The 144,179-nt window shown below is 35.8% G+C and overlaps 1 protein-coding gene across 1 annotated transcript; it reads left to right on the top strand.

Annotated features, from left to right (window-relative positions):
* The first annotated feature begins 41,764 nt into the window (after positions 1-41,764).
* On the top strand, positions 41,765-105,860 carry MANEA (mannosidase endo-alpha). The gene is made up of 4 exons (XM_065888729.1): positions 41,765-42,340; positions 63,521-63,630; positions 104,167-104,243; positions 105,073-105,860. The coding sequence occupies exons 1-4, from the start codon at positions 41,797-41,799 to the stop codon at positions 105,728-105,730; spliced, it is 1,389 nt and encodes a 462-aa protein (XP_065744801.1). The 5' UTR covers positions 41,765-41,796; the 3' UTR covers positions 105,731-105,860.
* Positions 105,861-144,179: the final 38,319 nt, after the last annotated feature.

The raw sequence follows: 144,179 nt of genomic DNA, 5'->3' as shown, positions 1-144,179 counted from the left end.
AGGGGATGGCACTACTGGATATCTCTTCCTTTATCATGTTCCTTTGTGGAGTTTACTAGGACCATGGTACCTCCGATCATAGCATCTTCATCTCCCCTTAGCTCATTTTTTGGCATCTTAATATTGTCCTCTTGCTCCCTGGAGATTGACAGTATATTATGTAGCAATGCCCACTTATCTCAGAAAGTTTTACCAACCCTAGGATATTCTCCTTTAACCAAAGCACATGGCCTTGGAAATTCCACTGGGAGTAGGGCAGAATGTCCTAGGCTTCAAATCAATCCTCTTTGGTTTCTACCACTTCAACCTACAGCGTACATTAAGCAGTATGAGTCACCACACTTTGTTATTGTTCCCTAACAGCATCATTGGATTTAAATTCATCCAGGCTGGGTTAAAGAGAGCATATCTCATGGGATTTATTAAGGAAGGCAGCTGCCAGATATGGAGCAGATTTTCCTCTTTCCAAATAGTGTTAATGAGCTAGTAAATCCTTTGAAAGAATACCTTAAATTTCTTCACTTTTTATCCCTTATCCTAACTGCCACCTAATAATAGGTCTATCCAGTTTACCCTTTCCTTAATTCTTTAGCTGCTACTCTCTCAACCTGTCCCATTTTGCCTTTCTTGACTATTTTACCAGTAATCCAGGAGATAAATCTATATAATTCAGCCACCCAGGCACCAGATTCTCAACAGAATCTCTTCCCCACTTGTACCCAGTTCTCTTTCCTGCATCACAGTGTTTTGACTCAAGGGCCTGAAAGCCAAACCTACTTCCAACACCATTTTCTAGCACCACAGTTGTGGTTGTGGGTATGAGTTGGCAACCAGACTCAAGAGACATAGGATTTAGCACAGTACCATGCTTGCTTGGTATTATACAAGGAAGTAAAGGAGCACATGCAGTAAGTTCAACATCTTTATCTCACGCTCATCTCATCTCAGCAGCTACTCAAGTACACAGAAGAAGGGGTTTCATCTGCAGCCTCATGGACCTGTACAGGCCACAGATGTGAGCCAAGGTCCACGTGGGTCACCTTGACACAAGGAAACCTCAGCCTCTATTCCCACCAAACTTTAGATCATAGTTATCACATAGCCCTATACTAACTCACAGCCCCGCTAACCCAAGGCAGATGTGTGTTCCACACAACAAATGAGGCAGACAAAATATTCCTCATTTATCTTAACACTACTGTTTCCAAGGAAACAGTGTTATGAGAATTAGAGATCTTTCTGAAACAGGCCTGATATTCAGGCCTGTTAGTAAACTTTATTCATAAAAATTACAAATATATATATGTATATATGTATAATACATATATATAATATATTGTCAATGTGTTGTTCATATTTTCCTATTTCTGTGCCTACATTTAGTTTTCATTTATTACATTCATTTTATTTAAACTTTTCTAATTTGTAAAATGTAATTATCATACAGAAATACATAAAATAATAATCCACACTATAATAGATAGTAGTTATACAACTCAGGCAACCACCTCCCAGATTGAGAAAACAAACACTGTCAGCACCTCAGAAGCCTCCAGATCATCACTTCCCAAACCAGCCTTCCTCAGTATTTATCTCCTGGCCCCATTGAATTCTTTGGTAGTTACAACCGTGTGTTTCCCTATGGTTTTACCACTATGTATACATCACTAAACAGTACAGTTAAGATTTCCCTGTTTTAACTTTTATATAAATATATAAATGCTGTACGTATTGTGTCTTACCTTCTTGTGTGTGAAGGGGCTCAATATTATCTTTCTAAGATTCAATCATGTTGAAGTGTGCAATTGTACTTTCCTTATTTTCATTGTTATGTAGTCCATTACATGAAAATATCAATATTGCAATTTACCTAATTCAGTCTGTTATTAATGGTTGTTCGTGTTATTTTAAGTTGAGGATAATACAAAAAATGCTTCTCTCGTAATATTCTTTGCAATCCTCTAAGGTAAGCATGATCATTTTTGTTTTCCAGACCGAAGAAGTGATGGATAGAGAGAAGAAATGTAATTTAGCTAATATCATTCACCAGGAAGAATTGAAGTTCGACCCAGCTCTCTGTGACCCCGTAGTTCATGTTATTCGTTTCTTAACTAGACTATTGTAATAAGAGATACGGGATTAAACTAAGAGTGGCAACTGAGATGAAATTGAACACATTCAACCAATTCTAAGAACACAGATTCACTATGATTGGGTGATTAATTTGAAGTGGTCACTGTAGGAGATGGAAAAATCAATGATAATATCAATTAGTTTGGACTTGAACCTACTGCCTTTGTTAACTGGCAAGATAGCCTAGTGATTAATAGTAATAGCTAACATTTATTGAGAACTTACAATATGCTAGGAACTGTTGTAAATTCTTTACATGCATTAAGGCATTTAATTCCCACACAAATCTATGAGGTAGACACTATCCTTGTATCCATTTTATAGATGAGGAAACTTCAAGAGAGAGATTCAGGGTGGTATTGTTGCAGGAAGGGGGCCCAAGAGTGGGCTCTTATCTAACACTCAAAAATGAACTATCTGAGGGGACACACGTGCTGACATAGCAAGAGACTTTATTGGGAAGGGGCACCCGGGCAGAGAGCAGTAGGGTAGGGGACCCAGGAGAACTGCTCTGCCACGTGGCTCGCAGTCTCAAGTTTTATGGTAATGATGTTAGTTTCTGGGTTGTCTCTGGCCAATCACTCTGACTCAGGGTCCTTCCTGGTGGCCCACGCATTTCTTAGCCAAGATGGATTCCAGTGAGTAGGATTCTGGGAGGTTGGTAGGACATATGGACTGGCATCTCCTCTCTCCTTTTGACCTTTCCCGAATTCTTTCAGCTGGTGGTAGCTTGTTAGTTCCATTTTCCTTACCAGGACCTCATGTTTTAAGACAACTCATGCAGGTGGTTATTATCATGCCTGTCCAGGGTGGGCAGTTTTGGTCAGTGGTTCCCTAACAGTATCCCCACATTACAAAGTGGCCAGGTGAGTCAAAGTACTTACATAAGCTGCTGCTTCCAGAGCTCACGTTCTTACACACAAAAATAAAATGTCTCCCGATAAAAGGATCCAGCCAATAGGCAGCTAATGATAGAGATTTGATGCTTAGCCCAGAGATCTGGGCTGGAAATATGAATCTGAATCTGTCAGTATATGCATGCCCATGAATGCTTGGTAATGAATGAGTTAACCCTGGAGGAGTGGGTAGCATGACCAGAGTTATGGGCATCGTGTGGAACTCAGTGGGATATGAGGAAGAAAGAATGACATGTTAGAGCTGTCCAGACAGAATTAGGATGAGTGGGTGAGGCTTTACACTCTTAGGTCAATATTTTTTAGCCAGAGGTAATTTTGCCCCCTCCTCGCCCCCCACCCGAGGACATTTGGCAGAGTCTGGAGACATTTTTGATTACCATGGCTGAGGATACTACTTACTGGTCACTAGTGGGTAGAAACCAGGGATGCTGCTAAACATCCTGCAAAGCACAGAACAGACCTCCATGATAAAGAATTATCCTGTCCAAAAGGTCAGTAATACATACCAAGGTTAAAAAACCCTGTGCTGGATCACAGATCAGTGATTGGATGTCGGCCGGCCTAGAAAGGGAGGGCCATGCAGGTGAGGAAACTCTTCAGCTGAGAGGTGCCTGCTGACAGCACTTCCAGTAGCTGGGATAAGTCATTTATTTCTAACTAGGAATGCAGCAGTGCATCACAGCGTCTGCCATGGCTGTGGAAGGGAGATAAGGAAGCCTGTTTTTGACCACCTGCTGGGATCAGCAATGTATTAATCATGCCTTTTTATTTTCTGTAGTTCCAATGCTTTGACATCTTAGAGTCTTGCTGACCCTGAAGAGATTGCCCTTTGTAGGTACTAGCCAATTCTTAGAGACGGTAAATGATTAGCCCAGGAGCACACCTTTCATGAGCAAACCAACCAATCCAGAGCTCTCACACCTCACCACGCCTCTCTCACTCTCAGTGACTATCCCCCAGCCCTAATCACCCCAGAGTTAAGTACAGTTTAGGACAGCCCCTATACCAAAGACCCTGATGAAATTATTCAAACTAGCCAATCCTAAGTCTGCTTACCCTGCCATGCCTCTTTCTTCCCACAGACACCACAGTAAAGGCTCTTGCCCAGGTTTTCCCCTTGTAACCTCTGCATCCAGACAAACCCTGGTGCTTCCCCATGTGGCCCTGTATGTCATGGAATGTGCCCTCTTCTTAGGAACAGAGAGTAATAAACCATCTTTTCCATGGTAATCATCTCCTTTTCTGTTGGCCTCAGCATAACTAAATAATAAAACCTACATTTTAAAACGAGCAGGTGATGAGAATGATTAATGTATTTTTATTCCTTTTTTTGGCTTATTTTCTTTCTTTTCCTGTTTTATTTATTTTTTTGTAGTGAAAGCATTTAAAGAACAACTTGGCTTTGGCTGCAAACAGAGTATTACAGCTTTTATTATACCCATGCACATTTTTCTCTTTTAAAATCTGCTTATTTGCCATGATAAAAGTATATTCACACCTGGTATTTGGCCATGAATATTATAGGTGAATTGCCCTAGTGTTACTGACTGCCTGTGTAGTTGCTAATACATCCCATCTTCTGATTTTAAGCCAAAGAGTTTATGGACATAGAGCTTCTATCAAATATTTAATAACATATTCTCATTAGTATTGCCTTGTAAACAATCAGTAATCCCCCTTGATCCATGTTAATGAGCCATGCATTGTTTTTTTCCAAATAATTAATTTTCAACATTTGTTATTAATGGCCATTTTTGTATTGTGATCTAACATCACAATATGAACAATTTCAGCTTTTCTGTAATTTAACTTTTTTGTGGCCTATTATAAGTCCAGTTTTTTGTAAATGATACATTAGCTTTTAGAAGAAAGTGTATATGCTGCTTATATGGAACATACTTGGTCTTTCATTTAAATAAATTATAAATTAAAGTATTATGTAGCCTTTATATTTTAACCTTTTTTTTCTACATGGTTCTTTAAAACCTGGAAGCTGTTTCTCCAAAGCTGCATTATTTTTTTCTTTTCCAATTTTTCCTTATAAAGTTTTATTGCATAGTTTTTACTTTAAATATTTTGTAGCTATGTATTTTTCATATAAAGGTTTATGCCTCTAATATCTTCATGGTGAATGTATCATTTTCCAATATAAAATGACAGTCAATTTTTTCTGATCCTGTGATGATTTATTTGCCTCAAAATCTAATATAGCTGATTTTAATATTATACTCTTTCTTTTGTTTGCCTTTACACAATATATCTAATATATCTAATATATCTTTGGCAGTGTTTTTTTTTTTTGTTCTTGTCTTTTTATTATTATTATTTTTACTTTCCTAAGTCATAGTCCCTCAGGTATGTCTTTTGGAAATAACATGTAATTGGACTTTGGACTTTAATAGGAGAGTTTAACCCATCCAACTTCAAAACTTTCAAGCCGGTTTTACCTGAAAAGTTTGTCCACTTGCCCTTTCAGTTTCAATTAGTTTTTTTTCTTTTTTTAATTTATCTTTCTCTCTCTTCCTTTTCTGATTCTTCATGGACTATAACTTTATTACCCTTTTTGCTAGTTTTTTGTAAAACATCTGTTTCAAATCTAACATACATTTGAAATTAAATTACATACAAATTAAAAAATAAATTCCAATAATCAATTTAATAAATAAAATAGTGTTTTGATACTACCCGATGTAGTTCTGAATATTAGTATTATTTTACTTTGCTTCCTTCATCCCTCATTCACTTCTCAGCTGGATAATAGGGGATTGTTATAATCTGGAATTTGAGGCCTAGATTATTATTATTATTTTTACATGTTAGATATTTTGTTGCAATAATTACTTTTGTATGTTGTCTCAACATATTTATAACATTTTATTCAACTTCTTTTGTACCAATGTTTTTTTTGTTTTTGTTTTAACATCTTTATTGGAGTATAATTGCTTTACATTGTTGTGTTAGTTGCTGCTGTATAACAAAGTGAATCAGCTTTAGTCTTTTATTTGAATTCATCTCTTAGCTGGATTTATGCATATCTTTGAGTAATTTTTTTTCATGGAGACTCTTTGTTATTGCATTTTTATTTTAAATTCTACCTTCCTACTTTCCTCTAAATTAGTGTCCCTCCCTTGTCAATCTGTTAAATTTTCACCTCATATATATATTTTTGCACCAGAGTCAACATTTTCTTAAGTTATACTAAGCACACAAAACAAATGCTTTAAAAAAAGGTGCTTTAAATTTCTGACAATAAACTTTTCCAAATATATATCCTTGCAGCTTTAATACTGTTATTTTTCTCTTATGTAGCATTTGTTACAATACCCACATATTTTTATATCTGCTTATCCTGGTAAGGAAAATGTATCCAAACATGGTATTTGTCCATAAACATTGTGAACCATCTGACTCTATTACAGTCTCCCCTCAGATGTATTTTGAGCCAGAGGAATTATGTATGTGCAGAGCCAAGCCTCTATCAAAATTTCTTACGTCCAAAAGACATTTATCTTTTGTGGCTATCTTGTCTTTCGAAAAGGATCATTGAAAATATTCAGTCTTCCCTTGCTAGACACAGCGCAAACAACAACAGCATGCAGCGTACAATGCTCCATGGCTTCTGATCACAATCCCTCCCCACTGGTACTTCCATATCCCTGAAGGGCACCAGCACCTTCCATGTCTGCCACTGGCTGGCGTGGAATAATAATAATGTTATTTCTAGAATGAACAGAGAGAAAGAAAAATGCGAGAAATTGGAGGATTGAGTGGTCTTGTATGTTCTAGAAAGCGGTTCTTTCCTTCACATTACGGGAAAAGAAGTTTAGTGTTGTAGTTGGTACAGACATTGGGCACTGAGGCCTAGAGGCTCTCTCTGGCAGAACAGCGAAGGCTAGTGACCTTTAGGTTTACGCGTTAGTTATCCCTTGTGATAGTTAATTATATGTGTCAACCTGCCTGGATCAGGGGATGCCCATTTATTTCTGGGTGTGTTTGTGAGGTTGTTTCCAGACATGATTAGCATTTGAATGTGTGAACTCAGTAGGGTAGATGGACTTCCCCACAGTGGGCATCATTTAATCCATAGAAGGCCTGAATAGAACATAAAATAGGAAAGAGAAATTTGCCCCTTCTTTTCTGCCTCAGTGCTTGAGCTGGGACATCTCATCTCATCTTTTCCTACTCTTGGACTGTGATTACATCACCAGCTTCCCTTGAGTCTTAGGTCTTCAGACTTAGACCAAACTACACCACTTACTTTGCTGGGTCTCCACCTTGTAAGATGACTGTGAGTTTTCTCTGCCTTTGCAACCTCCTGAGTTTCCTACAATCCATCTATGTATCTACGTCTATCTAACCTACTGGTACTATTTCTCTGGAGAATAATTCCCTCAAAAGGCAAAGTATCACTCATTAATTATATTTCCTATTTCAATTCAAAGAAACCTATAATTTGTGTAGATAATACTGGTTGTCTTGATTTGGGGGGTTATGAATGCCCATATTTTAATATTTTTTTGGATCTCATACTTGGAAGCTGGGAAGACTTGATCAAGCACTGCTAACAGAGGAGATTCTGATTCTTGTACTCATCACTTTTACGTGCAGCACAAATCCTAGGCACGTTTTAGGTTTCTATAGTAACACTCCATAGTTCACATTGCACTAACATCATCCAGCGATTTAAAATGGGATGTGTTTTTTACCTGTTGATACCTACCAGCTTCTGGTCCCTGTCTTCCCACAGCTGGTGTTCCTTAACCCCCACCCACAGCACAGCAGATTCTAGGACAAGCCGGATCTAATGAATTCTAGCCCAACCTTCTGACAGTAAGCTTTGTCACCTGTGCCACGGGTCTTGCTAGAGTTTTGAAAAATTTGCCTTTGTTTCATTCTCACATGTGAGTTATGGCAACTGAGCCTCTGCCTTTTCCTCTGTGGCTTCAAATCCCTCTCTTGGTTACCTACGCAGTACTTTAAATCCTCTGGGTTTACTTATCTCCTAGAACAAGGAAGGGATTGTAATTCTGCTATGTTCAAAGCCTGCTCCTTGGTCTAAGGAGGACATTCAGCGGCTGCCTGAATGCCCCTCTTCCTCTGCCTTCCTGCTGGAACTTCTAAACCTGGCCCTCTCAGCAAGCTTCCTCTGACACCGCAGCATCTAAAACTACCATCTATTATGATTTCTTTTCAACATTGTACTCTACTCCCAAAGTGTACTTTTTCTAATTCCTGGCAGCAAGCTCTATTTCAGGATTATGGTTAGACATGGGTCAAGATCAAGATTTTTCCAGGATTATCCAAACCGTATTTCCTGGGCCATACCTGGTCATATTAAAAAATGAGAACGTGTCACATAAACAAGACATTCTTATCTCTGGGTTACGCTTGATGTTTCCCTCCGTCTCATTCCAACCAAATCCACAGCTAATCCATCCCTAACGTGGTGGTTGCACATCTAAAATATATTTCTAATTTCACTAGAAGACCCTAGATGAAGTCACCATTACCTTTTACCTAGAATAAAATAGCCTCTAATGTACTCCCCAAGTCTACTATTGTCTGTGCCCCCATATCTTCTCCATGGAGCAGACAAGAGGATGCAGTCACTCCCCTTCTTCAAACCCATCAGGCCTCCCCCAGCCCATTGTTTTAGCATATGCTTCTAAGCCTTTGTTTTGATTCATGTCTTCAGCTTCAACTTCTTTGCCAGTTTCTCTCCCTCTCTCATTCATTACATTCCAGCTATACTGGACTGCTTTCTAGATTTTGAAGATATGATTTATATCTCTGTCTGGAACCCTTTCACCTTCACTCCTGTAGACAAATGGCAGCAAATTTATCATTTAGGCAACAGTACCTCCTCAAATAGGATGCCCTCAGAGACATCCCTACTGACCTCCCCATTAGATTACTGTTATATTCTCGGAGAGCATCCTGTGCTTTTTGTTGGTAGTATTTCTAACTTTAAACAAATGTATTAGTTTAAATACTTGTCTGATATTTGGTTCCTCCATTATCCTGTAAACTTCACCATGGTGTCCATTTGGTTCATCACTCCCTGACTAAGGCCTAGCAGTATCTTGTACAAGTAGATACTCAAACATATTTGGTCAATGAATGAAGAAAAATAGGTGAACATGAAATGTAAATGAAATATTAGCAATTTACCAATAATATTAACTATTTCTTATTAAAAATTATATGCTTAGTGACAATGCTAGGTTAAAATGTTAGTCCACAAGGAAGTCTAACAATATTTTCTTCATATACAGAAAAAAAGGGGGAGAGTGTTGGGGGTGCGATGTAGTTTAGAAACAATGATTTTTTTTTTTGAATATTTATTTTTAACATCTCTACTGGAGTATAATTGTTTACAATGGTGTGTTAGTTTCTGTTTTATAACAAAGTGACTCAACTATACATATACGTGTATCCCCATATCTCCTCCTTCTTGTGTCTCTATCCCACCCCTCTAGGTGGTCACAAAACACTGAGCTGATCTCCCTGTGCTATGAGGCTCTTCCCACTAGCTATCTATTTTACATTTGGTAGTATATATAAGTCCATGCTACTCTCTCACTTCGTCCCAGCTTACCCTTCCCCCCCCCATGTCTTCACGTCCAGTCTCTACATCTGTGTCTTCGTTCCTGTCCTTCTGTCTTCATAACCTTTTTTTTTTTTTTAGATTTCATATATATGTGTTAGCATATGGTATTTGTTTTTCTTTTTCTGACTTACTTCACTCTGTATGACAGACTCTAGGTACATCCACCTCACTACAGATAACTCAGTTTCGTTTCTTTTTTTTTTTTTTTTTTTGTGGTAAGCGGGCCTCTCACTGTTGTGGCCTCTCCCGTTGCGGAGCACAGGCTTCGGACGCACAGGCTCAGCAGCCATGGCTCACGGGCCCAGCCGCTCCACGGCATGTGGGATCTTCCCGGACCGGGGCACGAACCCATGTCCCCTGCATCGGCAGGCGGACTCTCAACCACTGCGCCACCAGGGAAGCCCAGTTTCATTTCTTTTTATGGCTGAGTAATATTCCATTGTATATATGTGCCACATCTTCTTTATCCATTCATCTGTCAGTGGACACTTAGGGTGCTTCCATGTCCTGGCTATTGTAGATAGAGCTTCAATGAACATTGTGATACATGACTCTTTGAATTATGGTTTTCTCAGGATATATGCCCAGTAGTGGGATTGCTGGGTCGTATGGTAGTTCTGTTTTTAGTTTTTAAGGAACCTCCATACTGTTCTCCATAGCGGCTATATCAATTTACATCCCCACCAACAGTGCAAGAGGGGGTTCCCTTTTCTCCACACCCTCTCCAGAATTTTTTGTTTGTAGATTTTTTGATGATGGCCATTCTGACTGGTGTGAGGTGATACCTCATTGCAGTTTTGATTTGCATTTCTCTAATGATTAGTCATGTTGAGCATTCTTTCATGTGTTTGTTGGCAATCTGTATATCTTCTTTAGAGAAATGTCTGTTTAGGTCTTCTGCCTAATTTTGGATTGGGTTGTTTGTTTTTTTGATATTGAGCTGCATGAGCTGCTTATAAATTTTGGAGATTAATCCTTTGTCAGTTGCTTCATTTACAAATATTTTCTCCCATTCTGAGGGTTGTCTTTTCATCTTGTTTGTAGTTTCCTTTGCTGTGCAAAAGCTTTTAAGTTTTACTAGGTCCCATTTGTTTATTTTTGGTTTTATTTCCATTTCTGTAGGAGGTAGGTCAAAAAGGATCTTGCTGTGTGATTTTTGACATAGAGTGTTCTGCCTATGTTTTCCTCTAAGAGTTTTATAGTGTTCGGCCTTACATTGAGGTCTTGAATCCATTTTGAGTTTATTTTTGTGTATGGTGTTAAAGAATGTTCTAATTTCATTCTTTTACATGTAGCTGTCCAGTTTTCCCAGCACTACTTATTGAAGAGGCTGTCTTTTCTCCATTGTATATTCTTGCCTCCTTTATCAATAATAAGGTGACCGTGTGCGTGGGTTTATCTCTGAGCTTTCTATCCTGTTCCATTGGTCTATATTTCTGTTTTTGTGCCAGGACCATACTGTCTTGGTTACTGTAGCTTTGTAATATAGTCTGAAGTGAGGGAGCCTGATTCCTCCAGCTCCATTTTTCTTTCTCAAGATTGCTTTGGCTATTTGGGGTCCTTTGTGTTTCCATGCAATTGAATGATAAGTAATGGGCCTAGTTAAGAGAGTATCAGCCCTGTAGACATACCAAAGCTTCTTGAAACATTTAATTGTTCATGTAAATATTTTTCTGTTTTTGGAAGGGTGCAAACATTATTTTTATTCCTTTATACATGATGGTGAAATAGATGTAAAACCTATTTTACCAAAATTCATATAGCAGGTAGGGAGATGCAGTTTCCAAAGAACCTATGGAGCTCTGCATCATGGCTCATGAGACCTGTAAAGTCAGCTGCTCTCAGAGAACCGACTAGTGACCCCTGTTTGGCTCCCTGTGCTTTTCCTTTTCCCCTACCATAGATTCTTGCTTCTCATCCTGTAAACACTGGTTGAGACTTCTTGAAGGTATTAGTATGGCTTTGTCAAAATGCAAATTCCTGGGTTTTACCTCAGAAATTTGGATTTGGTCATTCTGAACTGGGGCCTAAATATCTGAATTCTTACAAAAATCACAGCAGGTCCTCCTTATGCTGATGGCCTACAGAAAACACATTGAAGACTCATCAGCTACTTTTGTTGTTTTTCATCTGGCCACCTATTATCTGAAGTAAGCACAAGCATTCCTTTGCCTAAGGTCATCAGATTTTGTCACTGAAGCAGTTGGCTCTGTATAGTGTCAGCCTTATTTAAAAGAAGCAATGTTTTCCACAAATTAGCATTCATTAATTTAGTATTACTTTTGAGAACTCATAATATATTCATTTTTTATTTAATTTTTAAAAAGGCTTAAATTCTTTAATTCTTTTATTTATTTAGCTGTTAATTTAATGAATATAGACAATATGGATTCAATTTTTGGAGTTTTATATAAATTTTTTATTCTACCACTTTGATAGTACAGGTTAAAATGCTTCCAAAAATGAAAAGAAAACATGACTTAATAAACTTTAAATGAATTTGGCAAGAAAAGTAAATGTCCATTAATTTGTTCTTTAAAATTGTTTTAATAGTTCAAATATACAGATAAAATTGGCATTATGTTAGAGTTTCATGGCCATATTGTGCTGGATTACCTCCAAGAATCCCCTTTCCAATCAAAAATGATGATAGAAATGTGGTTTTACATCAGCCACTTGACTAAAATATCTTTACTCATCAGTCTTCTAAGAGCCAAACTGCAGGTGGTCCTGAATTTACTTTAGATGTCTGCTACTATTCTCCATTTGAAATCTCTTTCAAGCAAAACAACTTAAAGGAATATCAGGAAGCAATTTGTTGGAGATTATGTCTTTATTTTAATCAACATAGAGAATTAACTCAATGACTGTAATACATCATCTGGATTCAGCTACATTCTGTGTGTTTTCTTTGTAGATGAAAGACTGAAACTTTTGGCAATTCATTATGTGGTATGTTTCATTCTGTTTTTAATTAAATTGAATCTAAATCAATTATTATTTTTCACATTAAGTACTATTCTTTACTCCAATTCAAGACATATAACCTTATGTTCTATCTCATAATCATGTACTGTCTGGTACAATTTTTCATACTTCTAAAAATCCTTATAAATTATTCTACATTTCTGCTTTGCAAAAACAAAATTCAACCTATATTTATTTAATTTAATTATCTATGTCAAAACTAAAGCAATGTATATTTATTTACTTCCTTTCAAGATGAGGAAATAAATATAGTTTTGGCTCTACCTTCCAATTTTTAATTGTATAATCTGCATGTTTGGAACAGCTTATAACTTTTAAACATTGTCTATCTTTTCTTTCAAAATGTTTTATGTCATTTTCCTTGTTTTACACCAAATTAGAATTATTTTTGCAGTTATATATTTAAATGCTTAATGATCCCAGACACAATTAAATGGCCTAATTCTTATTCATTTAAAATAAAATGTTTTTTTCTTGATTTTAATAGAACTAAAAGCTCATTGTTAAAAAAAAAAATGAAAAGATGTAATAAAAAAATGAAAATTTCCTGTAATCCAGAGAAAAATATTTGTGTTTTTCTTTTCAGACTTTTTTTTTTTTTTTTTTTTTACTATATATGTAAAAAGCTTTCTAGAGTTAACTGCACCATTTCACTCCCTTTGTAGTTACATAGCCTGCTTTTCACTTAGCAATGAATCAAGGCTATCTTTCCAGATCATTATATATCCTTACATAGCATACGAGTGTCTTTATATGTACATACAATATATCTAACATTCAATTAAAGCATAATACGCAATTATATAAATATATCTTTCTGTTTATAATCAATAATTTTATGCACATTTAGATTTGCTGATAGTTTTTGCTATTATAACTAATACTGTGATAAACATCCTTAGTTTTACATATTGGTTCAATTAATTCCTTAACCTTTAATTCTGGAGGAAAAATTGGACCAAAGTGATTCATTTTAAATTGTGGTATATGGCTCTAGAATGTTTGCAAATGGTTGAAAAAAAATGTAGGAGAGTGCTGCTTTGTCTACACTATGGATGTTGTATGATATAAAGTTTTTTATCTTTTAAAATCTGAAAACAATTTTTTAATTTGGAGCTTGATTTGTATTTTGTTGATTATATGTGAAGACTAATTGAGATAGACTACATAATATGCAGGACTTGGTGCAGAATGAAAGTCCAGGGACTTTGTAGAAAAAAATATTAAGAATTTCAAGATTTTGACAGCAGAATATTATACCAAGCATGGTGCCTTTATAAGCTTGGGGGTCTGTGTGATTCAGACTTATGAATCTGGTCCCAGCCTTAGCTTTTTAAATGCATGTTAGCCCTTTTAATTTGTTTTTTGACTACTATTTATGAGTGGTTTTCACCTAGTTTTTAAAATTCTAGTATATCTTTTTAGTGATTTATAAGAATTTTTATATAGCCCCATGCCCAAATTATTGAAGCATTATCTGATTTTTCTTATGTGTTTATGATTTTTTGTTAACATTTAAATTACATTTAAATATTTAATCTCCTTATAATATTTCCTACTTCGGGTTAGATTTTAACTATTTTCTTTTCACCAAACTGGTTATTTTATTGAGTTGATATCATTTAGCTTTTAATTGATTTTTTACCCAGTGATTAGACATGCCACATTTTTCACGTGCCAATAGGAACATAGGAACAAATTTCTAGATTTTCTATTCAGTTTCATTGATCTAACATACTGTACTTTCCTCCAAACCACACCATTTTAATTACTGTGGCTCTATGATTCTTTTCATTTGTCTTCCTTCAAAAATTTTCTCTTATTTTCTTACTGGTTAATTTTCTAACCTGTATTTTTTAATTGTTTCATCAAGTTGGTAAATGGAACCTTTGGGATTCTGATTGCAAAAACAATGAATATGTTGATCCAACTGAATAAATCAATGTTTTTAAACGTTAACTTTTCACACATGAAACAAGGTATAAACCTCCATTTATTTAAGTCTTTATTCATGTACTTCAGTAAAATGTATCTTTTTTCTTATGGGCCTGGCACACTCTTAAGTTTATTCTGCTTTTAGATTTGATCTTTTCAAAGGGGGTGAAAAAACCCAGGTTGTTTTGCCTTTTAATTTTGTCAGTGGTCACCATGCTTGCTTCTGGACGTCTGTTTTTCACCTTTACCCACACTATGCCAAACGGGAAAGTCCACTGTGGACCAAATCACGTTCCCTTGTATTTCAGCTGCCAGTTGAGTTCATAAGGAGAAGATAGCTTCCAGTACTTTGACAGCCCAGAGAGAATGTCATTTACAATTTGCAGATGGGTGACTTATCTGCTACAAGAATTTGGTTGAATTCTCCTTAAATCTTCTTCTATTTAGTGGGCTGCATTTGATCATTCACTCAGAACCTAAATTTAAGGGATTGGCAGTGTGTAAGGTTTTATTACTTCTTCAGTTATTTAACTGCCTGAAGAGAGAGGAGGAGAGCTACACTCAAAGACCACCAGAGTCTAGGGAATTTTATTTTTAATACTACTTCATCTGGTACTGTATCCACTACCTACAGCAGAAATGTTTAATATAGGTTACTCTTTCATTTTGTTGTGAACTTGCCATATTGGTAAGAATTTTGAAAAGATTAAAAACAAAAAACAAAAGCCTCTCTGCTGGCTCTCTCTTTGTTGCATGGATGCATATTTTCTCTGCACTTGTACCTTTTTATCTGTAGGCCTTCATTTATGGACTCTGGTCTAAGCAATTGGGCTGTACTCTTGCACTGAGGCTTTATATCCCTCTTCTAGTGAAACTCCTTGCTATTAGCCAACTGCCAGATCAGAGAAGCATGACAAAGAGTGTCCCTTTGGGTACTTTCCTGTCTAGCTACTCTTAAATGTCTTAGGTCAGTAGTCTCTTGTTATTGACCTGTGGCAGGGAGTGATGCCTCAATTATGACACACATCTTCAGCCCAAATCCTTGAAACTAAGAGATAGTAGAGAGAGTATTATGGGATTTGAAATTAGTATTTTGATTATCATTTTGTCTTATAGTTTTTTAACTTCAAGAGTCCATCTGAATTTTTTGATAGCATAAGATAGACACTTTTATTTTTAAATTTCATTTGACCAACAAATAGGGCATACTATTTTAATTAATTCCCTAATGTCAAACTATTATTCCACTGTGAAGATGAATCTAAATGTGTTGTAGTGTATTATTTTCAGTGTACTAACAGGTTCTATTTGTGAATGTATTTATATTTATTTATCTATCTATTTACTTTACTGAGGTATAATTGACATATATTATATCAATTTCATGTGTATAACATAATGATTTGATATTTGTATATATTATAAAGTGATCACCACAAATCCAGTTAACATCTGTCACACACCAAAAAATTAAAACAGAATTTCTTTTTCTTGTGGTGAGAACTTTCATGAATAGCTTCTCATTGACAAACATAACCCTCATCAATTTTTATTTGTCTGGAGTCCTTAATGGACTTTTTACTCACCTTATTTCAGGAGCACTGTGTTTTCACCTAAAAATAGACACAGGCATTCCCTAATGTTTTATTTTTAGTTCTCATCTCTTTCTCTGTATTTCCTATATACAATTTCATCTAGTTTTGTGGCTTCAATCATCTCTGCTTTGTGCATAACTCCCAGATCTTACTATCTACTTTTGCATTTGCTATAGGCTCTGGTTCATGATGATGCTTTTATGTCAAAGCAACATGTCCCAAACTGAGCTCATTATCTTTTACCTTCCCAAATCTACTTCTCTATTTGTTCATTCATCTGTTCATTTATACATTCATTCATTGTTGTATTTATTGAATACTTTCTTTGTATCAGGTCCTGTTGCTGGATGTACATTAGTGAAAATGGCAGACAAGCTCACTTCTCTGAGGACGTTTTCACAGAATCAAGAGACATGCACACAGCAGCACACAAGTTAGCAGGTAAGTGTGGGATGGCATGATAAGTACCAAGTCATAATGAGTTTGGAATAGAATGAAAGAACAAAGGGAGCACCTAATCTTGACTTGGGTGTCAGGCAAAGCTTCTTAAAGAAAGTAACATCTAAGTTAAGTGCTAAAGCTTGAATAGTAATTTAGCCATGAAAAAGAGAGAAGAAGAGAGTGTTCCAGGTAAAGAGGACAGTAAGTATAAAAGTAAGAAAGGTAGTGGCACACGAGCAAGCCTAGAAATAGTAAATAGTTTGTTATAGCTGGACTGCAGGGGGTATGAAGTAATGAGTTTTCACACTGGAAAGGTAATCAGGAACCAAATCCTTAAGCCCTCTTTAAGTTGTGTTAAACAATTTGTACTTTATCCTAAAGGACAGAGAAAATATTGGAGGATTAAAAAGAAGAGAGTTATATGATCAAATTTGAACTTAGAAATATCATTTTGACTGCAGTGTGAAGGTTACATTGAAAGGCCAAAGGCAGAGGAAAGAACAGTTAGAATCAAATGAGAGGAGATTAAATCTTTGATTGAAGTAGGGACAATAGAGATGGAGAAAAGTTAAGGATCTTAAAATATATTTTGAAGGACATGGTGATTTCATTAATTGGGGCTTTAGGGGGGAGAAAACAAAGATTTCTGGCTTGAGTAATGGGATGTATAAGGATATCTTTGTGTGTGTGTGTGTGTGTGTGTGTGTGTCTTCTTCTGAAACTTCTTCTGACCAGCTGGGTGTCCTACAATTCAGTTAAATTCTTAATACTAACTACCCTGGAGGTAGAATCAGACTCCACAGGTTTAAGGGCTCGGTCCACAAATCTGCCCCCACTTCAGATTCCAGTTGCAAGTACTGAGTCACCAGATTATCCACACTTCTTTCCCATTAAGCAGAAAGTCAGGGGTTTCCACAATATGCCCCCTTCCATTTTCCAGGCTCAATAATTTCCTAGAATAACTCACAAAGATCAGGTAAACACTTTACTCACTATTACTGCTTTATTATAAAGGATGAGACTCAGGAATAGCCAATGGAAGAAAGGCATAAGGCAAGCTTTAGGGGAAGGGACACATGACCTCTCCAGGTGTACCACCCTCCTAGCCCCTTGACATGTTCACCAGCCCAGTAGCTCTCCAAACCCTTTGATGAGGGGATTTTCTGAGGTTTCATCAGAAACCTCATTAGAATAAAAGATGCTCCTATAACCCTTATCACTCAGGAAATTTCAACGATTTAAGGAGCTGTGTGTCAGGAATGGGGAACAAAGACCAAATATTTATTTTTTGTTATACTACAACCTTCTCCTGAGAAATGGAACAGAAGAAGAGGAGCAGGTTAGGGAGGAAATTTTGAGTTCAATCTTAGACATATTACATTTGAGTTTCCTAATGCATTTGTAAGCATAAACAATCAGTAGAAAGTTAATGGGTCTAGTGTTTAAGAGAAAAATCTGAACTGGAAACTTTGCCTTAGTGATCCTTAGCACAGTAATGGTTATTGAAGCCATGAAACTGAATGGAGAATGCCAACAGTGAGCACACTTCATGAGAAGAGAGAGGATCCAGATGTGTCTTTAAGGGCTCAACCAAGAAAGGGAAACCTACAAAGAAGATGGTGGGGTTATCAGAAGAGTAACAGGAAGAATCACAGGACTAAGCTAACATATTTTGACCGTGTGTGTTCACTGAGCATTGAGTGCAGTTAGCACTTTGTATGGGTTGGTTTTATATAAAACCAGAGAGTGTGGAGTCAAGAAAGTCACAAGAAGAAAGTGTTCAACACAGATGAAACAAACTATAGAGCTGAATGCAACCAAGACATTAACTATGGTAGATACTGAAGTGTGTTTATTGTATTTAGTGCAAGGAAGTCATGGAAAACTTGAGAAAAGCAATTTCTGAGGAGTATTGGGAGCAATAACCATATTACAGTAGGTCTAGGAAGTAATAATGGAAGGCAAGGAAATGTTTCTCATGACTATTGCTAGGAACCCCATTATTCCAAGCATCCAGAATTGAAAACTTGACTTCATCTTGGATCTGTTTCTTCCGTCTTCTGATGTGAATTCTAATTGCACAAGGACTTTTGCTTCTCTCTTGCTTCTCTTTGTCATTGCCTCTAAGAGGGCCACTCTTGTTCAATCCTGGGCTCATACTCCTGCACCTCAAATCCAGTTCCTATTTAGGGAAAATCATACTATACCTATTATTTAAGGCCCAGTTCAATTGCTGCTTATTTGATTAAATCTCCCAATAATTTCATACTCAAGCAATCTACTTTTCTCTAAACTCTTATAACACTTCATAGGTACCCTTTTATAATATTTATAACTTTCTGCCTTGAGTGTGACCACCCACATAATTGTCTTATGTTCCTTCCTACATGTTAACTTCATTAGAGCAGAAGTCGTATTTATTTTTACTTCATACATATTTCTTAAAACAACATCTAAGTACTTATTTTGTTTCTGCATGATTTTGAGCTTTTGGACCTTGGGCAACTCCCATCTAGGTCTTCTGAATATTATTCCTTCCAAAAAATGATGATAATATTATCTGTTCTGCCTATTTAGTATTGTAGAATGATTTTCAGAATTTAAAAAAATTAATGTTTTTGAAAATGCTTTGAAAATGGTTAGCATATATACCATTAAGATATAAACAATTTATTATTTACACTGTTATTGCCAATGCAGTGTAATAGTGTTTTTATTATAGTAGTGATACTAATATGATTGTTCTATGTTAAAAATTGCTAGTCTATTTAGTTATGCAGCAATTCAGCCAATTAGTAGTTTAAAGTTTAATTTCTTCAATTCATGGCATATAACACCTGGGGTGAAGTGTCTGCCAATTTACTTTGATGAATAATTCAAGAAACAAATATTTTACTCAGAGACCATTTTTTTCCCCTAGGTGTTTATATTAGGAGATAGCGCTGGGGATTTTAATCGTGTCTTAAGCCCCATTCATCAATTTATTGCTCTTTTACTTTTTTAAGTGCAAAATTAATGTGTGCTTATTGTACAAATGCAATCCATTCTTAAGAGTATACATAATAACTAAAACTCCAATTCCTGGAATAACCACTGTTAAAAATGTTTGGTATGTTTATTTCTAGAAATTTGTTCCACATGCACACATATTTTTATTATTGTCAATGTTATTCTCTCTATATCTCTCTTTCCTCACCTCTGTGCTTGTATATATGTGCGTATGTATGTATATACACACAAAGGTGTATATATATATGTGTTTGTGTGTGTGTGTGTGTGTGTGTGTGTATATATATATATATATATATATGTAAAGTGTACATATAGATTTTGTGGTAGGCATAATAAAGAGCCCCCAATGATGTCCACACCCTATTCCTCAGAACATGTGATTATGTTACCTTACATGACAAAAGGGACTTTGCACATGCAATTACGGTTAAGGATCTTGAGATGGGAAGATTATCCGGAATTATTTATTTGGGCCCACAATCTCATGAGTCTTTAGAAGTAGAAGAGGAAAGCTTAAAAGTGGGTCTGTGGAATCTAAAAAATAATATGAATGAATTTATTAGAAAACAGAAACTGACTCACAGATATAGAAAATAAACATGGTTATCGAAGGGGAAAGGAAGGAGGGTAAATTAGAAGTGTGAGATTAACAGATACACACCACTATATAAAATAGATAAACAATAAGTGTTTACTGTATAGCACAGGGAACTATATTCAATATATTGTAATAACTTATAATGGAAAAGAATCTGAAAAAAATATATATGTATATAACTGAATCACTTTGCTGCATACCTGAAACTAACACAATCTTATAAATCAACTATATTTCAATAGAAAAAAAAAAGTCAGATGAATGTGACATGAGAAGGACTTGACCTGCCACTGCTGGCTTCAACGATGGAGGAAGGGGGCCATGAGCCTAATAATGCCGCGGCCTCTAGAAACTGGACCCTGCCCTCAGTTTATAGCAGGAAAATGCAGATCTCAGTCATGCAAATATGACGCACTGAATTCTGCCAACAAATTGAATAAGCAGGGAAAGGGGATCTCCCCTATAGCCTCCAGCAAGAAAGGCAGCCCTACTGATACTTTGACCCTAGCCTAAAGAGACTTAAGTATGACTTCTACAGAACTGTCAGATAATAGATTTATGTTGCTCAAGACACTAAATCTATGACAATTTGATATGATAGTGATAGATGACACACAGATATAAATGTATTTCTGTAGCTATTTACATAGTTTTGCAACTTAATTTTTCTTAAAAAATATACATGGACACCTTTACATGTCATTTACAAAAAGGGCTCACTTATGCGCACAGCTTTGCTCATTATGGGTGTAATTTTGTAGAAGAAATTGTTAAACATAGAATAGCTCACACAAAGAGTGGATATACCACTTTATCAGATGCAGCCAATTTGCACTTCCAAAAGGTTCTTTCAACTAACATTTCCACCAATAATATATGAGAGTGTCCGTATTCCACATCTTAGCCCAAACTGGATGTTATCAGTTATTTTAATGCCATGACCTTTACCTTTTCCAGGAATCAAAACTGCTTTTATGACTACTGAGTGTCATTATTCATTCTTTGAATGTCACATGTAGTCTAATGTGACACATTAGAGCAGTGGTCCCCAACCTTTTTGGCACCAGGGACCAGTTTCATGGAAGACAATTTTTCCACTGACCGGAGTGGGGGGATGGTTTGGGGATGATTCAAGCACATCACATTTATTGTGCACTTTATTTCTATTATAATTACATTGTAATATATAATGAAATAATTATAAAACTCACCATAATGTTGACAGGGGCAGAGCTCAGGTGGTAATGCGAGCGATGGGGAGCGGCTATAAATACAGATGGAGCTTCGCTCACCCACCTGCCGCTTACTTCCTGCTGTGTGGCCCAGCTCCTAACAGGCCGTGGACTGGTACTGGTCTGTGGCCTGGGGGTTGGGGACCCCTGCGTTAGAGGGCCACACATGATTTTATGAGAATATCCTCTTGACCTAGTAGATTTTCTTGGTGTCTATGATGAATTAGCAGTAGAATATTAATTATTCACTCAGAAAATATTTAAATACAATTTTGAATAAAAGGTCCATATTTCTGAATCCCAAAGCTTTCTGCTAGGACTCAAGTGATGGGACAGCTAACTGTCCACATGCGATTGGATACTTCATGTACCACAGTTGATGATGTTACCTACACTTGCCCTGATTCCCATTCCACTCTCCAGCCTCTTCCTACCACCACTACCCTTCCCACCCCAAGTTCTGATAGTATTAGTTCATAAGTAACTTAAATAAAAACATAAAATGGGCCTTGGTATATTTTATGAACACATAACAGCTAATACGCAGTGAGTTAAGTCTGCAGTCAATAGAGGACTCACAAAATAGAATAGCTTTCATAAAAAGTAGGTAAACTTTATGAGAGAAGCCTTTCATGGGGAATTTATTTAAAATTACATTTGCTTACCAGGTATCCCCAAATCTCTCCTAGATTCTTCTTAGATTTTTAAAATCATGAAATATTTTGAAATCTACATTAAAATTTACTTTTGGAATATACTTTAAAATATGAAATACAGGTACCTACAATCCACTTAAAATTTAGTCATATTTGCCTGAGACTTTTTTTCTTGTTTATGTGAATATTTTTTGGTATCTCTTCTAAAACTGTCTGTACTTAATGAGTTGTTGCTATTATTTATATTGTTGCCTTTGTTGTTTGGCTTTAAATTCTCTCTTTGCTTTTGACACTTAAAGTTCTCTCTTTCAGCTCTGTTGCATATTAAAACCAAACAGTTTGCAATTAATTTTACTCAGCATCTCTGTGTGGGGCAAGGGGGGCTATCCACATTGATTAGTGCACCCAGTGTTACATTCACCAGAAGTTTTCTCTTGACATTTAAAGTAAGGTTCATGTGAAGAATTGATGCTTTTCCTTTCCTCCTGATAATGGCATCTCAGGCTACACTGACAGAAGAACACTTTCAAAAATAGAATGTATTCTGCACTGGCAACTCAGTCGTTTATTTTGGATGCTAAGTCATACAGAGAATTTTTAAAGAGGTAAAAATACTCCTTTCTAAAAACTTGGAATGAAAATTAGAAACATATTCATTTATTTTTAGGGTTTTCTTGTAGAAGTGGGGTTATAGTGTTTTCTGGAGCTCCACAAAGAGTTAGGACCAGTGTACAGAAGGAATAGGGAAACCCCTTTGGGTACAGTTTGGGAAAGCTTTGCATCAATTTGTCCTGACTTTATGAGAATCATTTGCCTATTCTTGGCTGTTTCAGAGCAAAGTCTAGCAACCACATGTCTGGAGTGGAAGAAGAGATTGTTCTACTAAGAGAAATCTTGTCCAGCCACATGCTAAAATTCTGAGTGGCCATAACCCCAACAAAGCCCCAGTAGATGCAAACCTGATATAATCAAAGGGAGAATTAATGAGCCTAAGCCAGGTACCTCCAGTCAGTTAGCATATTCAGACCTGTAGATGAGTATAAGTAGGGGTTATCGCTGAGCTGTTCACAGTAGAAGCTGGAGGGAAAAGAAATCTCAGGTCAGGAGGCAGAGATAGAAGTAGGAAGAGGAATTGTGTGGGGACTTTGAACATATGTAGGAAGAAATCAAAATCAAAAGAAATTTTGGAGAAAAGCTTGAGAGAAGCCAAAATCTTCTATTCCTTGGTAAACCCAATCTAAAATTTCCTCATTTTCCTTTTTTAATGCAATAAATATCACTGATACTCATCTGAAAAATACTTTTGAAGTCAATACTTCCTCATTCTTTTGATACTCTTTCTGTACTTTTCATGAGCAAATTGCAGGGAATATAAAAGATAATGTTGCAGAATGAAAATACTTCATATCTTGCAATACATTCTAAATCTATAAAAGCAGTTAAAATGTATGTATACAGCTATGTTTTTAATACATCTTTTTGAGAGCAGATTATATTTTTCTAATGAATCATAAAATATCGTTGAGAGATAGTACTTTACAGCATATATATGTATTTTCTCCTCTGTGAAATCATAAATGGCAATTTGACAAGTTCTGCTTTTATTGTTGCACTTTTCTCATTTCAAAAGATGATTTCAGAGAATTTATTCTGAAAGAAGCAGGAGTAAAAAAGTATTACCATCAAGTTACCACACGCATGAAAAAACACACACACACAGTGCTTTGTTTCTTATTCAGTCAATAAAGGATGAATTTTTGGCGACTAGATAATTCAATTAAATATATTTGAAGACTTACTACATGAAATGCATTGAACTAGGTGCTATAAAAATACACAAGTGAGTGAAAAAAAAGCCTGCCTTATAGGAGCACAAACTCTTTTGAACATATGGACCATAAAATATTATTGAAGTAACCCAAGCAGTGTTAAGTAGATAATTAATATAATTACTGACAGCGTATAGCTCTGTATCTCTTGGTAGATGGCAAGCTCGTAGAAGACAGACATTTCTTATGAATTGAAGTAGTCTATAGAAGTCACCCCCCACACCAAATTTTGAATAAATGCATAATCAAATAAAGCCAATTATCATAAAACTAACATATGGAGCAATCTCAACAAACCAAAACCAATCAAAACAACCAGAATGAGATTTGGTAAATAAAAACACCTGGTTAAGTCAATGTAATTAGTTTTAACTCTGTGGATATATTTGAAGAATGCTGTTTCACATCCCAAGAACCTTCTCAAGTCTATATTAAAAAAGAGTATACAATATATCTACTGTCTTTCTCTTCACACACTATTTTTAGACCAACCTGGGCATCTTATAATTAATGTAATGTTTACTGAATCCCTCCTGTTCATTGCTTCAGTTATCCAACACATTCATTGAACACTCTATTAGTTTCCTATGACTGCTGGAACAAATTACTACCAACTTGGTAGCTTAAAAAACATACCTTTATTTTTTTGCCATTCTGGAAGTCCGAAGTCTGAAGTCAATTTCACTGGGCTGAAATCAGGGTGTTGGCATGGTCACTCTCCCTTCGGAGACTTAGGGGAGAATCTGTTTTCTTGCTTTTTCCAGTGTCCAGAAATGCATTCCTTGCATCTCTTTACTTGTGGCCCCGTCCTCAATCTTCAAAGTCAGCAGCATAGCATTTTGTTTCAATGAACACACTGCCTTTTTCTCTGTCAAATCTCCTTCCACCTATAAGGACAGTTGTGATGACAGGACCCACCCAGGTAATCCTTAGCTCCAGATCCTTAATCACATCTGCAAAGTCCCCTTTGCCATATGAAGTAACATTCATAGGTTCAGGGGAGATTAGGACCTAAATATCTTTGGGGGCCATTATTCATCCTACTACAAGCACCTACTATGTGTTGCATGTAGGAGACACAGCTGTGAGTCAGACATCTCTGTACCTCCACTCATGGAGCTTGATATGATGGAAGGAAGAAAAGATGTACAAGGCGCAGACCTGCTTTTTAATTGGGTTCTCTAACAGAAAAAATTTTTATCAGAGAATAAATGCATGTCTTTTCTTCTTTTCTTTTAAGAGAAATTGACAGCTACTTCTTAAAATAAGCAGGCACAGAAAATCCCCAGCTACTTCGAATAAGCAGGCACAGAAGGATCACCTTACGACAGATACTGTTGAGAAGAATTACTTGTGGACTCATATATAAACAGAGGATGAGTGGGCTCATCTATCTTAGGAAATAGCAGCCTTTTTTTTTTTTTCCAGTGACTTTGCAAACTGTTCCTTTTTTATGTCAGGAGAGTGTGGTGTAATGGCAGAAGAAAGGTTGGGTCAATTTGGTTAAGGAACCTAAAGCATCCTGGAAAGGAAGAAACTCAAACACTAATGCCTTAGGAAATGAATCTGTAAAGCTTGGGTTTAAGTGGTGTAAAATTTTCAGTTTGGCTGATTAGGGTATGAAACTAACACACTATCACAATACATGACACTTCCTTCCCTCAAAACACCAAGAGGCTCTGGATCAACCTGTGAAGTAGTTTCCCCACTCAGGAAGTGTTGCATATCCCTGCTGGCCCAGCTTTCAACTAAAGGCATGCATCTGTCTCAACTGCCACCATGCCTGTGAAAGGAACAGGGTGTCCCTCATGAGAGATGGCCCATACCCAGTCACTGGTGCATTTACATCTAGCAGCACCAGTCAACCAGAGGTGAACATCCTGCCACTTCTGTATGGGAAGGTATGACACTGGAGCTCTCTCCCATCTCCATCACGCAGGAGTGCTGTGATCCGGGCAAGTGCTTGAATCAGAGAATGACAAGAGCCTTTGTCAAGACATTTGGCCAGTCTAGTTGCTGTCTTAGTTTGTCCAGGGATGCTATAACCAAATACCATAGACCAGATGGCTTATAAACATCATTTATTTTTCACAGTTCTGGAGGCTGGAAGTCCAAGATTAAGGTGCCAGTATGGTGAGGTGAGGATCCTCTTCTGGGTCGTAGACTTCTAGTTTTATCCTCATATGGCAGAAATGGGCAAGTGAGCTCTCTGAAGCCTCTTTTATGAAGGCACTAATCCCATTCATGAGACCTCTGCTCTCATGGCCCCACCTTCTAATAGCATCACCTGGGGAAGCTAAGGAGCTACAAACATATAAACTGGGCGTAGCTAAGCAGATTATTCCAGCCCAAAACTTGAATCTTGAAGAAATGAGACAAATAATGCAGGCAGAATTGAGAAATTATTCATGGTGGTATCAACAACTTTGAGGGTTCAGTACATCCCTGAAAGTATCAGTGTCCTAATCTGTACTGTTGTATGAAGCTGTGCTCCCAACTCCCAGCCCTTCTGGGTTCCTATCCATTGCCATTGCCTAAAGGACTAGCCTTCACCTTCATGCTGTACTCTGTAGCTTTTCACATAAAGCCTATCTGTGTTTTCGCTGCCAGATTCAGTTTCTATCCCCTGCAAAAAATAACTCTGACTGATGGGAGTGGAGAGGATGTGGACAGGAACTGAGAAGACATCTCAGGTGAGTGGAGAGAGAATGGCATGATTGCCTCGGAGATTCTAATAAAACCTCCAAGACTGGAGGGGAAAAAAAGACTTGAAATACAGCTGGCCCTCTGTATCTGCAGGTTCCACATCTGCAAATTCAAACTCAGGTTGAAAATTATTTTAAAATAATTAAAATTCCAGAAAGTTCCAAAAAGCAAAACTTGAATTTGCTGCACTCCAACAACTATTTAGATAGCACTTACATTGTATTTACAACTATTTATATAGTGTTAACATTGAATTAGGTATTATAAATAATCTAGACATGATTTAAAGTATAAGGGAGGATGTTCCTGGGTTATATGCAGATACTATGCCATTTTATATAAGGTTCTTGAGCATCCACAGATCTTAGTATGGGATGTTGGTTCTGGAACCAATGAATCCCCTGCAGATACTGAGGGGCAACTGTATTAAGGAGACAGACAGTAGGACAGTTTGGGGACTAGAACAAACATATTGGGAAGTAGGGTTAAATAATAACGACTAAGTAACCTAATTTTTCACTCTATTATCACCCCCAAAAATTGTTTGTTGAATTCTGGTTACATGACAACAATTTTTGTTGGCTCCGGACACATAAAGATAAAAATGGCAAAATCTATGTTGTCAAGGAGACACTAGTCTTTTCCAGTGCAGTAGGGAATTTCAGGACACAAACTCCTTTCAGCTTTTAATTTGACCATTTAGATAACTCTTTCTCTCTAGGGCAAATTATTGTCACCCATTTATCAGTTTTAAAAATTGATAGAAACAGAAATTGAGTAATGTTTCCAATATCATAGAATCCTAGAAGAATGAAAGTAAGGGAGTGTGGGCCCTGAGGGTTGTATTCTCTATTTTAAGAACACATACCTATTTGCTAGTTATGGTTATTATAAATTTATAAGTTTACTGTGAAAAATTATAATACAGAAAAGAGGGGGTTGAAAATCCATATCTGATAACAGAAAGGCTGGTGCCACCAAAATCTGCCTTGCTAGTTACCACTTGACCCAGCTGTCCCTAGGCACATTATCAACTTGGACTCTCAGAAAACCCTTCTTCCTGGAATACACAGGCCTGCATTAAAATTCTACTGCTACAATTCTAATATTCCTCTTGAAACTGTAATCAAATAGAATAGGGAGCTTAAAGCCTGAAGTGGTATAAACTCACTAGCCAATCAGAAAAGGAACATGACAAAATGTATCTCTCATGACCAAGAGGACACTGATAGCTCACCTTTTTCCAAATCCCCTATTACTGCAAGAGAAGAAAAGAACTAGAAAGACATGCACTAAGTTATAAAACAAAACTGCATGATGCAGAGCTGGGAAATAACACTAGTGCATGGAAGACAAACAGGGGCTTTCTTATATAGAGCACTGATGAGATTGTCCAAACCTAGTCCTCACTCATAGATGGATGCCACAAATGGGTGGTTTCCCAATCTGTCCACAAGCCACAGTGGCATACACTGTGGTTTTCAGTCATCTCCCAGCATAACTGCAGGAGCCCCAGTTTCCTGAAGACTCTATATAGTGGTGTGTTGTGGTGAATTGAAATTAATTAGCTAGGGAAGAGCTTCTCATCTAGGGTGCCATTAATGTGTTACAGGTATGCCAGTATATCACTCTTTTGAACCCTAGGATTTACCACATAGGGTCTGGGATAGTCAGAGTCGCAGATCCACCATGTTCACTGCGAGTAGGCTGTTTGCCTCAATGTTTCATGAAAATATGATTTTCTCTGTTTGACAAAATGTGAACAAGGATGGAAAGCACTAGGCAGAACCACCACTCACTAGCCTGTCTAAACCAGTAAGTCTGGGAAAGTATGGGGACACAATTCAGTCAGTATATACATTGAACCTCAGTAGACCTCTGCCAATTCCATTCCAATTAAATCCAAGTAGGGATTTTTATGGATCCTGGCTGACTCATCTTAAAGTTTATATGAAAAAGTAAAGAGACAAGAATAGCTTAGGAAATTTTAGAGAAGAAACGTAAGGAAGAGGGGCTTGCAAAATGTTTGGATACATAGAATTGAGTGCATGGTCGTTCATTAAGTTATCTGTATTTTTCTGTGTTTAAAATATTTTGTAATTAAGCGTTAAAACTTTTAAAAGAAAATAAAAGAGAATAGCTTATGGCCTCTGGTTGGGAAGACCCTTGTAAACAAGAAAGCAAAAAGCACAAAATTATAATCTAAAAAATTGTTAAATTCAACTAGCAGTACCTTAAAATATACAGCTTTTGGTCAACAAAAGATACCGTAAAAAGTTGAAAGACAATCCACAAGCTAAGAGAAGCTATTCGTAACACGTATAACTGACAAGAGGGAAGTACTTAAGCTTTAAAAATATATAAAAATTATCAACAAATTAATTTTCAAAAACAGTCAAGCCAACAAAATGAGCCAAAATTGAGAACAGGCATTTCACAGAAACCCAAATAGCCACTAAGCATATAAAGATGCACAATCCTATTAGCAAGGGGGAAAATGCAAATTAAAAGATCAATCAGATGCTACCACCAGGCAAAAGTTTTAAAATCTAACAACAGCGTGGGTGTTATGGATAATGATGTGCCAGCCTAGTCCATGTGAAATGGATTTGTGTGTAGCTGAATCTCAAAACCTGAATGTGCAGTGAAAAAAGAAGAGGAAAAGATGTAGTATAACTTACATAAAAATACAACACCAGGATAGCTATATTTTTAGGGACTTATACATATATAACTTTTCAAAAAAGCAAGTAAAGGAGTAATATAAAACTTAAAATAATAATTATGTCTGGTTGGGAGGGAAAGATACTTTTAAAGAGGCCTCTTAAAAGGCTTCAAAATGCTGGTACTTTTCTGAATCTTCAGGTATGTAGTGGGTACCTGGGTATTCCTTTTATTATTCTTTAAAATGTGCACATATGGGATACGTTCACATATGTATATTTCACAATTAAAATTTGTTTAAAAGATCCAGTGAGATTTTAAGGAGAGCCCTTACAAAATCGTTCGTATTAGCAACTTCTAGGCTGTGAGGATTTCCTTGTTACTATGTAACCAAACAAAATAGAGAAGTCTCTTGGCTTCTGAGGCTGATGTAAGGTGAAAAACCTTCAGCTGTAACCCCTATTTCAAAAGTTCTTGCTCTTCGCAGCTGCCTCATTGTTCTCAATTATTTCTATAAGTATTCCAACACAAACGTGATTTTATAAATATGTTTGCAAATTAAAAATGTCATCTGTTTACTTTTTAGCTTTCAAGTAAAGTTTCATTTTTTTTTTAAAGCATTTAAACTGCTTTTTTAAAGCAGTTCCTTAATTAAAAAAAATTGAAAACAGCCAGTGTCCTCCAGTTAAAAGCAACTTTTGGACACCTCACATCAAATACAGCTGTCCTTTATTAGTGAAAGCTTCCCAGCAGAACCTTAGAAAACCAGTTTCTAAGAGAGGAATGAGTCATCTCTAGTTGGGGAAAGAGTATCCGAGTCCAGCCCAACTCTACACTGCGCCTTTTCTCCACTCGTAAGAGACGCCCAGAAAATGCTCTCTCTTCTCTCACCCACACCCCTTCCAGTCCCTCACAGACCCCAGGGGTTTCTGCCTGGAAACCAGAGACCCTCCCACTCAGTGAGCCCCGCCCCATCCCGGCCCCGCCCCTCAGGGCTCCCGGAAAGCTCTGCGAGCGCTCTTCGGGAGGCAGGTCTGCTCGGCCTCGCAGCAGGGCCGCTGTGGGCTCTCTGTACTCCAAGCTTCAACGTCTCGGGCGGCCGAGTCTCTACTGGTGGCTGAATTCTTAGACCCTGGTGAGTGGCTGGAGGATTCTGGGCCCTGCAGATGAGGTTTTGGCCGGTAGCAGGGCCACCCCCCCAGCGCCTGCGCGCTCACCCGCCAGCCAATCTGCTCGCCTGCAGACGGCCTTTGACCTTGCGCCCCTCCGGCTGGCGGCTGGGGGCTTCAAGCTGCGAGCTGTGGGACCTTGGGACACCCTGCTCTGTCACTCTTACCCCTTACTTTGTCTGGGTTAGTTTTATTGCCTTCTATATTACTACTTTATCTCGACCCTGCTGGCGTCGTCTCTGCCACTTCTTTGGAGCGGAACGTCCTGTCGCCTCGGTTTTCCCTTCCCTCCCCAGCAAGCTGGGTATTTCGGGAGTGACGGAAGCCTTTCAGAGCCGTGTCCCTTTGTCCCCAAACTCGGCCTTGAGCCTTGCGGGCAAGTGGGAAGGTCGAGGCCTACCGGGCTTGGGCTATAGCAGGAAGGTGGCGGGCTCCGGTCTCCAGCCGCCCGGCCGTCCGGAGAGGAGAGCGGGGTGCGGGGGGCGGGCGGGGGGAGGCCGAGGCAGACATGGGTTTTCCATTCACCTGTTCACACGTTTGGCACTATCATCTTAGACTGTTCTCGTTTGCTAAATCGCAGGGTGCAACTCTGCTGGAATAGTATCTTCTCCCATTTTCTAAAGGAGCAAATTGAAATTTAGTCAGTTAGGTTAGTTTGTTTTCGCTTCAGTGTTGCAAGACCCTACGGATGAGAGTTAAGGGAAAATGCGGAAGTGCTTAAAAAAATAAATAAAACAAGGGAGGAAAATGTTAATTATATGACCTTAAAAAAAGGCAGATTGGACTGGAATGGGTTGATTATGGTAAAGTATTTGGACAATAGTTTGAAAGAGAAATACAAAATAAAATCTAGGTATTGGTAATATTACGTTGTTTGCACATCGTTTTTATGACAATGTGTTACTCCCTTCATGTTGAGCTATATGTAAACCATGAAAAAATAGTGTTGTGTAGTGAATCTTGTGGATTTTCACGCTTTATGCATAAAACATTACCAGAGCTGCTGGCTTTTAGTCACACAATGAATAGTAAGTGTATGATAAAATAATAAGCTTTCTTCAGATTAAATTTGGACTACAGTTTATGAGTAGGTAACAGATAATCGTTGTTTTCTAAATCCATAATCTTTAAATGAAAACATGACCACATGTCAGCAGTTTACATCTGTCACAAAATTTATGGTGTTGTATTCTTTAAACTTGATTTGTCTAAAATGTTGTAGTAAGGTGGAATAAGATGAGGACAGGAGCTTGAATTCTAGAGCCATACTTCTCAGCTCCTTGCTAGTTGCTTAAACTCAGACAGGTTACTTAGCCATTTGTTAGCCCAGAGACTTGGAAAAAGTTACCAAATGCTTTGTACCTTAGTTCAGTCATCTGTAAAATGGTATTAAAAAGAAGTTCTACATCATAGGTTGCTGGGAAGATTAAAATGGAAAGATGAAATTATGCTTAACTGAATTTCTGTTAGCAAAAGGGTACAAGTGTTTACATTAAAACCGACCTAATCAAGGAACTCGTGGTACAGAAATGGATTTTGAAAGTTCCAGGTGTGTCTTCTAGTGTTAGTTATATTTTTCTACAATGGCTTCTTAGAAAATAATATTAGGAAACATCTAGAAAAAGAAAAAAGCAACCAGAAATCTGTATAATAATAAATAATTAAAAAGTGAAATCTTTTTGGCTTTTCTGAGTAACAGGGTAGGAGCTAATCCTTTTTGAAATCATAATTGATATCACACTAATTCTGAATCTCTTATATCTCACTAGACCTCCAAGTCAAAAACAATCATTTAAAAGATGAAAAGACCTCCAAATCACCAAACACAAAAATAGAAGCCATCGAGTTTCAAAAGAACGTATTATTTCTATGTATTATTATGTCATGTAAACTGCCCTTTGAAGATACTAGATTTTCATTACCCAGTACCTTGAGTATTGAGTACATTACTACTTTTGGAACCTTTACATCTGCAATTAACTTGGATTTTTTTTCTCTGAGGTGATTTCTGAAACTTCTTTCTTTTGTTGAAACCAGATAAGTAGTTCTACCACTCCTTTTCTACTAAAAATCGTTAGACTTGCTAGGCATCTCAAGTTTCATCGTTTTGCTAAGTTGGACATGATAATTTTTATTAAAATGGATTTTTGAAATTATTAGATCTATCTATGATTCTTCCTATATAATATGTTTAGTATAGATTGAACATGTTAACTATATGTATAGTCAGTAGAATCTGTTTATACACATACTGCCCAAATAAATACCAATGTCAAATGTCAACTATATGTATAGTCAGTAGAATCTGTTTATACACATACTGCCCAAATAAATACCAATGTCAAAAACAAAAGGGCCAGAAATTAAATTCTTTAAGCTGAACACTTAATGGCCACTGACTAAATGTAAGACATATTGGGTTCTACTAGAGTGTAAAGGCAAGGACTCTATTTCTGGACCTTATGGAACAATCTAGTAGTGGGTATAATACATTAAATAGCATGAAGCAATACATTAAAAAAGCCAATTTAAAAAGTAGGTAATGGTGTAATAGACTGTATGGGATAGTGAGTACTTTTCACCCTGGAATCATTGGGAGAGGTATCAAGAAGAGGCAACAGTTCAGCCTTGTCTTGAAGGATTAGAGTAGTAGTTCAGAAGTTAGCTATATGGAGAATAGGTATTTAGAGAGAGTAAACTATGTGTTGGTTATTGATTGCTTGCCAGACACCCATCTTTAATAATAATCATCATGAGAATAAATAATTGTTCATATTTATTCAGTGTTACACTAAGCCAGAAATGATTCTAAGGGTTTTATAATATTAACTTATTTCATCTTCACAAAAATCCTCTGAGTGAGGTAAATAACTCGTGAAGATGAGAAAAGAAGCGGGGAAAAGATCAAGCCACTTGTATAGGTGAAATGGCTAAAAAAAGGCACAGCTAGAATTTGAACCCGGGCATTTGAACTGCAGAGCCCATGCTTTTAATCACAGTGGTTTGCTGCCTTTCTTTAGGTTGAGATGCCTTATTGTTCACTGAGATCAGGAGGTTGGGGTAGAGCCAGTGGATCACCTGTAATGATGTGGTAAACATTTTAAATGAATGAATTAAATAAAAAGAAAAGAGAAATTAGATTTAGAGGCAAAAGGGGGGGAAATGCGGCTTTTATAAATAGATATTTTGTGTTTTGTGTTCATCCATAGCTCTGAGAAATGAATCTAACAAATAGAAAAATGTCTCAGAACTATTTGTTTCATATATTTCTTCACTTTTCTTTTTTTAAAATCCGATCAGTATTTACATTTGATTAAAACATTACCCTTTTACATTTTATTTCACATACGTTATCTTGCATGATTTACAGAACAACTTTGTCAGAAAATAGAACAGTTAATTTTTTTCTTTTAAGATGATTAAAAAAACTCAGGGTCACACAATTAGGTCAACAAAGCTGATTTGAACTTAGATCTTCAGATTTCAAAATCAATATTCTTTCCGTTATGTATCCTGACTCTTCCATGCATTTCACCCATTCAGCTAATCAACATTTCAAAAATCAATGTCTTACTAATTTCTGAATCTAGCAGTCATTCCTCCCATTCTCTATGATTTGTCAATATTCATTACCATTGATTATTTCCTCATAAAATACCTACTCCAAACAAACTTTTCTTCCTTATGAAATACTGTGTTCTAATTTTAGAAGACAGCATAAGAAAATATCACTGAGTAAATGATTACCCAGAGGTAATCATTATACATGTTTAAGTACACTTCCTTCCTCTCTGTAGTTGAGATTATATTATATCCATAATTTTTTTTCTACTTAATGGCTTGTCAAAATTCTTACCTTCTTTAAGTAAAGGGAAGGATTTATTTTTATCTTGACAACTTGGAAATTTTAGGACAGCAAATCATAGAAGCAGGTCAAAATGGTTATCTCATCCTTTATTCCTATGCGCAATGCTGTCACATTCCATACATAGGAATATCACTCCCTGGAGTCCTGCAGTGCAAAGCTTAAGGACTGTATGAGTTGGTCCTTCCCCGAAATAAGCAGGTATTATGTTAAGAGTTCATGTCCTCCAGTTTGCTGGTGATAGTCTTTTTTTTTTTCTTTTCCATTTTCAAATAATTTTAGACTTAAAGATTCAAAAGTAATACAAACAACTCAACAATCCCTGTATATTTTTCCTGCAGCTTCACCAAATGGTAATATTTTGCCACATTTGCTTTATCATTACACACACACACATACACACTCATATATTACATTGTATATAATTTTACATACATATATGTAATATGTGTACATATGCATATATATGCATATATGTATACATATATATATATGTAGGTACATATCTGTGTATGTGAGTATCTTAATATGTTGTCTGATGTATCTTTGTGATTAGATCTGGATTAATACTGACAGAAATACCACAGCAGTGATTCTGTGTTCTTCTTAGAGCATCCACTCTGTAGACTCAAGATATCTACTTATTCAAAATTAACTGCTGAAGTTAATTTTGATCATTTGTTTAAGGTGGTGTCTGCTAGGTTCTGCACTGTTACGTTACTATGTCTCTCTTTGTAGTTAGTTGAATATCTTTTGGCGGGGGGAGATGCTTTGCCAATATGTAGATATCCTGTTTCTCATAAACCCTGCTTCTTTTAACCCCTCATTTAATATCCATTAATGATTCTTCCTTGATACAGTTATGGTAGTAGCCAAATAGTGATAGTCCAATTCCATTATTCCATCTAAATTTATTAGTTGGTATTCTAAAATGTCTTCTTTATTCCATTTATTTATTTTTACATTTTAAAAATGTCAGTATAGATTCATGAATTCTTATTTTAATGTCTATAATTTATTATTCTTCGTCATTATTTTGATGCTGAAACTGTCCCAGATTTAGTCAGTAGTTGCCCCTTCAACCTGACTCCTGTATCCTATGGACATGTCTCTACAGTTTTTGACTACTTCCTGATTTTCTGGCAAGATGTCCCAAGCTCATCTTGTACTTTCTCGGCCACGTTCTTGGAATCAACCTGGTTCTATCAAGTAGACAGGGCTACATACAATTCAGAGTCTCGTCATCAGATGTGTTTATTGCTGCCAGGATTTCTTTGGTTCTATACTCTCTCAGTGGACAGAGCTAGGAAATAAATTGCATGTATTTATATGTGTACACACCCACCTACCCACACACACACTCCTATTTATTGATCTTTTAAAAGCCATACATCCATACTGATACTGCCAATTGCAATCTGACAACACAAGTTTTGTTTTAGCCTCCCACTTCCTACATTTGTAACTCACTTTTTTTTTGTCAGTGAAAAACCTGGGCCCTATTTCGCAGCATATATTGCTTATTTTTACAATACACGTTAAGTATTTTAAGAATTGCTAATCTGTTTCATAGCAAAAAATAACCCACTTACTAACTGGAGTTTAACATTAAATATTTTTTGTTTGTTTTGAATATGTGAAATATAACGTGGCTCAAAAAGACAAAACTGCATAAAATGTTATACTCTGAGAAGAGTTACGTCCATTCCCCACCCTTCTACCCCATTTTCATCTCCCCTTATTTTCCACCCAGTTTCTAACTCTAGATAATCAACCTTATTAGATTCTTGTTTTTCTATGTTTATTTTGCTCACTTGAGAAAATGGATTTTTTCTTACTTGCATTTTGCTTTTTTCATTTAGCCAGTATATCCAGAATATCACTTTCCGTCATCTCAAAGAGCTCTTCCTCATTTTTTTCTGAATACTCAACATTTTACAATTACAAACAATGCTGTATATGAACTTATGTACTTACTATTGGTTGTGTATTTTCAAGGTAAATTCCATGAAGTAGGATTGCTGAGTCAAAAGGAAAATGGATGTGTAATTTTTTTAGATATTGCCAGTTCCCAAAAAATGTTGTACAAATTTGCATTCATTAGCAATGCATAGGAGTGCTTCTCACTGTCTTGCCAACAGGATGTAGTTTCATACTTTTTATTTTTTGCCAATCTCATAGATAAGAAATGATACCTTTGTGAGGTTTTAATTTACATTTTTCTAGTTTTGAGTGACACAGAAGATCTTGCAAATATTTTCATTCAGTTTGTCAGTTGTCCTTTCACTATTTTGTAGTGCTTTTGATATATATATTTAAAAATTAATGTAGTTAAATTAATGTTTTTTATTTATTGCATCTGAATTTTGAGTCATAGGTATAGAAAGCCTTTCACTATACTAAGGATATAAGGGAATTCAGGTGGGATTATATAAGTATTTAAATGATTCTAGCCCTAAAACTTAATTTTTCTTTGGGAGATTAGGGTAGGAAATAGGGGGCGTTATTTAAAACCTCTGATTGAAAAGTAGCTGCAGAGGAGCTGAGAATTAAGTAGAAAGTGGCAGCTGAGAAAATGAATAGAGCTTTTGGTAGTTTCATGGCTCTTTGGGGACCAAAATTGGAATTCAGGGCCCTTCCAAAGCCCATCCTAGAGGAGGGATCTTGATAAATACCTGTGACTTTGATATCAGAACCCATGAGTATAAAGGAGTAAAGATGAATCAGAAATACACCTAATCTTCGGAAGGACTTATACCTAGTTTTGAAGATTTCAATCTCTGATTATATTAAGATAATCTTCCTCTACTCTAGAAGTCTTCAAGAAGCAAAAATAAGCTTTCTTGGAAGGAAAATAATATATAGAGCCTCACATTGTCTCTGAAAATTTTCATATATGATGTCTGGAATTCAGTAAAAAAATAACCTAGCCTATAAAAAAAAAGAGTTACTGTACAGATATTAAGAGAGGAAAAAACCAAACAGGCAATAGAAACAGAATCCTAATATTTCAGATTCAGGTTATTAGAGGTGGACTTTAAATAAATGGGATTAAAAAATTCAAGGAGTTAAAAGAGAAGATGGAAAATTTTAGCAGAGAACTGATATCTCTAAGAAGAGTCAAATGGAAATTCTATGACTAAAATTATAACTGAAATTAATTAATCACTGCTGGAGAGAATCAGGAAACTGAAAATAGTTCAGAAGTAAATATTCAGACAACCATGGAGAGACAAAAGGAGGAAAATTTTAAAAAATATTGAAGAAACACATGGGACATAAAATTCTGATGTGTGTAATGTATTCCATAATGAGAGATGAGAGAGCAAGAGAGCAATAATTGAACAAAAGCAACATTTGAAGAGATAATGTTCATGAGTTTTACAAAACTAAGGAAAGATACCAACCCAGAGATTGAAGAGGCACTTTGAACCTCAAGCAAGATAAAAGTTAAGAGAACCGTACTACTATATATTCCATAGGAAAACAGCTGAAAACCAAAGATGAAGAGAAAAAATATTAAAAGCAACCAGAGAAAAAGAAAATACATTATCCTTAAAGGAATAAAGAGAAAAAATAATAGTCGGATTTTCATCATAAACAATCAAAGACAGAAGATAAGGGTGGTGCTGAAAGAAAATAATTATGAATATAGAAGTGTATACATAAAAAGTCCAAGTGAAGGCAAAACAAAGATACTTTCAAACAAAGTAATATGAAAAGAGTATCAGCAGACCAACACCAAAGACCCTATTAAAGGGAATTATTTCTTCATCCTAAGGGAGATTATTTTAAATGGAAATATAGAGCAAGTGAAGAACAAAGGAAAGGGTGAATATAATGAACATTGACTGTACAGAACAATATAGTATCTGGAGGGGTATAAGGTATATGTAAAAAAATAAAATATACCAAAATAGGAGCCAAAAGTTGGGGCAGGGATAAAGGAAACAAAATCTTCTAAGAGTGCTTTCATTATTTAAGAAACGGTAAAGTTCTAATTCATACTGGATTTTGACAAGTGAGAGTACATGCTTGTAATCACTAAGATAACTAAATTAATAGCAAAGAGATTGTATGATTAACAAGGAAATAGGGAAGAATGAAACAATTAAAAAGAAGATAAGAGGGCTTCCCTGGTGGTGCAGTGGTTGAGAGTCAGCTTGCCGATGCAGGGGACGTGGGTTTGTGCCCCGGTCCGGGAGGATCCCACGTGCCACGGAGCGGCTGGGCCTGTGGGCCGTGGCCGCTGGGCCTGCGTGTCCGGAGCCTGTGCTCCACAATGGGAGAGGCCACGGGGGTGAGAGGCCCGTGTACCACAAAAAAAAAAAAAAAAAAAAAAAAAGGTAAGAGAGAAATTAGGGCCAGTAAGAAGGAATCCAAAAGGAAAGCAAGTAGAAGGGTAAGTAGACTTAAGGATAAAAGTAGGAAGTAGATTTAAAGCTATAGTATCCATATTTGTAGAATTGTAAATGTGCTGAATACTATAATTGTTGGACAGAGACTATCAGATTAGATTAAAACCAACAATAACAATAAAGCAATGTCATATTTTAAAAAAACTAGTCATTTAAGGTGACAATGAGGTGATAAAAATGTATTTTGTGCCAACATGAACCCAATAAAATATGTTATAGCTATATTAATATTAGAGTGGAATTTAAGTCAAAACCCATCAGTAGAGAAGGGAAGGAACATTTAATTATAAAACAAAATTTAATACTTCAGGAAAATATAACTCCTAAATTTGTCTCCACATAATAACATCAGTGACAATTATATAATGTAAGCAGTTACAGACATGGCATAATGATGGTGGGGGATTTTTAACACAAGTAGAAGAAAGATGAGTGAGAATATGAAAAATATAACCCACATGCTTAGTGTATTTGGTTTGGTAGACATATGTAGAACTCAGTAACCACTAGCTGCCTAATACATATTCCTTTCTGGTGCATATGGGATACTTAACAAAATTGTTCATAGGTTGAGCCTTAAAGCAAGTCTCAACATATTTCAAAGGATTGAAATCACACTGGAAATGTTTTCAGTTAACTCACACTAGAAATCAATAACAAAAAGATATAAATTTATTTATTTATAAAATTTTAAAATAAATCTAAGTAGCTGAAGCTCATTTTCAGGACAAAGCCTCATATTGAAGAGTAACTTCTGGAAATAACTTTCAAATTGAGCAGGGTAGGAACAAAATAAAAGTGAGGGAAATAAAAAATTCCAGGTAAACGTGGGAATGGAGTAAACCCCAACTGATCTCGGAAAAAAATTCAAGGCCATATTAAAACTTCACAAAAACAACAGAAGAATGATTGCTAGAGTCGTGAAGCTAGAAAAATTATCATGATTGAACATTCATTTCAAACATTAAGGAAAAATTATTTCATGTAATATTTAGCAACAAAAAAAATAATTTGAGTCAAATTCCATGCAAAGTCATTATGGGCAAAAAAGTTAAACTTGTAAATACTTGAAGCATGCCAAAGAACCATGTTCATAAATATATAACAACTGTAACCTAATATTTAAATACAAGTAAACAAAGTAAATATGTGAGATATGAATGAACAAGTAAATTACAATTATGAAAACTCAGAAATGAGAGAATATTAAGATAATTAAAATCGACAAAATTCATATTCCTATCTGAAGACTAGAAGACAAACATAACAGATAATGCCATATGAGAAATAGAGGGTAACAAGACACTTAAAAATCAAAATTAAATGAAGAAAGAGGTGAAAAAGAGAAGGTGCAGTTGTAAAAATTCAGCAAAGATTCAATAAAAGTAATAGCACTTCTTGAACAAGGAAAGCAAAGCAGTGAAACAATACTAAAGTTAAAATTGGAAGTACTTGCTGACATAAAACAGTAGATGTTACTAGGTTAATTTCTTAATAGGAAGATAAAGGATTTCTTATGTGATTGATTCTGTTTTCTCTACAAAGTATAAGACATGTCTATCTGAAGAGAATAAAGGAAATTGGTGATTTAGTAGCACGTTTGATGAAAAATGAGAAAGAATGAAATAATTCTTTTGAGGTTAGAAAAGTGAAAGTACTGGGGTATAGTAATAGGTTTGTTAAGCCATCTTGAATGCCCGAAATTTATGGTTATAAATTCAGAGTGAAAAGTCAACATGGTGTGTGTTTTTCTCCAATATCATTATGTAATTCTGGATCAAGGTCAAGCCAGACATCATTTATTTGAGGTTCTACCAGATAAGTATTAAGGAAGGAGAGAAGTAAAGGAAGTTAAGGGTAAAGTTGTCCTTTAGTATCCGTGAGGGGGCTGGGATTGGTTCTAGGACCCATGTGGATACCAAAATCTGTGGATGCTCAAATTCCTTATGTAAAGTGGCATAGTACAGTTTGCTCTCTGTATCTGTGGGTTCCTCATCCGTGGATTCAAACAACCTGTGGATATGGAGGGCCTACTGTTTTGCAAATGAGGAATTTCAGTGCTGAACTATGGCCTATAAACTGCTTCACTAGAGACAAAACATGAAGAAAAAATGTGGTACTGGGCTTCCCTGGTGTCGCAGTGGTTGGGAATCCGCCTGCTGATTCAGGGGACACAGGTTCTTGCCCCGGTCCAGGAGGATCCCACATGCCGCGGAGCAGCTGGGCCCATGAGCCATGGCCACTGAGCCTGCTCGTCCGGAGCCTGTGCTCTGCAACAGGAGAGGCCACAGCAGTGAAAGGCCCGCATACCGCAAAAAAAAAAAAAAAAAAAAAAAAGTGATAGTGAAAAAGTGGTAGAATCAGTGGATTAGACATCTCAAAAAAGGTAAAGGAATTGACTGCGTGGGGGTACTAAAGTAGAGAGGCTCAAAGCATGGAAGGGTATGTGTAGAAAATGGAAAAAAATGAAATAATGGTTTTGATTGAAAATGACGAGATCAAGATTATGAGTATGACACCTGAGTTGGTGAAATGCGGTGGAAGAACAGGTCATTAGAAGTGAGGTAGTCAATAAGATTTTGAAATTCCATTTAATGACTAGGTCTTTAATATACTCAAAAATATTTCCTTTTTAAATATGAACTTTTTATTTTATATTTAGAAAATTTTAGTCTCTCTATATGGAGTGTTTCCTTTCTATCGTCAGTATATGTAAAATCTGTCCAAATGATGAAGAATATATTCATTTTCTTAAATTCTTAAAATCTTTGTCTGACAAAAATGCAATTGTGATATTTCCGAATACATACTGCTGTTCAGTCTAGCCATATGTAGATTCTTTTGTATAAAGATTTGATTATATAGTTAACGTCATAATGCACTTTAAAATTTTGCAGTGTAACACTTTATGGATTTTAGTTTTCCTTTTGAATATATTGGAAAATATTGTTAATACCACTTATTAATTACCGGTTTTCAATAAATTACAGCTAAACATTTACCATTTTGGAATTTAAAGTATGACATCATGGCAAAGTTTCGAAGAAGGACTTGCATCACTTTGTCACTTTTTATTCTATTTATTTTCTCTCTGATGATGGGTTTAAAAATGCTGAGACCACATAAAGCTGCTTTTGGAGATCCTTTTGGACTTGACCTTCTTCCAGAAATTCGGCAACAAACTCCTCATTTGGTAAAAACTTTTGATTCCCAAAAGAGTGACAGAATCGACAGTGAAACAAACGTCAAGAATTTAAAAAGTGTTGAAATCACTATGAAACCTTCCAAAGCCTCTGAACCTTACCCAGAAGAACTGCCACCTCGGAATTATTTTTTACATGTATTTTATTACAGCTGGTATGGAAATCCACAATTTGATGGTAAATATATACATTGGAACCATCCAATCCTCTCGCATTGGGACCTTAGAATAGCCAAGAAATATCCACAAGGGAAACACAACCCCCCAGATGACATTGGCTCCAGCTTTTACCCTGAGTTGGGAAGTTACAGCTCTCGGGATCCTTATGTCATTGAAACGCACATGAAACAAATGTACTCAGCTTCAATTGGTAATTATTTTATGTGTGTGTTTAGATATGTGTGTGTATGTATGTGAGTGTGTATGTATATGTATGTGAGTTTGTGTGTATAAATAATTTTTTATAGAACATGAATTACTAATTAGTCTTCACATTGTTGTTAATTATAATTTTAAGCTTACATACCATAAATTAAAGTGTTGCTAAGCATCTTTTAACATGTTAACACTAACATTTCTGGATATAATATTTTTATTCTAATTTAATACTAATTTCTAATTTAGTACTCCTGAATTTTATTAAATTATGATTGACATAAGCTGCAATGAATTCTCTCACTTTGAGGTACATCTGTTTAAATATCACCCCAATCGTGAAGTAAAATATTCTGTAGCTTCCCTTATTCAGCCCTCCCTACATTCCAGGAAACTGTATCTTATTTTTATCACTGTAGAGTAGTAGTTGTAAATATTCTATTATTATATAAAAATAGAATCATCACACACTTATGTGTGTGTGTGGTGTAGGGGGGAGTCTTTTGCTCAGTATGCTGTTTTGAAATTTACCCATGTTGTTGACTCTATCAGTAGTTTAGTCATTATTATTGCTTAATAGTATTCCATTGTATGATTATAGCAATTTGTTTCTGCATTCGTCTTGATGCACATTTGTGATATTTCATACTTTAGGCATGTAGCATAGAATTTGGTCATTTTTGTTTGTTTTTTAAACTAGTCTGACAAACTCTTATATTTTAACTCCTGTTTATTTCATTTTTATTTAATGTAATACTGATATGGTTGATTTTAAATGTTTCATTTTGCTATTTGTTTTCTGTTTCTCTCTGTTCTATTCCTTTTCCTCCTTTTTTCTGCCTTTACTTGTATTGAAAATGTTTATTCTATCTTATATTCTCTTCTGGCTTATTAGATATATTCCTTCATTTTATTTATTTTATGATTGCTCTGACGTTTACAACATGCCTCTTTAACTTAATTGTTGGGAAGTCACAAATTATTCTTATTGTTGTCCCCCCCTTCCTCTCAACTTTCTCTTCCCTCTAACTTCTGGCACTCCAATTACACATATTTACATGTTGTCCCACAAGTAAATAATATGAAAAAAATGTGTAATTGGGTATCTGAAAATTCTTCAATTTATTAATATACCCTTTATAAAACTCTCCCTGTTTTGGTTCCCTGTGTCTTGTCAGTGTCTCTAGCACTAGGGCCAAAAGAAGAAATTGGGTATTCTAACATTTTTCTGACTCTTCAGAAGGTGCCAACTCACCGTTGAGCTGATATGGGTATAGAGACATGCAAGACTTTTTCATGAACAAAACAATATAAAGTCCTGTGAATCTACATCAACTATGTGCAAGGTGACTTGTTTTTCTTTTGTGGAGTAATTGGTTACTTTTCAACTATTTTTTGAAAATCTAACATTCTAGTATATATTTATAGCTCTAGTTTCTATGTTGTATGACAAAATATGACATAAAATAGGATTGGTAAATTGAGAGAGCATTGACTGCTCTGTGTGTATGTATCTGCCTCTATTTACAATTGACTTTTGTAGGGAGAATCTTTCAAAAGACTTTTTTCCTATTTTCTACAAAGTATTTGTATCACATTCAAGTCATTTTTGTTATTTCAAGATTGATTTGTTTATGGCTATAAGAGTATACAATGAGGGTTTTTTAAAATCTCAGATGTATAACTTACATGTACACATACTCATAACACATATAAGTATTATATATAAATATATAAATGACATACTGCATATTTTATAATTTTAATTGTGATTAGGAAGAGTTTCAGTTCATATTTAGACTTATGCCTAACACTTATAAAGATCTTCCCCCATATATTTTTTACTGCTATGTAATTTTTTGAACATGAAATGTTTTAAAACATTGTCAACAGTACAATTTTAAGTGTTGACAGTCACACTATTGGTGCAAATATTTTATTTCTTTGGTTGATTTTCCACTGGGGAACACCTAACACTTGTGAGGAATAAAAGTGACATTACAGTCTATCTGTAAATAAATTATTTCCTTATCAGTTAAATATTGAATTATACTCATTTTATTGAGAAATAACTGACATATGTTATATAGGTTTAAGATGTGTAGGATATTGATTTTATATATTTATATTTCAGTATGATTGCCATTATAGATAGCATTAGTTAAAACCTCTATCACATCCCCTAATTATCATTTCTTTAGTGATGGGAATAATTAACACATAGGCTCTTAGCAAGTTTCATGTTTATGATTCAGTTTTGTTGTCTATAATCATTGTACTGTGTATTAGATCTCCATGTCTTAATTTATATACTAGTTGCAAGCGTGTACCTTAAACAGTATATCTCCCATTTCCCCACTTCTGATACCCTAGTAACCACCCTTCCATTCTGTTTCCTTGTGTTCAATATTTTTTTTATATTCCACATATAAGAGATAATTTGTAATATTTGTCTTTCTGTGTCTGACTTATCTCACTTAGCATAAAACCTCACTATCCATCATGTTGTTGCAAGTGGTAGGATTTCCTTTTTGTTGTGGCTGAGTAGTATTCCATTTCCATATATATTTATATATATACATATATATTATATATATATACGTATATATTTCATATATATATAATGGAATATATATACACACACCACATTTACTCATTGGTGGACACTTAGGTTGTTTTTGTACATTGGTTATTGTGAATAATGCTGCATTAAACTTGGTAGTGCACATATCACTTTAATAACCTGTTTTCATTTCCTTTGGATATATTCCCAGAAGTCAGATTGCTACATCATGTGGTAGTTCTGTTTGTAATTTTTTGAGGAATTCCTGTACTCTTCTCCATAGTGACTAAACTGTTTATAGTCCCAACAGCTGTGCACAAGAGTTCCCTTTTTTCCCCACATCTTCACCAACACTTGTCACTCTTGTTTTCTTGGTGATAGCTATTGATACAGCTGTGAAAGGATATCTCACTGTGGTTTTGATCTGATCTTTATGATTTCTTTCCTTCTGCTAACTTTGGGGTTTTTTTGTTCTTCTTTCTCTATTTGCTTTAGGTGTAAGGTTTATTTGCGATGTTTCTTGTTTCTTGAAGTAGGATTGTATTGCTATAAACTTCCCTCTTAGAACTGCTTTTACTGCATCCCATAGGTTTTGGGTCATCATGGTTTCATTGTCATTTGTTTCTAGATATTTTTTGATGTTCTCTTTGATTTCTTCAGTGATCTCTTGGTTATTAAGTAGTGTATTGTTTAGCCTCCATGTGTTTGTGTTTTTTCCTATAATTGATATCTAGTCTTATAGCATTGTGGTCGGAAAAGATACTTGATACAATTTCAATTTTCTTACGTTTAACAAGGCTTGATTTGTGACCCAAGATATGATCTCTCCTAGAGAATGTCCCATGAGCACTTGAGGGGAAAGTGTATTCTGTTGTTTTTGGATGGAATGTCGTATAATTATCAATTAAGTCCATTTGTTTAATGTATCATTTACAGCTTGTGTTTCCTTATTTATTTTCATTTTGGATGATCTGACCATTGGTGAAAGTGGGGTGTTAAAAGTCCCCTACTATTATTGTGTTACTGTTGATTTCCCCTTTTATGGCTGTTAGCATTTGCCTTATGTATTGAGGTGCTTCTATGTTGGGTTCATAAATATTTACAATTGTTATATCTTCTTCTTGGATCGATCCCTTGATTATTATGTAGTGTCCTTCTTTGTCTCTTGTAATAGTCTTTACTTTAAAGTTTATTTTGTCTGATAGGAGAATTGCTACTCCAGCTTTCATTTGATTTCCATTTGCATGGAATATCTTTTTCCATCCCCTCACTTTCAGTCTATATGTGTCCCTAGGTCTGAAGTAGGTCTCTTGTAGACAGCATATATGCCAGTCTTGTTTTTGTATCCATTCAGCCAGTCTATGTCTTTTGGTTGGAGCGATTAGTCCATTTACATTTAAGATAATTATCAATATGTATGTTCCTATTACCATTTTCTTAATTGTATTGGGTTTGTTATTGTAGGTCTTTTCTTCTCTTGTGTTTCCTGCCTAGAGAAGATCCTTTAGCATTTGATGTAGAGCTACTTTGGTGGTGCTGAATTCTCTTAGCTTTTGCTTGTCTGTAAAGGTTTTAATTTCTCTGTCGAATCTGAATGAGATCCTTTCTGGGTAATCTTGGTTGTAGGTTTTTCCCTTTCATCCCTTTAAATATGTCCTGCCACTCCCTTCTGGCTTGCAGAATTTCTGCTGAAAGATCAGCTGTTAACCTTATGGGGCATTCCTTTGTATGTTATTTGTTGTTTTTCCCTTGCTGCTTTTAATATTTTTTCTTTGTATTTAATTTTTGATAGTTTGATTAATATGTGTCTTGGTATATTTCTCTTTGGATTTATCCTGTATGGGACTCTGTGCTTCCTGGTCTTGATCGACTATTTCCCTTTCCATATTAGGGAAGTTTTCAACTATAATCTCTTCAAATATTTTTTCAGTCCCTTTTTCTTTTCTTCTTCTGGGACCCCTATAATTCGAATGTTGGTGCATTTAATATTGTCCCAGAGGTCTCTGAGACTGTCCTCAATTCTTTTCATTCTTTTTTCTTTATTCTGCTCTGCAGTAGTTATTTCCATTATTTTATCTTCCAGGTCACTTATCTGTTCTTCTGCCTTAGTTATTCTGCTACTGATTCCTTCTAGAGAATTTTTAATTTCATTTATTGTGTTGTTCATCATTGTTTGTTTGCTCTTTAGTTCTTTTAGGTCCTTGTTACACGATTCTTGTATTTTCTCCATTCTATTTCCAAGGTTTTGGATCATCTTTACTATCATTATTCTGAATTCTTTTTCAGGTAGACTGCCTATATCCTCTTCATTTGTTAGGTCTGGTGGGTTTTTACCTTGCTCCTTCATCTGCTGCGTGTATCTCTGTCTTCTCATTTTGCTTCACTTACAGTGTTTGGGGTCTCCTTTTCACAGGCTGCAGGTACGTAGTTCCCGTTGTTTTTGGTATCTGTCCCCAGTGGCTAAGGCTGATTCAGTGGGTTGTGTAGGCTTCCTGGTGCAGGGGACTAGTGCCTGTGTTCTGGTGGATAAGGCTGGATTTTGTCTTTCGGTGGCAGGACCACGTCCAGTGGTGTGTTTTGTGGTGTCTGTGACCTTATTATGATTTTAGTCAGCCTCTCTGCTAATGGGTGTGGTTGTGTTCTGTCTTGCTAGTTGTTTGGCATAGGGTGTCCAGCACTGTAGCTTGCTGGCCATTGAGTGGAGCTGGGTCTTATCATTGAGATGGAGATCTCTGGGAGAGCTTTCGCCTTTTGATTTTACATGGAGCTGGGAGGTCTCTGGTGGACCGATGTCCTGAACTTGGCTCTCCCACCTCAGAGGCACAGGCCTGACACCCAGCTGGAGCACCAAGACCCTGTCAGCCACAAGGTCTCTAGTGTTGGAGGGTCTCCTGCAGAGGCGGGGGGGTGGCTGTGGCTCACCATGGGGACAAGGACACTGGCAGCAGAAGTTCTGGGAAGTACTCCTTGGCATGAGCCCTCCCAGGGTCTCCTCACTGTGGTTTTGATTTGTATTTTCCAAGTGATTCGTAATATTTTCACATACCTGTTGGCCATTTGCATGTCTTCCTTGGAAAAATGCCTCTTTGGTTCCTCTGCCCATTTTAAAATTGAATTGTTTGCTTGTTTGTTTGGTTTTTGTTACTGAGTTATATGAAGTTTTTGTAACTGATGGATATTAATCCCATTACATGGTTTGCAAATAATTTCTCCCATTCTGTCGATGCCTTTTAATTGTGCCGTTGTTGCTTTTGCTGTGTAGAAGCTTTTAAGATTGATATAGTTCCACTTGCTGATTTTTTCTTTTGTTATTTGTGCTTGCGGTGTTATATGCAAAATATCAGTGCCAAGACCAATATCAAAGATCTTCCATCCTATGTTTACTTCAGGGTGTTTTATATCAGGTCTTATGTTTACTCTTTGATCCTTTTCAAGGTGATTTTTGTGAGTAGTGTAGGATAGGCCCAACTTTCTTTTCTACGTATGGTTATTTAGTTTTCCCAGCATCACTTGTTGAAGAGACTGTCCTTTCCCCGTAGGCTGTTCTTGGTTCTCTTGTCATGTATTGATTCCTCAAGGTGTAAAGTTAGATTGTTTCTTTGCAATTTTTCCCATTTCTTAATATCTGCATTTATCACTAAACTTTCAGATCTGCTTTTGCAGCATCCCATAGGTTTACATATGATGTGTTTTTATTTTCATTTGTTTTAAGATAATCTTTGATTCCCATTTTGATTTCTTCGTTCACCCATTGGTTGTTCATGAGATTTTCCAGCTCTTTTGATTGTTATAAGTATAGCTGTCCCAGCTTCCTTTTGGTTTCCACTTGCATGGAATATCTTTTCATCCTTTCACTTTGAGTTTATGTCCATCCTTAAAGTTTTCTTGTTGGCACCATACAGTTGGGTCTTGTTTTTCATCCATCCAGCCACTTATGTGCCTTTTGATTGGTGAATTCAATCCATTTACATTTAGAGTAATTATTAATATGTGAGGACTCATTAATGCCCTTTATTAATTGCATTTTGGTTTTGTATTTCCATTATTTCTCTCTTTCTGCCTGCATTTGTATATTGGTTATTTTCCATGGTGGTATGCTCTTTTTCCCCCTTTTCTGTCTTTTGTGGATCTCCTCCAGATTTTTGTTTTATTGTTACCAAGGGGGTTATCTGTAAAACATCTTACACATAAAAAAGTCCATTTCAGGCTGAAAGCAACTTATTTTTACTCCCTAATGTGTCTACCATTTTGCTCCTCCCTTTGTATTATTGATGTCACAATTTACCTCTTTTTTGTTGTATATTTATTAACAACTTATAGCAGCTATAGTTACTTTTCCTACTCTTTCATTTAGCCTTTATACTATAGTTGAATAGTTAACACACCATATTACTACAGAGTTATAGTTTTCTAAGTCTGACTGTATATTTCTCAATTTGGCCAGTGTATTGTGTAATTTTGTATGTTTTCATTTGGCTGATTAGCCTGTTTTCATTTCAGCTTGAAGAACTCCTTTAAGCATTTCTTGCAAAGCAGATGTAGTCGTGGTGAACTCCCTTAGATTTTGTTTGTCTGGGAAAGCCTTTACTTTACTTCTCCTTCATATGTGAAGGATAATTTTGCTAGATAAAGCATTCTTGGCTGACCATTTTTGTCTTTCAGCTCTTCAAATATGTCATTCTGCCGTCCCCTGGCCTGAAGAGTTTCTGCAAAGAAATCTGCTGATAGCTTAATGGCAGTCCATTGTAGATTTAATTCTTTTTTTTATTTTTTCCTTGCCTGCCTTTAAAGTCTCAGAGAACGTCTTTTTGCATTAAGATAATAGGATTGTCTATTAGCTTTGTAGACTTGTATATCCAAGTATTTCCTCAGATTTTGGAAGTTCTCAGCTATTATTTCTTTAAATTAACTCCCTGCCCTCCCCCTTCTCTGTCTGGAACCCTGATTATTCTGATATTTGCCTTTTTGATGGATATTCATAGATCACGTAGGCTTTCTTTGCTCTTTTTTAATCTAAATTCCCTCTTCTGTCATTTCAAAATTCCTATCCTCCAAGTTACATTTTTTTTTTCTTCCATATAGTCAGGACTGCTGCAGATCTTCTGTATTGCATAATTCTTCAGGTCATTCATTGAATTTTCAGTTTCAGAATTTTGTTTGGTTCTTTATAATAATTTTAATAATTTCCTTCTCTTTAATAAAGAAAAGGAAATAAAGAAATCATTTTATTCCTGATTTCATTGAATTGTCTTTCTGAGTTTTCTTGTAACTTGTTGAGTTCCTTCAGAACAGCTAATTTGAATTCTTTATTAGTTAGATCATATGTTCTGCACCTTGTAGCTTGGTTGCTGGAAAATACTATTTTCTTTTTGTGATGCTGTATTTCCTTGGTTTTATTTATAGTTCTTGTGGATATGGTTTGATGCTGTCACATTTGAAGTAGTAGATACCTCCTTAACTCTGCTCGTGCCCTCTGCATATGACATATTATCTTTATAGTGTTGATATTTGAGTTTTTTCCCCTGTGAAGCTATATCTGCTCGAGTATACTTCTTATCCCCTGTGGGCAGACTTTTAAGCTTTTATGTCTACTTGGCTTTTAACGTTTCACCAGGTTGGCTGTTGGAAACCTCTTTTGTTTCTCAGAATGTGGCCACTATAGCTCAGATTTGTGGTTTCCCACTTACTGTGAGAAACCACTGACTGTAGTGTCTTGTTTTCTTAGTGGGCTCCCTGTTTACCAGCACACATTTCCGGAGGTTAACTCTGGAGTGAGCACAAGGAGCCAGCAGCAAAGTGGGAGGAGGTGTGGGTGACAGCACTGAGGTGTATTGAGAGTGCCCACAGACCTAGTTGTGCAATCTCAGTGGGTGGTGTTCCAACAGGCTCATGGCTGGCGTGCTACCCCTTTAATGCGATTCGAAATTCTTTTCTCCTCTTTGCCATCATCCTCCCTTCCCTCAGTTGTGAAGCTCCCACCTTAGTACTCCAGGTGCTGGTGAAGAGAAATGGGTTTCTCCAGCCATATCCTGCCCAGCTGGGGTAGCCTGTTACCCACTGCTTTCTTTTCCCCATGAAGGAGAGGTTACCTCCACTGGATAAATCAGCCTTGTTCAGTGTTTCCTTGGGGGAGGGGCAGCACCAGTAAAGTTTCTCATAATTCCTTCTCTGTGACCAAATTCAAGTCCTTTTGTGAAGGCTGTACTTCTGCAAGTTTTCTTCCATGCATGAGCGCCTGCCAGGGATAGCAGTCACTCAATTTTTGCCTGATAGCAGCCAGTGGGGGTCTAGGCAGATTTGCTGGCCCTGCTGGTTTGGCAGCCCTTAGAGAGGTTTGTCTGTTTCTTGCTACACTGTTGGCGGAGATTCCTCACAGGTCCCTTGGAGTGAGATGCTAGGTCCCAAAATACCCACAGAGGTGATTCATTTATGTAAGGATATCTAATTAAAAAGGGAGATATAAAGGAGGACCATCTTATGCCACCATGTTGATGATGTCACTTCCTATTATACTTATCATTATTAGGCAAAGAATAATTTAACTATAAAAACAGTGAACACAAAACACTATTTTGGTCCATGGAACTATCATGCTGACCCTGGCATTTTTTTAATTGAAGAAGACAGTCAGTGAAGGCTATTTAAATTGCTATATGGTTGAATGTGCTTTAACTTCTTTAACATTCATATTTTTCCTTTGATATAAATGGCCTCATTTTTATTTTTATTGAATTGCTCTGTGAGGTAATGATACTTTTGTATCTCACAGTATAAGCTGGTTAATTATTTGCTTTACAATTAAAGTGTTATGTGTATAAATATTAGCGGTTTAACCTTTTTTTCTAGAAAAGAATGAAATTAAAATGAAGTATTAATGTTATATTTAAATTCCAACTATTATAATAATGTCTCAGATAGCAGATAGAAGCCACTGATAGATATGTATCCTTTTCAAGTCTTTATCACAGATGAGTACCTTTTTTTATAAAATTTTCAAAAAACATAGTGTAGTATTCAGAATAATGGCCCCAAAGATGTACACATTCTAATGCCCAGAATCTCTGAATATATTGTCTTACAAGGCAAAAGGAATTAAGGATGCAGATGCATAATTAAGATTGCTCATTAGTTCACCTTGAGGTGGGACTAATCTAATCATTGAAGTCCCTAAATGTAGAAGAGCGAAAAGAGAGAGTCAGAGATAAGTGATCTTAAAAGGACTCATCTTGCTCTGCCTGCTTTTGAAATGGGGTTAGAAAAGTCATGAGCCAAACAATGTGGTGTCTTCCACAAGCTCAGAACAGCAAGGAAACAGCTTCTTCCTTGGAGCCTCTAGAAAGGAATGTAGTTCAGTGCAACCCCTTGATACTAGCCTAGTGAGACCCATGTCAAATTCTGACCTATAAAACTGTAAGATAATAAATTTTCATTGTGTTAAGCCATTAAATTTGTGTTAATTCGTTGTGGTAGTAATAGTAAACTAATACACTTAGCAAAACATAATTCATTCTATGTCTTTAAAATTATCTTCCCTTTCCTTCAGTTTAGCACTAAATACTTACTGAGTTTCTACCGTGTCCCAACCTTATGTTAGATTCTAGGGACAAGAAGAAGAATAAGTCACATATCTTGTACTTGCCTTTGTTTCCTTCAATGGTACTTCAAAAGCACTAGATGGAAACTAATATTAGAATATTTTCTGAAGGTGGAAATTATCAGTTTTTACAAGGCCACAATTATCTCTGTATCTCCTGCCTTTAAAATTTGTACATAAAAGTAGAAGAAATAGAACTTACAGTAAGATGAATTAGATTTTTGATGTTTAAATTAACATCTAACACAATGTCATAAATTTTCCTTTTAGAGTAATTGTATTAAGTTTAAAATGCATATTTATAAATGCAGATTGGTGATGGTTTCATATTGCTATAGATAACTGAGTTTTGTTCTACTGATTGCTTTATCTCTTGGGAGTGTGCTGGGTTTTTCTTGTTTTTACATATGCCTTGTAATTTTTTTCTTGAAAGCATGTTGTCTTCTGTAGGTCCATAGAACTGTAGTATGTAGCTTTCATCTCTGGAAAATGGACATGCCTCTCTTTCTGCTAAGAATGTAATATGGGCATTTCTTACTTCATTTGTTAAGACTGTACTATCGCCATTGACATGTTCTACTTTTGTCAAAAATCCAATGACTATGTATATTTGTTTGGGTTTATTTCAGGACTCTATTCTGATCTGTTGATTTAATATGTCTATCCTTTCATCAGTACCACCCTGTCTTGATTGCTTTAGCTTCCTGAAGTCAGATAATATGATTCCTCTTTGTTCTCTTTCAAAATTGCATTGGCTATTTAATTCCTTTGCCTATCCATTTCAACTAGTCCTTATCTTTAAAATATCCTGGTGGAGTTTAGAGTGGGATTGCCTTGAATGTGTAGATCAATTTGAGGAAAGTTGACATTTTTAAAATAATTAGGTTACCACTTTTGAACAATAACAAGTTAAATATTCCATTCCATAAACGTGATGTATTTTTCCATTTATACAGGACTTTAAATTTTTTTAACTTCCTTTAGATTTTTATAATTTTCAGTGTACAGATTCTGTACATATATTTTTACATTTATTTTAAGTATTTTTCGGGGGAGTGCTATTATAAATGACACTGTTTTCTTAAATTTTTATTTTTTTGCCCATCAAAAGTGTGTAGAAATACTATATATTTATATCTATATCTTGTATCTTGTGATTTTGATAAACTCAGCTTATTAACTCTAGGAGCATTTTTGTGGATTCTTTGTGTTTATAGACAGTTGAATGCAAATAAAGACATGTTTGTATCTTCCTTTCTAATCTGTATACCTTTGTTTCTTTTTCTTGCCTTATTGCACTGGTTTGGACTTCCAATGTTATATGGATATAAGTGGTAAGAGAAGAGGATATACTTGATTTTGATCTTAGGGGAAAAGAAGTCTTTCTTCATTAAGTATTATATGAGTTCCAGGGTTTTTTTTAATGTCATTTATCAAGTCAAAGAAGTTCACTTCTATTACTAGTGCTGAGAGTTTTACCATGCTGAGTTTTATCAAATGCTTTTTTTCTGTACCCATTGATAAGATCTTTTAAAAATTTTTTTTCAAATTCTTTTTATTCTAGTAAAATACACATAACATAACATTTACCATTTTAACCATATTTAAGTGAACAGTTCAATGATATTAAATACATACATAACACTGTAAATCATCACCCCCATCCATCTTCATAACTCATGTTCATAACTGAAACTTTACCTATTAAATGATAACTCCTTATTCCCCTCACCTCACCTTTGGCAACAATCATACTTTCTGCCGCTATTATTTTGTATCTAAGCACCTCATATAAGTAGAATCATACAGTATTTATCTTTCTGTGACTGTTTTATTTCACTTAGCATCATATGGGTTCATCCATGTTGTAGCATATTGCAGAATTTCATTCTTTTTAAAGATTGAATAATATTCCATTGTATGTAGATACCACATTTTGCTTATATATTCATCTGTTGATGGACACTTGAGTTGCTCCCACATTTTAGGCATGTGAATAATGCTATTATGAACATGTGTACAAATATAAATGTCTCTTCAATAACCAGACTTCAACTTCAATTTTTTTAGTTATATACTTAGATTGGAATTACTAGATTATGTGATAATCCTGTTTTTAATTTTTTGAGGAACTGCTCTGCTGTGTTCCACAGCAACTGTACTTTTTTACATACTTAACAACATTGCACAAGGATCTCAATCTTTCCACATCCTTGCCAACAATTGTTTTCTGGTATTTTTTTTTTTTTAAATAGGAGCGAGCCTTATGTGTTTGAGGTAGTATCTCATTTTAATTTTGATTTGCATTTCCCTAATGATTAGCGATGTTGAACATCTTTTCATGTGCTCATTGGTCATTGAATATTTTCTTTGGAGAAATTTCTATTTAAGTCCTTTGCTCATTTTTAGTCTGGTGGTTTATTTTTTTTATTGTTGAGTTTTAAGAGTTCTCTCTATACTCTGGATGTATTAATCCCTTGTCAGATAAATGATTTGCAAATATTTTCTCCCATCCTGTGGGTTGCATTTTCACTCTGTTGATAGTGTCTTTTGATGCACCAAATTTTTAAATCTTCATTAAGTCCAGTTTATTTATTCTTTATTTTGTTACCTGTGCTTTTGGTGTCATATCCAAATAAACATTACCAAATCTGATGTCAGGAAGCTTTTCCCCTATTTTCTTCTAAGAGTCTTATAGTTTTAGGTCTTACATTTAGATCTGTGGTCCATTTTGAGTTAATTTTTGTGTATGATGTTAAATAAGGGTCCAACTTAAATCTTTCGCATGTGAACATCCAGTTTTCCCAGCACCGTTTGTTAAAAAGACCGTCCTTGCCCCATTGAATGGTCTTGGCATCTCAGTCAAAAAAGATTTGAACATATATGCAAGGGTATATTTCTGGTCTTTATTCTATTCCATTAGTCTGTATGTTTGTCTTTATACCAGTACCACAACACACTATGTTGATTACTGTTGCTTTGTAATAAGTTTTGAAATCAAGAGGTATGAATCCTCCAATTTTGTCCTTTTTCAAGATTATTTTGGCTCTTCAGGATCACATGAAATTCTATATGATTTCAGGATGGGTTTTTCTATTTAGGCAAAAAATGTCATTGAGACTTTGATAGGGATCACATTGAATCTGTAGATCACTTTGAATAGTCGTGACATTTTAACAAAATTCTTTCAATCCATGAACATGCTTGCATTTTTCGTGTTGTTTAATTTCTTTTAGCAATGTTTTGTAGTTTTCATTGTACAAGTCTTTGCCTCCTTAAGTTATTTCATAAGTATATTTTCCTTTTTGATGCTATTGTGTTTGAATTGTTTTTGAAATTTTCTTTTCAGATTGTTTGTTGTTATTGTATAGAAATGAAACTAATTTCTGTGTGTTAATTTTGTATTCTGCAATTATGATTAATTCACTTATTCTAATTATTTTGTGTATGTGGAATCTTTAGAGTTTTCTACATATAAGATAATGTCATCTGCAAACAGAGAAAATTTTACTTCTTTCTTTCCAATTTGGATGCCTTTTATTTCTTTTTTCCCCCTAATTGCTGTCTAGAACTTCCAGTACTATGTTAAATGGAAGTGGTGAAAGTAGACATCCTTGCCTTGTTCTTGATCTTAGAGGAAAAGCTTTTAGTCTTTCACTTTTAGTCTTTTGAGTATGCTGTTCACTGTAGCTATTTCATCTAAAGCTTTTGTTATGTTGTGGTATTTTTTTTCCTATTCCTAGTTCTTGAGTGCTTTTAGGAAAGAGTGTTGAATTTTGTCAGATGCTTTTTCTGCATCAATTGAGATGACCATTTATTTATTTTTCCCTTCATTCTGTTAATGTGGTATATTACATTGATCAATGTCCATTTGTTGTATCATCCTAACATTCCAGGAATAAACCCTACCTAGTCATGATGTGTAACCCTTTTAGTATGCTGCTAAATTCAATTTGCTAATATATTTTTTGAGGAGTTTTGCATCAGTATTCATAAGGGCTGGTAGTTTGTAGTTTTCTTGTGTCTTTGTCTGGCTTTGGTATTAAGGTAATGCTGACCTTATAGAATGAGTTGGGAAATATTCTCTCCTCTTTGGTTTTTGGAACAGTTTGAAAAGGATTGCTTCAGTTCTTTAAATATTTGGTAGAATTCACCCATGAAGCCATCTGGTCTAGGGCTTTTTTTATGGTCAGGAGATGTTTGTTTATTGATTGAATTTTCTTAATAGTGATAAGTCTATTCAAATTGTTTATTTCTTCATAATTCAGTCTGGGTAGGTTTTGGGCTTCTAGGAATTTGTCCATTTCATCTAGGCTATCAAATTTGCTGGTGTAAAATTGTTCGTAGTACTCTTTAGTTATCATTTTGCTTCTGTAGAATCAGTAGTAATATCCTCACTTTCATCTTTGATTTTAGTAATTTGTATCTTCTATCTTTTCCTCTTAGTTCATCCAGGTAAAGGTTTGTTGATTTTGTGATCTCTTCCAAAAAACAAATTTTGGTTTCATTGATTTTCTCTATTGTTTTTCTGTTTTGTGTTTCATTTATATCTGAGCTAATCTTTTATTATCTCCTTCCTCTGCTAGTTTTAGAATTAGTTTGTTCTTTTTCTAGTTCCTTAAGTTGTAAGGTTGTTTATTTGAGATTTTCCTTGTTTGTAACATTTACAGCTATTTGTTTACCCTTTAGCATCACTTTGGCCACATCCCATAAGTTTTGGTATGTCATGTTTTTGTTTTATTCATCTCTTTAAGTGTTTTCCAATTTCCCTTGTGATTTTTTCTTTGATCCATTGACTGTTTAATCTTTAGTGTTTAATATAGTTACTTATATGGATTGATTTTCAAATGTTGAATCTCATTTTTTATTCCTAGAATAAACCCCATTTAGTGATGATTTATTATCCTGCTTCTATATTGCTAAATCCTGTTTGCTCATCTTTTTAAAGGATTTTGTGTCCTTTTTCATATGAGATGTTTGTGGTTTTTCTTTTCTTGATGTCTTTGTCTTTTGTCATTAGAGTAGGTTATGACCTCATAAAATTAGTCAAGAAATCTTCCCTCTTTCATTTTCTGGAAGAGATTGAGTAGAGTTGGTTTTTTTTTTTTTTTTTTAACCTATTTGATAGAATTCACCTGCAAAATCCTCTTGGGCTGGTGATTTCATTATTTTTTTAACTACAAAATTTCATTAATAGACGTAGGACTATTCATGTTATCTATGTATTCTAGAGTGAGTTTGGGTACTTTTATGTTTGAAAGAACTGGTTTCATCTAATTTGTTAGTTTTTTGGGCAAAGAGCTGTGTGTATTATTTTTCTTATGCTTTTTTTTTTGCTGTACGCGGGCCTCTCACTGTTGTGGCCTCTCCAGTTGCGGAGCACAGGCTTCGGACGCACAGGATCAGTGACCATGGCTCACGAGCCCAGCCGCTCCACGGCATGTGGGATCTTCCCGGACCGGGGCATGAACCCGTGTCCCCTGCATCGGCAGGCGGACTCAACCACTGCGCCACCAGGGAAGCCCTCTTATGCTTTTAAAGCATATGGTGTCTATATAGATGTTGCCAAAAGATTTCTGCTGCTTTTCTCATTTTTTTCCTGTCAGTATTTATAGAGTTTTATTATTATTGTTGACTCTTTCAGTGAACCAACTTTTGGTTTCATTGATTCTCTAGAAAAAGAATGTGTGTTCTGCTGCTGTTGAATGGGCTATCTTATAAATGTCAGTTAGTTCAAGTTCTTGATAGTATTGTTCGGATCTTCTTTATCTTTTCTGATTTTCTGCTTGTTTTATCAGTTACTGATAAAGCAGTTTTGAAGTCTCCAAGTAGAATTGTGGATTCATCTATTTCTCCTTTCAGGTTTGTCAGTTTTTGCTTCATATATTTTGAAGGTCTTTTTTTAAGTACATAAACATTTAGGACTATTATATCTTTGGGGATAACTGAGTCCTTTGTTATGAAATAATCCCTCTTTATTGCTGGTAATATTCTTTGTTTTGAAGTCTACGTTGTCTCACATTGCTATAACAACTCCAGCTCTCTTTGATTAATGTTTGCCTCGTATATCCTTTTTCATTCTTTTACCTTTAACTTATCTTTGTCTTTATACTTAAAGTGGTTTTCTTGGACACAACATATGGTTAGGTCTTGCTTTTTTTAAATCCAATCTGAAAATTCTGTGTTTAAATCAGTATGATTAAGACTGTTTGCACCTAATATGATTTATTTATATAGTTGGATTGATTGAAATCTACTATCTTTTCAGTCTCTTCCTATTTCTTTTTTTTCTGATGAAAGTTCATAATGCAATTGACAAGGAAATTTAGCTATTTCTGAGATATACATTTTAAAGTAATAACTAGAATTATGATTTATAACATTATACCAGAACATATAAGATTTTTAGGAATTTCATACTTTTTATGATTACGTTTAGTGTCTACTATTTGCTTAGTATTTAATTTTTTTTCTTTTTTAGTTGATAACCTAAGGTTAACAAAATATACCTTTATGTGTAATGAGTCTCCTTGCAAATAATACATGCTTCTTATGTAGTATAAGGACCTCACCACAGTATATTCCCAGTTTTTCCTTCCCATACTTTTTGCTAATGTTGTCATAATTCTTCTATTAGAAAAGGCACTATACACTACTCCTATTATAGACCAGAGCTTGGCAAACATTTTCTGTGAAGGACCAGGTAACAATAAATATTTTTGATTTTTATGTACCACGTTGTTTTTGTGACTACTCAGTTCTGCCACTGTAGTGTAAAGGTAGCCATAAACAAAGTGTAAACAGAGGTGCAGAACACTTGTCTTGCAGAGGTCAAGATTTGGTTCATGGGCAATGTGTTGCTGACCACAGCTTCAAACATTTGGTCATCTTATAAAGCAATTAAAAGTAAAAGAAAAAAAAAGAGTATTTCACCTTCATTTATTACATTTCCAATGTTCCTCATTTTTTAGAGTAAATCCAAGTGGATGTTTGGTATCACATTCATTCTCCCTCAAAAATTTCCTTTACCATTTCTTGTAGTACTGATCTGCTTGCAATGAAGTTTTTTACATTTTGTTTGTATCTTTTATCTGAATGATACTTCATCTGCTACAGAATTCTCAATGGGCAGATTTGGGGGTATTTTATTTGTTTTCTTTTGGAACTTTAAAAATATTATGCCATTGTCTTCTGTCTTTCATGGTTTCTGATGAGAAGTATGCTGTAATTTTTAAACATCTTTTTATATCTTAATTTTCCTGTATGTATCTGTCTTTTTTCTCTGACTTTCTCTGCGATGTTTTTTCTTGGTTTTTGATTTTTAGCAGTTTTAATATATCTTTAGTTGTTGTTTTTTGGTATTTAACCTTCTCCATGTTCTCTGAGCTTCTTGAATTTCTTGCGTTTTGTCATTAACTTTGCAAAATTCTTAGCCGTTATTTCTCTCTATATACCTTTTACTTCTGAGCTTTCAATTACATGTATGTTAGAACTTTGATATTTATCCCAGAGGTATTGGATGCATTGTTTATTGTTTTTTGCCCCCAGTCATTTTTTCTAATTACATTTCTGTTATGATAATTTCTTGTGACATGCTTAATTACCTGACTCTTTCCTCAGCTCTGCTGTGTCTGTTCGTGAGTCTGTTGAAGGCATTCTTTATTTCTTTTAATGCTTTTATAATTTCCAGCATTTCTATTTGATTCTTTTAGTTTTCATCTCTCTGCTAATATTTTCCACCTGACCTTACATGTTGACTATCTTTCCCATTAGATCTTTTAACATTTAATCATAATAGTAATTTAAAATTCCTTGTTTAGTGATTTCAACATCTATTTCAGATCTGGCTCTATTGATTGTTTTGAATGTGCATTATTTTTCTTGCTTTTTTATGTCTTATAATTTTTCTTGAAACTGTCATCCTGCATAATTGTGTTTATGCCTGGAAATGGGCTTTCTTTCTTTCTATTAAATCTTTAGTTTGAAAGAATGTTTGAGATGTTTGAAAGAAGCACTAAGTTCCCTATATGTAAAAGAAACTATCACAAGCTCTGTTGAGGTAACAAATTTACATACTGTTTTACTGTCTTCTTGTTATTAAATGTTTTTTTTAATCACTTTTTGGGGGAGGTTTTACTCTTCATAGTTCATTCTCTCATGTATACTTTTTAAAACAGCCTTTTAGGTTATGAACTGAATTTATTCCCATTTTACAAATGTGAAAACTTAAGTAGACAAACTTACCTGAAGTTAAACATCTATCAAATGGCAGAATTGGGACTGGATTCTCCAGGTCTATCTGATTTCCTACCTGTGTTTTTAACTATTACCCTGTTTAGAAGCATTTAGCTTAACAAAAATATTGTTGGGTATCAGTTATATTGAGGATCCAGTGGTAAGTGCTGTGGAGGGAGGATGTGATCATTATGAAGTGTTCTGCATTTAATATGCTAATATTCTAAGAATGGACTTCAAAGAGTATCCCTTTTCCCTTAGCAATTGGAGTGGTAGAAATACACAGTAAAAGATTTTATTTATAAATGATACTTGGTTTACATATTTTAGAGAAACCTTTTGGGTTACTGTGAAGGATTCATTAACATTTAAATGGGCCAGTTCTCCTCAGGAGTAGGACCATCATTGGCTTGATTCCCAGGCCATTACTTGTTCAAAGCTCATGAGTAACACAGCCCAGAAGACACTGTACAAAGATAAATTGGATTGTAGAGCACAATATGGGGGTATAATTCAACATGTGGAAGTGATAATTGACTGAAACACAATAAGAGGATAAGGAAGAACAGAGAACATTCTCCCCAAGCCTTAGAGTATACCTTCAGCAAGGATAGGGAGGAAGAAAAAATCATTGGATAAGAACAAGTTGATAAGGTGTTTAGAGAATCAGAATACTGGCAATGCTGTACAATAGAACTTTCTGTGATAATGAAACTATTCTATATCTGTGCTGTACAGTAGAAAATATTACCCACCTTAAATTCCCTTTCAAGCTAGAGGACTTCCCAAGCATTGTCCACCCGGGATTTAATCCACTGATTTTGAGGGCTGGTTTACTTCTCCTAATTATGCTTAGGGCAGACTGACTTCCTTTCTCAGGTACTTCTCTGACTTCACATTTTCACTTTATTTTAGACAGGTAATTCTTTACTCTCTTCAGCTCTTTGGCTTTTGGAAGTTTTTTGTTCCCATATCTTATTTAATAATTTGTTTTTGTTGGGAATGTTGGTCTAAGTAACCTAATCTATTAGAAACAGGAATCTTGTTTTTAATTTCATCAAAGCATGTCGTGTTCATAATTTTCCTGAGCTCTATGGCATAATCTTTCTTTTGTATGTTTATCCTTTATAATGTTTTCCCATGTTCTTTTTCACCATTATTTTTGCAGGATTTTTTCATAGGTCCCATGTTGAGAAAATCTTTATTGTCACTTTTCATTGGTGATGTCCTTCTTATAAGCTGGAGAAGTAGGCAGCTTGAATGTTTGATCAGTTGTCTTCCGACACTTTTCTCATCAACATTGTTTTTCCATATGACTGCTTTCTTAGGTAGCCAGAATCTCCCCTGAAGCCCCATACATTATAGATTCTTTTTTCTATCTCTTTGTGTTCTTATTGCTATTTTTATTTTCAGATTGTATAGGGGACAGATATCTTTTTTTTTTTCTGTTAACTTAACCTAGAAGTTCTGTTTTGTCTTTAGATGGGACTGCTGTTTATACATGACATAGTTAACACAAATTTAAGTCTTAAAATTTAGTTCTCTGCCAGTTTCTAACCTTGCCTTTTCTGTATCTCCACATGCTTGTCTTTTGATAACATTGCATTTTCCTCCTTGTCTGAAAGAGTCTGTTAAATGATTTAGAAATTAGTACAATACTTTTAATGGCCTCTTGCTTCTTTATATATGTAATGAGGCTTTGGATTAGTTGATTTCAAAGATTTCCCTCTCCAGTTAGTAATTTCTTTGCAGGCTTATTGTTTCTAAAACTTTCTTTTTGTAGTTTATCAGTTCAAAAGTAAGTAGGTACTACAGGGATAAACTGTAATCTAAAAAATTTCTTGAATCTTCTGTTAAGTGATATTGATCCACACAAAAATCTGCACATAAATGTTTATAGCAGTTTTATTTATAATTGCCAAAAATTGTAAGAAACCAAGATGTCTTCAATAGGTAAGTGGACAAACTGTGGCACACTGATACAATGGGACATTATTCAGCAATAAAAAGAATGAGTTGTCAAGTCTTAAAAAGACATGAAACTTAAATGCATACTTCAGAGTATAAGAAATGTCTGAAAATGTTACTTTATGATTCCACCTACATAACATTCTGGAAAAGGCAAAGTATATAGAGATAGTAGAAGGATCAGTTATTTTCTGGGGGATTGAGGAAGGACATGGAGGAGGGATTAATAAGTGGAGTACAGAGGGTTTTGAGGGCTGTAAAACTATTCTGTGTGTTACTGTAATAGTTCATGACACTATACATTTGTCAAAAGCCATAGAACTGTACAATACAAAGAGGGAACCCTAATTTAAACTCTGGACTTTAGTTAATGATATACCTACATTGGTTCATCAGTTGTAACAAGTTTACTATACTAATGTAAGATGTTAATACTAACAAAAACTGTGTGGCATGGGGGGATGGTGAGTAGCAGAGGAGAAGATAGAAACTCTACTTTCTTTATAATTTTTCTGTAAATATAAAACTTATTCTAGAAAGTAAAATCTACTAATTAAAAGATACTGATGCCTGATAAAAAGTTTAAAGTATTGAGTATACAAAGTAATCAAATAAACTTAAGTGGTATCCTAGTAAAGTAACAAAACAACATTATTTGAGAATATGTTTCTTTTTATTGTTAACAATTTGGTCGTTATTCTGCCGTATTTTTTTTAACAATACCTGTATTTTTTACCAATACCTTTATTTTTTTAACAATACCTCATTTCTGTTCCTGTGTTTATTTTTCTTTTCTTTTTGGTTGTTTCTGTTAGGTGTACTAGCCCTATCTTGGTACCCACCTGACTCAAATGATGAGAATGGAGAACCTACTGATAACTTGGTACCAACTATTTTGGATAAAGCTCATAAATATAATCTGAAGGTATTTAATTTAATTTCTTTTATTGAGATGTAATTGGCATATAACATTAGATTAGTTTGTGTTCAACATAATGATTTGATATATGTATAGTGAAATGATTATCACAGTTAGTCTAGTTAACTTCCATCACCACATGTAGTTACAATTTTTTTTTCCTATGATGAGAATTTTTAAGTTCTATTCTTTTAGCATCTTTTAAATATACGATACAGTATTATTAACTGTAGTTATCAAGCTGTACTTTACATCCTGGAGGCTTACTTATTTTATAACTGGAAGTTTGTGCCTTTTAACTATCTTCACCCACCCCCTGTCTCAGGCAACTACAGATCTGTTCTCTGTATCTATGAATTGGTTGTTTTATGTTTTCTTTTTGTGGGGTTTTTTGGTGTTGCTTTGTTTTGTTTTTGATTCCATATATAAGTGAGATCATATGGTATTTGTCTTTTTGCTTCCTTTGGATAAGTACCCAGAGGGGGAATTGCAGGAAAATATAATTCTATTTTAAATTATTTTAAGAAACTCCGTACTATTTTCATAGTGGCTGCATCAATTTATATTTCCACCAAAAGTGCACAAGGGTTTCCTTTTCTCCACATGCGAACACTTCTTATTTCTTGTGTTTCTGTTAATAGCCATTCAAACAGGTATGAGGTAATATCTCATTGTGGTTTTGATTGGCATTTCCCTGATGATTGGTGATGTTGAGCACCTTTTCAAGTACCTGTTGGCCATCTGTATGTGTTCCTAGGAAAAATGTCTATTCAGAACTTATGCCCATTTTTCAATCAGACTTTTTTTTGCTAATGTGTTGTAGGAGTCCTTTATATATTTTGCATATTAACCCCTTGTCAGATACATGATTCGCAGATATTTTCTCCCATCTATTATGTTACCTTTTCATTTGTTAGTGGTTTCCTTTGCTGTACAGAAGCTTTTTTGATGTAGTGCCACTTGTTTATTTTTGCTTTTGTTGTTTTGGTTTTGGTGTCAAATCCAAAACATCATTACCAACACTAATTTCAAGGAGCTTACTACCTTTATATTCTTCTAAGAGTTTTATGGTTTCAGGTCTTATGCTTAAGAATTTAATCCATTTTTAGGTAATTTTTGTGCATGGTGTAAGACGGTGGTTCAGTTTCATTCTTTTGCATGTGGCTGCTCAGTTTTTCCAACACCATTTATTGAAAAGACTGTCCTTTCCCCATTGTATATTCTTAGCTCCTTTGTTATTAATTGACCATAGGTGCCTGGGCTTATTTCTGGGCTCTCTATTCTGTTCCAGTAATCTATGTGTCTGTGTTTATGTTCTGATTACTATAGCTTTGTAATATAGTTTGAAATCAGGGCGTGTGATGCCTCCAACATTGTTCTTTTTTCTCAGTATTGCTTTGGCTTTAGGGTCTTTTGTGGTTCCATACTAATTTTAGGATTGTTTGTTTTATTTCTGTGAACAATGCCTTTGGGATTGCATTGAATCTATGGATTGCTTTTGGTAGTATGGACATTTTAACAAAATTAATTCTTCCAATCCATGAGTGTGGGCTATCTTAACATTTATTTCTGTTTCTTTAATGTCGTTTATTAACATCTTATGATTTTCAGTGTACAGATCTTTCATGTTCTTGGTTAAGCTTATTTCTAAGTATCTTATCCTTTTTGTTGCAGTTGTACAATAAATAGGATTGTTTCCTTACTTTATCTTTCTGAGTTCATAATTAGTGAATAGAAATGCAAGTGATTTGTGTATATTGATTTTGCATCCTGCAAGCTTATTGAATTTGTTTATTTTAACAGATTTTTGATAAAATCTTTAGAGTTTTCTGTATGTCACACAGTGTCATCTGCAAATAGAGACAGTTTTACTCCTCCTTTTCTGAATTGGATGCCTTTCATTTGTTATTGTTGCATTATTGCTCTGGCTAGGAGTTCCAATGCTTTATTGAATAAAAGTGGTGAGAGTGGGTATGCTTGAGTTGTTGCTGATCATGGAGGAAAAACAGTCGACTCTTCTCCCTTGAGTATGATTTTAGCTGGAGGCTTGTGATATATGGCCATTATTTTGTTGAAGTACTTTTTCTCTGTACTCACTTTATTGAGAGTTTGTATCATGAATGGGTGTTAAATTTTGTTGAATGCTTTTTTCTGCTTTTTTGAGATGATCACATGACTTTTATCCTTTATTTTGTGAATGTTGTGTATCACATTGATTGATTTGAGGGTGTTAAACCATCCTTGCACCCCTGGAATAAATTCCAGTTGATCAGAGCGTATGATACTTTTGTTGTATTGTTGAATTCCGCTTATTAATATTTTGTTGAGGAGTTTTGCATTTCTGTTCATCAGGAATATTGGCCTGTAATTTTCTTTACTGTGGTGTCTTGACTGGTTTTGGTGTCAGAGTAATGCTTGTCCCATAAAATGAGTTTGGACGTGTTCCCTTCTTTTCTAATTTTTGGAAGAATTTGAGAAGATTGGTATTAATTCTTCTTTGAATATTTGGTAGAATTCACCAGTGAAGCTGTCTGATTCTGGATTTTGTTTGTTGGAGGTTTTTGATTACTGATTATCTCCTTTCTAGTAATCAGTCTGCTCAGATTTTGTTTCTTCATGATTCAGCCTTGGAAGGTTGTATGTTTCTAAGAATATATCCATTTGCGATGTCAGTGGAGTATTAAAGTCCCTTATTATTATTGTATGACTGTTTTACCCTTTAGGTCTGTTAATATTTGCTTTTATATTTGGATGCTCCTATGTTGGGTGCATAAATATTTACAAATGTCATATCCTCTTATTGTATTGATCCCTTTATCATTATGTAATGGCCTACTTTGTCCTTTGTCTCATATTACAGTCTGTGTTTTATGTTCTTCTTTGTCTTATATAAGTATTCACCCCAGCTTTCTTTTGGTTTCCAAGAGCATGGGATATATTTTTCCATCCCTTCGTTTTCAGACTGCGTGTGTTTGTACATCTAAGTGAGACTCTTGTGGGTAAGATATAGATGACTTTTAAAAAATCTGTTTAGCTACTCTCTAGGTTTTTTGCTTGCTTGTTTGTTTGTTTTCCCAGAATTTGTCCATGTACACTTAATTATTGATAGGTATGGAGTTATTGCCATTTTGTTTATTGTTTTATAGCCGTTTTGTAATTTCCTTTTTCCTCTCTACTTCTCTTGATCTCCTACTTTGTGATTTTTTGTAGTGGCAGTCTTAGATTCCATTCTCTTTATCTTTTGTGTACTTAATCTAGGTTTTTGCTCTGTAGTTACCATAATGCTGACATAAAACAATTTATATTTATAATAGTCTGTTTTAAGTCAATAACAAATTTGGTAACAGTCTAAAGCTCTACATTTTTACTTACCCCCATTTTATATTTTTGAAGTCACCATTTACATCATCTTATCTTGCATATTCACTATCAAATTATTCAGTTATAGTTATTTTTACTGTTTGTCTTTTAACCTTCATACTAGTGTTTGTATAAGTGACTAATCTATCATGTTTACAACATTAGGTTTTTCTAAATTTTACTGTATGTTAATTTTTACCAGTGAGATTTATATATTTGTATTTTTCTCCTGTTACTGACTAGCACCCTTTTGTTTCAGCTTAAAAAGTCCCTTTAACATTTCTTATAGGACTGGGCTATTGGTCATTACTCTATGCTTTATTTTTCTGGAAAACTCTTTATATCTCCTTCAATTCTGAAGGATAACTTTACCATGTAGAGTATTCTTGGTTGGCAGTTTAATTTTTTCAGAGCTTTAAATGTAACATGCCACATCCTTCTACAATTTTTCTGCTGGAAAATATGCTAATTGTCTTTTGGGGATTCCCTTGTGTATAAGAAGTTGTTTTTCTCTTGCTTCTTCATACAGTCTGTCCTTGCTTTTAACTTTTGACGATTTATTTGTATTATATATATAAATAAATCTGGATGCTGTTTCCTTCCCCTGATTAGGGAAGTGTTCAGCCACTATTTCTTCACATAAATTTTCTGCCCTTTTTCTCTCCTCATTCCGGGAACCTGATGCGAATAATGGTCCTCTTGATGTTTTCCCATAAATTCCATAAACTATCTTTGCTCTTTTTTATTCCTTTTTCTTTTTGCTGCTCTAGTTGGAGGAGTTAAACTGCCCTGTCTTTGAGTTCACTGATCTTTTGTTTTGCTCTTAGTCTGCTTTTGAACCCTCATATTTGTCAGTACAGTTGTATTCTTCAACTTCATCATTTCTGTGGAGTACTTTGTTTCTTGAAATTCTCACTTTCATGTTTTGTTCTGACATTGGTGAGCATATTTATTACTTATTTTGAATTTTTTGTCATGTAAATCATGTATCTCTTTTTCATTAAGTATTTTCCTGAAGTTTTTATCTTGTCCTTTTATTCGGAACATATTCCTTTGTTTTTTCAGTTTCCCTGACATTTTGTGTTGGTTTCTATGTATTAGATGAAACAACCTCTTCTCCCAGTCTTGAAGGCGTTGCCTCATGTAGGAGATGAACCTTAACGTTTAACCCTGTCCTGTTTCTTGACTGTCTCTCATATCCTTGTGATTGTCCAAACCACCTACTTGGTTCTTAGTGGCTCCCAGCCGTTGAGGGTTTCCCAAGACCTGCCAGTGTCCTAAAAGGGAGGATCTCAGTCAGCACCTAAATTCAGGCTGATTGGAAGCCAGACTTTGGGCAGCAGCTTTTAAGTTATACATATATACCTCTTTCCATGGAAGCCTGGGAGATGGAAATTTCATTCTGCTTCCTCTGTACTGAGCCCTGCATGATAGTTAAGAACCATTTCTTCCTTTGTGCCATCCCATTAGACCCATGAATACAATACCCACTAGCCACCAGAGCCAGGCTATCAAGGGTTATTTCTTGTGGGCAGAAACCACAAAAGCTGGTGCACCAAATGTGGGCAGAAGCTCCTTTATCAAAGATTACCACGACCTGGGGCTGGGTGGAGGGTGTTTGCAAAGTAGGTGCCCACTTCTTTCCCTGGTCTCTGCACAAGATTGCAGTTGGCCCCTAGATGTGTGTTTAATTTGATGTCTTCCCCTCAGGCCAAAGCTATGAAAATAGGATATTAGTCCTCTTTCACAGAAAGATTGGGTGCCTTTCTGTTGCCTCTCTGCTTTGTCCTGTGGGTTGTTGCTGGTTACGAACTCTTTCTCTATTTGTTTCAGTCCTATGGGACTCATAAATGTCCATCACTCTGGTCACCAGAGCCAGGTGATCGAGGTAGTGCCCCCTTACTTAGCAGCAGCCGCAAAAACCAGGCCATCAGATGTATGTATATACAAGCTTCTTTCTGGAAGATAAGGTGACCTGGAGTGAGATGGGGGAGGCTCCTTGGTCTTTGGAGAGTATTCAGTAAGCTTCTAGGTATGCCTTAAATTAGGTGCCTGCCACTTAAGCCGAAGCTTTAAGATAAGCATATAAGTCTCTTTTACAGAAAGACTAGGCATTTTAATTGGCTGCCTTTGTGCTGGGCCCTGGGGTGTAGGCATAGTGAATCCTCATGAGCCTTTTAAGTATGTTTCTCGGTTCACTATAGCCTTGTGTGTCTCATGGACAACAGCCCTGTTAACTTTCAAAGATGTTTTGGGTGCTTGTCTCTCAGGTGCAGGTCTTAAAAGTTGGGGTACCAGATGTAGATTTCACATCCTGTGCTCCTCAGGAAGAAGCTCAGAGTTGTGGGTTCCCTCCTGATTATGGGTCTCCATGCTAGGAGTGGAGTTTATGGTTAGATGGTGTCTCAGCCTCTCCTACCCATTTCAACATCAGTCTTTTTTTGTTTACCCAGTATGTAGGAGTTTATTTCAGAGAAAATTGTTCCTTATATAGTTGTAGATTTGGTGTGTCCCTGGGAGGAGGTAAGTTAAGGCTCCCCTACATTGCCGTCTTGAACTAGAACCTCTAAAGGTATTATTGATAATAAAATAAAATACTTGTGAACTATCCTTTTGGACATGAGGATAGTAATTATAATTTTTGGAGTAGTTGTTTTAATTAAAACTTGATGTGAAAATGACTTAGAATCTTTTTTAATAATACATTTTTTCATAAAAAATTTCTGAGTTCCAAACTTCATCTAGATCATAGCTTATTATTAAAGTTTCCTTACTATTATTCTGTATATGTTTTATATTCATATACTTACTGTTTATTTTAGCAGAAAAGAAAGAAAATCGCAGTGTTTTTATGAAGATAATACAGTAATTAGTGAGATTAACATGTCTAAGTATCTTGGATGTCAAAGATTTACTAAAAACAAGTTTTGCTAACCATATGAATTTAAATATTTCTAAAGTAGTTAGAAAACAAACTGCTGCTTAAAAATTTGTCAAAATCTGTATTTCATTTAAACCTTGTATAACACATACACACACAAACACATACACGCCCAGGTACATAAAAAATGCAGGCGAAAGTCTGAAGACAGTTGTAAGACCAAGTGTATTCTACCCAGATAGTAAGGTGTGTTACAAATGTGGGGAAATTTCTCACAGTATAAAATTTTATTTATTTATTTCAGAAATTAATGAATCATGGAAACAAATAGAAGTAATGATGAAAAGGATTTTGAATAGCACCGCAAAGGAAATTTTATAATGAATAGCAAGAGAATAAGAATCGTTTTTAAAATCCAAGGATACTTTTCAAAAATTGGTTACGTGATAGTTAGCAACATTAATCTTAATAAATTCACAAAAAATATAACCATATGGTCTGCATTCTCTGACCATATTCAGTATAACTGAACATTAAAAATAAGGCCAAAATAAACATTTAAAAAGTAAAAAATTGTCTAAAATTTTAATTATAACATTAAAACTAAAAATAACACTTTTTTTAAGATCAAAAGTGAAAATTTAGGATGACTAAAAATAAATAGCACTTGGGCTTCCCTGGTGGCGCAGTGGTTGAGAGTCCACCTGCCGATGCAGGGGACACAGGTTCGTGCCCCGGTCCAGGAAGATCCCACATGCCCCAGAGCAGCTAGGCCCGTGAGCCATGGCCGCTGAGCCTGCGCGTCCAAAGCCTGTGCTCTGCAACGGGAGAGGCCACAATAGTGAGAGGCCCGCGTACCGCAAAAAATAAATAAATAAATAAATAAATAAATAAATAGCACTGAGATTATCAATACCAGTAGGACATGGATAATGAAATAAACTAAAATTAGAAGGAGGGATTAATAAGGATGAAATAAGCACTTAATAAAATACAAAACCTTCAAAATCAGTAGCCTGGAAAAATTATTTTTCCACTGTGGGGAAGAAAAAAATAGACAAACCACTGGCAGGATTAGAAAAGAAAAACACAGAGAAGACATAATATCAAAAATTGAAAGGGAATAGATCTATAGGGATAGAAGAGCATTTAAGGTTTTATATCACCATATTTAAAAAATATAAAAAATAGGCAGCATTCTTCGAAAATACAAAAAAGTTTTACTTTTTGTACAGAGAGAAGTTTAAAAAATCTCAATTGACTTACATCCTAGAAAAAAATTCTGAAGTTTTATTGAGTGTATGTCTTTCTCAAAGCACCAGATCTTACCTGTCAGTTCTGTTCAACCTTTGAGAACTGGTTGATTTTTGTGATAGTGAAATACAGTGGAAAGTTTACTCATTATCTATTGCTGTATAACATATTACCCCAAAACTTGGCAGTTTAACACAACAAACATTTTATATCTCATGCAAGTTCTAAAGGTCAGGAATCTGGAAGTGGTTTAACCTGGTGAGTCTGGTCCAGGATTTCTCAGAAGGCTATAATCAAGTTGTTGGCTGGTACTAGTCATCGGAAGCCTAGAGGATCCACTTCTAAGCATTCTTATGTGGTGGTTGACAGACCTCAGTTTATTTTAGCTGTTGGAATGGGACTTAGTACTTTTTTTTTTTTTAATTGAAGTATGGTTGATTTACAGTGTTTCAGATATACAGGACTTAGTTTGCAGGCAGCCTGTCCACAGGACTGTCTCCTTAATACATGGCAGCTGGCTTCCCCATAATGAATGATTTGAGAAAGAGAGCGTTCAGTATAGAAGGTGCAGTGTTTTGACCTCATTTAGAAAGTGACTGTCACTTATGCCCTATTTTATTGGTTTATCTGCTGGTAAACCAACCCTGGTACAATGTGGGAGGCAACTGCACAGGTTATGAATATCAGGAGATGGGGAGCATTGGTGGCCATCTCGGAGACTGGCTACCAGAGAAGACTTGCAACTTTATTCTATAATAACACAGTTCTGATTCAAACACTAAAGAAGGATAGCACAAAAAAGAGATTCATTCATACAGTGATCTCATTAATGAAAATATATGCAAAATTCCTAAAGAAAACTTATATATGAGAAATGTTTATTAGCAAGAATCTAAGAGGGGATTCAAGAGTATGAAATCTGAATCCAAATCTCCCACATTCACTCCTGGCTCAAGCACTTAGTAGCTGTGTATTTAACTCTTATGCCTCAGTTTCCTCATCTGTCAATGGAAAAAGTAACAAAATCTACCTTACAGAATGGTTATAAAGATTACATGAGGTAATATATGTAAAGCCCTTAGTGTCTGGCACATGGTAAACACTATGTAAGTGTTAACTAAATAAGACTTAATTGATTATTTAAAGGAGATAAAACATGATCATCTTGATACTAAACTTCTGAGGAAATAAAAACTCATTACTAATAAAACTCTTAATAAAAATAGTTCTTCAACTTGATAAAGGGTTTCTTTTATTTTTATTTTGTTTATTTTTCTATTAATTTTTATTGGAGTATGGTTGCTTTACAATGTTGACTTAGTTTTTGCTGTACAGTAAAGTGAATCAGTTATACAGATACATATATCCACTCTTTTTTAGATTTCCTTGCCATTTAGATCACCACAGAGCATTGAGTAGAATTCCCTGTGCTATACAGTAGGTTCTTGTTACTTATCTATTTTATATACAGTAGTGTATGTATTTCAATCCCAATCTCCCAATTCATCCCACCCCTCTCCTTCCCCTTGGTAACCATAAATTTGTTTTCTACATCTGTGACTTTATTTCTGCTTTGCAAATAAGTTCATCTATCCCATTTTTCTAGATTTCACATATAAGCACTATTATAAGATATTTGTCTTTCTCTTTCTGACTTACTTCACTCTGTATGACAATCTCTAGGTCCATCCATGTCTCTGCAAATGGCATTATTTCATTCCTTTTTATGGCTGAGTAATATTCCATTGTATATATGCACCACATCTTCTTTATCCATTCCTCTGTTGATGGACATTTGGATTGCTTACATTTCCTGGCTATTGTAAATAATGCTGCAATGAACATCGAGATGCATGCATCCTCTCTAATTACGGTTTTCTCCGGGTATATGCCCAGTAGTAGGATTGCTGGGTCATATGGTAGCTCTATTTTTAGTTTTTTAAGGAATCTCCATACTGTTCTCCATAGTGGCTATACCAATTTACATTCCCACCAACAGTGCAGGAGGGATGCCTTTTCTCCACACCCTATCCAGCATTTATTGTTTGTAGATTTCTGATGATGGCCATTCTGACCAGTGTGAGGTGATACCTCATTGTAGTTTTGATTTACATTTCTCTAATAATTAGTGATGTTGAGCATCTTTTCATGTGTTTTTTGTTCATCTGTATGTCTTCTTTAGAGAAATGTCTATTTAGATCTTTTGCCCATTTTTTCATTTGGGTTATTTGTTTTTTTGTTACTGAGCTGCATGAGCTGTTTGTATGTTTTGGAGATTAATCCCTTGTCAGTTGCTTCATTTGCAAATGTTTTCTCCCATCCTGAGGGTTGTCTTTTCGTTTTGTTTATAGTTTCCTTTGCTGTGCAAAAGCTTTTAAGTTTCATTAGGTCCCATTTGTTTATTTTTGTTTTTATTTTCATTACTCTAGGAGGTGGATCAAAAAAGATATTGCTGAGATGTATGTCAAAGAGTGTTCTGCCTGTGTTTTCCTCTAAGAGTTTTATACTGTCCGGTCTTACATTTAGGTCTTTAATCCACTTTGAGTATATTTTTGTGTATGGTGTTATGGAGTGTTGTAATTGCATTCTTTTACATGTACCTGTCCAGTTTTCATAGCATCACTTATTGAAGAGACTGTCTTTTCTTCATTGTATATTCTTGCCTCCTTTGTCATAGATTAGGTGGCCATAGGTGTGTGGGTTTATCTCTGGACTTTGTATCCTAATCTGTTGATTTGTATTTGTTTTTGTGCCAGTACCATACTGTTTTGGTTACTGTAGCTTTGTACTTAGTCTGAAGTCAGGGAGCCTCATCCTCCAGCTCCGCTCTTCTTTCTCAAGATTGTTTGTGTTGTCTTTTGTGTTCCCATACAAACTGTAAAATATTTTGGTTCTAACTCTATGAAAAATGCCCTTGGTAATTTGATAGGGATTGCATTGAATATGTAGATTGCTTTGAGTAGTGTAGTCATTTTCACAATATTGGTTCTTCCGATCCAAGAACATGGTATATATCTCCATCTGTTTGTGTCATCTTTGATATCTTTTATCAGCATCTTATAGTTTTCTGAGTTCAGGTCTTTTGCCTCCTTAGGTAGGTTTATTCCTAGGTATTTCATTCTTTTTGATGCAATGGTAAATGGGATTGTTTCCTTAATATCTCTTTCTGATCTTTCTTTGTTAGCATATAGGAATGCAAGAGCTTTCTATATATTGATTTTGTATCCTGCAACTTTACCAATTTCCTTGATGAGCTCTAATGGTTTTCTGGTAGCATCTTTAGGAATCTCAGTGTATAGTATCATGTCATCTGCAAACATTGACAGTTTTACTTCATCTTTTCCAATTTGGATTCCTTTTATTTTTTTTTCTTCTCTGACAGCCATGACTAGGACTTCCAATAGTATGTTGAATAAAAGTGGCGAGAGTAGATATCCTTGTCTTGTACCTGATCTTAGAGGAAATGTTTCAGATCTTCACCATTGAGTATGATGTTTGCTGTAGGTTTGTCAGATATGGCCTTTATTATGTTGAGGTAGATTCTCTCTATGCCCACTTTCTGGAGAGTTTTTATCATAAATGTGTTGAACTTTTTCAGAAGTTTTTTCTGCATCTATTGAGATGATCATATGGTTTTTAGTCTTCAGTTTGTTAATGTGCTGTATCACATTGATTGATTTGCATATACTGTATTGAATAATCCTTGCCTCCCTGGGATAAATCCCACTTGATCAGGATGTATGATCCTTTTAACGTGTTGTTGGATTCGGTTTGCTAGTATATTGTTGAGAACTTCTGTGTCTATGTTCATCAGTGATACTGGCCTGTAATTTTCTTTTTTTGTGATATCTTTGTCTGGTTTTGGTATCAGGGTGATGTTGGCCTCATAGAATGAGCTTGGAAGTGTTCCTCCCTCTGCAATTTTTTGGAAGAGTTTCATAAAGGTAGGTGTCAGCTCTTTAAATGTTTGGTAGAATTCACCTGTGAAGCCATCTGGTCCTGGACTTTTGTTTTTGGGGAGTTTTTTAATTCAATTTCAGTACTTGTGATTGGTCTGTTCATATTTTCTATTTCTTCCTGGTTCAGTCTTGGAAGGTTGTACCTTTCTAGGAATTTGTCCATTTCTTCAAGGTTGTACATTTTATTGGCATATAGTTGGCTTTAGTAGTCTCTTATGATCCTTTGTATTTCCGTTTTGTCCATTGTAACTTCTCCTTTTTCATTTCTAATTTTATTGATTCAAGTCCTCTCCCTTTATTTCTTGATGAGTCTGGCTAAAGATTTATCAATTTTGTTTATCCTCTCAAAGAACCAGCTTTTAGTTTCATTGATCTTTACTATTTTCTTTGTTTCTATTTCATTTCTTTCTGCTCTGATTTTTCTTTCCTTCTCCTAAGTCTGGGTTTTCTTCTTCTTTCTCTAGTTGTTTTAGGTATAACTTTAGGTTATTTGAGATTTTTCTTGTTTCTTGAGGTAAGATTGTATTGCTGTAAACTTCCCTCTTAGAACTGCTTTTGCTGCATCCCATAGTTTTTGGGTCAGCGTGTTTTTGTTCTCATCTGTGTCTAGGTATTTTGATTTCCTCTTTGATTTCTTCAGTGACCTTTTGGTTATTTAATAACATATTGTTTAGCCTCCATGTGTATTTTATAGTGTTTTTCCTGTAATTGATTTCTAATCTCATAGCATTGTGGTCAGAAAAGATGCTTGATATGATTTCAGTTTTCTTAAATTTGTCGAGGCTTGATTTGTGACCCAAGATGTGATCTATCCTGGAGAATGTTCCGTGTGCACTTGAGAAGAAAGTGTATTCTGCTGCTTTCCGACGGAATTCCCTATAAATATCAATTAAGTCTATTTTGACTAATGTGTCCTTTAAAGCTTGTGTTGCCTTATTAATTTTCTGTCTGGTTTATATGTCCATTGTTGTAAGTGGAGTGTTAAAGTCCCCCACTATTATTTCCCCTTTTATGGCTCACAGCATTTGCTTTATATATTGAGGTGCTCCTATGTTGGCTGCATATATATTTACAATTGTTATATCTCCTTCTTATACTGATCCCTTGATCATTATGTAGTGACCTTCCTTGTTTCTTTTAACAGTCTTTATTTTAAAGTCTATTTTTTCTGATTGAATATTGCCACTCCAGCTTTCTTTTGATTTCCATTTGCGTGGAATATTACTTTCCATCCCCTCACTTTCAGTTTGTATGTGTCCCTAGGTCTGAAGTGGTTCTTTTATAGACAGCATATATATGGGTCTTGTTTTAGAATCCATTCAGCCAGTCTATGTCTTTTGGTTGGAGCATTTAATCCATTTACATTTAAGGTAATTATTGATATGTATGTTCCTATTGTCATTTTATTAATTATTTTGGGTTTGTTTTGGTAGGTCTTTTTTCTTCCCTTCCTCTTTTTTTCTCTTCTCTTGTTTTTCCTGCCTAGAGAAGTTCCTTTAGCATTTGTCATAAAGCTGGTTTCGTGGTGCTAAAGCCTCTTAGCTTTTGCTTGTCTGTAAAGATTTTGATTTCTCCGTCAAGTCTAAATGAGAGCCTTGCTAGGTAGAGTATTCTTGGTTGTAGGTTTTTCCCTTTTATTACTTTAAGTATATCATGCTACTCCCTTCTTGCCTGCAAAGTTTCTGCTAAAAAATCAGCTGATAACCTGTGGATTCCCTTGTATGTTTTTTGTTGTTTCTCCCTTCTTGCTTTTAATATTTTTTCTTTGTATTTAATTTTTGTTAGTTTGATTAACATGTGTCTCGGTGTGTTCCTCCTTGTGTTTATCCTGTATGGGACTCTCTGCACTTCCTGGACTAGGTGACTATTTCCTTTACCATGTTAGGAAAGTTTGAGACTGTTATCTCGTCAGATATTTTCACAGGCCCTTTCTCTCTCCTTTCTTCTTCTGGGACCCTTATAATTCGAATGTTGGTATGTTTAATGTTGTCTCAGAAGTCTCTGAGACTGTCTTCATTTCTTTTCATTCTTTATTCTGTTCCACGGCAGTGATTTCCACCATTCTGTCTTCCAGCTCATTTATCCATTCTTCTGCCTCAGTTATTCTGTTACTGATTCCTTCTAGAGTATATTTCATTTCAGTTGTTGTATTGTTCAGCTCTGTTTGTTCTTTAGTTCTTCTACGTCTTTATTAATCATCTCTTGCATGTTCTCAATCCACTCCTCCATTCTTCTTCTGACATCTCGGATCATCTTTACTATCATTATTCTGATTCTTTTTCATCATTTCTTCATTTAGTTGTTCTTGTAGGTTTTTATCTTGCTCCTTCGTCTGAAGCAGATTCCTCTGTCATCTCATTTTGGCTAACTTATTGTGTTTGTGGTCTCCTTTATGCATGCTGCAGGATCATAGCTCCTCTTGCTTCTGATGTCTGCCCCCTGGTGTGTGAGGTGGATATTGAGTGGGCCCTCCCCTTTGCTCTGTGGTTGTCACTGCCCTGTCAGGGTCATGGTATGCTCCTTAGTTGTTGAAGTAGAGGCCTGAAGATCTGTTTCTTAGCTGTGTTTCTGATCTGCAGTGAGAGGTAGGTGGGATTGAAGCACTTCTACTGGGAGAGAAGCCTCTGAGTATTCCTCCTCTGGAGATGTTCACCTGTGAGTGTGCTCTATTATGTCACCTTTTGCCTGCTGTGCGGGCTCACAAAGTACACTGTTGTTGGCACTGCTCTCAGTCCCATCATAACCGTGGGTATGCCAGCAAATGGCCCTGGTGCCTTTCAGGTGTAGTTTTCACCAGGTGCAGATCCACTGAGGTCAGGTCCCAGCACATGCAATAGTTGTTCACCTGGACCTGCTGCGGGAGCTATGGAGGCTGCTCAGAGTCTGGCCTGGCCCAACCCTCATGTGAATGTGCCCACAAAGCCCACAGCTGCTAAAGCCAGACCTGTCTCAGTTGCAGGAGCACTTGTCTGTTTGGATGTTCCATAGGTGCTGCATTTAGGAAGCCATCAGCGCAGGTGTATTCACTGTTTTGTTCCACTACCTTCTGTTTTTCAGGCAACTTCATAATTCCATCTTCCCAAGTCTTTTTATCTTCTTGAGCAAAGAACTGTTTCAGGTGCCTTTTACAGTCTTCCAGGGAATTAAAATTTTTTCCATTAAGAGAATTTTATTACTGCAGGTTTGTAGTATAGTTTGAAGTTGAGGAGCCTGATTCCTCCAGCTCCATTTTTCTTTCTCAAGACTGCTTTGGCTATTCAGGGTCTTTTGTGTTTCCATACAAATTGTAAATTTTTTTGTTCTAATTCTGTGAAGAATGCCGTTGGTAGTTTCATAGGGATTGCATTGAATCTGTAGATTGCTTTGGGTAGTATAGTCATTTTCACAATATTGATTCTTCCAATCCAAGAACATGGTATATTTCTCTATCTGTTTATGTCATCTTTGATTTTTTTCATCAGTGTTTTATAGTTTTCTGAGTACAAGTTTTTCTCCTCCCTAGGTAGGTTTATTCCTAGGTATTTTATTCTTTTTGTTGAGATGGTAAATGGGATTGTTTCCTTAATTTTTCTTTCTGATTTTTCATTGTTAGTGTTATAGGAATGCCAGAGATTTCTGTGCATTAATTTTGTATCCTGCAACCCAACTTCAAACTATACTAAAAAGCTACAGTAATCAAGACAATATGGCACTGACACAAAAACAGAAATACAGATCAATGGAACAGGATAGAAAGCCCAGAGACAAACCCACACACATATGGTCACCTAATTGACAACAGAGGAGACAAGAACATACAATGGAGAAAAGACAGTCTCTTTAATAAGTGGTGCTGGGAAAACTGGACAGCTACCTGTAAAAGAATGAAATTAGAACACTCCCTAACACCATACACAAAAATAAACTCAAAAATGGATTAAAGACCTAAATGTAAGACTGGACACTATACCTAGAGGGGTGGGATAGGGAGGGTGGGAGGGAGATACAAGAGGGAGGAGATATGGGGGTATATGTATATGTATAGCTGATTCACTTTGTTATAAAACAGAAACTAACACACCATTCTAAAGCAGCTATACTCCAATAAAGATGTTAAAAAAAAAAAACCTTTAGAGGAAAACATAGGCAGATCACTCTTTGACATAAATCAATCACAGCAAGATCTCTTTCAATCCACCTCCTAGAATAATGAAAATAAAAAGAAAAATAAACAAATGGGACCTAATTAAACTGAAAGCTTTTGCACAGCAAAGGAAACCATAATCAAGACTAAAAGACAACCCTCAGAACGGGAGAAAATATTTGCAAATGAAACAATGGATAAAGGATTAATCTCCAGAATATACAAACAGCTCATGGAGTTCAATATCCAAAAAAAAAAAAAAAAAAACCCAATTAAAAAATGGGCCAAAAACCTAAATAGATTTCTCACCAAAGGAGACATACAGGTGGCCAAGAGGCACATGAACATCTGCTCTACATCACTAATTATTAGAGAAATGCAAATCAAAACCTGCATGAGGTATCACTTCACACTGGTCAGAATGGCCATTATCAAAAAATCTAGAAAACAATAAATGCTGGAGAGGGTGTGCTGAAAAGGGAACCCTCCTGCACTGTTGGTGGGAATGTAAACTGATACAGCCACTATGGAGAACAGTATGGAGTTTCCTTAAAAAACTAAAAATAGAACTACCATTTGACCCAGCAATCCCACTACTGGGCATATACCCTGAGAAAACCATAATTCAAAAAGAGACGTGTACCACAATGTCCATTGCAGCACTATTTACAATAGCCAGGACATGGAAGCAACCTAAATGTCCATCAACAGATGAATGGATAAAGAAGATATGGCACATATATATACAATGGAATATTACTCAAATATAAAAAGAAACAAACGAAACTCAGTTATTTGTAGTGAGGTGGGTGGACCTAGAGTCTATCATACAGAGTAAGGTTAGTCAGAAAAAGAAAAATACCGTATGCTAATGCATATATATGGAATCTAATAAAAATGGTACTGATGAACCTAGTGGCAGGGCAGGAATAAAGACGCAGAAATAGAGAATGGACTTGAGGACACGGGGGTGGGGGGAAGGGGAAGATGGAGCGAAGTGAGAGTAACATTGACATATATACACTACAAAATGTAAAATAGATAGCTAGTGGGGAGCAGCAGCATAGCATAGGGAGATCAGCTCAGTGCTTTGTGACGACCTAGAAGTGTAGGTTGGGGTGGGGGTAGGGAGGCTTAGGAGGGAGGGGATGTGGGGATATATGTATGCACATGGCTGATTTACTTTGTTGTACAACAGAAACTAACACAGCATTGTGAAGCAATTATACTCCAATAAAGATGTATTTAAAAAATAGAATTTTATAAAGACTGAAATAAATGGAAATCTGAAGGTGCAATGTCTGGTGAATATGGCGGGTGAATCAGAACTTCCCAGCCAAGCTGTAACAGTTTTTGCCTGGCCATCAAAGAAACATATGGTCCTGTGTTATCCTGATGGAAGATTATGTGTTTTCTATTGCCTAATTCTGGACGCTTAAAAGTTGAGTGTGCTTTCAGTTGGTCTAATTGGGAGCAGTACTTGTTGGAATTAATTGTTTGGTTTTCCAGAAGAAGCTCATAAGGACTCCCTTCAAATCCCACCATATACACAACATCAGCTTCTTTGGATGAAGACTGGCCTTTGGTGTGGTTGGTGGTGGTTCATTTCACTTCCCCCACAATCTCTTCCATTCCACATTATTGTACAGTATCCACTTTTCATTGCCCATCACAATAGATTTTTAAAACGGAATGTTTTGGTTATGTTTAAGTAGAGAATTGCATGCGGAAATATGATCAAGAAGGTTTTTTTTTGCTTAACTTATGTGGAACCCAAACATCAAAGCGATTAACATAACCAAGCTGGTGCAAATGATTTTCAGCACTTGATTTGGATATTTTGAGTATGTCAGCTGTCTCCCACATGGTGTAACATTGATTGTTCTCAATTAATGTCTTGCTTTGATCACTTTCAACTTCAACTGGTCTACCCAACTGTGGAGCATCATCCAACAAGAAATCTCCAGCACGAAACTTCACAGACCACTTTTGACCTGTTGGATCAGTCACAGCACCTTCTCCATACACTGCACAAGTCTTTTTTTGCGTTTCAGTTGTGTTTTTACCTTTCTAGAAATAGTAAAGCATAATGTGCTGAAAATATTGCTTTTTTTCTTCCATCTTCAATATTAAAATGGCTACACAAAAATTCACCAATTTTGATACTTTTTTAAAAAAATTCACATTGATATGACAGCTGTCACAACACAAACTAACAAAACTGTTTCGAATGAAGTTGAAGACAACTAATCACTACTAGAGCCATCTTTCGGAAAAAACTGAACGAACCTTTTGCCCAACCCAATATATAAGCCAAAAGGTTTCCTATATTACAGGAGAAAATATGGGAAAAACTACATTGAAAATAACATTAGCAGTAGATACAGGGATATCTTTGGCATTTTATTGAAGGAAATGAAAGACTTACATAAATGGAGAAACATGAATTTTATGGGAAGATCCAAAATTGTAAAAGTGGCCATTCTCTAATATTTCTTTTTATTTTCAATATACTTTATAAATTTAATGCAATCCCAGTTAAAAGTTTCAGTGAAATTTTAAATGAAGAATTTGACAGGCTATCCCTAAAGTTTATAAATGTGTAAGTAAAACGTTAGACTTTTGAAAAAATGTTTATTAAACATTCAAAACGTGTCTTCGCAGATACTAAAATGTATTTAAAAATGGCAGATATTAAGAGTGTGGCATTAGCATCAGTATCCACAAAGAGATCAGTGAAACATAATACAGAGTCTAGAAACAAGGCACTTTATATGAGAATCTAATATGTAATACAAGAATCATTTAGAGTGAAGTGTAAAGGAATGTTTATTCATGATCTTAGCTTCATGATACTGGCTTAGCTTTTTGCATTATCCACTCTGCTGTTCTGTGTCCTTGCACATTAATTTTCATGTCTAATAATTCTACTTCTCAGATTGTTCATTCTTCTTCAAGTTTATTCTTTTTCAATGCAAATGTGTTTGCAAATCTTATTGAAAACATGAATTAGGGTATCTTTTAACTAGAGACTATTTACCCTGAGTTCTCAGGTTGCTATCACTTTTAAAAATTGCTTAAAGTTTTTCATTTACTCTGAGACTTCTTGCAGTTTGTATAGCCTAATGGAACACAGGCTGATTTGTCCAGTACAGGTAATTGAGTAAGCTTTTTAAGAGATAATATGGATCACAGTTGAAATGTTTATTTCCAAATAAAAATATGAAAAATTAGTTTTATCTTAATACTCCTTTTGCAGCTTAAAGACTCTGTAGTTATTGGGGAATAGAAATGGTACTCTAGGGAAAGAGAAATAGCTAAATATGCAAGAATTTGTTGTTGTTGTTGTTATTCCTGTCAATGAAGACTTCTCTTTCTACTTTACAATCCTGCATCTCTTAAATTATCTGACTGGCAAGAGCTGTCATCTGCCATGTCCCTTAGTTTCATTCAGTGAACTCTTATTGGTACTTGAAATCTGCAAGTAGACAGACCTGCAGGTTCTGGCATCAGGTCTGAGACTGGATAAATACGATTTATTTTCCACAGAACAGGTCCAAAGGCCACTCTTTTGTCCAGGGCCTACTATAATCCTGGAAGACGGGAAATAAGAGGCCTTCACAACTCAGGAGAGCTGGCAATTTTAGTACTTTCAGGAGGTTTTTTAAAGGTAAGGTAAAATGTTCTGATGCATGAAGATAGCTTAGTTTTTCTGCTTAAAACTTCTGTGTAGAAGGAGAATGTGGCCAAGAGGTATAGTCACCAACTTACTTGATTTCTCTGTGCTTCAGACTGTATATATGATGATCAGAAAAATTTGGAACCAGACAGGGTAATCGTTTCCAAAACTTTTAGAACAATTTCTTGGCCTTGTGCTAAAACAAATAGACCAGGAACCATGAGACTGGAGTTCTTGTCCCAGTTGAGTAGCTCTGGAATCTTGTATTAATTACTTCATCTTCTTGGCTTATCTGCTTCATTTGTAGAATTACAGGACAAAACCATAAGATGGTTTTATTTATAGTATTTTTGTGTGATTTCTGTTGTATTGATGTTCTGCATCGATTTTTTTTTATAATTAGATGAAGTATAATAAATTCTGTTTTGTAAAGAATGGAAAACTTTGTTTCCTAATATAAGGACAAGTTAATGTTTAATTAATGATAATTACTAGAATTAGTGAAACTTTTAAGGCAGTGTGCTATAAATAGATGAATAATAGTATTGTGAGTTCTGTGCTGATAAACTGGGGTCTGTAGTATACATAACTGATCACACCTGAAACCTTAAATGTAAAATAAGTGGGTCCATTATTAACAACTCTTTTTGCTTGCTAATCTTCAAACCAAGGAAATAATCTGCGCTTTCCCCCAACTTGATTAGTATAGATTTACTTAGCCCCTTTCCCCCAAAACAGCCCTTCAATTTATTGATGATTTTACTTTTAAAATATTCTAATGATTATAATTATTAATTCTTCTTCATTCTTGATTAATGTATTTCTCATTCTTTGCTTGGGTTTGTTTTCTCTTTCTACTTTTTGAGGTGAAAATTTTTTTTTTTTCATTTTTTTGTTTAGGAATAGAGAGTTTATAAGGAATTAATTTGTCTTACGGTTAAGCTTTTTTCATAGCTCATTAGTTTTGATTACATACTGTTTTAAATAATATTCATTACTAAATACGTTGTAATTGTCATTTTGATTTATTAACTTCAACTAAAAGTCATTTAGGTGAGTGCTTTTTAAGTCATAAACAATCATGCAGGAATAACAAAAATGTTTGACACTTTAGTTACTTGTTCTACATTATCTTTAGCAAATGTAGAGTAATTTTTTGGGGGGGGAAAGTAAAACTAAAATGTAAGTCATTTTTCAAAAAGATTTAAATATTTGCTCTTTTATACATATACTTGTCTGCATATTCACTAGAGCAAACACTGTAGCACTTTTGACTGTCATTGAGTAGGCTGGTTTTGTAGAGACTATAAATATCAGAGCTGGTATTTACCACTATACCATTAATAACGGAGAAATAATTTTTTGTGTGAAACATGATAGATATGTTTTGATAGATGTATCATTTTTAGCAAATATTCCTGTTTTCCTTCCCCTCTATGGAAAGAGCAAGTATACCTCATGCTCCATTGTTGTCGGGCTTGGCCTCATGGCTTGCTTTGACTAATGAAATGTAAGAAAATGTCATGTATGAAAACTGTAAGAAAACCATGTCTGAGCAGAAGTATTATATGTGCTTCAATGGTTGTGCTCCTCTTTCATGAGAACAGCGTGCCCCAGTGCGCCTTCTGTCTAGGACCCAGATTGACGGACATGTGGAGCAGAATTGAACTTGATCCACAGTCAAGCAGAGCCAGCATAGCCAGTCCATAGACCTGTGTGCAATAAACAAGGTTTGTCTTTGAAAGCCACTCAGATTGTGGATTACTGTAAAAAACATGACATCAAACCTGACTGAATTAAACCATCCATCTAGGTTAAAGAAAATCAGGATTTTAAGGGAAAGAACTAACTCAGTCACTGGTGGTATTCTTGCATTTTAATAAGTTTTGTATCATATTTTAAAAGCAAGTTTTTCCTATTTTATATATAAATCACATTTCTCATAGTATTGATTTCACCATCCATTATTTATTTGGCCTGTTGCTCTAGAGTCATCATAATATCTGCTTCTCAGGCTTCTGCAGATTTTCAACCGTGTGAAATTTGCATGTAGTATGTCTGGTTCTTTTCTAAATGATTTTTCAGCTTCATTTGAAAAAATGTTTTACTGTCTATGAGCTCTTTTTTTTTCCTTTTTGCCTTGTTCTTAAATTAATAATATGAATTTATGGTGAAAATTTGGTGAATATTACCTAAATGGGGTATATAAATGGCAGACCTAGAGTTTAATTTGTTACCTATTGCATGGAAATCATTCATTCACTCCTGCATGCATTCATGCATTCAGGGTCTGCTGTGTGGCAGGTACCGTTGGAGATGCTGGTAGTACTAAGAAGGATAAGATATTTTCTATGCACTTGAGACCTTGCAATCTACTGGAGGTCAGAGACAAACACAAGTATTTGCAGGAGGAGTATGATGGCACCACATAGGTAGGAAGATCTACCTCAGTATAATTGTAGTGGGGAGTGGAGGGTGTGCATGAGTGAAGGAGTGAGTGGAGGACTTTGAGAAGGAGAAAAGCATCATCAGATTTTTGCTTAAGTTTTCTTTTTATTGAAGTATAATTGACATAAAATTATGTAAGTTTAAGGTATATAACATTGGATACATTTATATTGCAATATTACTGTCATTGATAGCTAATACCTCTATCATGATACACAATTACCATTTCTTCTAGTGATGGGTACAGTTAAGATAGTTGATTAGCAAGTTTAATACAGTTTTGTTGTTTATAATCACTGTTAGATTAGATCTAGATCTCCATAACTTAATTATTTATCTACTAGTTGCAAGTATATATTTTTTTTTTTTTTTTAATTTTTTTTTTTAATTTTTTTTTTTTGCGGTACGCAGGCCTCTCACTGTTGTGGCCTCTCCCGTTGCAGAGCACAGGCTCCTGACGCGCAGGCTCAGTGGTCATGGCTCACGGGCCCAGCCGCTCTGCGGCATGTGGGATCTTCCCGGACCGGGACACGAACCCATGTCCCCCGCATCGGCAGGCGGGCTCTCAACCACTGCGCCACCAGGGAAGCCCCACGTATATATTTTTAAACAACATCTCTTTCATTTCCCTACCTCCTAGCCTTTGGTAACCACCATTCTTTTCCGTTTTTTCAAGTTTATTTTATTTTGGATTCCACTATGAGAGATATCATACAATATTTGTCTTTCGTTGTCTGATCCATCTCACTTGGCATAATGACCTCAAGGTCCATCCATGTTGTAAACAAATGGCAGCATTTCCATTTTTCTCATGACTGAATAACTTTTCATCGTGTGTGTGTGTATGCACCACATTTTCTTTATCCATTTATCCATAGATGACTCAACGTTGTTTTCATGTATTGGCTATTGTAAATAATGCTGCAATGAACAGGGGGGTGCAGGTGATTTCATTTCTTTGAAGGAACTACCCAAGGCAAGAAAAGGGGTTCCCTTTTCTCCATATCCTCACCCAACACTTATTTCTTATCTTTTTGATGATAGCACCTCACATGTTTTTATGACTATGTCATTTTAGTTTTGATTTGCATTTCCCTTATGATTAGTGATGTTGAGCCCCTTTTCATGTTACTGTTGGCCATTTTGTTGTCTTCTGTGGAAAAAAATGTCTCTACAGGTCCTCTGCCCATTTTTTAATCAGATTTTTAAAAAGTGAGTTGTATGAGTTCTTTATAAATTTTGGACATTAACCCCTATCCAACACATAGTTTGCAAATATTTTCTACCATTCTGTAGTTGCCTTTTCATTTTGTTAGTTGTTCCGTTAGCATTGCATAAGCTTTGGAGTTTGATCTAGTTCCACTTACTTTTTTAAAATTTTGTAAACTGTGCTTTGGATGTCATATGCAGAATATCATTAATAAGACCAATGTCATGGAGCTATTTTCTTCTAAGAGTTTTGCAGTTTCAGGTTTTATGTGTCATGGAGCTATTTTCTTCTAAGAGTTTTGCAGTTTCAGGTTTTATGTTTAAATGTTTAAATCTTTAATCTATTTTGAGGCAATTTTTGTGAGTGGTGTAAGGGTAGGGGTCCAGTTTTCTTTTTTACCATATGGTTATCCAGTTTTCCCAACACCATTTATTGAAGAGACTGTCCTTTCCTCATTATATATTGTTGGTTCCTTTGTCAGAGTAATTGACCATCTGTGTTGGTTTATTTCTGGGCTCTCTACTTCGTTTCACTGATTTCTGTGTCTGTTTTTTGTCAATGACATACGGTTTTTATTACAATAGATTTGTAATATAGTTTGAAAATGGAGTGTGATGCCTCCAGTTTTGTTCTTTTGTCTCAAGATTACTTTGGCTATTCAAGGTCTTTTGTGGTTCCATACAAGTCTGAGGATTGTTTTTTCTATTTCTGTGAAAAATGCCATTGGATTTTGATAGAGATTGTGTTGAATCTATAATTGGCTTTGGGCAGTTAATTTTAACAATATTAGCTCTTCCAATTCATGAATATGGCATGTCTTTCCGTTATATTTTGTTGTCTTTGATTTCTTCAAAGTCTTGTAGCTTTCACTGTATAGGTCTTTCATTTCCTTGGTTAAATTTATTACTAGGTATTTTGTTTTTGAAGCTACTGTGAATGTGATAGTGTTTATTTTTTTAAATTTTTCAGATGTTTCATTTTTAGTGTAATAGAAATGCAACTGATTATGTCCTGCAATGTTGAGTCTTTGGGATTTTCAATATATAAGATCATATCATCTGACAATAGTGACTTCCTTTACTGTTTGGATGCCTTTTATTTCTTTGGCCTGATTGTTCTAGATAGGATACTTAAGTACTAGGTTGAATAAGAGTAGTAAAAGTGAGCACCTTGTTCCTGATCTTAGAGGAAAAACTTTCACTTTTTCTTCACTGAGTACAATATTAGCTGTGGGTTTAGTGTATATTGCTTTCAATATAATTAGGTGTGTTTCTTCTATACACAATCTGTTAAGAGTTTTTATCAAGAATGTTGTGTTTTGTCAGGTGCTGTTTCTGCATTTATTGAGATGATCATATGATTTTAATCTTTCATTCTGTTAATGTGCTATATCATTTATTGATTTGCATATGTTGAACCATCCTTGAATCCCAGTAATAAATCCAACTTGGTCATGGTACATAAAATCCTTTTACTGAATTCTTGAATTTGCTAGTATTTTGTTGAGAATTTTTGCATCTATGTTTTATAGGGATATTGGTCTATAGTTTTCTATTCTTGTAGGGTTCTTTTCTGGCTTTGGTATCAGGGTAATACTGGCATATAGAATGAGTTCAGAAGTATTCCCTCTTCTCCAGTTTTTTAGAAAAGTGAAAAAGATTGGCATTAATTCTTCTTGAAATATTTGGTAGAATTCACCAGTGAAACCATCTGGTCTTGGGGTTTTCAGGGTTGGGATGCTTTTGATTACTGATTCAATCTCCTTAAATGTTATTGGTCTGTTCATACTTTCCATTTCCTGGTTCAGTCTTGGATGGTTAAATGATTCTAGGAAAATATCCATTTCTTCTAGGTTATCTAATTTTTTGGCTTATAGTTGTTCATAGTAGTCTCTTATCATAACATATATTTCTGACTTTATTTCAGTCTTCACTTTTGTTTTCTTAGTTATGCTTGAGGCTTTTCCTTTTTTTTTTTTCCTGAAAAGCCACCTCTTGATCTTTTATATTATTTTTCTGGTCTATATTTCATTTATTTCTGCTAGGATCTTTATTATTCCCTTCCTTCTGCTAACTTTGGGCCTAGTTTGCTACTTTTCTAGCTCCTTGAGGTGCAAAGTTAGGTTATTTGTGATCTTTTTCATTTCTTAATATATCCATTTTTCACTCTCAGAACTGCTTTTGCAACACCATAGGATTGTGTGTTATGTTTCCATTTTCATTTGAGATATTCTTTAATTTTTTTACTTTTTTAAAAATTAAAATATAATTGACATGCAACATATTAGTTTCAGGTGTACAAGGTAAAGATATGACATTTAACTATACTGTGAAATGGTTAACTACAATGAGTCTAGTTCACATCCATCACCATATATGGTTCCAAAATTTTTTTTCTTGTGATGAGAACTTTTAAGATCTACTCTCTCAAGGATTAAGATCTACTCTCTCAAGGACTTTCAAATATGCAATACAGTATTATGAATTATAGCCATTATTCAATACATTTACATCCCTATGCTATACTTATCTTTTAACTGGAAATTTGTATGTTTTGCCCACATTCTTCCTCCATGCTCTGGCAACCACCAATCTGTTCTCTGTATCTATGAGCTTGGTTTTGTTTGTTGTTTTGTCTTTTCCACATATAATTGAGATCGTATGGTATTTGTATTTCTCTGTCTGACTTACTTCAGTTAGCATAATGCCCTCAAGGTTAATTCATGTTGTTGCAAACAGCAAGATTTCATTCTTTTTTTTTTTTTTTTTTTGTGGTACGCGGGCCTCTCACTGTTGTGGCCTCTCCCGTTGCAAAGCACAGGCTCTGGACGCATGGCTCATGGGCCCAGCTGCTCCACGGCATGTGGGATCTTCCCGGACCGGGGCACGAACCCGTGTCCCCTGCATCGGCAGGCGGACTCTCAACCACTGCGCCACCAGGGAAGCCCATTTCATTCATTTTTATGGTGGGATATGTGTTATATACATACACATCATTTTTTTAATCCATTCCTACATTGATGGACATTGGGTTGTTTCCTTTCTTATCTTGGTTATGTAAATAATGCTGCAGTGACCATGAGGGTGCATGTATCTTTTCGACATAGTGTTTTTGTCTTCCTCAAACAAATACCCAGTAATGGAATTGCCTGACCATATGATAGTTCAATTTTTAACTTTTTAAGTAACTCCCTACTGTTTTCCATAGTGGCTGTACCAATCTACATTCCCAAAAAATAGTGCACAAGGGTTTCTTTTTCTCTACATGCATGCCAACGCTTTTAATTTCTTTTTGATAATAGTCATTCTGATATGCATGCGGTGGTATCTTATCGTGGTTTTAGTTTGCATTTCCCTGATGAGTAGTGATTTTGAGTGTGTTTTTGTGTGTTTGTTGGCCCTCTGTATGTCTTCTTTGGAAAAATATCCTTTCAGAACCTTTGCCCATTTTTTAATAGGTTTCTGCTACTGAGTTGGAGAACTTTATATATTTTGGATAATAACCCCTTATCAGATACATGATATGCAAATATTTTCTTCTGTTGCTTCTATTTGTTGATATTTTCCTTCGCTATACAGAAACTTTTTAGTTTGATGTAGTCCCACTTGTTTATTTTTGCTTTTGTTGCCTTTGGTTTTGTTGTCAAATCCAAAACCTTGCAGCCAAGACCGGTCAGTGAGCTTACTGCTTATATTTTCTTCTAGTTTTATGGTTTCCAGTCTTACATTCAAGTTAACCCACTTTTAGTTATTTTTTCTATTGATGTAAGGTAGTGATCCAGTTTTCCTAACACCATTTATTGAAGAGGCTGTCCTTTACCCATTGTATATTTTGGCTCCTTTATCATAGATTACTTGACTATATGTGTGTGGGTTCTTATGTTTAATTTTGACATTTTAAGTATATGTCTAGGTGTGGTTCTCTTTGGGGTTCATTTTATTTGGCACTCTCTGGGCTTCCTTGATCTGGATGTATTTTTTTCCTCAGGTTGGGGAATTTTTCAGTCACTACTTCTCCCAATAAGTTTACTTCCCCTTTCTCTCTCTCTGCTCCTTATAGGACAACATCTAGCAAACTAACTTTCACACAAGTGTCCCAGAAGTCCCTTAATTTATCTTCACTGGTTTTCATTCTTTTTGCTGCTCGGATTAGGTGAGTGCCTCTTGCCATGTCTTCAAGTTCAGTGATCCTTTCTTCTGCTGCTTCTAGTCTGCTGTTGAACCTCTCTAGTGTATTTTTCAGCTCTGTGACCTCTTTGTTACATTTTCTCTGTTGACATTTTCACTGTGTTCAACCATTCTCTCCTTGAATTTGGTTAGCATTTTTATTACCTTTACTTTTCAACTCTTATCAGGTTACTTACTTATCTCTGTTTCTTTAAGGGTTTTTCCCCCTGAGGTTTTATCTTGGTCTTTCATTTGGAATATATTCCTCTATTTCTTCATTTTGCTTGACTCTCTGTGTTGGTTTCTATGCATTTGATGATACATTCACCTCTCTCTGTCTTAAAGCATTGGCCTTGCATATGAGATGAACTTTATCATTCAGCCCTTCCCTAGCTCTTGGTTGTCTCAAACCTTTGTAGTTGTCTAAGCAGCCTATTTTATTTTTAATAGCTTCTAGTAGTTGAAGTGTGCTGAGACCAGTCACTGTCCTTAAGGAGAGGATTTCAGGTAGCACCTAGATTCAGGCTGATTAGAATTTAGACCCTCAGCCAGCAGATTTTAACAAGTGCAAATATATTCAGAACTGTAGGACCACAGTGTAAGCCCTGCTGGCCACCAGAGCCAGGTGATCTGGGGGTGTTTGCTGGGTGGCAGTCATAAAAATTGGGGCTCCAGTTAAGTGTTCTTTTCTGGGAGATACCAGTGAGCTATAGCAAGGTAGAGGGAGAGCAAAAAGATGGCATTCTCTGACCTCCATACCCTGAGTGCCTCTGTAGACTCTGGAACTGTGCCAAACCTGAAGCTCCCCCTGACCACCAGAGCCAAGTGATATAGAGGCATCCCCTGGCAAGCTACAAAAATCAGAGCACCAGCCAAGGATATAAGAATATAACTCCTTTTCTGAAGACAACAGTGCTCTGGAGCAAGGCAGAGAGAGAGTGCAAAGATTGTGCCCACTGTCTCCCTTCCCTGAGAGTACCTCTGTAGGCTCCTATAAGTGTGCAAAACCAGAAGCCTGCCCCACAGGCCAAAGCTGCTATAGAAGGAAGTAGGCCTGTTTCTCAGAAAGACTGTGGGTATGTTTCAGTTGGATATCTGTGCAATGCCATAGGAGTGGTACTCTACCAAAAACTGTCTGTTGTTACAGTCCCATGGGACCCAGGACACAAGCTCCCCTGGCCTCCAGGTCCATGTGATCTAGAGGTGTCCCTTCGTGGCAGCTGCAAAATCTAGGTAACCAGGTAGAAGCTCCCCTCTGGGAAATACTGGTGCTGTAGAGCATGACAGAGGAAGAGCTCAACAGTGACACCCACTACATGGAGTGGGGCAGATGGAGAGTACAGGGACAGCACCTGCTGAAAGAAGAAAAAGATAAAAGGGAAAAGAAAGTAAAAAATTGGCACCTGCTGGCTTTAACAAGCAGAGGGTGAACAGGAAGATAGAACCCTCCAGCCTCTTTCCCCATAGAATATCCCAGCAGACCCTTGCCTCTCAGACCAATGCTTTTAAAACTGGCAAATGAGTTTATTTTATGTAACATTTGGGTGCTCTTTGAAGGGCTTCTTCTGCACTGGTCCTGGGATGGATGAGTCTACATGCAAGCTCTTTAAGAGCTACATCCATTTGGCTATTCAAAGCCAGATATTTTGGGGACTCATCTTTCAGGGGCTGGTCTTAGAAACTGGTATGCCAGATGTGGGATACAAGCTATTTGTTCTTCAGGGAGAAGCTCTGGGTTTTGAGTTCTCTCCTGATTGTATGTCACTGCTGGGATGGGCTTTATGGTGAGATCGTATCTCAGCCTTTCCTACCTGCTTTGATGTGGTTTCCCTCTTGTTTGCCAGATGTGATGGGGTCACTCCACCAGGTTCTTTTTGGAGGAGATTGTTCCATATTTAGCTGTAGATTTGGTGTGTCTATGGGCGGAGGTACGTTCAGGATCTTCCTACATCACCCTCATCACCAGAACCATTTATTTTTCCTACTAGAACAGAGATATATTTACGTCAATAAAATTATAAAGTAAAACTACAAAGAAACAAAAATATTTGACAATTGCTGAGACATAATTTTGTAAAGAAAGTTAACAGTAATCATCTTAAGTACAGTGAATTATAAAGATCTGTTGATATGGAGGAAAATAACCAGAAGAAACACAAAAATAATTGTCACAGCACATGGAACATTTCCATAAAAAGTTAGCTTCTACTTGGTCATTTAATTTTTCATCCCTGTTTAAATTTACATTCTGAAATTTATGTTCCACTGCAGTTTCTACCTGCATGTAATATCTTTTCCACCCCTTCACTTTGAGTCTGTGTGCATCCTTAAAGCTTAATGGGATCTCTTAAGAACACCATACAGTTTGGTCTTGTTTCTTTATCCATCCAGTCACTATGTGCCTTTTCATTGGTGAATTCAATCCATTTACATTCAGAGCAATTATTAATATGTAATCTTATCAACTGCAGTCTGGTTTTGTATTTCCATTATTTCTTTTTCTCTCTGTCTGCCTACATGTGTAAATTGGTTATTTTTCATGGTGGTATGCTCTTCTCCCCCCTCTTTTGTGCGTCTGCTCTAGATTTGTGCTTCGTGGTTATCAAGGGGGGGTTCCATAAAACATCTCTTAGATAAAACAGTCCATTTTAGGTTTATAGAAACTTTTTTTTTTTTTAACATCTTTATTGGGGTATAATTGCTTTACAATGGTGTGTTAGTTTCTGATTTATAACAAAGTGAATCAGCTATACATATACATGTGCTCCCATGTGTCTTCCCTCTTGCGTCTCCCTCCCTCCCACTCTCCCCCTCCCACCCCTCCAGGCTGTCCCAAAGCCCCGAGCTTATATCCCTGTGCCTTGCGGCTGCTTCCCACTAGCTATCTACCTTACTACGTTTGTTAGTGTGTATATGTCCATGACTCTCTCTCGCCCTGTCAAAACTCACCCTTCCCCCTCCCCATATCCTCAAGTCCGTTCTCCAGTAGGTCTACGCCTCTATTCCTGTCTTATCCCTAGGTTCTTCATGACATTTTTTCCCCTTAAATTCCATATATATGTGTTAGCATACGGTATTTGTCTTTGTCTTTCTGACTTACTTCACTCTGTATGACAGACTCTAGGTCTATCCATCTCATTACAAATAGCTCAATTTCATTTCTTTTTAAGGCTGAGTAATATTCCATTGTGTATATGTGCCACATCTTCTTTATCCATTCGTCCGATGATGGGCGCTTAGGTTCTTTCCATCTCCGGGCTATTGTAAATAGAGCTGCAACGAACATTTTGGTACATGACTCTTTTTGAATTTTGGTTTTCTCAGGGTATATGCCCAGTAGTGGGATTGCTGGGTCATATGGTAATTCTATTTGTAGTTTTTTAAGGAACCTCCATACTGTTCTCCATAGTGGCTGAACCAATTCACATTCCCACCAGCAGTGCAAGAGTGTCCCCTTTTCTCCACACCCTCTCCAGCATTTATTGTTTCTAGATTTTTTGATGATGGCCATTCTGACTGGTGTGAGATGATATCTCATTGTAGTTTTGATTTGCATTTCTCTAATGATTAATGATGTTGAGCATTCTTTCATGTGTTTGTTGGCATTCTGTATATCTTCTTTGGAGAAATGTCTGTTTAGGTCTTCTGCCCATTTTTGGATGGGGTTGTTTGTTTTTTTGTTATTGAGCTGCATGAGCTGCTTGTAAATTTTGGAGATTAATCCTTTGTCAGTTGCTTCATTTGCAAATGTTTTCTCCCATTCTGAGGGTTGTCTTTTGGTCTTGGTTATGGTTTCCTTTGCTGTGCAAAAGCTTTGAAGTTTCATTAGGTCCCATTTGTTTATTTTTGTTTTTATTTCCATTACTCTAGGAGGTGGGTCAGAAAGGATCTTGCTGTGATTTATGTCATAGAGTGTTCTTCCTATGTTTTCCTCTAAGAGTTTGATAGTTTCTGGCCTTACATTTAGGTCTTTAATCCATTTTGAGCTTATTTTTGTGTATGGTGTTAGGGAGTGATCTAATCTCATACTTTTACATGTACCTGTCCAGTTTTCCCAGCACCATTTATTGAAGAGGCTGTCCTTTCTCCACTGTACATTCCTGCCTCCTTTATCAAAGATAAGGTGTCCATATGTGCGTGGGTTTATCTCTGGGCTTTCTATCCTGTTCCACTGATCTATCTTTCTGTTTTTGTGCCAGTACCATACTGTCTTGATTACTGTTGCTTTGTAGTATAGTCTGAAGTCAGGGAGCCTGATTCCTCCAGCTCCTTTTTTCGTTCTCAAGATTGCTTTGGCTATTCGGGATCCTTTGTGTTTCCATACAAATTGCGAAATTTTTTGTTCTAGTTCTGTGAAAAATGCCAGTGGTAGTTTGATAGGGATTGCATTGAATCTGTAGATTGCTTTGGGTAGTAGAGTCATTTTCACAATGTTGATTCTTCCCATCCAAGAACAGGGTATATCTCTCCATCTATTTGTATCATCTTTAATTTCTTTCATCAGTGTCTTATAATTTTCTGCATACAGGTCTTTTGACTCCTTAGGTAGGTTTATTCCTAGATATTTTATTCTTTTTGTTGCAATGGTAAATGGGAGTGTTTTCTTGATTTCACTTTCAGATTTTTCATCATTAGTATATAGGAATGCCAGAGATTTCTGTGCATTAATTTTGTATCCTGCTACTTTACCAAATTCATTGATTAGCTCTAGTAGTTTTCTGGTAGCATCTTTAGGATTCTCTATGTATAGTATCATGTCATCTGCAAACAGTGACAGCTTTACTTCTTCTTTTCCGATTTGGATTCCTTTTATTTCCTTTTCTTCTCTGATTGCTGTGGCTAAAACTTCCAAAACTATGTTGAATAAGAGTGGTGAGAGTGGGCAACCTTGTCTTGTTCCTGATCTTAGTGGAAATGCTTTCAGTTTTTCACCATTGAGGATGATGTTTGCTGTGGGCTTGTCATATATGGCCTTTATTATGTTGAGGAAAGTTCCCTCTATGCCTACTTTCTGGAGGGTTTTTATCATAAATGGGTGTTGAATTTTGTCAAAAGCTTTCTCTGCATCTATTGAGATGATCATATGGTTTTTCTCCTTCAATTTGTTAATATGGTTTATCACATTGATAGATTTGCGTATATTGAAGAATCCTTGCATTCCTGGAATAAACCCCACTTGATCATGGTGTATGATCCTTTTAATGTGCTGTTGGATTCTGTTTGCTAGTATTTTGTTGAGGATTTTTGCATCTATGTTCATCAGTGATATTGGCCTGTAGTTTTCTTTCTTTGTGACATCCTTGTCTGGTTTTGGTATCAAGGTGATGGTGACCTCGGTAGAAGGAATTTGGGAGTGTTCCTCCCTCTGCTATATTTTGGAAGAGTTTGAGAAGGATAGCTGTTAGCTCTTCTCTAAACGTTTGATAGAATTCACCTGTGAAGCCATCTGGTCCTGGGCTTTTGTTTGTTGGAAGATTTTTAATCACAGTTTCAATTTCAGTGCTTGTGATTGGTCTGTTCATATTTTCTATTTCTTCCTGATTCAGTCTTGGCAGGTTGTGCATTTCTAAGAATTTGTCCATTTCTTCCAGATTGTCCATTTTATTGGCATAGAGTTGCTTGTAGTAATCTCTCATGATTTTTTTTATTTCTGCAGTGTCAGTTGTTATTTCTCCTTTCTTCTAATTCTATTGATTTGAGTCTTCTCCCTTTTTTTCTTGATGAGTCTGGCTAGTGGTTTATCTATTTTGTTTATCTTCTCAAAGAACCAGCTTTTAGTTTTATTGATCTTTGCTATCGTCTCCTTCATTTCTTTTTCATTTATTTCTGATCTGATTTTTATGATTTCTTTCCTTCTGCTAGCTTTGGGGCTTTTTTGTTCTTCTTTCTCTAATTGCTTGAGGTGCAAGGTTAGGTTGTTTATTCGAGATGTTTCCTGCTTCTTAAGGTGGGCTTGTATTGCTATAAACTTCCCCCTTAGAACTGCTTTTGCTGCATCCCATAGGTTTTGGGTCGTTGTGTCTCCATTGTCATTTGTTTCTAGGTATTTTTTTATTTCCTCTTTGATTTCTTCAGTGATCACTTCATTATTAAGTAGTGTATTGTTTAGCCTCCATGTGTTTGTATATTTTACAGATCTTTTCCTGTAATTGATATCTAGTCTCATGGCGTTGTGGTCAGAAAAGATACTTGATACAATTTCAATTTTCTTAAATTTACCAAGGCTTGATTTGTGACCCAAGATATGATCTATCCTGGAGAATGTTCCATGAGCACTTGAGAAAAATGTGTATTCTGTTGTTTTTGGATGGAGTGTCCTATAAATATCTGTTGTTTTTGGATGGAGTGTCCTATAAATATCAATTAAGTCCATCTTGTTTAATGTATCATTTAAAGCTTGTGTTTCCTTATTTATTTTCATTTTGGATGATCTGTCCATGGGTGAAAGTGGGGTGTTAAAGTCCCCTACTATGAATGTGTTACTGTCAATTTCCCCTTTTATGGCTGTTAGTATTTGCCTTATGTATTGAGGTGCTCCTATGTTGGGTGCATAAATATTTACAATTGTTATATCTTCTTCTTGGATCGATCCCTTGATCATTATGTAGTGTCCTTCTTTGTCCCTTTTAATAGTCCTTACTTTAAAGTCTATTTTGTCTGATATGAGAATTGCTACTCCACCTTTCTTTTGGTTTCCATTTGCATGGAATATCTTTTTCCATCCCCTTACTTTCAGTCTGTATGTGTCTCTAGGTCTGAGGTGGGTCTCTTGTAGACAGCATATATAAGGGTCTTGTTTTTGTATCCATTCAGCCAATCTGTGTCTTTTGGTGGGAGCATTTAGTCCATTTACATTTAAGGTAATTATCGATATGTATATTCCTATTCCCATTTTCTATATTGTTTTGGGTTCATTATTATAGGTCGTTTCCTTCTTTTGCATTTCTTATCTAGAGAAGTTCCTTTAGCATTTGTTGTAAAGCTGGTTTGGTGGTGCTGAACTCTCTCAGCTTTTGCTTGTCTGTAAAGGTTTTAATTTCTCCATCAAATCTGAATGAGATCCTTGCTGGGTAGAGTAGTCTTGGTTGCAGGTTTTTCTCCTTCATCACTTTCAGTATGTCCTGCCACTCCCTTCTGGCTTGTAGGGTTTCTGCTGAGAGATCAGCTGTTAACCTTATGGGGATTCCCTTGTGTGTTATTTGTTGTTTTTCCCTTGCTGCTTTTAATATGCTTTCTTTGTATTTAATTTTTGATAGTTTGATTAATATGTGTCTTGGCGTATTTCTCCTTGTATTTATCCTGTATGGGACTCTCTGTGCTTCCTGGACTTGATTAACTATTTCCTTTCCCATATTAGGGAAGTTTTCAACTATAATCTCTTCAAATATTTTCTCAGTCCCTTTCTTTTTTTCTTCTTCTTCTGGAACCCCTATAATTCGAATGTTGGTGCGTTTAATGTTGTCCTAGAACTCTCTGAGACTGTCCTCAGTTCTTTTCATTCTTTTTTCTTTATTCTGCTCTGCAGTAGTTATTTCCACTACTTTATCTTCCAGGTCACTTATCCGTTCTTCTGCCTCAGTTATTCTGCTATTGATCCTATCTAGAGTACTTTTAATTTCATTTATTGCGTTGTTCATCGTTGCTTGTTTCATCTTTAGTTCTTGTAGGTCCTTGTTAACTGTTTCTTGCATTTTGTCCATTCTACTTCCAAGATTTCGGATCATCCTTACTATCATTATTCTGAATTCTTTTTCAGGTAGATTGCCTATTTCCTCTTCATTTGTTAGGTCTGGTGGGTTTTTATCTTGCTCCTTCATCTGCTGTGTGTTTTTCTGTCTTCTCATTTTGCTTATCTTACTGTGTTTGGGGTCTCCTTTTTGCAGGCTGCAGGTTCGTAGTTCCCGTTGTTTTTGATGTCTGTCTCCAGTGGCTAAGGTTGTTTCAGTGGGTTGTGTAGGCTTCCTGGTGGAGGGGACTAGTGCCTGTGTTGTGCTGGATGAGGCTGGATCTTGTCTCTCTAGTGGGCAGGTTCACGTCTGGTGGTGTGTTTTGGGGTGTCTGTGGCCTTATTATGATTTTAGGCAGCCTCTCTGCTAATGGGTGGGGTTGTTTTCCTGTTTTGCTAGTTGTTTGGCATAGGTTGTCCAGCACTGTGGCTTGCTGGTCGTTGAGTGAAGCTGGGTGCTGGTGTTAAGATGGAGGTCTCTGGGAGATTTCCACCGTTTAATATTATGTGGAGCTGGGAGGTCTCTTGTTGACCAGTGTCCTGAAGTTGGCTCTCCTACCTCAGAGGCAGAGCCCTGCCTCCTTGGCTGGAGCACCAAGAGCCTTTCATCCACATGGCTGCTGGTCTTGGAGAGTCTCCTTTTTCTTTTCCTTGGTGCTTAGTCTAGTCTCACTTGCTCAAAGGGTGCGGCGTGCAGAAGCCTCACACCAGGCTCTTCAGACCAGAATTCCTCATGTGAAACGGCCGTGGTAACACCTAAGCTGAGGCACGAAGGGTGTGCAGAAGCCACTCACAAGACGGCAATTCAAGATGGTCTATACTTTCTTTAGTATGCTGTAAACAGTTCCATTTAGATGCTTCGTGTGAGAACCTTCGGCCCAGGCGCCGGAAGTCCTAGAAACTTATCTTTAACCCCTCAGGTATCCATTATTTTGCTCCTCCCTTTTGCATATTGATGCCTCAGTTTACCTCTTTTTTATATTTATTAACTTATAGTAGGTATAGTTATTTTTCCTACTTTCATTTAACCTTTATACTGTAGTTGAGTAGTTAACACACCATCCTCCTACAGAATTATAGTTTTCTAAGTCTGGCTGTATGTTTCTCATCTTTACCAGAGTATTTTGTAATTTTGTATGTTTTCATTTCAGCTTGAAGAACTCCTTTCATCATTTCTTGCAAGGCAGATCTAATAGTGGTGAACTCCCTCAGATTTTGTTTGTCTGGGAGAGGCTTTACTTCTTCATATCTAAAGGATAACTTTGCTAGATAAAGTAGTCTTGGCTGGCCACTTTTATCTTTCAACTCTTCAAATATGTCATTCCACTGTCCTCTGGCCTATTGAATTTCTACAGAGAAATCTGCTGATAGCCTATTGGCAGTCCTTTGTAAGTTCTCTTCTTTTTTTTCCCTCGCCTGCCTTTAATATCTTGGAGAATGTCTTTTTGCATTGAGATACTAGGATGATCTACTAGCTTTGTGGACTTGTATGTCCAAGTCTTTCCTCAGATTTTGGAAGTTCTCAGCTATTATTCTTTAAGTTAACTTCCTGCCCCTGCCTTCTCTGTTTGGAATTCCGATTATCCTGACATTTGTGAGGATATATGGATATCCATAGATCATGTAGGCTTTCTTTGCTCTTTTTCTAAGTTCCCTCTTCTCTTTTGTGTTATTTCAAATCTTCTATCCTCCAAGTCAGTTTTTCTATCTTCATATGCTCTGCCTTGCTACATATTCTCTGCATTGCATGCTATCCAGCACCAGAATTTTTGTTTGGTTCTTTTTTAAAATTTCTTTCTCTTTTAAAGGGTCATTTTGTTCACATATTTTATTCCTGATTTTATTGAATTGTCTTTCTGAGTTTTCTTGTAACCTGTTGAGTTTTTTATAACATCTATTTTCAACTCTTTATCAGATAGGTTGCAATATTCTGTGGCTTTGAGTTTGCTAGAAATAGATAATTTTTATGTGATGCCATGTTTCCTTGATGTTTCATAATCCCTTTAGATTTGCATTGTGGTTTTTGCATATGAAGTAGTAGATACCTTCTTAACTCTTTTCTTGTTGCCTTCAGCAGATGGTATGTTATATTCTGTAGTGTTGATATTATCCGGGTTTTTACTGTTTTTGTGAATTTATACCTGCTCCAGTCTTCTTGTTCCCTCTTTTGGGTGAGTTTTTAAACATTTATGCCATCTCTGTTTCTTACAGTTCACCAGGCTGGCTACTGGAAACCTCTCGTTTTCCAAAAGGTTGCTATAGCTCAAGTTCATGGTTTCTGAGCATGCTCTCAGTCTGCTGGAGCTTTCTCTTGCAGTGGCACTTGGGACGCACACAAGGAGCAAACGTAGAGTGGGGGGAAAGTGTGGGTTTACCACTGGGTACATTGGGGGCACCTGCAGATCCAGTAGGGTGATCCCATTGGCTCCTAGGTGGACTTCTGCTAAGAACAATCCCTTTCCCACCAACTGAAGTTCTAATTTGCATCTTTCCTAATATCCTCCCTACCCCTGGTTCTAAAGCTCCCATCTTAGTACTCCAGTTGCTGGTGGAGAAATGATTTTTCCAGCCACTTCCAGTCTAGCTGGGCACTCACTCACTGCTTTCCTTTTCCCCTTTCAGTGTGTCTTTGGGCAGAGGCATGGTGCCAGGAAAGCTTCTCTACTGCCTTCTGTTGCAACCAAACTAGCTTTTTTTTTTTTGTCTCCAGTTATGTGCTGAAGTTTCCCGTTGGGAGGTCTAGACTTCCGCAAGTTCTCTGTCTTGTATGTGAGTGCCTGCCTGGGTCTTTACTGACACAGTTTTTTGCCTGGCAAGAACAAAAGGGGTCTAGGCAGTTTGGCTGGCTCCTCTGGTTCCCCACCTCGAGCAGACGTTTTTCTCTTACCATCTTTGTGGTGAGTGAGACAACTCCTGTGTTCCTTGGAATAAGACACTAGGTCCCAGAACACCACAAAGGCACTTTTGCTCATGTATGAATGTCCAATTTGTTGATTTAAAAAGGAATAAATAGTAGGAACATTTTATGTCATCATATTGCTAATATCACTCTCCAGGATCATCAGATTTTCACTTTAGGAAGTACACTTTGGGTGCATGGTCAAAATTAGAAGCATGAAATGAGGGAACACTTATAGGACTCTTACTTCCCCATCTAAAGATAATGCAAACATTTGATTTTGTATATAGCATTCTATCATTTTTAAAGTCATTATAGTATATTGGTCTAATAGATTTTTCCAAATGGAACAGTGCAATGGTGATACATCACATTATTTATTCACTAAGCCTACAAGGTAATATTATTGCAATTAATATTTTCCCTCATATTTCTAACTTATTAAGTATTGTATAAAATGGTGGCTTTTTGAATTACTATAAATGTATTGATCTGCACTTTACAGAAAAGAAGGAAGCCATGTAGAGTTTGCAACTTCAAAAGCAAATTCATTATAATATAGGATATTTGCTTAAATTTGGTGTCCTTTATGTATAAATTGGAAACTTACTTAGGAAATGTTACAGCTAAAGGGAGATTACCCAAGGTTACATTATATAAGAGTATGAAAATACCTATACCCTTGCCACTTTTCTTTCACTTGAAGTTAAAAAGCACATACATACCAGAGCTACTGCAAAATCTAACTGCCCTAGCCATACTTACAATATACTGCACAAACGAAACTGACCTTACTTTACTTTGTTACTAATAAAAACTTTCTTTGTATAATATTACTGAAATCTTATTAAAAGTAGAGAATTATAGTTTCACTAAATGCTGTCTGACTTTATAATTATGTGAAAACTAGTAGCACTGATGAATATATTTCACTTTAATTAGGTGGTTGAAAACAAAGGCATTTTATATTGCAGTAGCATAGAAGTCTCTAATTCCATACATGCTTCATAGAAACTGAACTCTTATTGACAATATTTTAGTTTATTATATTGCCAAAAAGTAATGGTTAATGGTAAGTCAGTAAAATTAGTAATAAAAGTGAAAATTCTCATAGTTGTTTTTGCAGATCTTAAGTAGACAGTACACATGATATTTCCCTTAATCTACTCCACTAGTTATAAATGACATACAAAATGGTTTTGGTAGCCATAATTAGTTTTTCTTGATTTATATATAACCTTTTTTGGTTACTGCTTTCTGCTATCATAGTAGAAATATATAAACCACATCAATAGCAAGCATTCTGAAAACTATTGTCCATTATAGTACTCGTTTTTTATTTTTTAAAGTAATTTTATTATAAATTATTTGAATAAGAGTACATATGAAATCTGTCATTTTTGCACAGCAAAGGAAACCATAAACAAAACGAAAAGACAGGACTTCCCTGGTGGCACAGTGGTTAGGAATCCACCTGCCAATGCAGGGGACACGGGTTCAAACCCTGGTCCAGGAAGATCCCACATGATGCAGAGCAACTAAGCCTGTGCACCACAACTACTGAGTCTGTGCTGTAGAGCCTGCAAGCCACAACTACTGAAGCCCGTGCTCCACAACAAGAGAAGCCACCACAATGAGAAGCCTGTGCACTGCAACGAAGAGTAGCCCCTGCTTGCCGCAACTAGAGAAAGCCCGCACACAGCAACAAAGACCCAATGCAGCCATAAATAAATAACTATAAAAAAAATAAAGACAACCTAAAGAATGGGAGAACATATTTGCAAACAATGCAACCGACAAGTGCTTAATTTCCAAAATACACAGACAGCTCATACAACTCAACAAAAAAAACAACCCAATCCAAAAATGGGCAGAAGACCTAAATAGACATTTCTCCAAACAAGAAATACAGATAGCCAGTAGGCACATGAAAAGATGCTCAGCATCGCTAATTATTAGAGAAATGCACATCAAAACTACAATGAGGTACCACTTGACACCTGTCATTAGAAAGGCTACAAATAACAAATGCTGGAGAGGGTGTGGAGAAAAGGGAACCCTCCTACACTGTTGGTGGGAATGTAAGTTGGTGCAGCCACTTGGAGGTTCCTCAGAAAACTAAAAATAGAATTACCATATGATCCAGCAGTCCCATTCCTGGGCATATATCCAAACAAAACTATAATTCAAAAAGATACATGCACCCCAATATTCATAGCAGCATTATTCACAATAGTCAAGACATGGAAGCAACCTAAATGTCTATCAACAGACGAATGGATAAAGATGTGGTACATTTATACAATGGAATACTACTCAGCCTTTAAAAAAAAGAATGAAATAATGCCAGTTACAGCAACACGGATGCAACTAGAGATTATCATACTAAATGAAGTCAGAGAAAGACAAATATCATATGATATCACTTACATGTGGAATCTAAAATACGACACAAATGAACCTATCTATGAAACAGGATCACGGACATAGAGTACAGACTGGTAGTTGCCAGGGGAGGGGGTTGGTAGATGTAAGCTTTTATATACAGAATGGATAAACAACAAAGTATTACAAACAACAAAGTATTACTGTATATCACAGGGAAGTATATTCAAAATCTTATGATAAACCATAATGGAAAAGAATATGAATATAAAAAAAGAATGTGTATATATGTATAACGGAATCACTTCACTGTACAGCAGTAATTAACACATTGTAAATCAACTATACTTTAATAAACGCATTCATCTTAAATTAAGGTTATTAAAAATATGGAATATGATTTCCTTTTTATTTTTACATCATAATTTTTTCTCTAATATTTTTTGTTCTAGGTCACTTTTCACATTGAACCATATAAGAATCGAGATGATAAAAACATGTACCAAAATATCAGATACATTATAGACAAGTGAGTTTCTTCTGTCCTATAATTACTGTTATATGATCCAATGATAATTACTGTTATAAGTATGTTTATATTTGAGAGATTTGAATGACTTACAGTATGACATATTAAAATTAGTTTAAACTAATTTTGTAATGAATACTGCAATCATTTTAAAGAACATTTCTGAATTTCCTTATAATTCACTTTCTGTATGAATAGTTACAGGTTCCTGTTTTTACTGTTTTATGTGTATATTAGACTATGATTTCTGTCATCTGACATTTAAATTAGTATTCTGCAAATCTTATGAATATAGAGTTGTCTTTTTAAAAGCAAGTTCAGAGTATGAAATGTGAATTGCTTTTGCAATTTTGAATTGCCATTAGATATGGCAGATCCACATCTAATATTTTCATTTAGTATGATTACAAGGAAAGAATTTATTAATACAGTTTCATTTTGTTTAAGGGTTTACTAATAATAGTCTGTGACAGCTGCCATATTCTTACAAAAAACATGTCAGCAACAGTGGGACATTTATCACTTATACAAAAAAAAACAAACAGTATTTTCATGTAGAAAATGGGCTTTTTATTGTGTTAGTCATCATTTCTAAACCTCAGTGTAATTTCTTGTTTGTTAATGTCTTAATGTATCCAGTATCTCATTTTTCAATGTGTAAAATTAAAAATGCATTTTTAATGTTTACACTTATATCGCTAATTCCCCAAAGGTGAACAGTGTGCTTAAACTGCACTGATTACCTTCATTTTCAATACATAAACAGTTATTGTCTATTGCAACTGAGTTATGAATATTCATTTTGCTTTCATATATGTTTGTATTCTAGATATGGAAATCATCCTGCCTTTTACAGGTACAAGACTAAGAATGGCAGTGCTCTTCCACTGTTTTATGTCTATGATTCCTATATCACAACAGCTGAAAAATGGGCCAATCTGTTAACCAGCTCAGGGTCTCAGAGCATTCGCAACTCTCCTTATGATGCATTGTTTATTGCACTTCTAGTAGAAAAAAAACATAGATATGAAATTCTTCGAGGTGGTTTTGATGGAATTTATACGTATTTTGCCACAAATGGCTTTACTTATGGCTCATCCTATGAGAACTGGGCTAAGCTAAAATTTTTTTGTGATCAGTTCGACCTAATGTTCATCCCAAGTGTGGGCCCAGGATACATAGATACCAGCATCCGTCCGTGGAACAGTCAAAACACTCGCAACCGAGTCAATGGGAAATATTATGAGGATGCTCTGAGTGCTGCACTCCAAGCCCACCCCAGTATAATTTCCATCACCTCTTTTAATGAGTGGCATGAAGGAACTCAGATTGAAAAAGCTGTTCCCAAAAGAATCAGTAATACCGTGTACCTGGATTACCGGCCTCATAAACCAAGTCTTTATCTAGATCTAACTCGTAAGTGGTCTGAAAAATACAGTAAGGAAAGAGCAACTTATGCATTCGATCACCAGCTACCTGTTTCTTAATGCATTGATTAAAGTTTAATAATTATAGATATCACCTAATTTCAATACATTCCTTTTGAGTTATGGAAAGAAAACTATCCAAGTCAGTATGTACTATTATCTCTAATAAAAATAATTTGTACATTTTTAAAGGTAGTAATATTATCATTGCCACCTTTCACAATGGCGATGTTGCACTGAGAGAAGTTGTGCAAATAACATTCCTTGTGGCATAATTTGGTGAATTTCTGACTGGAATTGAAATCCTGCTTTATAGCTATTTTTGTTTCACAATAGGTAATTGCTTGTGTTATATAGAGTAGTTAGCACACAATTAAATCCTACTTGTATTCTGGGCCCAAAGAAAAAGGACTGTGTATATATTTGATATGTCTATTGAAGAACAAAGACCTAAAAGATAATGTACATGGTTCCTTTTTCATTTTTTTAATGATCCAGTCAACTTCATCATATTAGCATTCAGACTCTGGATAACTCTCCAATAACAATTCTTCAGAAAAATATCATATACCTTAAGCCTTACTGTGAACCATATTTTGTTAGGAAGGTCTGCTTTCTATAGTACAATATGTATCATCATTTGCAGATTTTTGGTTTCCTAGAGCTTGCTAGGTGTTTTGCATGTCTAATGTTTCTACATTATAATGCTGAATTTCAGGCTTTAGAAGGAAAATCCTTTCATAAAGGTTAAGGATTGCTTCTCAGTTATTAAAAAAAAATAGCTGCTTTACAATTATGAAAATACAGTGCCTCAAATGTTATTTTAGGGTACCTTGTCAATCTTTAACTTATTCATATTTTTCAATTTAATGTTAATCAGAGACCAACTGTTAGATAAGAAAAAGTTGATACTATGATTGGATTGCCTTCTTTTAAGATTTTAAACTGTTTTTACTAAAACTAATAGAGAAAATTTACTTACCATTTCAGATTTTAAGGATATGGAAATGAAAGTTCATTACTAAGTTGACTTATTAGGTATAACACTTAATGGTGGAAATATTTAAGACTTTATTGTCTATAATATAACATCCCCATCTAAAAACATTATACTTTTATGTTACCTAACAGGTTAAAGAGTTGTGATCAATTGTCATAGTGTGACAAATTAATCATCTGTAAAAATGAATCTCTTTACTTTAAAAACTACAGAATAAAATACACTCTTATTATAGTTAATATTTGTAACTAGAACTATAGTAAAAAAATCTAATATATATGCTATTACATGAATTTTTTTTAGATATTTAATTTATTAAATGTAAGCAATAGGGAAATACTAAACAATACATATAAATATTCTGAATATATGGACATTCATTCAGAAACAAATTAGCAGTGGAATTTATCATAAAATAACTCAGTAGACAATGAAATTTAATTTTAAGCAGTGCTTTTGAAGTTAAGAAGCATGATTAATGTTAAACTTATTTATAACTGAGAATTTGCCATTTCTCAGAATGTTCAGACCATGGGAAACCAGTATAATAGTAATTAGTAATTCACCTTGTAGAGGAAATTACAAGAATAAATCACTATAATGTTACAACTAAGTATCTTCATGAGGAACACTCATACAGATATAACCTGTGGATTTTTTTTTCTTACATCCAGTTAGCCACTATATGTTATCTTAGGGATACACTCTAAATATGGTATACTTAATAATATTTATAACATACCATATTTTATTAAAGTTTAGTTAGAGAGATGTCTAACACACAGGAATTTTTGTCATTGCTTATGTTGTATGGCTGAACCCATAATGACAATTTTATGAAATAGTTCTGAGATTAAGAGAAAGTGTATAAAAACAAGGTCAGCAAATCCTCAACACGGACACCACCATTTCTCTCCTGCTCCCATTGCAGACATATAGATAGATCATCTAGGACTGCAGAATTTCCCTCTGAGCTTTGTTCTAATGCACTACCCCAACCAGCCACTGACAGTTGGTTTCAAAGTAAGATAAAATAGATTCTGTCTTCATTGCAGAAAGTTAATTAATTCTCAAGGGTAGAATGTTTGGAATCAGCTCTAATGATAGTTTACTGATTTATAACTATTTGAATATCATGTTTCTTTTCTCCTGTTCTTAAAAAAACAGTTATTAGAAGGAATTATCTCTAATAATTTTGTTATTCTTAGGGAAGAATGCTTTCAAAATCTTCCTCAGGTATTCATTACAGCTGCCTTTACCATTTGACTTATAACAAGTTTAGATTGCATAATCACAAGAAATCAATTCTTTGCTTTTATTTAATTCAATAAACTAAAGTAACTGTTAAAGAAAAAACAGTGTAATATATGCACTGCATGAATCAAAATGAATTATTTTATGGTTTAATCAGTCTAATTTTTTGACTGTATAGAAATCAAATCTTTCTTTTACTACTCTCTTTAAGGACTGACATTGTCAAAAACTGCTGTAATTGATGTTGATCTCAGCTGTATATTAATTTTTTGTTTTAAGAGTAGTTTAAAAATGACTATTTTGTTACATGAAGTAGTTAACTTTCACCTAATAAAAGCATACAGGGAATAAATTGTATCTTAGATATAAAAATGTTTCTTTTTTTATGAAATGTTTAATTTCTGATTAACAGTTCAAAAGTAGTAGTCAGTCGCCACTCTATATATCTTCTCTATTTGAAATATACAGCATTTAAAAAGTAGATATCTTTTAACTGTACTTTTAAAATCTGTGAATTTGTGTTATACACACAAAAATACGAATTTTTTTAATTTGGAAGATGGTTTCCTATTTTTTTATTCTTTGGGCATAATCATATATGAGCTCCAACATCCTTTAGAAAATTGATCTTACCCTAAAACAGCAAAAGTAACAAGCCACTAGAGAACCTACCAAGTTCATAACCAAGCCGTTTTTGAAACTGATCACAGTTATTCAATTTAAACATAGTGACTGCCCCTAAACTCTATAGTGCCTACAGAAGCAGTCCTTAAAAGTCTTTATCTAAATTTTGAATTAAGGTCGAACACTCTCATGTCCCATAGTGTAGAAGCAATACTTTATTTACGACCAGCAAATTTTATTTTTATAAATATTTACAATTTCAAAAAGAAAAATTGAGCCAAAAAGAGATTTTTAGCTCAGCTATTCCTTTTTTTTTAAAAAAAGTACTGTACATTTAAATGTACTTTAAATTTAAATTATATACTGACTGTTATATATCCACATAAAGGCTAAATGTTATAGTATGGTTAATACAGGATTATTATCCTTCAGAATGCAGGTACTACTTTGGCTTACTTACAGAGTCATCCTTAGTCAAGTCAAAGAACTTAGCGGTAGTGCTATTATATTCCCAACTATTAATGAAGGGGGGAATATTTTTCAATGTTACTAGATTTTGTTGTTGTAATTACCATTTATTATATCAAAAGAAAAAATAATTTAAGACCTAATAAGCAAATAATCATAGATCTAAAATTTACTGAAGTCAAAACATAGTGGTACTTTTTATATTGTGTGTTCTAAACTTCATTTAAAGCATCTTATATATTGAAGTTCAAATTTCTCATTTATATAACCTTAAATGTAACCATAAAGTTAAAAAGCCTTAGAGTCTATCTCATTGAAATAATTATTTCCTGAAACAAAATAATGATGTACCATGGTAGTGATTATTCTGTATACAATTCAACTTATACTATATGATTGTATTGTCATGCTTTTGTGTTTTTACTTTAGAGTTTTTAAATTAATTTTTATTGGAGTATGGTTGCTTTACAATGTTGTGTTAGCCTCCACTGCACAACAGAATGAATCAGCCATACGTGTACAGATATCTCCTACTTTAGATTTTTAACCTGTTTAAAAAGTCAAACAACAATCATTATAAACAACAAAGTGGCAGTCTTCTGCTACTCAGTAGCATTTAAAATACATTAATTATGTCCATGCATAAAAGTATTTTTCAGTCCATTTTATAAAAGCCGTTTTCAAAGCACTATATATCACCATGTTAATTTGATTATAGTATCTAACAATGTGACTTTTATACGGATCTTGAAAATATCATATGCAAAAGAGAAAAATAGTTAGAAGAAATTCATTTGTAATACATGCAGTACCTTTTAGAAATGTATATGTTTGAACACAGTCACCTAAGAATAGCAGCCACACTTTTTTTAGTTTATACACACTAAATTTATATTTGAGTACTGCCGTTCTATATATCGTTAATTACCCAAACATATTATCCATATGGCAGACTGTTAAGCCATTACTATTAAAATTGTGCAGTCCAGTCTGGCTTCATGTAAAAAGTCAACTGCAAATCTGATAGCTAAATTCTTACTTGAAAATTTGCTGCGTTGTTATATTTAAAGTACATTCTTGAAAATTATGCTCTTGGCTTTTTAGGTATCTTGTAAGAACAATATTTAGGGACAGTCATTATATGAACAGTAGTTGAGCTGAAATTCTGTTTTATTTTTCCTCATGAGTGTTTGTAGCTAAAGGCTTAATTTAATCCTCAAATAAAATATTCCATTAATGCACATTATTTTCTCATTTCATTTTTTTACTTGAGTCATTCTTAAATAAAATTTAGGTAGTGTTTCCTCCTATAAGAATATGTGCATGCTGATTCTTTGCAAAAAGGATTTGACATATTTTTCATAAGAAACTGTTACAAAATTAATATATATAAATGAAAGAATTTTAAAAAGGAACATACATATATGATACTAGCATATATGGCTGACTACACATTTGGTATTGAGAGCTTCTGAGTAGCTAATGCAAGATGTTATGGCTCTTGTTGCCAGAAAAGAAGCACCTCCTTTCCTATGCAAGGCAAACTTTGCCTTGTCAATACATTTTAAAATACATTTCTCAAATAGGCGTTATACCTAGGGTCAAAAATGCAGAAACCTATAGGAGACTGTCAGGCAATATAAGTAAATGCATCAGGTTTAAACCCTATAGAGTCATAGCGACTGTGGACAACTGTCTTCTAATAAGAGTAGTTGCTAACAGCTCCTGTCAGTGTTGCCCCTTCTGTAGCTGTGGGTCCCTAAAACGAGGAAGTATGTATGCCTGCGTGTCTGTAAATTTTTCTAATTATAACATGCTGGCAGATACTGCAAAAGATTTTTAAAATACTGGTTGGCTCAGTTCATTGGTCATTAGTTTGTGACTGCTGATGCAAAGAATGTAAAACTAGATTATGAAAAATGTCCTGAATGTTTTATAACACTCAAGGGGATTTCATATGACTAGTTATTGTGATGATTACTGGATATACTCCAAGTATAAAACAATAAAACACAAGTCAGTGAAAGTAAATCCATGTGGCTTTGATGATGTGATAGCTTTCCCCAGGTCTTATCTCAGAATAAGATAAGAAATCAGAAATTAAAGCACCAAAAAATTGAGTTAGGTGCATATCTCTCAGCCAATCTTCTCTATTATTCCTCCTAATTTGACTTTTGAATAGCTGATTTGAATTAATACTCACTGAGAGGGACTTGGAATGCTTTTTATTCTGTTGCTTTTTAGATATGGATCCGTTGTTGAAGCCTGGCAAGTAGGTAGAAAAAAAAACTGTAGGTAATTGTGTTTAATTCTAGTCTCCACTTCTGCAACCTACTTTCTGTCCTTTTGCTGCCTGCCTGCCTGCCTCTGCCTATCTGCCCACTATTCAGCCTTCCTATCTTTCACCTGCCTTTCTTATCTGCTTTGTTTCAAAAAGGATGTTAGTGATTTGTTAGAATACATACCATGTAACAATATAGTCTTAAAAGGAGAGCAAGAATAAAAATGCACTTATTGAGCCCAGCATTAAATAAAAACTGAACAATGTGGTCAATACACTGCTATACTGGTGGTCACAAATTTAAAATCCAAGCTTTGAGTAGCCAGTATGAAAAATAACATCTCATCATGTACACATTGTGCATTGTCCATAGTATAAGATAGAAATAAATTTCTCAAGAAAAGTATAGCTGCTTTGCTATTAAGAGAAGAATTTCTTCTGAGGGGTCTCATAAAGAGGATACTAATAATATAATACAATAAAGATTATATTAATCTTTTTATGGGTGAGTAATATTCCGTTGTATATATCTTAATAATGAGTGTAGTGGTGAAGGGGATATACATTTAAGTCAGGTGCTAGCTTCTTTTAAGATACATTTTTTAACTTACAAAGCATTATGTTTTATGTGATACAGTTTACATTTTTGGATTCCTTATGTCTAATCAGCTATATCCATGACAGAGCTTTTCTCATAAATAATCAAAATGAAACGCAACTGAGTCAAATACAGATTAGTTCCAGAAAGGAAAATGAAATTAACTATATAGCTCAGAATTTTATATAGAAAAAGATTTACATTTGCTGAATTGGTAGTATATTAACCATAGCTCACCATTCATTAACAAAAAATAAACCAGAACGTTTACTATAAATTGATCTGTCCAGTTTCCGTATCTTTAAAAGGAGGGGATTGGATTGGATGATGGCTCAGATTGCTAATCAGCACTAAAATTATTTTTATACTAATGTTATTAACAGCATCAAAAGAAAAAAAAGTCTGCATTTCTATAATTAAGACAAAAATCTGCCGGGGGTCGGGGGGAAGAATTCTATAAGATTATACCAACCTTAAAATTAACATTCGTCATCCACTCTATATTTTATTACTCTAATCTCTTCCTTTCAGATCACATTGTTGTGAATATTAAATATGTTAATACAAATAAAGTGCCTAAAACAGCCCTGAAACATGGTAATGTTCAACAAATGTTGGCCATTACTGTCATTTTTATACTCAAAAGAGGAACAACCCAAATGTCCTTCAGTGGGTAAAAGCATAAATTAACCTGGTACATTCATACAGTATTGCATGGTAATAATAAGTAACAAAACACTGATACATACAACTACATGGATGAATCTCAAATGCATTATGTTAAGTAAAAGAAGTCAGCCTCCAAGGATTATGTACTGTATGATTCTATTTATATGACATTCTGGAAAAGGCAGAACTACAGACAGATTAGTAGCCACTAAGGTTTAGGAGTGAGGGAACTATTCTGTATCCTGACTGAGGTAGTGATTACCTGAGTCTGTACATCTGCCAAAATTCAAAGCTATACAACTCCCCCACCAGCATACCCAAAACAACAAATGAATTTTCTGTATATTAATATTTTTAAAAACCCACAATGTGGTATTACTACACACTGATACAAATGGCTAAAATTAAAAGGACTGACAATGCTAAAGCTCTCATACTTTTCTGGTGTTAGTATAAAACACTTCACCTACTTTCAAAAACCATTTGGCATTCTCTTGTTAAGTTAATCATTATCTTTACCATATGACCAATAATTCCTCTTCCACTAGTAGCAGACTTTCTCATCTTCCCTCCTCATTCTCTCCATTCATGACACTGTCATTCATGCCACACAACCAGAAACCTAAGGTCATTCTTTGCCTTATCACACTTTCTCATGCTCTAAGTCTAAGTCCCATCAACCATTAAGTACTACTTCCTTTTTTTCCCTAGCTATTTCCTAAATATTTTTGCTATTCTGTGTGTACTGTTTCTGATCATATCCAGGACATCATAATTTTTCACTTGGCCTATTATATATTCTCAATTAGTTTATATACTTACGGTATTGTCTAACTCAAATCCACCTCTAGACTCAGAGTCTAGGCCATTCTCTTGCTTCAAATTATGTAAGTGACTCCAAATTGCCTGCCTACAGAAGAAAGCACAAACTTCTTCTCAAGGTATACAAGACGTCCCATTACTGTCCTATACCTAAAACGACAGTCTTCTCTCCTCTTTTTTTCCCCTCAGAATTTCTGCTACAGTAATATTATCCCTCAGATTATACTTCAGAGGGATAACCAAAACTTATACCCTCATGAAGACTTGGGTTCTTGTGGGTTTTTTTTTTTTTTTAAGTGATGTCTTTCCCATTGTTCCTCACTTAGTTTACTCCTACTGGAAAGAGGATGAGAATGGGACAGAAAGGTAAAGGAAAAAAAGGAAATATAAACATTTCTAACAAGAATCTAATGTGTATCAAACACTGTTAAGTGCTGTCCATGTTATTTCATGGAATACTCATCCAACATTCTGAGGCAGCTTTTGTTTATTTTATACTTAAGAAAACTATATGTACCAAAATTGCCAATGTCCCACAGTTGAGTAGACATAGAGCTGAGAAAACTATGCCATTCTACTATAGTGTCAACTTATGTGGTAATATTTCCCTACACCCAAGGTTTTTCCTACACTCATACAGGTTAGGCAAAGTACACTTCTATTCTAGCACCTGCTACTTTGTTTTGAGATAAGTTTCATACATGAGTATCTTTCTTTCTACTATAAGCACATTGAGCGTAGGAAATATCTTTGTTTTAATTCCTTTTAAGAATATAAAATACACATAGAAAAGAGAATATAGAAGTTTCTTTAAAAAATACAGTCATAGATCCAACACTAAATTTAATGAAATGCAGCATTCCCTGGAACTTTGAAGCCTGGCCCTAATTAGTGAGTGTGTGTTTTCCACCTTTATATTCCCAGTGCCCAGCACAGAGCAGGTGTGAATTAAACATTTGTTGAACTGAAGATAGATTCATATGAAGCTTTGCATATACAAAACAATGTGTTACACAAGATTTCTGTTCATGAACATTTCTTATTGTTATTCTATTACCCTTGGGCTACTTGCAAGAAAACTGTAGACATCTTCCATGATTTCATGGTTGTAGCCAAATAATATTGGCATATATAATTTCATTTTATCTGCATTAACTAACATTAAAAATGCAGCTGTAGGAGACCTTTAAGATGGTGGAGGAGTAAGACGTGGAGATGACCTTCCTCCCCACAAACACATCAGAAATACATCTACATGCAGAACAACTCCTACAGAACACCTCTGAACCCTGGCAGAAGACCTCAGACTTCCCAAAAGTCAAGAAACTCCCCATGTACCTGGCCGTGTGGCTGACAGGGTCTTGGTGCTCCAGCCGGGTGTCAGGCCTGAGCCTCTGAGGTGAGAGAGTGAGTTCAGGACATTGGTCCACAAGAGACCACCCAGCTCCATGTAATATCAAATGGTGAAAGATCTCCCAGAGATCTCCATCTCAACGCTAAGACCCAGCTCCACTCAATGACCAGCAAGCTACAGTGATGGACACCCTATGCCAAACAACTAGCAAGACAGGAACACAACCACACCCATTAGCAGAGAGGCTGCCTAAAATCATACTAAGTTCACAGACATCCCAAAACACAACACTGGATGCGGTCCTACCCAACAGAAAGACAAGATCCAGGCTCATCCACCAGAACACAGGCACCAATCCCCTCCACCAGGAAGCCTACACAACCCACTGAACCAAACTTACTCACTGGGGGCAGACAACAAAAACAATGGGAACTACGAACCTGCAGCCTGTGAAAAGGAGACCACAAACACAGTAAGTTAAGCAAAATGAGAAGACAGAGAAATACACAGAAGATAAAGGAGCAAGGTAAAAACCCACCAGACCAAAAATATGAAGAGGAAATAGGCAGTCTACCTGAAAAAGAATTCAGAATAATGGTAGTAAAGATGATCCACAATCTTGGAAATGGAATGGAGAAAATACAAGAAACTTTTAACAAGGACCTAGAAGAACTAAAGAGCAAACAAACAATGATGAACAACACAATAAATGAAATTAAAAATACTCTAGAAGGGATCAATAGCAGAATAACTGAGGCAGAAGAACAGATAAGTGACCTGGAAGATAAAATAGTGGAAATAACTGCAGAGCAGAATAAAGAAAAAAGAATGAAAACAATAGAAGATAGACTTAGAGACCTCTGAGACAACATTAAACACACCAACATTCGAATTATAGGGGTCACAGAAGAAGAAGAAAAAAAGAAATGGACTGAGAAAATATTTGAAGAGATTATAGTTGAAAATGTCCGTAATATGGGAAGGAAAATAGTCAAGTCCAGCAAGTGCACAGAGTCCCATACAAGATAAATCCAAGGAGAAAAACACAAAGACACATGCTAATCAAGCTATCAAAAATTAAATATAAAGAAAAAAAATTTAAAGCAGCAAGGGAAAAGCAGTAAATAATATACAAGGGAATCCCCATAAGGTTAACAGCTGATCTTTCAGCAGAAACTCTGCAAGCCAGAAGGGAGTGGCAGGACATACTTAAAGTGATGAAAGGGAAAAACCTACAACCAAGATTACTCTACCCAGCAAGGATCTCATTGAGATTTGACGGAGAAATTAAAACCTTTACAGACAAGCAAAAGCTAAGAGAATTCAGCAACACCAAATCAGCTTTACAACAAATGCTAAAGGAACTTCTCTAGAAAGAAAGCGTAGGAGAAGGAAAAGACCTACAATAACAAATCCCTCAAAATTAAGAAAATTGTAATAGGAACATACATATCAATAATTACCTTAAATGTAAATGGATGAAATGCTCCCACCAAAAGACACAGATTGGCTGAATGTATACAAAAATAAGACCCATATATATGCTGTCTGCAAGAGACCCACTTCAGACCTAGGCACACATACAGACTGAAAGTGAGGGATGGAAAAAGATATTCCTTGCAAATGGAAATCAAATGAAAGCTGGAGTAGCAATTCTCATATCAGACAAAACAGACTTTAAAATAAAGACTATTACAAGAGACAAAGAAAGACACTACATAATGATCAAGGGATCAATCCAAGAAGAAGATATAACAATTGTAAATATATTTGCACCCAACATACGAGCACCTCAATACATAAGGCAAATGCTAACAGCCATAAAAGGGGAAATCAACAGTAACACAATCATAGTCGGGGATGTTAACACTCCACTTTCACCAAAGGACAGGTTATCCAAAATGAAAATAAATAAGGAAACACAAGCTTTAAATGACACATTAAACAAGACAGACTTAATTGATATTTATAGGACATTCCATCCAAAAACAACAGAATACACTTTCTTCTCAAGTGCTCATGGAACATTCTCCAGGATAGATCATATCTTGGGTCACAAATCAAGTCTTGGTAAATTTAAGCAAACTGAAATCATATCAAGTATCTTTTCTGACCACATGCTATGAGACTAGATATCAATTATAGGAAAAAAACTAAAAAATACAAACACATGGAGGCTAAACAATACACCACTTAATAACCAAGAGATCATTGAAGAAATCAAAGAGGAAATCAAAGAATACCTAGAAACAAATGACAATGAAACCACGATGACCCAAAACCTATGGGATGCAGCAAAAGCAGTTCTAAGACGGAAGTTTATAGCAATACAATCCTACCTCAAGAAACAAGAAAAATCTCAAGTAAACAACCTAACTTTACACTTAAAGCAATTAGAGAAAGAACAAAAAAACCCCAAAGTTAGCAGAAGGAAAGAAATCATAAAGAACAGATAAGAAATAAATGGAAAATAAATGAAGGAAACAGTAGAAAAGATCAATTAAACTAAAAGCTGGTTCTTTGAGAAGATAAACAAAATTGACAAACCATTAGCCAGACTCATCAAGAAAAAAAGGGAGAAGACTCAAATCAATAGAATTAGAAATGAAAAAGGAGAAGTAACAACTGACACTGCAGAAATACAAAGGATCATGAGAGATTACTAAAAGCAATGATATGCCAATAAAATGGACAACCTGGAAGAAATGGAAAAATTCTTAGAAAAGCACAACCTTGAGACTGAACCAGGAAGAAATAGAAAATATAAACAGACCAATCACAAGCACCAAAATTGAGACTGTGATTAAAAATCTTCCAACAAACAAAAGCCCAGGCCCAGATGGCTTCAAAGGCGATTCTATCAAACATTTAGAAAAGACAAACATTTAGAGAAGAGCTAACACCTATCCTTCTCAAACTCTTCCAAGATATACCAGAGGGAGGAACACTCCCAAACTCATTCTACGAGGCCACCATCACCATGATACCAAAACCAGACAAAGATGTCACAAAGAAAGAAAATTACAGCCCAATATCACTGATGAACATAGATGCAAAAATCATCAAAAAAATACTAGCAAACAGAATCCAACAGCACATTAAAAGGATCATACCCCGTGTTCAAGTGGTGTTTATCCCAGGAATGCAAGAATTCTTCAGTATATTCAAATAAATCAATGTGATACACCATATTAACTAATTGAAGGAGAAAAAACGTATGATCATCTCAATAGATGCAGAAAAACCTTTTGACAAAATTGAACACCCATTTCTGATAAAAACCATCCAGAAAGTAGGCAAAGAGGGAACTTACCTCAACATAATAAAGGCCATATATGACAAACCCACAGCCAACATTGTTTTCAATGGTGAAAAACTGAAACCATTTTCTCTAAGATCAAGAACAAGACAATGATGTCCTCTTTCACCAGTATTATTCAACATAGTTGCAGGAGTTTTAGCCACAGCAATCAGAGAAAAAAAGAAATAAAAGGAATCCAAATCAGAAAAGAAGTAAAGCTGTCACTGTTTGCAGATGACATCGTATTATACATAGAGAATCCTAAAGATGCTACCAGAAAATGACTAGAACTAATCAATGAATTTGGTAAAGTAGCAGGATACAAAATTAATTCACACAAATCTCTTGCATTCCTATATACCTATGCCAAAAAATCTGAAAGGGAAATTAAGGAAACACTCCCATTTACCACTGCAACAAATAGAATAAAATACCTAGGAATAAACCTACCTAAGGAGACAATAGACCTGTATGCAGAAAACTATAAGACACTGATGAAAGGAATTAAAGGTGATACAAACAGATGGAGAGACATACCATGTTCTTAGATTGGAAGAATCAACATTGTGAAAATGACTATACTACCCCAAGCAATCTACAGATTCAATGCAATACCTATCAAACTACCACTGGCATTTTTCACAGAACTAGGACAAAACTTTTCACAATTTGTATGGAAACACAAAAGACCCCGAATAGCCAAAGCAATCTTGACAAAGAAAAATGGAGCTGGAGGAATCAGGCTCCCAGACTTCAGACTATACCTCAAAGCTACAGTAATCAAGACAGTATGGTACTGGCACAAAAACAGAATATAGATCAATGGAACAGGATAGAAAGCCCAGAGATAAACCCATGCACATATGGTCACCTTATTTTTGATAAAGGAGGCAAGAATATACAATGGAGAAATGACAGCCTCTTCAGTAAGTGGTGCTGGGTAAACTGGATAACCACCTGTAAAAGAATGAAATTAGAACACTCCCTAACTCCATACACAAAAATAAACTCAACATGGATTAAAGACCTAAATGTAAGGCCAGACACTATCAAACTCTTAGAGGAAAACATAGGCAGAACACTCTATGACATAAATCACAGCAAGATCCTTATAGACCCATCTCTTAGAGAAATGTAAATAAAAATAATAAACAAATGAAACCTAATGAAATTTTAAAGCTTTTGCACAGAAAGGAAACCATAAACAAGACCAAAAGACAACCCTCAGACTGGGAGAAAATATTTGCAAATGAAGCAACTGACAAAGGATTAACCTCTAAAATTTACAAGCAGCTCATGCAGCTCAATATCAAAAAAACAAACAACCCAATCCAAAAATGGGCAGAAGACCTAAATAGACATTTCTCCAAAGAAGATATACAGATTGCCAACAAACACATGAAAGGATGCTCAACATCACTAATCATTAGAGAAATTCAAATCAAAACTACAATGAGGCATCACCTCACATCCGTCGGTCAGAATGGCCATCATCAAACAGTCTATAAACAATAAATGCTGGAGAGGGTGTGGAGAAAAGGGAACCCTCTTGCACTGCTGGTGGGAATGTAAATTGATACATCCACTATGGAGAACAGTATGGAGGTTCCTTAAAAATCTAAAAATAGAAATACCATATGAACCAGCAATCCCACTACTGGGCATATACCCTGAGAAAATCAGAATTTGAAAAGACTCATGTACCACAATGTTCATTGCAGCTCTATTTACAAAAGCCAGGACATGGAAGCAACCTAAGTGTCCATCGACAGATGAATGGATAAAGAAGATGTGGCACATATATACAATGGAATATTACTCAGCCATAACAAGAAACGAAATTGAGTTATTTGTAGTGAGGTGTATGGACCTAGAGACTGTCATACAATGTGAAGTAAGTCAGAACGAGAAAAATACCGTATGCTAACACATATATATGGAATTTTTTAAAAAAAGGTTCTGAAAAACCTAGGGGCAGGATAGAAAGACGCAGATGTAGACAATGGACTTGAGGGCACGGGGAGGGGGAAGGGTAAGCTGGGACGAAGTGAGAGAGTGTCATGGACTTATATATAACTAAATAATATAAAACAGATAGCTAGTGGGAAGCAACCACATAGCACATGGAGATGAGCTCGGTGCTCCCACCCTCCCTATCCCACCCAGAGGGGTGGGATAGGGAGGGTGGGAGGCAGACGGAAGAGGGAGGCAATAATGGGGATATATGTATAGCTGATTCACTTTGTTATAAAGCAGAAACTAACACACCATTGCAAAGCAATTATACTCTAATAAAGATGTTTAAAAAAATAAGAATAAAATGAAAAAAAAAAGACTCTCCAGTAAGACAAAAAAAAAAAAGAATGGGTTAAAAAGTAAAACAGGTAGCTATTGGGAAGCAGATAGGGAGATCACCTCGGTGCTTTGTGTCCACCTAGAGGGGTGGGGGGGGAAACACAAGAGGGAGGAGATATGGGGATGTATGTATCTGTATAGCTGATTCACTTTGTTATACAGCAGAAATTAACACACCATTGTAAAGCAATTATACTGCAATAAAGATGTTAAAAAAGAAAAAATACAGCTGTAGCTCTATTTCATAAGTTATTTTTAATGAGCCTTTTATACAAAGTCAAGTTTAGGGAAGTTCTGTAAAGCAAACAAAAACGCTAAACAAACAAAAAACTCCATTGCTTACATAATAGACTCTTGTGTTGATTTAACATATTAATGGCAGAAATTCTAGATGTGTCCCAGTTTAACAGACTTTTAATCAGTCATTTATTCTCACAGTATAATGCTTGAGTCATAACTTCTAAGTTATTTGCATAATCCCTGTGCTTTTTCCACTAAATGTTTTGCTAAATTTAACACAGCTATTAAAACAGAGCATGAACCACAAATTTTTAAAAATACTGACATGCCTTTCAATCAATATTCAGATTTAGAAGATCATGAGTTGACTATTAACCTCATTTCTTCATTAATCATAATTCCTCATAGATCAATAAATCTTAAGAAGGACAGCAGAATTAACTCTTACTATTTGTGACAAAGCCCCACAAATATCTTTTGGAATATCTAGTAATTGTCTACAATGTGAGAATTGGGTTTAGCAGTTATCCTAGGAGACCACATGCTGGAGAAACCCTACAAATCTTGAAGAGATTGTTCACAGTCAAAATGTACACTCATTCTTAGATACATTTCATCCTTTCCCATTTCCTCAAACTTCCACTACCTTCTCTTCTGTCCAAACAATTTGTTATTTTGCTTCCTACTTAACTAAGAAAGTAGGAGCCATTGAAGGTGATGCCCACTGAGCCATGCCCTTATAAAATCCCTTTCCCTTGTGTATGGGCAAGATCTATAACTTACCTCTAACAGAATAAGGCAAAGTTAATGGGCTATCATTCCTGTGATTATTAAATGGCAAAGGTGAAGGGATTTTGAGGATGTAATTGAGAATCCTAATCAGTTGACTTTAAGTTAATCAAAAGGTGGCAATCCTCAGTGGACTGACCTATTCCGGTGAGCCCTTTAAGAGAGGTCAAGAGGTTAGAGATAGAAGACAGAGGTATTTTCTTGCTGGCCTGAAGAAGCAAACCACTGTAAGTCTAAAGCTTCTAGGAAATGAAATTCCCCAACAACCAAGTGAGCTGAGAAGCAGACTCTGAACTTTATGTGTCTTCAGCACCAGCTGACACCTCGATTATAGCCCTGTGAGACCCTGAGCAGAAAAGCAGGTTAAGCCATGCCAGGTATCCTAACTCATGAAAACTGTGAGATAATAAAATATATGTTGTCTTAAGTTGCTAAATTTGTGATCATCTGTTACACAACAATAGAAAACTAATACACAATCAAAAGAAAACATGCCCAGTTTTCTAACAGTGCACTCTCTTGCATGTATCATCTGTGCTCATAAACTCTGTCAGCCCTTCTTTTAACTATGTGTAAACTGTCCTTGTTTTCATCTAAGGCTAATCTCTCCCTCTGGGTTCTAAACCCTATTTCCTCTTGTTTGCTCAAAGACATTCCTCTGACAATGGTCCTCTTTCACTCCTACATCATTAAATCTATCCCTTTCTAGTGAATCATTCCTATCAGCAAACAGTATCTGTTTTCTTCCGACTTCCAAAAGCATGCTCCCTCTGTGGTATTCTTTCCAACTATATAACCCCAGTCTAGTCATGAGAAAACACATCAGATGCACTCTAATTGAGGGGCATTCTGAAAAATACCTAACCAAAACTCCACAAAACTGTCAGGGACATGAAACAAGGGAAGACTGAGAAACTGTCATAGACCAGGGGAGACTAAGACAACATAGAAACGAAATGCAAATGGTATCTGGGACTGGATCCTGGAACGGTAAAAGGACATCATGGGAACAACTGCTGGAATCTGAATGAAGTCAGAAGTAATCCATGTTACGTCTTAGCTTTAATACATATACCATGGTGGTTCCTCACCTTCTTGAGGTCTTTACTCAAATATCATCTTCCCAGTGAGGCCTTCTTTGACTACTCTCTTTTATTTTAGATTACACCCTCTATTTCCATTTAACAGACACATATAGTATGCTTACTTTTAGATAATGAGGAAATTATTTAAATGCAATATATCCATGTACAAGGAGTTCACAGATTAAAAGCAAAAGAATAATTTCTTCACAAGATATCAGTTGTTTCTGATTGCCCAGTGTCCCTTAACTCTCACTGATAAAAATTCCATGCTTTATATTTAAAGATCCACCCTGTATGGCCCTCATGGCATTATTAATCTCTATATTTTGGGGTTGGACATATGGTATCAACCGGCAAATGACTTTCCTCCCTTTGCTCCAGGGCTAGGCATGTGAACCAAGCTCAGCTGAGCTCTAATAATATAGACTTGGAACACTTCATAGATATATTTTGTCTAACATGGAAAGCTTCTGACAAAAAAAAAAAAAGGCAACACGTGGAAGGAAACAGCAAGAGGTTAAGAAACAGAGCCTTGATGGTGTATTTCGAACCTTCAAATTCTACCCTGAACCATGCCAGCCTTTTGGCTCCACTCCGTTAGCCAGTAAACCTTTTGAATAAAGTTAATTTTAGTTGGATTTATTTCATGGAACTGAGAGAGTCCTGCTTAATACAACTGCATATAGCGTTATAAGTTTCAAAATTGAGGTAGATATGAAGAAGGCATTAGGAAGAAAAAGGCAATCGTCTCTGAAGGGTTACAGAAACATTTACAGAGGAGTCACTCTTAAGGTTTAAAGTCTAAGGGCTCAACATACAGGCAAGCAAGGGAAACACCTCACTGAATATCTGAGTTCTCACTGTGTGCCAAGCATTATCTTAAATACATTACATACATTATGAAATTGTCACCAGTTTCCTAATTGAGGAAGAAATCAATACCTTGCCCAAGTTTACATCTGATAACTGAATCATCAGCTGAATTCCACACTATGCCTTTCTAAATTTTTTTCTTTTAGGAAAACAAGTTTTATTATATGTAGGTTTTGAAATGTTTGCCATGTGTTCTGAGAACTCAAACTAATACACAATTTATTGTGGATTGGATTTCCTTACAAAGGGGTATAATTTGAGGCCTGAAATCATCTAACTTTGGTTAAGATTAACAATATACTAGAGACCAATGGGTAAAACAGAAATGTGGCTTAAGAAGATTAAAATAACTGAGTTTATTTTTATAAAATCTTATTTTATAAGACTGTAAGTCTACTACCTGTGGGCTGCTAACTCCTGAGTGGAGCAGTGATTGCTGAGTACGTAGTTATGTACAATTTCTTCTGGGAATCAAGTATTTCCCCTACTGTGGCTGAAACATTGAATCAGATAGTATTGGTGACAACTTCTTGGATGGGTTAGTGGATGGCCTCTCCATGAATACAACTTAGGCAAAGAAAAAAAAAATTTGAGTCACATTAGTGTGATGCTTTTCAAATGCTTTATTTCTGAGTAGAAGTAGGGTATTTTTACAAAAAATATATATTAATTTCTATGGGGAAAAGTAAATATTTTTGAGGATGGATGAATAGTCCTATAAGAGCTGACAGTTTTAAGAGAACTTCAGATTTATTTGCTCACAAAATCTAACACCAATTGATATAGATTTTTTCTATATGCTACAGCTTCTTAAACTTTCCCTCTCATAAATACCCCTTATAAATATTCATTTTATTCAAATAATATCTGCTTTTCTGCAGACGTGATTATAGTGCCATGTAGATGGATCTCAGTCATCTCTTTATCATTAATGAAACACCCCAAATTTTTCCTTAATTATCTCTCACTAATTGACACCGTTCTTTTGTTGCTTAGCATTTTTGCATCATACTTTATTAAGATAGCTGAGAAAATACTGATTTTTTTTAATGATGCCCTGTAACACTTCAGTCTTTTTGAATTTTTAACTTCTGTAGGCATAAATCCAAGCATTTATAAGCTGAGCTATTTCTTCTTTATTGTGCACAGATTTCCAAAAAGTCTAGAAAATATGTTTTTATTCACCATTTAGAAGCATCATGCCTTCTTAATGGTAATTAATGTGCTCTACGAAATAAGTTATTATCTACTATGAATATGAAAAACCTATTTTACCTAACTAGCTTCAAGTGAGCTAACAATTCGTTAGTGGCACTTTCACTAAAAAAATTGATAAGCGCTTTGGAAATAAAATGCATTTTCAAACTCTAAAAACTTTCTCTTTTTATCTTTTACTTTCTTTCTCTTCATCCTTTCCTTGCTTTCTGCTTTTTCCCCTTCTTTCCTCTTCTTCCCTTCCTAGCTTCCTTCCTTCCTTTATTAAAGGAAAAAAAAAAAAAAAGCTTAGTGTTACAAATGACATTTCTCCAGATCAGATTTCTTACAGACAGAACTATCAGGATCCAAAGTAGGATGCCGTCAGAACTACAGTGAGGTACCACCTCACACAGGTTAGAATGGTCATCATTACAAAGTCTACAAATAACAAATGCTGCAGAGGTTGTGGAGAAAAGGGAACCCTCCTATACTGTTGGTGGGAATCTAAGTTGGTGCAGCTACTATGGAAAACAGTATGGAGGTTCCTCAAAAAACTAAAAACAGAGTTGCCATATGATCTAGCAGTACCACTCCCAGGCATATATCTGGACAAAACTATAATTCAAAAATATACCTGCACCCCTATGTTCATAGCAGCACTATTCACAATAGCCAAGACGTGGAAGCAACCTAAATGTCTATTGACAGATGAATGGTTAAAGAAGATGTGGTACATATACAACGGAATACTACTCAGCCATAAAAAAGAATGTAATAATGCCATTTACAGCAACATGCATAGACCTAGAGATTATCATACTGAGTGAAGTTAAGTCAGCAAGAAGAAGACAAATATCATATGATATCACTTACATGTGGAATCTAAAAAAAATAAAATGAGCTTATCTACAAAACAGAAACAGACTCACAGACAGAACAGAGTCGTGGTTGCCACAGGGGAGGGGGAGGAGGGGAGGGATGGATTGGGAGTTTGGGATTAGCAGATGCAAACTATTATATATAGAATGGATAAACAACAAGGTCCCACTGTAGAGCACAGGGAACTATATTCAATATCCTGTGATAAACCATAATGGAAAAGAATATGAAAAAGAATGTATATATGTGTATAACTAAATCACTTTTCTGTACAGCAGATATTAACACAACATTGTAAATCAACTATGCTTCAATAAAAAAGTAGGATGACATATCTTTTAAAATTTTCTTTTCAATTCTTAAACTGTAAACACCAGAATAATTTTTACATTTTAGTTTATAATCTACCTTGAACTTCATGGGCTATGAATGGTCTATTACATATTTTCATGAATTACAAACTCTAAATAAGATAATAGTTGAAATTGCATCACTTCCTACATATATTTTGATTAGAGCATGTCAGTTTATCATAGATAAGGACAGCATTTCCGGCTAACATTTTCTGAGTATCTATGGTTGTAACTTTAACTTTGTTGTCTCATTAACCTTCAGAACATCCGGTGGGGTAAGGGAGCTATCTTTAACTCCATTTTTAGTTTCCTCATCCATAAAATGCAAATAATAGTAGCACATACCTCCTGGAGTTATATGCTATTAGTTGAAATAAGTGATACACAGTAACCTACTTAGGATTGCAAAGCTAACTAGGGATAGGACCAGGATTTAAACCCAGAACTGTACAACTTTAGACCTTGTGTATTTAATTGTGCTATAATGCCATACTGAAAGCTAACTGCTGCTGGAAAGAACACCTTCCCCTAGCTCCTGTACTGCTCCCTCTCAACTGAACTGTAAGGAGGATGACAGAGCTTGGCTTACTTTCACTATGACTATGACTTCCCATGCTCCAATCACCCCACTTTACATTAAACCAAATCCAAGAAGGGTCTACATTTCAACTTAATCATCCATCTCTCCATAAGATAACATCATTACCACTAACACTGTGTCCTATATTCCTGTTTATGTTAGTCCCCCTGATAAGAAGTCCAAACCCCATATCTTTTCTCAATTTAGCTCCATATGGCACTGAACTTTTGTTATTCACGCTCCCATTCTTTCCTGTAGTTGACAGACTCTAAGACAACCCTAGTTTTCCCAGCCTCCTGGTACTCAAGTTCTTGTGTAATCTGTTCCCCTTGAGTGTGGGTGGGGACTGTGACTTGATTCTAACCAACAGAATACTACAAAAACAACTAGACCTAGACATCACATCTGTGCTTATGAAATACAAGACTGTAGTGTCTGTTTTACTAGAAGACGCTCTCTCTTGCTGGTTTTGATGAAGCAAGCTGCCTCACTTGGAATATGTGGCAAAGAACTGAGGGTGACCTCCAGCTAACAGCCAGCAAGAAACTAAGGCTCTGAATCCATCAGTCTGTTAAGTCTGAATTCTGCCAACAATCACATGAGTTTGGAAGGGAATCCTTCCCCGGTCAAGTCTTAAGAGCATAGCTTTGGCTGACAGTTTGATTGCAACCTTTCAGAGGGCCAGATTAACCATGTTTAGACTCCTGACCCACAGAAATTGGGAGATGACAAATCATTGCTTTAAGCTGCTACACTGTGATGTTATCCAACAATATGCAGCTAATACATGCTTGAATTCCCAACTCTTTGTCTGTGGCCTCTGGAATTCACTGAGGAAATAGAGGCCATCAGAAGAGAATTTCTACATCCATCAGCAAGTATTCCAATCTACCTTTCTTTCTTGATTATTCAGCTGACTCTCCTATTAAAATGGATGAACTTACTAAGATCTTCTGACTTGTGCATTTGATTCAATTCCCTCTCTCCATCTCAAAGACTTTTCTCCTGTAATTATTTTTCCCTCACCATCATTAATTTTTCCCCTTTCTATTGGATAGTTCACATTTGCAAAGAAGTCCATGTATGATACTCCCATCATAAAACCACAACAAATACTTCCCTGGACTTATCTCTCATTAGTTACAGACCCTTGTTCCCTGATACAGGAAATATTTCAGAAGAGTTGTTTATACTCTCTTACCTACTTCTTCTGCTATTCTCTTTTGGATCCAATTAGTCTTTCTTTCCTCCCACTCCACTAAAAGTGCTCCTATATGGGTCCCTAATGACCTCCAAGTTGACAAATTTCAGATGTAACTCCCAATCTCCATCTTATTCAAACCCTCTGCAGTGACACAGTTGATTTTCCTCCTCCTTGAAGCACTTGAAGGAACAATGACTGTTCCTTTTCAACACCTTGCTGTATCCTTCTGCCTTTCTTAATCACTAAATCTTACAATGCTCTGAGCTTTGTCCTTGCACATCTTCTCTTCTCTATCCACATCCCCTTCCTAGGCAACCTTGTCTAGTTCCATGGCTCTTAGTCTCATGGATATGTGTATCACTTCCCAAACTATATCTATAGCCCTGACTTTTCATCTGAACTCTAGGCTCATATATCTAATCTGCACTTGGATTTCTAACAGGTAACTAAAGTTTAACTTTTAAAAAATTGAACTCATACTTTCCTGCATCCCGCAAACATTTGCTTTCCCAGGAAGTGAAATCAGCACACTTCCTGTTCCTCATGCCAAAATCCTTGGAATCAATCTTGATTCCTCTCTTTATTTCCCATACCACACTCATTCCTTTGCAGAGAATCTGCCAATTCTATCTTCAACATGTGTTCTCAATACGAAACTTTCTCATTCCATTTACTAAGACCACTTTGGCTCTAGCCACCATCTTTTTCTTCCCTGGCAGTACCTTCTCACACCTTTTTTTTTTTTTTTTTTTTTTTTGGAAACTTACAGCTTATCCACCCCTTTGTAGCTGACTGAGTGATCCTTTATAATATGTTAAAGTACATTATGATATTTTATTCCTTAAAACCATCCAGTAGCTCCTTTCAACACTAGGAATAAAACCCAAAGTATACACAGTAGGCATGTAAGCCTGCATGATCTAGCCCTCCCTTCTGCCCTGCATTCTTCCCTCACTTTTCCCTTGTGCACTCCACCCCAGCCACCACACAGACCTCTCGCTGTCCCTGGAGCACTCTGTACACTGCTGTACACTGTTGGTGGGAATGTAAGTTGGTGCATGCCTCAGGTTCCTCTTTCCTTGGTCCCTGCTCTTTCCTCTTCCTTGAATGATGCTCCACAAGATACCTGCAAGGCTCACTGCTACCCTCATTTTAAAAGACAAATATCATCTGATACCACGGATGTGTAAAGTTTAAAAATGGATGCACATGAATGTATTTCCAAAACCGAAATAGACCTACAGACATAGAAAACACACTTATGGTTACCAAAGGGGAAATGTGGCGGGGAGGGGTAAATTAGGAGTTTGGGATTAACATATACACACTAATATATGTGTATGTATATATATAACAGATCATCAACCAGGACCCACTGTAGAGCACAGGAAACCCGACTCAACACTGTCCTAACCTATATGGGAAAGGAATCCGAAAAAGAATGGATATATGTATATGTGTAACCGAATCACATTGCTGTACACCTAAAACAAACACAACATTGAAAATAAACTATACTCCCATATAAAATGAAAATCGAATTAGAAAAAAAATACAAAAGAAATGCCTTCTATATTCTCCTCAGGCCTCGGGGACCTAGGCTGTGGTCACATCTCTGGAGCCTGAGCAGGCTGGGTCCCAAGGCTGTACCGTCGTGGGGCTGAGGGAGCTGGGGAGGATGTGCCAGCACACGAGACCCCCCTGGGACCTGGAGTGCCTCGTCCCCTGTAGAGGGCACCACAATCTCCAGATCCAGGCGGGCCCTCCTATGGCTAAAGCAGGCCAAGTACACCCAAGGATGGTGGACCCCCTGGGCTGGGAGAGCTCTGAAAAGTCCCCTGGGGTCCCCGTCTCCTGATGGTGGGCTTCCCACCTCCAGCCTCTTTTCTTAGAGTCGCCGCCCCACCTATGTCCGACCGGACCCTCAGGATCAAGGTGTTGCAGGTGTTGGGATGCGTCTGGGGATGGTGAAGTGTAACGGGGGAGAAGTAATGAGACACAAACGTTTGGATGTCTGTGCTGGCATATTCCACCTAATTTCCAACCCAGGAACACCACTTCGGCTAAGGCTCTGGTTGCTCCAGGAACCAAATCTGGACATGAAGAAATGCTGCTGCCCTGTGGCCACATCCCATAATGACAAGAGGAGATATGGGAACATATGTATATGTGTAACTGATTCACTTTGTTATAAAGCAGAAACTAACACACCATTGTAAAGCAATTATACTCCAATAAAGATGTTAAAAAAAAAAAAAAAAAGGAGGTCCAGAGACAGGCGCGAGCCGTGGCTAACAGCACACACCCCAGAGACGGGCATGGAAAAAACAAAACAAAACAAAAAACAAAACGGTGCTTATGGACACTTCATATTCACAAGGCCTCAAGGAATGTCCTGGGGTGGGTAATTGCAAATGAATTCAAAACAGGGCCGACTTTCAAGACACCAGTTTCCACAGGTACATTTCATGGGCCCCTTCTGTCCAAAAAGGAACATAAAACATCGCTATTAGAGAAATGCCAATCACAACTACAACGAGGTTATCTATCACTTCCCAACAGTCACAATGGCCATCATTTAAAGTCTACAAACAACACATGCTAGAGGGAACGTGGAGAAAAGGGAACCTCTTACAGTATTGGGGGGCGGGGTGGTGTAAGTTGGTAGAGCCGCCATGGAGAAAAGTATGGAGTTTCCTTAGAAATTCCTCAAAATTCCTTCCCCGAGAATATTATGTAAAATAGCAGCCATATCTCTTTCTCCTCCCTTGCACTGCTTCATTTTTCTTCAAGGCTCTTTCACAAGAGACAAGGTTCCATAGCTGTACTTAGAGTCTGTCATCCTTTCTGGAATGTAAGTTCCGTGTCCTAGCGGGTCCTTTGTTTACCCACTGCTGTTTCACAATGCAGACAGGTTCACCGGGGAGAGATGAAGCATGAGTACATCAGCAAATCATGAAAATGAAAATATCAAAATATCACCACTGGTTGAGTTATAGAAAAGGCAATTTTCCATTAAAATGTTTGTATCTTGATGAAGAATTTGCTGTTAGACAATAGATTCATCACCTATGTGCTATAATTTACTTGTAGCTATTTATGTGTAAATGACCTTATCACATTTCTGATGGGTTCATTTTTTTCCTTCTGGGCAATAGGGGGTTTTGTCTCCATTCTCCTTGTCCCTGACTACCATGATTCATTTAAAATAACCCTTCATTTAAATTTCATAGCGCGATTTATCCAGGCTTTTAAGAAATTCTCATCAATTGATCCTTTTCTTCTCCAGGATTTTCACTGAGGAAAAATAATTGGTTAGAACATTTTGTAAGATTCATTCCCTAATCAGTAATCCTCTAGTTAGCTTTGACCTTCCCCAGAAGGTGAAAAGATCAAAAAGATTTTTCAAAACTTTTTAAAGACTTTTTCTTTGTCCTGACTGGCAATACCTCTTACGTCCTTCCAACTTCCTCTTTATATGTGCCAATGTACCCATGAATGTTTTTGAAATTGTCACAAAGCTTTTCCTTTGCCTCCCATTTATTTTTCATTGTAAATATTACAAACGACTTCTGCTCACTTATTCTGAGTCTTTATTTGTTTAACATACTTCTCACACACCTGCCCATCCTCATAGGTTTAACACACAACTTGCCATTTAGTACCTAGGAATAGTGTCATGCTTCGACAGAGATGAGTCTATGCCAAACTTTCATAACCCATTGTACATAATCAAAAAACTATCCCTTCATCGTACTCTTCCTTTTAAATGGCTTTCTCAAGTTCCCCCTAAAAATGAAGATGAGAGCCTCTTACTAAAAATGCTTCATTTTCAATGCGCCTGGACCGCTGACAAAATCAAATTTGTGCACACTATTGGTAAACTATACACACACAAATATAACTTTAGGATAAAGTTTTAGATTTGCAGAAAACAATCACTCTGTGCCTTCAAATTAGCATTTCTTCCATTCCTCTTCTCCATTTAGAATGTGTAGTTCTGTGCTTCTTGAATTTGAGGTTAAAACCTAAGAGTTCTTCTTAAAACTGCAAGTCATTTCCATGGAAACGCAGCATGGTTTCTCAACTGTCAGCTTTCTCAAACTAGCACTTTCAGCTTATGAAGGATCCTCCATTGAAGTGTGACAATCTCTTCCACCTTTGTCGAGTAAGTAGGGAATACTGGAACAAGAAGGGATATTAGGGACGACTATACGATTAAATAGTATTTCCACAACTAAAAATAGAAGATAAAATCTCATCAATTAAAATTGGTGTTCTAAAAATGAATAATTACTCTCCTGCATACTCATCAAAAAGCAGTGCCAGAGAAACAAACACGGGAAGCATATTGATTTCTTTTTCCACAAAATATATTAGAAGAGCTGTGTCCTGCCTCTTCTACTGGCTGTCAAATCTACTTCACAAAGCAGAGGGGCTACTTTACACAGCATGGTCTCCTCCCCAAGTTGGGGGCTCCTGAGTCTGGTCAAGCACTGGGCTAAAACATAGAAACTGGTCATTGACAAAGCAGAGAGAAAAGTGGGCAACTGGGCCTGTGGATGGCACACACTGAGCAGGGCCCTGTTCTGTAGAAAGGACAGAAAGTGACGAGCTGGGCCTGGCTCCTGTTTCTCCTGGATAATGATGCCCCAAGGAGGAAGATCAAACACATGGATCCAGGTACACATGAATTTCCTTTCAGGAGCACAATCAGAAGCTCCCCAGTGGGGTCCCAGACCACAGAGTGAGCCTCTTCTCTCCATCTGATGACCGTACTGTTGTCTCAGACAGATCTGCCAAGATCAGATGCTGCTTCACACCTCCAACACGCCCCTCACCACAGAGTTCTGGAAAGGACAAGGGGTAAATCGGTGGTTTCCCCAATGTAGGTGTAACTCTAGCCTCTAGGATTTCCGCTGCAAGTCCCCCAGAGGACCTCTAGATATACAAAAGGGTTGTTTGGGGTCTTCTTCTGGATCAGTTCCAAAACAAGCAAAGAAGAAAGAATTCAGCATGATTGTTTCACTGTAGCCAGAATTCTGCTAGCAAAATTGAGTGGCAAATTGAGACCGTGAGTCCAAATAACCAAGACAAAAACAGGTCTTTAAATAAAAGTTCGTTATCAGTTCTTACTTTAGGAGTTTCTTTGAATATTCCTTGAACCTGAAATGTACCTACTTGGTTATACTGTTTTTTGATTTCTTCGTATCAATGAAAGAAGTGAAATGGTCAATTAACATAGAAAGTTTTCTTTCTGGGAATTGGTTGATTGAAATTTGGCTCCGTTTACTACGTTACCCAGAGAGTAGTCTCCTCTCTCCTTCCCCTATGCCCCTCCTTCTCCTCCTTCACATTCTTCCATCCCTACACTTCTTCCTCATCTTTCCAAATCTTTTTGGTCATTCTTTGTCACCTTGCTTTTTTTTTAATTTGTTTTTTAATTTTTTTTTAATGTTTATAGAGTTGAGCATGAAGAAGTTATCTTGATTTTTTCCCCTCATTGTCTAGTCTCTGTTTTCTCCAAGCTATTTTTTCACTCAGTTTTCGTGTTCCTTTTTGGCCTTGTCTTTCATATTAAATGCACTCCTTAAATGTCAGATTACCCTTGGCTGTCCACTCATATCACATAATGGGCAATAAAAACCTGATAGGAATATCTGAGTAGGACATATTGAGTGTATTTTTAATGTGAGATGTTCATCTGGACCATTTATTGAGAAACTTCCTGTCAGTATGATTTGGTTTTTCCTATGATCCAGGCTACTTGGAAAAGATTCTTTCAACCACCTGTGCCTAGCTGCTAGCATTCTAGGCGCCAAGTGTGAAGAAAGTTGGAGGACTCAACAATCAGTGTGTACATTTTTACTTCCTCCCTCTTTTCTATATGGATCCCAACTTTCACCTTGGTCTGCTGTCCCCCAGTCCAGAAACTCTCAGTTTGACCCAATCCAAAAACTTAAAACTTCAATCACTATCTGGATAAAGGAAGAGTCATTGCCCGGTTGCAAGAGTGGGAAGGTATGCAGAGGTCTACCAGTACCTGAAGAGATTTTCAGTCAGCCTTGGATAGCCCTATTTTCACCCTATTTCCAGAGTCAACTATTAAATTCTGGAGCCTTTTGAAGTTTCCGTGGTATAAATATAATTGTTCCTCTGCTTTCCCCACTGTTAGCTTTGGGTTCAGTTTTCTTGGGTGTACCAAGTCAGTCCCTCCTTGTGCCTCTGCTTTCCAGCTTCCAAATTTTGTTGCCTGTTCTCATTGTTTCTGTCATTTTCTACCTTATAAACATTACTTTGATGTCATTTAATGGGATTTTAGGAAGGAGCAGAACATAATGCATATATTCAATGTGTCATCATGTGCAGTTTTATTCTTTATTTTGCTGCTACTATATAGAATCTAGTAATCTATAATCCTTAACGTGACCTGGAAAAGCCTATGGAGATCAGATACTCTCCCTTGTTTCACAGATGGAAAGCCTAACCCGAAGGAGGTTAATAGCCAGTAGGTAGTCTGTCAGAGTAGATTTGGGATTTGGACATGGGTCTTTTGACATTGAAATTTCAGCTCTCAGAATCTCATAATTTTAAAAGAAGACCCTATAAATGATCTCATGCAAACCCTTATATTATACACCAAATACCAGAAAAGCTAAGAGACTTATACCTGGACAGACTGCCAGGTAGAACTCGGGTCTCTTGAAAACCAATCCATATTGTCACAACTGCTTTTTAGGATATTTTCTTCAGAGTTAGTAAAGATGGATTTGGAAGAGAAACTAGACATGGTTTATGTTTTAGAAAGTAAATGGTATCTGTGCTTTGGAGTTCCCCTTGAGTCTCTAAAGTTAGTAAGATTGGTTGAGTCAATACTGGTGTTAGCCCTTAGCAAAGTTCTGGTAAGGTTCATTTCCATTGCAAGAAGACCACTCAGAAATAGTTGGATTATTCAGAACTCACACAAATCATGAGATAGTAGAGATGATTTAACATCAAAGGTTTTGATACAGAAAATGTAGCTTCAAATATATGTAACCCAAACTGCTTGTAGCAATGACAAAACAAGTGTTAATGAAACTGTTCAATCATTGTAAAACTGGAGTAAACTTCAACTTGAGGCTAAGAAATGAAAAGAAAACCAAAATACAAAACTTTCCAAACTTTTTACCATTCCCGAGCTTAGCGAAAATACACACACACACGCAAATACAGAAACACATACACATGTATATCTCAATATATAAAAAGGAAATGCAAATAATTGGGTAGGTTAGTATTACCTTCATGGAATATTTACTGTCATGCTATAAAACTTAAAAAATAGGATTTTATAATGAAGTGCTAACTTTAATTAGAGCAAAGAGAATAGCAGTATAATACTTAACATGTGAAGCATATGCAACAGACTATTATGTAAAAAATCAAGCTAAGGTTCAGTGCTAAACATCTGCATGTTTAGTGAAAACAAATTTAAAAAATTATAATTAAGTCACTGTAGCCTCAGAGTGCTTCAGAAAATATCCTAGAATTTCAAAGAAATGGAAGGAAAAGGAGTGGGCTTGATGGCTTGTTTTAATAAAAGGAAAACTCTAGCTTCTGGATGCAACATGTAAAACTGATCCAAGTATGGCTTAAGAAATAGAAAGCGACTTCTCAAATTGATTAAATCCTTAAGTTGAAATCAATATCTTAAATACATTATTCTTCTGGTTAATAAACATTAGCTAATAGTGTGAGAATTTCCTGCCTATTTATTAAATTTGTTTACCCCAGGTGACTTGGTAATCATTTCTGCTGAACAGGAAAAGAAACAAGTTAGAGGTCACCCAGCCTGGTTCCTGCGGTAGCCCATCTTGGCCCCATCTGGAGCACTGAGGCTGTGAAGAGATCAACACGTAGAGTCGAGACTGATGCAAGAGAGATGTGTGTTACCTGTCGTGCTGTTCATTAAAAAACATTCTGTTGGCACTTGCCAAAAAATATATTGGTTCCTGAGCAGGACTGATTTTTTCTTTCCTAGATCTGAGATCAAGATGCTGCTATTGAGAGTGAAGTACGAGCCAGTCAAAGAAAGCATTCAGGAAAATTCTGATTCCTTTTCTTCGCCTCTTGGTTCACTCTTTCTTTAGGTCTCTATTATTTGTTGCTATTTCAAGTGGTTAAAATGGCTTTTACTTTTTTCTTGTCTCTCTAGTCAGAAATTCTTATTTGTAATCTTTTCTAAACTCCAAATTAGTGAAACTTTCTGAGTCATTTCTATGGTCTGAACGTTTGTGTCTCCCCAAATTCATATGTTGAAAACCTAATGCCCAAAGATGAGGGTATTAGGAGGTGGGGTCTTTGGGAGGTGCTTGGGTCTGAAACTCCTGTGAAGGGGATAGTGCTCTCATAAGAATCCTCAGCAAGCTCCCTTGCTACTTCTGCCATGTGAGGACACATGAGAGTCTGTGATCCAAAAGAGAGCCCTCATCAACCATGCTGGCTCTTTTATCTCCAACTTCCAGTTTCCAGAACTCTAGAAATAAACTTCTGTTGTTTATAAGCTACCCAATCTGTGATATTTTGTTATAGCAGCTTGAACTAAGACAGTCATCATAATACTGGTGATTATGATTAGAAAATAACATAAGTCTGTTTCTATCCTCTTACTAACGCCAGGCACTGGGCTTATGGTATTATATGTATGATGGAATTATATCCTGAAGTATTAATTAATCTAGTTAATTCTCTAATTCTCTATCCCTCTTTTCTTGCACTTGTACCCCAAGGGCTATTTTCCCTCCATCTATCTTACACTAAAGGAAAAAGAAAAATTGAAAGAAACAGCCAACCTAAGGGGAAGAAAATGATTTTCTTTTCAGAGACAGACTTTTAATCTTAAAATTTGTATGGAAACACAAAAGACCCTGAATAGCCAAAGCAATCCTGAGAAAGGAAAACAAAGTTGGAGAAATCAGGCTCCCTAACTTCAGACTACACTACAAAGCTACAGTAAGCAAAACAGTATGGTACTGGTACAGAAACATAGATCAATGTAACATGATAGAAAGCCCATGAACCTATGGTCAATTAATCTATGACAAAGGAGGCAACCTATGAAGCATAAACCCATGAACCTATGGTCAAGTAATCTATGACAAAGGAGGCAAGAATGTACAATGGAGAAAAGACAGTGTCATCAATAAGTGGTGCTGAGAAAACTGGACAGCTACATGTCAAAGAAAGAAATTAGAACATTCTCTAACACCATACACAAAATAAACTCAAAATAGATTAGAGACCTAAATGTAAGACCGGACACTATAAAACTCTTAGAGGTGGGGCTTCCCTGATGGCGCAGTGGTTGAGAGTCTGCCTGCCGATGCAGGGGATACAGGTTCATGCCCCAGTCCGGTAAGATCCCACATGCCGTGGAGCAGCTGGGCCTGTGAGCCATGGCTGCTGACCCTGCGCGTCTGGAGCCTGTGCTCCACAACGGGAGAGGCCACAGCAGTGAGAGGCCCGCGTACAACAACAGCAACAAAAAAAAACTCTTAGAAGAAAACACAGGCAGAACACTCTTTGACATACATTGCAGCAATATCTTTTTTGATCCACCTTCTAGAGTAATGAAAATAAAAACAAAAATAAAATGGGACCTAATTAAACGCTTTTGCACAGCAAAGGAAACCATAAACAAAATGAAAAGACGCAGGATGGGAGAAAATATTTTCAAACAAAGCAAATCAAAGGATTAAACTGCAAAATATACAAATAGCTCATGCAGCTCAATATCAAAAAAACAAACAATCCAATCAAAAAATGGGCAGAAGATAGAAATAGACATTTCTCCAAAGAAGACATACAGATGGCCAAAAAGCACATGAAAAAATGCTCAACACTGCTAATTATTAGAGAAATGCAAACCAAATCAAAACTACAATGAGCATCACCTCACACCAGTCAGAATGGCCATCATCAAAATTCTATAAACAATAAATTCTGGAGAGCATGTAGAGAAAAGGGGACCCTTCTATACGGTTGGTGGGAATGTAAATTGGTAGCCACTATGGAGAACAGTATGGAGGTTCCTTAGAAAACTAAAAATAGAACTACCATATTATCCAGCAATCCCACTACTGGGCATATACCCACAGAAAACCATAATTTGAAAAGTACACGCACCCCAATGTTCACTGCAGCACTGTTTGCAATAGCCAAGACATGGAAGCAACCTAAATGTCCATCAACTGATGAATGGATAAAGATGTGGTATATATATGCAATGGAATATTACTCAGCCATAAAAAATGAAATAATACCATTTGTAGCAACATGGATGGACCTAGAGATGATCATACTAAGTGAAGTAAGTCAGACAAAGACAAATATCATATTATATCACTTATATGTGGAATCTAAAAAAAATGATACAAATGAACTTATTTACAAAACAGAAACAGACTCACAGACTTTGAAAACAAACTTATGGTTACCAAAAGGGAAATGTGTTGATAAATTAGGAGTTTGGGATTAACATATACACACTAGTATATATAAAATAGACAATCAGCAAGGACCTATTATATAGCACAGGGAACTCTACTCAATATTCTATAATAACCTATATGGGAAAAGAATCTGAAAAAGAATGGATATATGTATATGTATAACTGAATCACTTTGCTATACACCTGAAACTAACACAACATTGTAAATCAACTATAATATAAAATAAAAATTAAATTAAACAATAAATAAAATAGGCCTGTCGAAATGAGAGGAAAAAATGATATGACATCTAAAACCTAAAGGAGAGACTGGATGGTTTGGAGAGTCATCCAAGATGGAACTGTAGTGGGTCATGAATCCCCCACCAACCTGGTCTTCCACAGTTCAAAGTTTATAAGCTCCCCCTTGAAGACATGGTAGGAAATTTGAGCATCCTGAAAGAAATATGGCTGAAGAAAAAACCTCACTCCTGGCCAAAGCAGTGCTAAATTAAACCAGTGAGGTATGTCCTTGTGAGCATAGCTGACATTAGACCCACTATGATTACATACAGGTTAAGAAGCTGAGATTAAATAACTTGTGCAAGATCGCTATCCAGTTAGTTTTGGAGCTGGGATAGAAGCCCATGTACTCTGGCATCAGAACTTTCATTTATCATATTATTTTACTGCTTCCAGATATCTACTGCAAAATAATTTACGATAAGGATTTATCAATACAGCGATGTTTCATTGTCTCTAAAAAGTATCCATATGCTTAGAGAACAACGTTGGGCTTTATTTTTTACTCTATTATGTACTTATTTTCTTCATAGAGAGATCTGGATTAAGGGCATTTCTAACAATGAAAAATAACTCGCCAATTCCTATGCAGCCTGGGCTTTAGAACCATATCAATATCACTTGCAGGTGTTCACGTTTCAGGTTTGAGGGAAACCTAATACAATTTAGATAAATGGGTTTTTAATTAACAAAAACTGAAGTCCAGCCCAAGGGAGAGTACTTCAACTTTAGAATTAGCTGTATAATGAATCTAGTTTTTAAAATGTCAGCCATGCCCACCCGCCTGCCTTTCTTATAATTGTGCTATGGTTTCCAAGGAGCCGTCTATGAATCTGGCCATCAGCAATCTCCTGGTATCAATTGCTGAAGTAAAATTTGCATAAGAACAAAGTAACTTTAGTTTATATAATCAAATCAAGTTACTTTGTCTTTCCTTTAGCATAAAATCCATGTTACAGGATTGAGCCTCAAACATTATGGCACCTAAGAATTTGAGAGTATGCCATGTGCAACCTACCCCCAACTTCTGCCTTTCCTCTCCATTATACATTCTCACACAAAAAAATTAACCTATAAAAGAAAAAAATAGGTAAGTTGGTCTTTAATAAAATTAAAAACTTTTCCACAAAACATAATATTAAGAAAATGAAAAACAAGACACAGTCTGTAAGAAAATATTTGCAAAACACATATATGATAAAGGACATATCGAAAATACACAGAGAATTGTTAAAATACAAAAAGAAGTTAAATCAGTAAATAATGGGCACAAGAGCTGAACAAATACCTCATCAGAGAAGATATAGTGATAGCAAGTAAGTATATGAAAAGATGCTCAATATCATGTCATTAGGGAAATGCAAATTAAAACTACAATGAGATACCACTATATACATATGAGAATCGTTAAAATCCAAACAGAGACATTCACAAATGCTGGTGAGAACATTAAACAACAAGAACTCTTATTCATTACTGGAGGGAATGCAAAATGATACAGCTACTTTGGAAAATAGTTTGGCAGTTTCTTACAAAGCTGAACATAATCTTAACATGTGATTCAGCCATCAAGCTCTTAGATATTTACCCAAATGACTTAAAAACATATGTCCACACAAAAGCCCACACACACATTTTTTATAGCAGCTTCAATCATAATTACCAAAGATTGGAAGTAACCAAGATGTCCCTTAATAGGTAAATGGTTAGACAAGCTGTTTTACATCCATACAATGGAGTACTATTCAACAATTAAAAAAAGCAGTGAAGGACCAAGCCATACAAACACATGGATGCATCTCAAATGCATATTGCTAAATGAAAGAAGCCAGTCTGAAAAGTCTACATACATATGCTTCCCATTATAGGACATTCTGGAAAGGGCAAAACTATAGAGACAATAAGCAGATCAGTGACTTCCAGGGGGTTCAGTGGTAGCAGGGGAAGGATGAATCTTTGAAGTACAGAGGATGGGAATTTTGAGAAGGCAAAACTGTTCACGATGATACTGCAATGATGGACAAATGAAGCTATGTATTTGTTAGAACCCACAGAAATTTACAGCACAGAGTGAACCTTTATGTATGCAAATTTTTAAAAAATAATTTAAAGAATTTAAAAGGATACCACAGGATAGAATGCAGAGTGTGGCCAAAATTATCTAAATCTATCAAACAACCTCACTGAAGGGGATGGAGTAAAAGGTGCTGACTGAAGTAATTCTGGAAATGGGGGGAGTCTGTATGACTAAAGGCAAAAGAAATTGCTTATAAGCACTGTTCCCTAGTTGATAAAATTGTTTCACACAGCAGAACTTGTTAACAATCCTCATAATGCTTTACATGTACAGTTGTCCCTCCCTGTCCATGGGGGACTTGGTTCCAAGAACCCCTACGGATACCAAAATCTGTGAATGCTTTAGTCCCTTATATAAAATGGCATAGTATTTGCATATAACCTACGGAAAACTTCCTGTATACTTTAAATCATCTCTGTATTACTTGTAATACTTGATACAATGTAAATACTATGTAAATAGGTATAAATACAATGTAAATGCTATATAAATAGTTGCTAGCACATGGCAATTTCAAGTTTTGGGTTTTTGGAAATTTCTGGAATCTTTTTTCAAGTATTTTCACCTGAGAAATATTTTGAATTCATGGGTGTGAAACCCGTGGATATGGAGGGCCAACTGTCTACTGGAATTGAACATTTAAATTAATGAATGGCAAACAGTGGGAACCAGGTCTCCCATTGTTCGAGTGGGAGATAACAGATAAGCAAGGGGAAGATGCTAGAAGAATCCATGGAGTAATGGGTTCAAGTTTGCTATATCTGTGTTAATTCATATTCAGCTTAATATAGATATAGGTGATGACATACAGAAGCACAGATATATGTACATACACAGGCTTAGTACATACATCCATGTATTTTCTTGGTCTGTCAGCCTAAAGGGCTTAGAATCAACAACATGCTAGTAGCTATAACCACATCACCCAGACCTTGGTGTTACCATTGTCCTATACAAAGAACCAGTTGCTCCTTAACAGAATGTCTGATTCTGGGCTAAGGGCAGAAAATAGATAAGATTAGCCTGGGGCATTTTGCAGTGCCAGAAAGGAAGGAAATGCTTACCAAAACAAACAAGCAAATGAACAAATGCAGCAAAAACAAAAAGACAATGTAAGAGTGTGCCAAAAAGGCACAGAAACGAACTAAAATGGCTTGCAAAGGCTGAAGTTGGAAGAATTTGAGCAACATAATAAAGTAATATTATGTTTAATTCAAAGTATAATATGAGTTCTTGTTGATATAACTAAATGACAGAATAAACAGAGGAACATGGACAAATCTCCCGTGCAGAAGAATTCTAAATATTTTATGCAGGTATTTCAACCTCAGACAGGTAGTGAATAACTTCCCACTTATTAAGTATGGGTTGCACACAGCGACTTCCTTTCATAGAGCACAGTATAGAAAGGGAGAGAAAAAAAGGAACTTTTCAGAGGAGAAATCTGACAATCACTATCTTAGGCAGGTGATGAAGGTCAACATCTAGTGACATGTCATGTTGATGGTATATACTCTTGATATGATGTGATGCTGGCACTTCCTCCCTATAACCCATGACCCAGTCTAATCACGAGAAAAATATCAGACAAATCCTAGTTGATGGGCATTCTGCAAAATACCTGACCAGTATTCTTCAAAACTGTCAAGGTTATCAAAACTCAGAAAACTCTGAGAAACGGTCACCGCTAAGGAGACATGACATCTAAATGTAATGTGGAATCCTAGATGGAGTCCTGGAACAGAAAAAGGGCAATAAGCAAAAACTAAGGAAATCTGAGTAAACTGTGGCAAATTTAAGGTCTTAATAATAGGGGAAACTGGATGTGAAGTATGTGGGAAATCTCTGTATGACCTCCACAGTCTTTCTGTAAATCTAAAGCTATTCTAAAATTTTAAAAAATTATTTTAGAAAGTACATGTCCTAAGTATATAGCTCAGTGAATTTAAACTTTTGTACATCCAGCTCCCAGATCACTATCAGTGCCACCAAAGCCCCCTCATCCTCCCCAGACCACCATCCTCAGGCACTATTGCCCCTCCACCAAGGGCAAGGACAATCCTGAGCTCTAAAACATAGATCTGTTGTGCTCCGCACTGAACTTAACATGTAGATGGAATCACACAATGGGAAGAAGTTTCTTTTATAAAAGTCAAATTGGCTCAAGCCACTTGAGGCTCCTATAGGAACGTATTTCCCTTGATTATGTGCATTTATCGGTATAAAATTAAGGTGCTTGTCAGCAGTTGGGACAGCCTGGTATTTGACTTGATATAATTTAAGCTATTTGGAAATGAATTAATTAGGGAGAATGGAAGAATAAAATATATGAAATGTTGTCTTCTTTTCTTTGTAAGATTCCTTTTCCCTAAACTTTTTGATTATACAGAGCTTGCATTCTCTAAAATGTTTCAACTTTTTCTGGTTAACAGTTAATACAACAAATGTTGCTTACCAGGTTTTCAGGTCATAACTAATGGCATTTGTATTTTCAATGATTCACTCCCTTCTTTCCATGCAGTCTGAAATCTAGGAGTCTTACTGTCCTGTGGAATGACCCTATGAAGGCTCCTTCTTGATTTGTCATAACTACCAGTTTGACAAATCTTTAGGACATAGAGTGTTATTTAAATTTAGTCCTCATACAGCTTGTCATATAATTAATCATCGAACAAGATTTTAAAATGCAGATTCTAGGCCCACTCAACACTACTGAATCAGACTCTTTGGCTTTAAAGACTCCAAGTCTGTAATTGTGTAATATCACCATGTGATTCTTTTGTCCACACAAGTTTGAGGACCACTTCCTTGGTGTCAGACATGGCATAACTTGGTGAATTTCTTCACAGTATATTTTTTTAAATGCTATTCACAACCATTTTAAATGAGTATGTATGTGTGTGTGTATAATTTCAAAATGTATACACTATAACTCAGATTCATAGAATCTGTCATTTTCTAGTACTCATTTCATCTTGCTGTTCAACACTTGCTGTTTAGCTTATCCATTGCTTCTGGTTTAAAATTGTGTTTTTCATCTGTACAAAGACTCTTTTGAAAAACTACCCAATCTTTCCATGAGTTAATGTTAGGAAATTCTAGCATTTATCCATCTTGCCCTTTCTTTCGGAGAATCTTTCACATCATTATGGTGCCGTATTCCATGAAGGTCAATCACTGCCTCCTAGATATTTTTCATAGCCATTTCTAAGTCACCACATGATCATGGCCAGTTTTTTCAGGGACCAAAATGAAAGAGAAGTTTTAAAATTTCTCTTTCTACATAAGAGAGCAAAGAATATCTACTGTGACTCTCCTCCTCTCTCCCCTCCAAATACTAGAGTCCCTCACTTTAAAAATGAGTGGTAGAGATTCAGGCAGCTTTCATCTCATTAAATAAGACTATGTTGCTCTTTTTCCATTTTTGAAAAATCGTCCTGCCTGATAATAACTAATGCTATCGAGTGCTTATTATGCTGGACTGTGTTCTAAGCATTTTTTCAGCATTTAACATTTATAACAATTTTATGAGACTGGTCCTTTTATCATTTGCATTTTACTGAGGTACAGCGAGGTCAAGTAAGTTGCCCATGGTAGATAGCTAGTGGGCAGTCAGGCTGATATTCAAAGTGAGTCAGTCTGTCTCCAGAGCCCCATGCTTTTCCTACCATGCTAGACTTCTTCTCATTCATTCATTCAACAGAGATTTATTGAATACCACCTTCTATGGT

The sequence above is a fragment of the Phocoena phocoena genome, chromosome 12 (genome assembly GCF_963924675.1).
Source record: "Phocoena phocoena chromosome 12, mPhoPho1.1, whole genome shotgun sequence".
Classification (NCBI taxonomy): domain Eukaryota; kingdom Metazoa; phylum Chordata; class Mammalia; order Artiodactyla; family Phocoenidae; genus Phocoena; species Phocoena phocoena.
This window is presented reverse-complemented; position numbering and strand designations above follow the sequence as displayed.

Coding starts and splice junctions, on each gene's coding strand:
- MANEA (XM_065888729.1), top strand. CDS start 41,797: ATGGCAAAGTTTCGAAGAAGGACTTGCATCACTTTGTCACTTTTTATT. Junction 42,341..63,520: donor AATGTACTCAGCTTCAATTG/GTAATTATTTTA, acceptor TGTTTCTGTTAG/GTGTACTAGCCCTATCTTGG. Junction 104,244..105,072: donor ATCAGATACATTATAGACAA/GTGAGTTTCTTC, acceptor TTTGTATTCTAG/ATATGGAAATCATCCTGCCT.